General features: G+C 39.2%; 2 protein-coding genes across 3 annotated transcripts; both read left to right on the top strand.

Annotated features, from left to right (window-relative positions):
* The first annotated feature begins 3,332 nt into the window (after nucleotides 1-3,332).
* Nucleotides 3,333-27,391, top strand: LOC144512670 (gamma-aminobutyric acid receptor subunit alpha-5-like). The gene is made up of 10 exons (XM_078243511.1): nucleotides 3,333-3,357; nucleotides 3,836-3,920; nucleotides 4,704-4,828; nucleotides 6,681-6,748; nucleotides 8,787-9,007; nucleotides 13,671-13,753; nucleotides 19,687-19,830; nucleotides 25,309-25,461; nucleotides 25,706-25,917; nucleotides 27,080-27,391. Exons 1-10 carry the CDS (start codon nucleotides 3,333-3,335, stop codon nucleotides 27,389-27,391), a joined length of 1,428 nt encoding a protein of 475 aa, XP_078099637.1.
* A 5,722-nt stretch (nucleotides 27,392-33,113) lies between these two features.
* LOC144512768 (gamma-aminobutyric acid receptor subunit gamma-3-like) lies at nucleotides 33,114-119,698 on the top strand. Of its 2 annotated transcripts, none has more exons than XM_078243691.1 (10): nucleotides 33,114-33,216; nucleotides 33,696-33,850; nucleotides 63,888-63,955; nucleotides 83,626-83,717; nucleotides 84,168-84,299; nucleotides 87,418-87,500; nucleotides 94,933-95,070; nucleotides 101,510-101,662; nucleotides 116,085-116,281; nucleotides 119,417-119,698. In XM_078243691.1, exons 1-10 carry the CDS (start codon nucleotides 33,164-33,166, stop codon nucleotides 119,696-119,698), a joined length of 1,353 nt encoding a protein of 450 aa, XP_078099817.1. In that variant the 5' UTR covers nucleotides 33,114-33,163. The 2 variants fall into 2 exon arrangements, with proteins under 2 accessions (XP_078099817.1, XP_078099818.1); XM_078243692.1 differs by lacking the exon at nucleotides 33,114-33,216 and adding an exon at nucleotides 119,122-119,148 and having other exon boundaries at nucleotides 33,722-33,850.
* Nucleotides 119,699-122,355: the final 2,657 nt, after the last annotated feature.

Genomic DNA, 122,355 nt, shown 5'->3' with positions numbered 1-122,355 from the left:
GGTGAAGGCACTCTGCTTGTTCAAATGAAAGACGAAGCCCAACACTTACACACTGCAAAAAATGACCCCACATTAGCTGCAGTATATTCAGGGGTTTTTATTTGAGGGGAAATATCCCAACAGATAAAGTTCAGTTTCCTTTCTTTATAATGCACATTTACTTTTTTTCATATCATTTAACTGTTTTTTTTTTCATTATTATTATTATTATTAGTAGTAGTAGTATTATTATTATTAGTAGTAGTAGTAGTAGTAGTAGTAGTAGTAGTAGTAGTAGTAGTAGCATTTTTAATTCAACTGCCAATAAGTCCTCTGTCTATATTGTCTATTATAGTTACACTTATAGTCTACTGTCTATATGTGTTGTAAATTGGTAGGATGTGAGTGTTTAAAATGTCACTCTAGCGATGCAGTGCACTTTCATTAAGTTGTGGGACTCACAGGAGACAAATTCTAAAAGGAAGGGTCCAAATCAAAGTAGCAGAGATATAGCCTACTTACTTTTAGTCCTCGTCAAGCTCCAAATACACTGCATCCTACAATTGCCATAATGCAACTCAGTAGCATATTTTCATTCAACTCTCCCTAGATGGTACATGCCAATGTCTTTCAAACTTGAATTAAAGTTTTAAGCCCAATTCAAGATAACACTGATGACACCAGGGCTATTTTCTAAGACAAGAAAATCCGCTGTTGTCACAGGCTGAGTGGCACGCCCCATCACAGCTGTGTGTGATAAACCACTACAGTGTTTTCTGTTAATACGTGAGATCATTTCACTTCCATCTACACATCTTATTTCAAGATTGTATTCTTTTAATTACTTCAGTTTGCTTTATTATTTTGTCTAGAAAATGAACTGAAACAGCTAAGTGAATAATAATAGAGTTTAATCTAATCATTTTTCCTCCCAAAGAAACATATTTTAAGACTATTACACCAAATTGGCTTGTTAAGAGGGACATTTTTTACAGTGCTCCTCACTCCATCTGCGCCAATCCCATTCCTATGTGTTTCCTATAAAAATGGCGGGACCCGAATAATATCGGGGCGGGACGGCTGCATTTATCAACCTATTAATCGATGCATGTGATTGATTAGCCAGGTAATCACCTATAATGGCCTTTTCTAAAATGTAGGGCTCTGCCATAGATGATTTAGGTTGAGAAATATTGGTGTCGTCAGACATTCCGTGGATAATTATAACCTCGCATGTGCGCGTAACACACAGTTGGAGAACCTCATTAATAAATAAGTGTGTGTGTGTGTGTGTGTGTGTGTGTGTGTGTGTGTGTGTGTGTGTGTGTGTGTGTGTGTTTGTTTGTTGTGACATATCCTACCTCGTGTCATAGATTGCGAACAACTTCTTGTTTCCGTCAACAGCGTTCCTGGAAGAAAAAAAAGCGATGACATAATTAATGATAAAATAGCTTTTAACCAATGAAACATTCAAAAGCGGGTGATTAGTCATTTCAATCACAAGCATTAACATAAACAAACATCTACTGTCTGGGAAGATTTAGTTTTCCTATAAGATACCAGTTTTAGGTTATGTTTCCATGGCTTTTAATTAACATTTCAGAAGTGTATTAACCCTAAAAGGTGGATTTTGGTTGATTTAACCCTCCCTGATATGCTGAGTGGGTTAACTGATCTGTGCGGTCTGTATTCTTCTGCTTCGACCCAGGTTTGTAGCCTGCAGTAAAGCAGGGATCTAAAACAGTGGGATGCCTGCAGGACAAGTATTGAAAGGCAGTCGATTTCCTCTAGGAGAGCCCTCAACCCACACCTTCTTATCTGCACACACATTAACACACGCGCACATACTCTCTCTCTCTCTCTCTCTCTCTCTCTCTCTCTCTCTCTCTCTCTCACACACACACACACACACACATACACACACACGCGCGCGCGCGCGCGCCACATCTTTATTTTTCCAATCCCTCACACATTTGTCCAACCGGTCATCGCTCTGCAGGAACTGTCCGTGGTGCTGAAATCAGCCTTTTTTTTTTTTACATTTCCCGGCTGCAGGTGCCGTCCACATATTATTAAGGAAAGTGGAGGGAAGTTAAACATCAGACACTAATTACAGTCTACGAAACATGGAACTCGGCTACCCTCTTATGGCAACAGTCAGGATGATAACAACTTTGGTTTGAGACTTTTTTAAGGAGGATTTAAATGGGAACGGTTGTTTTGACGGTACCTACAGTATGCAAATTCATAACAAGATAAAAAAAAAAAAATTCTCACGGGGTCCAGCAGTGCTGCTTTTTTGTTTCAGATCTCACAGTTGTTTTGTGTTAGCCAAAATCTATCTAGGCTCACGTTTTATTTTTGTATGACATGCCAGTTATTCCCAAACAGGCTTGTACCCCATGGGTTACTTCTGCAGTTGGCAGGTTGGTATGTGGAACATTTGTAGAGTAGCTCAGCTAATTAAATGAACTAGAAATAAGAGAGGGATTCAAATATAATAGCAGATAGTTGGCTAAAAGTATTCCATCAATGGTTGAAATAGTTAGAATAGTTTGGGTGTTTGAAATAGCATAGCTGAAATGAATGGCTAAGTGGTTGAAATAGTTAGCATAAATAAAAGTAAAGGTTTAGTGGTTGAAATAGTTAGCTGAAAGTATTTAATAAATTGTTGAAATAGATAGCTGAACCTAACTTTGGTAAATGGTTTAAATCGTTGGCTAACGTTAAACATAACGGATGCTGAGTTGAAATACATGTAGCCTATCGGATAAATGGTTGAAATGACTAAGCTAAAAGTATTAAACGGTTGAAACGCGCCTCCTCTTCCCAAACCACCAATGGGCAGCACCTAATATAAAATCATTAGCCTCTGTTGCAGCACTTCATCCTCTCGCACCGGCGGTAGGCGGTATAGCGAAAGAGACGGAAAAAATGCGGAGTGAATCCAGTCTCCTTCGAGGCTGGCGGATAAGACCGAGGAGGCAGCCTGTGTGATGCGCCGCCGCTGCTGCAACACCTCTGGTGGCGATGCAGGAGACGCGGTGCAGCAGGCATTAAAGAAGGAAGGCGCTGTAGCCTATAGGAGGAGAAGACCAGATAGACTACTACAACACCGCCTGATGGGGAACCGCTGACTGAGAGAGAGAGAGAGAGAGAGAGAGAGAGAGAGAGAGAGAGAGAGAGAGAGAGACAGCCCATGGTGGAGAAGCTAAGGAGAAGGAGGGGAGACAACCGACAAGCACGCGGATTAGGTGATTGAACCCGTGATCGCCCACATTCAACACTGCCGACGGAGACCCCAAGCTTGCAGTCGCTGTTTGGGGAAAAAGCCCCCCCCCCCAAAAAAAAATATGGTGGTGATGGATCTGCATTCAGGTAGCCCCCTTTGTTTTACCTTCTGGCTTTTTATAATTACACACAGCTGACATAGGAGTGAGATTCATGTTTTTGGTGATGGAGAGAGTGGGAAAAGGTGATGGTGGAGGAGAGTAATGGGGAGGTGGGGTGGCCCATATGAATTGTAATGCCTGGATTCAAACGCAGTGGAAGCTTTACATGATAGGGATCACACTGCACAAATCAACATGTATCATATCCTAGCCTTTATAGTATCTGTGAAGTTTGTGAGGTAGATGTTTTGCATGTTGAACAGTTACAGCCTCATTGAGCAGAGATTGTCCCGGCGGCAGCTTGAGTTAGTGATTCCTGTAATGATCTGCCTCTGTGAGTTGAGGTGCCTTATTAGGATTGCTAGACCTTTTAGTTCATCATATTTAGAGGATAGTGTAGTGGCTATGGTATTTGGTGATTTTCTGATGCAATTTTGTTCTTTTCTTTGTCTCTTCTGTTACAGGTCTAAACAATAGACAAGTAAGCAGAGTTTCAGTCATGACGAGGTTCGTCCTTTCCCTGCTGCTCCTATGTGGATGCCAAAATAGGTAAACTAAGTAAAACTAAGTGGAATGCTATTTAAGTATATAGCTTTGGCATTCTTTTTATGGAAGCAAAATGTTTTAAAGTTGCCATTTGCTTCAATTTAGTCATTCAGTTTAATTTTCAGTTTGCAATCACAAATGGCTCCATCTGCAGCTCTGTAAATTACTCTCACATATGTATATCTATACACATATTTGTTTGATTCCTGCAAGCTCTGCCTTCCTCTCTTGATCGCATATCCAATCTGCACTCTGCTACATCACTGCTTAAGTGGCTGTCCTGCGCTCAAAAGCGAAAAAGATCTTTGGGGCAAAGCTGTTAGTAAATCACTGGAATAGTCAACTCTCATCTGAGTAGATCAATGGCTTTTAGATTGCATGTTCAAATCCAGCTTCTGTGTCTCTCCCTGGTAATTCCAGTGTATGAACACAGTGTTCTTTGCTAAAAAAAAAAATAATAATAATACAACACAAGTATAATTTTCCTCATTTTCTAGCTACAGAGAATGTGCTCATCCTCGAGACATAATGCTTTGCTTCTTGCCATATTTAGCCGGAGAACTCATTTGTTTATATTTGGATCACATGTCAAAGCCTTAATTATCTCTACTGGTAGTTGTAAGCAGTACTTATGTTGAATAATGAATCACTACAAGCTTGTCCTTAATGTGGCGAGCTAATTAATCACAATAACTGTGTCATGTTTGACGTCCTGCAGTTAAACCAATGCCAGGATGTTGTTTCTCCTCAGTCTTTTTACTCTTGTTCCCTTGTTTCCTCTCCTAGTCTCTGCCTGTCCTCCTCAGAGGCTCCAAAGGAGGCGGCCGCCAACGACAACAGCACAGTGTTCACCAGGATCCTGGACGGGCTCCTTGACGGTTATGACAACAGGCTCCGGCCGGGGCTCGGAGGTTTGCTGGGGATCTTATTTCAGCATCATTCAGACCCTTTTATTTGAAATCAACTCAGTGATCGTACATTCTAATAAGAGCTGCAAAGATCAATCGATTAATATGCCAACTATTTTGATAATCGATTAAACGGTTTGATAAATTTTTTTAAGTAAGAAAAGTAAAAATTCTCAATTCTTAAATGTGAATATTTTCTAGTTTCTTCTCTCCTCTGTGACGGTAAACTGAATATCTTTGAGTTGTGGACAAAACAAGACATTTGAGGCCGTCATCTTGGGCTTTGGGAAACACTGAACATTTTCTGACATTTTATAGACCAAACATCTAATCGATTAATCGAGAAAATAATCAAGAGATTAATTGACAATGAAAGTATTTGTTAGTTGCAGCCCTTATTATAATATCATAATGCCACAGCCAACCTCCCAGCATGTTAACTTAGCCAGCTTACCTGGACTCTGCTATGGGAGGCACCGTTTCCCGCTGCCGTTTCATGTACTAATTCATAGGAAATAGCTGTGAGACTTGCAGATACAAGGGTAGAAACTGTGCGAGCAGATGTGGAATTTTGCTCCCATGTCACCCAGCTGAGGTGAACGCAAACACATGTTGTCAGATGCTGTGTTTCCTTCTGAACCATGGCGAGGATCATGAACGCATCCAATCTTTTTCTTGTATGGTAGGGAGAGTAAATCAATCTGGCCATCTTCAACACAGTCTTCATGGTGCTGTGGTGGTTTATTCAAGCTCTTTTTGCTGGCAACAGGAGATAACCTTGAGAGCCGACAAATTGGCATTCAAAGATGGAGATTTCTTTTTCTAAGGGCCCACTGAAATAAAAGCTTTGCATTTTTCATTTTCGCCATCCCTACCTCCACATTCTCTAATAGCGTGGCACTTACTGTGTTTATTCCACTGATTTTCCAACCAGCTCTTTATTTTGTCCTCATTTGTTTCCCATCGGCATACAGTACTTGTCCCATAATAGGAAGAAACTAGGCTTTTTCATGCCGAATGCCTGATGTGTCATGGCGAAAGCCTGCTCTAACATCCTGGTAACGGTTGCTACCCTTGACAAGAGGGCCTATAAATACATACCAGAAAAACATTCAAGCCTTCATTCAGCATTCAACAAGCTGCTCTCCACAGCACGACCAATCCCGGCTCGCCAGCACCAAATTTATATGCATAGGGGAGATTTTGTTGGCTTTGCTGGTACAAATGACAGAAGTAATGTGCTACCTTTTTCACCTCATATTCAGAAGAAGTGCATTGTGAAAGAAAATTATGGAAATGTGTGGACTCAAATGAATACAGAGAAAACACGGCTTTATTCGGTAGCTGCCATTCAAATGATGCAGGTTTTTAAATGTCAGTACTGATTTTCTTGCTCAATATCTTATTTTTACTTACTTTAAATTAGACCATTTGCATGCCCCTTAGTTATAAGCCACCCATTTCCCCCATTTTCTTATTGAAGTCATTTTTTTAAGCAAAAAAACTAAAACATTCTCTGATTCCTTTCATATCATTGTAAATTGAATGTCTTTGGGTTTTGGACTGTTGGTCAGGCAAAAAGACATTTGAAAACATCACAGTGGACTTTTTAAACTATTATTTACAATTTATTGTTAGTTGCAGCCACTGAGCAGTTAAAATTCATTCCTTTTATGTGGCTGTGGTCAGGGAAGATGTCCCAAATATCATCGAAAGACATTGACTTGCAGATAGCTGATGAACCCCAATATATGGCCTATAAAGCTCCAATTAAAATGCAGTTAAATTGTGCTTTTCAGTGCCTTTTTACAACTTTTCCACACCTCAAACATTCTCACCTGTGCTGTCTCAACAGAAAATGTCACAGAGATCCAGACGAATATTTTTGTCACCAGCTTTGGCCCGGTGTCTGACACAGAGATGGTGAGTTGATCTGCAGCAAACACCATAGACACATAAACAAGCCCACACACACACACACACACACACACACACACACACACACACACACACACACGTCTCCAAAGCCCACCCAGGCTACTGTTGATATTTTTAGATTGAAACATATATTTACATTTCATGAGACTGGTACCACTGCTCATGCTGTTCGCTGGAAGTACACTCATGTCCTAGTTGTGTCTTTGAAGATTGGTTCTTTCTTTTGGTTCTTTGGTTTCTTGCTAATGAGACAAAATGAATGTGGATGACTTAAACATTTGAGATTTAATACAATGTGACTGGTCTATTCCAACTTGTTCCAAATGATTCATCCCTTTATTAATGTATTTTCTTATAGACTATAAGGTTTCACTTGAATAGCATTACATTTCCTCTTTCATTAAATCCTCTATTACACCCTGCCATATCCCTGGCACACTTTAACACCACAGTTGCCACTTTCCTATAATTGACTTGAAAAAAGGTATTGACAAGGGTGCATGATTGATTAATGAAATGTGGCAAGAGACTTGAACAGTTTTGCGGTCCATAAAAGCCTGTATGTCAGCCTGCTAACAGTATCATTATTCTGTGGGATGGAATATTTGTTTCTTGTTCATTTATTGTTGTTTTTGAGCTTGAAGCGGGTCGATACTTCACACACGAGCAAATTTATGATGGATTTTTACACCGCAATGTTTGATTTACCATATCTGCAAAATCTTAGTGGATTTATGAAGGCATAAAGGAGGAGCTACTGTCATAGTGAGCATAATACTGGACCATAGTGTGCTGATTGACAATTGACTGCAAAGAACAAGTTCAATGTCTGTCTTCATGTACTTACTTGTAACTCTGAAATGTGACAAGAAAATGCCCCAAAAGCTCTATTAGGGGAGAAAATGATGCAGCAACAGAAACTAAGACTCTGTATAAATTAAAAATCTTGTTTTGGGTTAACACCAGTGTTGGTCATCTTACTTTAAAAAAGTAATTAGTTACAGTTACAAATTACTTCTCCCAAAAAGTAATTGAGTTACTAACTCAGTTACCACATTGTAAAAGTAATTAGTTACTCAACAAAGTAACTGTGACGCTATTTTTTATGTTCTATAACGCTATTACGTTCTAAAACATCTTTAACGTCAAAGATGTTTATATTAACTGATTGAAGAATAAAAACACTATATACAGTATTTAAGAACATTTGGTATTTATTTGAACTCAATAGATTGCAGCCTGCCATATGATATACATAGAAATAAAAACATATAAAAAATAAATATTGAAAATAAAATTCTTATTTTTGTCGAGTTAGCATGTGTTGATGTGAGGTGCTTCATAAGGTTCGAGTAGCTTGAGGCAGATGTGGATAAAGTCTTTTTTCCTGGGCATAGCGTGCATGTTACATAAACATTCTTGCCTTTAATTTCAATAAGAGTAGTGCCGGTACTTCCAGTTCGAGAACACTACCTTTGAATATCCCTGGCTCGTCGCCATTGTTGCTGTCTTGTGTTTAGTGGTAGTCAGAGACAGTGAGACAGCGTGAGCAGGGCATCCACCCACCCAGCCAATCATCATCGCATTTGCAACAGTGTCATCATCGCCCCCCCCCTGCTCTCTCCAGGCAGCTGATGTGTAGCCAAAGCCTGACACCTCGCGCTTCATTCAACCAAATTGTAGTAACGCGCCACTTTACATTCTCAATAACGATAACGGCGTTGCAACGATGGGAAAAGTCATTAATTAGATCACTCTGTTACTGAAAAAATAACGCTGTTATACTTAAACGCCGTTACTCCCAACACTGGTAAACACACACCAGATGAAATTATGCTCTGAAACTTGAGAGCTCCATCCAGAGGAAGTTCCTTTGCTTTTGGCATCCCTTCAGTATATTTCAAAATAAAGTGATCAGAGAGCAGATAGATTGGTTAACATGAGAGCAGTATGCAGTTCGGCTCATATTTCCCGTCTTTTTCTAGCAGAACTCTCTAAAACCTCTCTTTTACTCTTCCCTTAGGAATATACCATAGACGTCTTCTTCCGTCAGACCTGGAAGGACGAGCGTCTGTGCTTCAAAGGGCCCATGGAGATGCTGCCGTTGAACAACCTGCTGGCCAGCAACATCTGGACCCCCGATACCTTCTTCCTTAATGGCAAGAAGTCTATTGCTCATAACATGACCACGCCTAACAAGCTGCTGAGGCTGAAGGATGACGGCACTTTGCTTTACACTATGAGGTAGGTTCTAACACACACGCTTCTCCCACTCTGGCGTGAACATATGTAGTCTTTTTCCCTTCTACCTTTTAAAAAAACACTGAAAATGAGCTATGAATAACTAGAAGTCCATTTGTTGTCCAAGGTTGGTGGTACTTGTTGCAACCAGAGATTTCATTCCTTTCAGATATGTTGCTAACCATAGAGAAGTACACTTATCTGCATAGTACTGCGGTTAAAGGTGGAGTGTTTCTATGCCATAAATGTCTCAGAAATGAAATTAATAGAGGACACCTCCCATTTATGTGCCCTACCGCTTTTTTAAGAGCTTATGTTGATGAAGGAAAGGCGTTTAAGAGTACATAGAAATGTGGAAAAAAATAGCTAGCAAGGTCAACATAATATACAATACAGCTTTGAACTCAAAGAAAAAATACAGTGATAGAAACCCTCAGTGCCTCACACTGTAGGATAACAGTGTCACCCGGTGGCCAATCGGAGGCATTTGATTTGTCCTGGACAAGTCTGTAGTACAGAGTAAAGTACATAGTAGATATTGCAAGTATTTCTTTAAATAATAGCTGCAAAGATTAATCTATTAATTGTTTAGTTGCCAACTATTAAATTAATTGCCACCCTACAATGGGTTTCTTCACTCCTCTGCGACAGTAAACTGAATATCTTTGAGTTGTGGACAAAACACGACATCTGAGGACGTCATCTTGAGCTTTGAAAAAACACTGATCACCATTTTCACCTTTTTCTGACATTTTATAGACCAAACAACTAATCAATTAATTGAGAAGAATAACCTACAGATTAATCAACAATGAAAATAATGGTTAGTTGCAGCCCTACTTAAAATCCTTGTATTTCTTCTTATTCTTTTACTTTTGTTTTTAAATTCATATGGAGACATATATGTTACGTAATGAAATATGAACGCAAATGATGAAGTGTCTCTTTAAATGTAGTTTTTGAGAAATACTGCAGAGGGAGATCATCCATTATGAAAAGCAGCCTTATTGTGAACTATAGTTTTTGGCAGTGGCGTAGGGGTAAATAAAAAAAAGAGAGAAAGAAACAGGCCAGTTACCAGATGGTGATCACGCTAAACTAAACCGTCAGTATTTACAACTTAATTAGGAAATTGAGACGCGATCCCTTTTAAAGTGACTCTCCGATGTACAAATAGTTGTTTTTGTTTAGTAGAACAGCAGTGTAACCTCCAGGACTCACGTTGACCTTTTGCACCATAGAATTAGAATAATTGTGTGCTTATCCTCAGGAGTTACTGTAGCTGCAGGACTTAATAGTGACTGTATCACGGATGAGAGCACTCTATCTGATCCCAGTGCCACCCACAGGGAGAATAATGCTGGATGGATGACAGCTTATCCATATGCAACCACCCTGACATATATACATATCTAAAGAAGTGCGTATTTATAGTCACCTCTTTGTCACATGCATCCAACGCACACATGAACACACACTGCGGATGTCAGGCATGTCTACTGCACTAATCACAGTTATAGTGGCGCTCAACTTTGACCTTGAGGCTTAACAAGTGAGGGATTGCGTAAATGTGCGCACGTTCATTTCCGTATGTGTCATTCTATGGAAATCTATACGTGTATTTATGTCCGAATTAAATAAATGTATACATGAGTGTGCATGCGAGAGAGAGCTTGTGCCTCCATAATCTAAAAACGGCATCGCATTTCCTCGCCACAGTAAATAAATAAAGCAGCAGTAGGTTACTTTTAATCGTCTAATTGTTACAGCACTGGGCTTGTCATTACCAGCGGAGCTTATCCACAGGCAGCGCTGATTTTATTTCCTGCATTAACACACACTAACACACACATACACGCAGGTCATCTGGGTACTTGCAGGTTACAGCTAACTTAACAACAGTTTTTTGTTTCTCTATATGCCTGCTTGCATTATATGTCAGTTTTTCACTTTGTTATCTTTAGAATAAGGCAAAATTGATTATTTAAAGATTTTTATTTACAATTTCCTAACATAACTGTAGTTATACACATTATTTACTCTAATGTTCAATAAAGATTTAGGTGACCAACTGTATTACACAAATATAACAATCCACCTACAGTAAACAGTAACACTTATGGGTGCTGTAAGCACTTACACATTTCATTCATAACATATAATAATAATACTTTCATTTATATAGCACTTTTCAAGCATTAAGCACAAGGTGCTTTCCAGATGAAAAGATTTACAAAATACAATGTAAGAACTTGTCTGGTAGTTTGAGTGCAAAAATATGAAATTGTGGCAGTCTCTGCGCAATAACAATAAAGGCTTATCTTATAGCATCCATTATATGGAGTTAAAGCACCTCCCCATAGGATTTACCCAGACACTCTGAATTAGTACACCCACACGTCCGACTCTTAAAACATGTACAATCCCCCCCCCCCCACACACACACACACACACACACACACACACACACACACACTTTCCACATCATGTATGGGTGTCAACAAAAGCTCCTCTCTCATTTATAAAAGCATTACACTGAGGAGGAGCGGTTGATTTTATGGAGCAAATTTCTATGCATTTGTCTCCGTGGATGATTTATAAAATGCCCCTTTTCCGCTTAATGCGCATAGAGCTTGATGGCGGCCCATTATAGCCAGATACCAGATAGGTTGCAACAGCTCACACACACAGCTTTATCATCTGGTTGGAACCTCTATATTGCCAGGGAGTGAGTGCTTTACACACCATTATCATTAGGTACAGTTGAGTTGCCATTCTCATTCATGCTCCGTGTGTTGCCTTTAGACTTGTGGCCTTCTATGCAGTCATTTGAATATGCTACCATACTGGCAATTAGTCATTCTCACGTTTTAACACTTCTAACAGTTTATTTAACCTTAAAAACATGTTTTATTTATTCGCGCCTTGGATATATTGTATAACCCCAATTTCCATGAGACTGATTGTATGTGATACAAGTTGGGAGATTGTTAAAAATGTGCTTGTTAGTGTGAAAAGACAGATGGCGCAGCATGGTGGCTCAGTGGTTAATACAGCAAAAAGCTCCTGGACTCAAAACTCAGCCTTTTCTGTTTTGTCCTGTCGTCCAAGTTCTCGACTTTTCTGCAAGGTCAGGCATCTTGGAAAGTTTAGATTTCCCACAGGTGTGACGGTGCATATGCTGTCTGTTTCTGGCGTGTTACCCCTGTGATGTACTGCTTTCCACTCAGTCCATACTGGCTGAACAGAATCATTATTCTGAGCGGCTATTTTACGCCCGAGATTTAACTTATAACTGCAATCATATGCATGGATTCTGACTTTTGATTTTCTGGCACTATTCACACCCCAAATTAAAAGAGCCTATCTTTACAGGCATCCCTGCTAATGGGGCAAGGCCACATGAATAATTAGGACATGGCATAATAGCCAACAGCCATGTTCTCATTTATTTATTTATCCCAAAGACATTCTTTCCTCTCCTGCATACACAACCCTTTAGCTGTTTTAGACACAATAATGCTATTGGATAATCCTACACTGATTTGGAAAGCAAGCTGAGTCCCAAACAGTCAACTCTGTAGGGACCAGAGGTGGCTTCTTAACCCACTTTGTTATGCTTAGCTTGGTTTAATAATATAATTGGGGAAACCTCCTGCGGTAGATACATACAGTACATGCAGGAGGTTTTGGAGCATAAAGAAAACATGACCCAAGAGGCTTTTGCTGCATCAGCTAATGTTGAGATATATGCTGGAGAAATCTTTACATGTAGGAAACATAACATAACATAACATATGCAGAAACGTGCACTGGTTTCCACAGCACTGAATTTCCCTTCATCCAGCCCATTAAGTTCAGTGAATCCATATTATCATATCACTGTATTACTGTTTATCATTGTGCATTGAGCAAGAATACCCAGGGGACTTGATTCAATCTAGGGCAGATTTGTATGCTTGATTCACTTAATCTTGCGGTTCTTTTTTAAGGATAGTGAGAGAGAGGTACCATCACGGCAGCTAAAAATGGCAACATGTCGTGAATGACAAAATTAGATTAGATTTGCTATGTATGTGAAGGATTGAATAAATCGAAATGAAGCAGGAGATGGATTCACCTCAAGTCCTTAGCGATTCAAATGGGTTAGTATGTATTAGGATTGTGTGTAATATTCATATTTGAACAAAATAAAAAAATGTCTGGCATGAGAGGTTGTCACCCAAGGGTCATTTTGAAAAGTTTCCCTATCTTTTATGGAGCTAAATAACACTGTGACCACCAGGTGGTAGTATTGCCACTGTAATACCAGTGTTTCTGTATACTGCACTTGCAAGTGTCATGCATGAAACTGTACTCTCTCTCTCTCTCTCTCTCTCTCTCTCTCTCTCTCTCTCTCTCTCTCTCTCTCTCTTTTCTTAGTTTTTGTCCTTTTTTAGATTGTTTTAATGGTTGTTATTGCAAAGATAGTGAAGCTGCGACATTCCTTCTAATTGTTTTTGGTACCCTGTAATTTTCAGCAATTGTAGCTGTTCCAGTAATTGCACAGCGCTTTGTCGTACAAGAGAGCCACATGCCTAGTTACACAATCAACGGTGGTGACTGCTAAAGTAAGACTATGATACATGGTGAATGGGTATAATGTATGTTTTTTTTTATGCATTAGACTGACCATATCAGCAGAATGCCCCATGCAGCTGGAGGATTTCCCCATGGATGCACACGCCTGCCCTCTCAAGTTTGGCAGCTGTGAGTAAAATCCCTTCTCTGAATGTCTACTTATATATTTATCTTGTTCTACACTATATTTTAATCCCAGCTATTGTGATGTACAATGGTGATAATCAGCAATAAATTATAGTTTAATCCAAATATAGGGAACAATAAGGAATCATTTTGGCATTTTGATAGAATGCTGCTGCAGTTAAAAAAAAAAAAAAAAGTCATTATCTACTGGAGATTGCTGTCTTTGCTTTCCTGACATTAAATTGGCAAGTTCACTTTTAAAGCACTTAGCTAAAATGCTAAGCTATTGTAACAGTAGCACAAGTGAAGGACAGTCAGCGAATTGACTGCATAATGTGCATCATAGAAGAATAAGTTTGCTAATGTCAGCCATGCTGTTAAGATACGGGTCATACCAGTAATAGTGAGTTCAGAAAGGTATGCACACTGACTGGGATCAACATACAATAGCAAGCAAAGATGTTAGCTGGACAAGACTCTTCTCAGGTTTGACCTACCAGAGAGGATTACGAACTGACGTTGGTCAAATCACTCACAGTCAATTTAAGTCAATCGAAATGCATCGCAAAGGGGTTTTACCCAAATATGTTCCTGGCTAACTGTCAAGTGTGGACCTCTGATGCTGCTGATTTGAGCACCTTTTTTATATATATAAATGGTCCTCTACTATTACAAAACATTGGAAGAGGTCACTGAGTGTAGAAAAGAGAAGATTAGTGCATGTTCTCTGACACTTAATTAGGCCATTTATTGGAAGGGTTCTCCCCAATGCCTTCTTAAAAGGACGGCTTTTGTGGTTGCCCTACCTGTGAGGATATATAGAGACCTGAGTGGCCCTGGGGGTATTTAAAGACAGATCTGGCCAAATGCCACACCTTGGGAGCCTCTTCAGCTAAAAGGATGAGGCTCTTACTGTATCACAAGATTTCTGCAAGACGCAGTCCACCCACACTCACTATGGAAGGGAAGCACATTTGACTTCAATCCAATTACAGTGAGGAAGAGCTGTAGTGCCTTCTCTCTAATCTAATCGCCCCGGTGCCATGACCTGCAGGTGGGGGGTGTAAGTGTATAATAGGAATAATGTGTTGATGGCGACACTGCAGGTTCACAGGGCGAAGTGTCCTCGTAGGGAGAATGTCTTTCCGTTCGTTTTTTGTAGCGCTGAGTCTAAAACTGTGACAACTCGAGCTGACCGGACTACCTCCTGATTGAGCCTTTGTCCTGAGGGGACATCACGCCGTATACTAAACGTGCTGCTCCTCCACTTTCATTACTACAACGTGATGATATAGTTAAAATCTGCGATAAGAAATACAATTTAAAGAAAGACTGCAATCCCTTTTCTTAAAATAAACAAAATGGCTGAATTGCCCGACACAAACATTGTTTTAGTCCAGTAATCCATGACAACACTAAGCAGTATTTTGACTGTCTCAGCTGTTTACTATTGTACATCACTGGGGGATGAAAGGAGACCACATCCGATGTAATGAAAAATGGTCCAAAGTAATCCCTCATTGTTAAAACTGAATTTGATGAAGCCATCTACAAAGACAGAGAGCCATGACTACAGAAGCAGTGAACGTTAAAAGATTCATGGGGTTTTTCAGGCTGGCCAGCAAACTGCGTAACAGTTAAAAAGCTTATAATGTTTTGAGTTTAGGCTGAATACTCAGTATCTACCAATGAAATTTGTTTTTTTTCCTGTCCATTTTAACAAGTTTAAACAGATAATTAGATGTATCTCTGTGTGTGCTGTCTATCTACTGTACATATTTATATTGACATTAATATAATTAATTAATTTTCAATGTAATATGTATTAAATGTGATTTAAAAGTATCTTACCTATCTTACTTACATATCTACCACATCAAATTGCATACATTCCACAAGAGTGGAAGCTGAAATTTGCAGTTACTACCACTCTGCTAAGCTAACGTTGGTTACCTTTAGCTGGTATGATTGGTTTTACTACCACATCTATTTGTGTGGAATAACAAAATGAAAAGGATTACCAACATTCAGATTCCGTTCTTACCAAAATTTTGACCAAATATGTAGTAATGGCATTTTGGCTTTGTAAGGCAGAGTTATGTGCTCCATCCTGGGCCCTATTTATGATGGTCATAAAAGCCTTTATTGGCATTCATAAACCTGTCTTCCATAGCTCCTTGTATTACCCAATTGGTGACAGAAGCCAGGTATCCACCCAAATACTTTTATTCCCAGAAACTACTTTTGAAGGAACTAAAAGGTTCCTTGAATCCGCTGAATAGTGATATGTTGTGCAATAAAAGCATGAGGACATGCTCTAAAGTTGGTTCAAGTAAGGGCAACTAATCCCTTATTCTGGCATACAGTACCTGTATCCTAATTTAGCTGCTGGCCTTCAGCCATACAGCACTCACATAGGGTTAGGAGTGCAAGTAATACTCTAAGGTATGCAGTTAATGGCGAGTACACTAATGTGTAGCATTTGTTTCAAGATGCAATCCTTTTTCTTAAAACAAAACGAAATGGCAGCTAACAGTGCTGCACATTCTTATTTTACCATGCATCTGTGGGAGTTCGAACCATTGGAAACATTGGTGTTTGCAGCGTGCGTTGGAATTGTTGCATCAGACACAAAAGCTGTAAACCTCTGTGAGGAGCTGTCTTGAAAACCATGACAACCACATAAAATGTGCCTCAGTAAAAGGCCACAGGTTGAAGCCAACTCATACAGGCAGAAAAGACAGCTGCTAAAGAAAACGACTTTCTCCAAAACCAAGATTATCATAATCAACAGCTCTTAGACAAAAAAAGACTTGTCATGTGGAACTTTGCAAAGCTGGTGTTTATGACGAGGCGGATGTTTAGAAAACGCTTGTTCCCCGAATAAGTGCATAAAGATGCAGATGATGTTGTGAGGCGCGCAAAACCTGTTAGTAAGCAGAGGGAAAACAATAAAAGATGCTCTAATGAGTCATCTCTCAGCTTATCTTGCCTTCAACCCATAAAGATCCCGCTGAACATATGTAGAGAATCATTTTATGATTGATTGGAGCCTTTCATATTCTTAGATATGAAAGTCTGAATTACTTGTATTAATAAACGTGAACAGCAGAAAGAAGTCCAAGCCACCATACCTGAACATCAGTGAATCAGTTGAATGGATCAGGATATAGAGGGTCAAAGAGAGGGCTGGACCTGTTCTAAAGCCAAACCATGGCCCAAATTCTTGTTTGATTCTACTGTACAAGCTCTGCATTTGTCTTTCACCTGCAGACAAAGTTGACTTTCTCCAGACTGTCTTTACCACAAAAATGACAGCGTTGGTTCCTATCAACATATGTTTTATGCTTTCCCGACAAGTGACCTTTTGCAGTTTTGAGATTAATTGACTGTTTTCTAAACCTCACCCCCGTTAGTTGCTGCTGCTACGCCTGTTTTCCATTCTCGTACGGTACGTATGCAGTTTACAGTGATAGCAGAGGCTGATTTACCTCTCAGAATTTCTCGCTGATGATTGTTGATTTTACCAGCTCAAATGCTCGCAAGCTCGTCCGCTTCATGAGTTGTTTGCAAACACAACAAACAGGATTGCTTCTGCAGTGTAGAGGAAGCAAACATGTACTGAAAGTTCAGAGTATTTGTTCTAACATTAGGCTGTTATGTTAGCTGACCTACTTGTTTGTATATTCAAACAATGTTACAAAAGATATATTTATATCGTTTTTAACTTTAACCTCAACAAAGTACATAGTTTTAGTTGCCTTGAATTTGTAAGACACTGTTAAGCAACCGTTTTGTTGTTGAGATATGAGGACTTGTTGGTTTTCTATTTTAGTACATCAGTATTCAGTTTTTGTTCTCACATTTGATCGTCCAGCTCTCATTACATACTGTTAAAAATCTGATGAGGAAGCGACCCTGTGGTAATTCCTGACAACTTGTGTTCTTCAGGAAAAAACACATTTGGGTTTGTGAAATCCTCTGCATTTATCTCCATTAATATTTCAGGCAGCTTCACTCAGACTGCGTAGAGCTAGTAAGTGATGAGTTTGGCTGAGTTGCGGCTCCCCTTGCCTCGCACACAAGACAGAAGCAGCAAAGCATTAAGCATGAACTGTTGAAATTTTGGCACAGGTGCACCGTTTTGCCTGCCAAAGCCTTTAGCTCTTCTTCTGCGTAATGAAATTCACCAATAATCCCTTATTGCAAGCTAACTACCTTACAATTAAGGCACTGACCTTTGGCCTGAGAGTGCCCAAATGTAAAGACTACATATATTGTACACCAGTATGCAGCTGCCAAGTGAGCACCCAGACTGGAAATACTCAAGTAAAGATGTTATCCACTGGACAGAAATAAACGACCCAGTTACGCGAGGCCAAGCTACGTAAGGGTTTCATTAGTGTTTTTGACAATCAGCAAAATAAGTTGTAATCATTAGAATGTTTTAATGTAGTTTTGGCTTGTCCTGTAATCGACAAACATTCAAGATCTAAAAAAAAAGAGAGATAAATCCCTCTGTCCATGCAAGTTACAATTCATTTTTGCTACCTCAGCACACAGTACTTACTATATTTATTTAACCTTGATTCAGGCCTTTAAATACCTTAAAGTACCTGGTGCACCTATTAGTATAGCTTCTGTTGTGTATTGTGTTTTTATGTAAATGTGTTTTAATGTTTATTGTCTGGATGTAATATGATGTATGTAATGTACCCTTCTTAATAGCAGATTTTGCACACACAAGTTTTGTCTTTTTGCACGCACAAAAGTATACAAAGTATTTTCTTTTCTACTCTATTCATAGATATTCCATGTACATAATTGTCTAGGTCTCACTTTCAGTTGACAAAAATACATTTGGCTGCACAGAATTCCCTGTGCACATCCTCCTTTTTCAACATGATTCATCAAGATTGCATGCATGTCTGACAGTGAACCATGCACACTAAAAGCAGTGCTTGTCACGGTAGAAAAAAATCTTAGCAACTTTCTATCCCCAGTATTAAATTGTAGCCTTTACAGCACATCAAAATAAATTTGAAAGGAAATTGAGCATCTACTGTAGGTGGGCTGACGCAGCCCTCCTCTCTCATTATTTTTCCTCTGAGCAGATAATTTCTTTTCCCAATTTCCCCTTCAGCCTGTCTATTTTTGGAATATGTTTTTTTAAGATCATCAATATTTTTTTCAAATCTTATGTATGATGACATGATCACAAAGAGATTTTCCTCCCTGCTCTCATTTTTAAAGGTTTGTTTTTTTGTGTCTAAAATACGTCGAAACCTTGATATAAGGCTGATTTGGAACAGGTGACATTTTCTAATAAGTAGTGCACTTGGATTGGATATAAAAAGTTGAACTATGACAGATAAAAACAACAAACATTCCATTTCAGATCCCTCTCTGCATGTGAGTTACAATTTTCATCTTTCCATATTTTAGCCCTTTGGGGGAGGGGGCAGGGGGGGTGAAATAGAAGGAGAGGCGTCAGAATTTGAGCTCTGTTTTTCATCACAAGTGTGATGCAACACATTATGGTTAATCTGACTCAGTCTGGTTCCTGCTGACAGAGGAGCTCACCTCTGACCCAGAAGTGTGGTTCATCTATCCACCCACACACAGAGCGAAATTTTGTTTTGGCTGTAAGCCGGTGGTCTAATCAAAAAGTGCTAGAAAGACTGCATTAGCACTCAAATATATACAAGCACACATATATATATATATATATATATATATATATATATATATATATATATATATATATATATATATATATATATAATATGAGCAATGGCAGGGTTGGAACTAACTGTGATACGTTACTTAGTAGTTTAACTTGCATGTTGGATGTTCATATAATAACAATGAACAAGTTATATTGTAAAGTCACAAGCTAATTTCATGTCATTTTTCTTTTTCTCTCTCTCTCTCAGATGCCTATCCGGTGTCAGAGGTGGTCTACACTTGGACTGAGGGAGCTTCTAAGCCTGTGATGGTGGCAGAAGACGGCTCCAGACTCAACCAGTACCTTCTTATCGGGTTAACCTCCAGCACAGAGAACATACACACAAGCAGAGGTGTGTGTGTGTGTGTGTGTGTGTGTGTGTGTGTGTGTGTGTGTGTGTGTGTGTGTGTGTGTGTGTGTGTGTGTGTGTGTGTGTGTAAGAGAGACATTACATATTTACTCATGTTTGAGTGCCCGGCTGTATTAGGAACTTACTTTTACCAGGGTGTTGGGGTTGAGTGCCATAGATAAGGTAGAGAACTACGGTTGAATTGTAATGAGAGGCTAATGGCATTGTTGGTTTGGGCCTTTTATGGGGTTTTGTGACATCAAGAAAGATATAGAATAATCCCTTACTCCTTAACCTTTTAAAGAACATAACATGAACTACATTGTGTTATATTAAGTATTGGGATCACATCACATTTGCCAAAAGGATCTTCGACGACCTCCATAATGCAACAATTCTATCTTCACTTCACTTTTTCACTCATACAATCCCCCTTATTCTCGCCCTTTCTTTTGCACCTTTTTCATGAGTGAATTCATACTATATGCAATGCACGATAAGTGTAATATCAAATAATGTGATGTAACCAATTCTAGATTCGAAAAGATAACCGCTGCGAGGAGAGAGAGATGGGCGTGCGAGGCAGAGCGTAAATGTGGGAAACATTATCAGGAGATCAGAGTCAATGAGTGGAGGCTAGTGGAGGAGAGTAGCCTATCCCTCACACAACCAGCTGTCTACAGGCTCGGACAGCCCTGTCAAACAACACTTATCCCCGCATGAGCCCATGCACACACACACACACACACACACACACACACACACACACACACACACACATACACCCACACAAACACATCGAGCTAGAGAGAGACCTGAGACCTAGGGTTAATCCCCCCCATCCAACCACCCATCAGCTTTTGCATAAGAAGATGACATCACAGATCAGTGAGGGATTGGTTGGTTGGCTGTCGCTGAGTGTATCTGTGTGTGTTGTCTGTATGTGCTCTTGTACATTTATCCTCATGAGTAACAAATGTCCTCACCATAATGGTAAAAGAAAACTACAAAGTGAGGACATTTTGACCTGGTACATTCGACTGTAGGTTGTATCTGAGCTATGGGTTAGGTTTAGGGCCAGTATTAAGGTGAAACATTAAATAAGGTTGATTTTATGAGGCATGATTGAAGGCTTGTAATTTTGAAGTTCAGCATAATGGAAATAGTTTGACTTAAAATGAAAGTAAGGTCCTCACAAAGATAGGAAAAGAAATCTGTGTGTCTGTTTGTATGATGGGATTGGACTTGCTCTGACGCGCGTGTGTGTGTGTGTGTGTGTGTGTGTGTGTGTGTGTGTGTGTGTGTGTGTGTGTGTGTGTGGGGGTGGGTGCTTTGAAAGGCATCTGCTTAATACTCTTATGTAAAACGGAACTGTAATACACTTCCCTCCAGTTTCTAGTAGAATCATTATTAAAAGTGTGGATTTCCCAAGTGTTTTTTTTTATTTGCGTGCCCCAACTGAAACCTTGCGTTTGCTTTTAAGTAAAGGGTTAAAGGGTTCTTTGGTTGAGAGACTGCATTGCTGCCTGGCTGGAGGGCTGATTTGCTGGTTCACTGGCTGGATGGTTGATCGGTTGGCATGTTAAAAAGTTTGCAAGTTGGGTACAGCAGTTGATAAAAGGTTGGCTGAAAGGCTAAATATCTGGCTGGCAAATGTCTTCTGGTAACCACAAAAAAAATGTTGCTAGGGGTAAGGGATTTTAAATATCAATGCATGCAACATTTATAAAAGTTAAAGATGACAATGCACTGATACAAAAAAAAAAGTTAAGAAAAATCAGGGTTGTGTGCAGCCTTCCTTAGAAACAGAATTGTAAAATTTCATTTTTTGTATCAAGTAGTCTTGTGGGAAATAGGGCTGTGTATTGGCAAGAATCTGGCGACACGATACATATCACGATACATGGGTCACGATTCAATATATTGCAATATATTTCGATACTGTGCAAAAGGCGATATATTGGGATTTTTTTGAAGTATAATTTTAGAAAAACTAATATTTAAAAAAAGACATGATGTGCATAAAAGTCAAAGAAGTTTACTTTAGGTAAACAATTCAGTACACAGAAAATCAAACTGCCAGTTTGGGATTGTGGTTCCCAGGTTCTTAGTGAGCTAATTATTATATGCTAAAGTAGGCCAAAGTTCAGCCATAGCTACATTGTTAGCTTCTAGCAAAAAGTCAGGCACTGTTAGGCAAGGACACTAGTGGTGCGTCTCAGCATAGCCATCTAGCGGTAGGGGGTTTAAACACAACATAAACGTGAACCACTGTCTTACATTTGCACGTAAACTAAATTTTTTTTTTAAATCGATATTGCGTTTTTGAAAATCGATACAGTATTGCTAAATAAAATATCGCGATACTGAAGTGTATCAATTTTTTCTTACACCCCTAGTGGGAAATTAATCCAGAATATACGTGAAACAGACTTATATAACCAACTTGTGTATACATTCAGTGTTCACCCAAATGCATTGTGTGTATCCTTAAGGCCTTACACACCTCTTTATTATGCATCTAAGCTAGCCATGTTTCATCGTCGTTTTTTTCCCATCAAATTCTGCCACATTTCCAGCATAATTTTGACCAGTTCTGGCCTCCTGTGACATTATTTATAGACACCAACTACTCCTATCTTCTCATATCTGTGATCAAGACCAGGCATAAAACAACATTACAGAGGATGCCATTTCATCTTTTTGTTTAGAAATACATCATTAACTTCAACATGTAATCAATAGCCGTGGTCATTTTATATGTATTTATATGTCCAACAGTTTACTTTATTGCATTATTTGTTCACCCCAAAACCATCGAAACTGCCATCTGTTGTTCTGATTATTACAAGAAAATGCTATCTGTGAATTTCATTTAGCCGAAGGACTAAAAGCAGTAAATCATCATTCATGCAGCTCAAAGCTTCTGTCTGGAAAGCGTCCAAATCAGTGGTGGAGATAACTGATGAGTTTTGGCTCAGGGGTCACATTCAGTCCAGTAGGTTAATTTACTTTCTGTATGTGTTTGACTCTCTTGCTAATAACTCTTACAGTCCAAATATGACACTTTTAGCTATGCTAAACATGCTAACATGCTTTAAAATGATTAAAATACATCTGACAGCCACCTGCTGTTTTATTGGGCCTAGACAATATTATGAAGCACTTGTAAACATCAAAATTCAAAACAGCAGTCAATGAATGATTGTCTGGCCTTTTTTGTGTTGTTACTCTGAGCAGCAGCAGTTCGTCCGCTGGCTGTGGCTGCGTGGCCTCAATAAAAAACTTTTTTTATTGGTTGAAAATGAACATAGATCTTGAAACCTCACATATGGAGGTCCACAGTTCAAAATATTGCATGATGTTGTGAGCCTTTAATTAGCACATCTAATCTTAGACTGCCCTCTCATTTGAGGACATGAAGAAGGAGATTAGCCCATACGTTTCTCTTTAAAGACATCTTAAAGGATGTGACTTCTACCATCTTAGACCACAATATCCTTCCAAAAATAACTCATGACTCTAAAAGTAGATAAGACGTACTATAGCATCAGTTCTATGTACAGTTTGTAGGAATAGTATGCTTTGGAATATTTTAGCTCATTGCCAGAGGATAATTACTAGTTTGGACCTTTCTGTTAACCCTTAAGGCAAATGAGCGAGTTAAAAAAACATTCTTTTCCTACTCACCAGTTGACCAACATGGCAGCATTGTTCCCTGAGATAAAAGGAAGTTCCCCTTGGACGTTGCGAAATACAAATCCTTGGGAGAAAAGCAATAAGATCCACCAGAGGAACATGTTCCTCCTCATTCCTCCGCCCCCAGTCCTGTCGGGATCCATGCATCAAGGGCAAAGGTGACCCTGGGGTGTCCCAGGTTGGCAGCGCCTGGATGTGCCTCGATGTTTCCGACAGCAGTAGAAGTTGACGGGGTAGCTGTGAGCCAGACGGCCTGGAGTCATGAGGGCGTGCGAGGGCCCAGGTGATGGGGTGGCAGTAAGAACTAACGGTGTTGTGGATCTCCTAAACGAGGCATGGCCGTGGTGGTGATGTTGATAACTGTTGTATACAGCTGCCGTCAGCACTGAGCGCCTGCGAAATAAACAAGTTTACTTCACTTTCAGGCTGCTGTCAATTGATGATGGAATCTCCACAGTGCATTTTCTGGACTGCTTCCTCTTCCCCTTTCGCACGTCAGCCAGTCCCATCAAGAACATTTGATCATTATTCCACAAGCAGCTGTAAAATAAGAAAAAAACAACAACATAAAAGATAGAAAATTTCCACACGGTTAGCCCCCCTCCATCCCACCAGTGATTAGCAGCAGTGAGTGTCCCTCTCCGTGGAGTGTGTGCTGAGGTGTGTGTCTGTGTGTTTGTGTGGTGGCTGTCTGTCAGCAGTTTAAAATCATGCTTCATGTGTGTTTCAGAGTGTATATGTGTGCGTGTCGGTGCCTGAATTGGCAGGGCGGACTGGGCGGGGCTTAGAGCTCTGTGAGGATCCCAGGACAGGAAGCCTCTCTTCCCCCCCCCTCCTCCTCCACACTCCCTCTCTTTCTCTCACTGATGGCAGGGTGCAGATTGTAACCAGGGATTAGGGAGGTTCAAAAATCCGATTTTGCCTGGAGAAAGCCTCATGTATTACTGTGTGTGTGTGTGTGTGTGTGTGTGTGTGTGTGTGTGTGTGTGTGTGTGTGTGTGTGTGTGTGTGTGTGTGTGTGGGAGAGAAAGGGAGTCTGTCTACATGTGCCCTCGTGTGTGGAATATGGTCATTGGGTTTTTCATAGTTTACCAGCGCCTGCAGTCACAAACTGCTGCAGAGGATTTTTTAAAGCCTCAAATGCAATCTTCTCTTGTTTAACTGAATATTGTGTCCCCTCTCTTTTTATCTCTCCACCCTCGATACACTTTCTCTGGATTTACCTCCAACTGCCATCACCCCTTTGTTGAATCCCAGACTTTAACCGCATAATAATCTATTGTCATGTCCTCACAATAATTAATGCCGCTTGCTCCCATTTTTCAGTTTAATAATGGTATTAAAGTCAGGTTCATTTTGCCATTAGGTTCAACTGCATATGAAATGTTCTCTTTATCCCAGATTCATTTTTTTAACTGTTCCACCTCCACAGCTTTCCATTCTGCAGTTTGCATGAAATTGCACTGGAAGGAGGAGAGATACATTAGTTGGGGGGAGATGAAGAGAATAGTTTATGACCCCTTTTCAAGCTGTCAAGTTTGTGGTCATATAAAGTAATTCAGCCAATAATGATTATGATGTCCTATATGGTAACCCAACATGTTGTGCTGTAAGGAGGTCAAATCACATATTAATAATTTAACTATGTGCAAACAATACTTACCCTGCCGTGGTTCAGCTTAAAGCAGATATCTCTATCATTAAGAGACATCTACTGTACTGTAACCACTCGCCTTGTTTATTGTCCCTATCTAACTTTGTATCCTTTTTTTCTCCCCTCAGGACAGTATACAGTGATGATGGCCCACTTCTACTTGAAGAGGAAGATTGGATATTTTGTCATCCAGACGTATATGCCGTGTTTCATGACTGTAATCCTGTCCCAGGTGTCATTTTGGCTAAACAGAGAATCAGTTCCTGCAAGGACTGTCTTTGGTGAGTGAAGCCGCTTATTTACTCATTAACTTCGTAACGTTTTGTTTGTCTGGGTAATATTCCTGTCATGCACATTCACACAAGGGAGAATAACAGAAGCCCACTGAGCAGCAGCACTGCAGTAGCTGGCAGTTAAGAGTTATTAAAGCGCCCACATTTGTTGAGTGAGGGGAGACTGTTACTCGTTTCCAGACGGCCTGTAAAAACTCAATTTAAACTTGTCATGGCCTTTGTTTGCATCCAGGGGTGACCACTGTGCTGACCATGACCACCCTCAGCATCAGTGCAAGGAACTCACTCCCTAAAGTGGCCTACGCTACAGCTATGGATTGGTTCATTGCCGTCTGCTACGCTTTCGTCTTTTCTGCCCTCATCGAGTTTGCCACGGTGAACTACTTCACCAAGAGGAGCTGGGCCTGGGATGGCAAGAAGGCTCTGGAAGCACAGCCCCCTAAGGTACAGCATGTGGACACTACAATACATATTTAGGTGCAAAACACCTTTAAGAACAACACATTGATCACACCATAAATTCAACTTGGGGGTGTCTGTGCCGTGCTAAATCTACTTTAAAGGTCCCATATTATGCTTATTTTTAGGCTCATTAGATGAGAAGATCAATACCACTCTCATGTCTGTATGCTAGATATGTAGCAAGAGCCAGGAGACTGTTAGCCTAGCTTAGCATAAAGGCAGAGGGAACCGGTAGATGCTAGATCGTACCCACAGAACACCAACACTGGTATACTGCGCAGGCGTTAACACACAGACGGTTATTTAAACATTTTAAAGTGTAAACCCTTCATGGCTAACGTTAGCTAGCTGCTAAGTTAAATGTTGACACTGACGTAGTATGCCAGATTCGTTCGGTGACTCGTTCAGTGGGTGTGATCTAGCATCTACCAAGGGAAACAGCCAGTCTGGCTCAGTGCCAAGGTAAAAGAAAAGGAAAAACACCTACTAGCACCTGGGGGGACAATTAGCTTAGCTTAGCATAAAGACTGGAGGCAGTGGGAAAACAGCTAGCCAGGCTCTGTCCATAGATTTTATTTTTAAATATGCCCACTCTTCTAAAGCTTATTAATTAACAGTAGGGAGGCAGATTTTGTTACCTTTGGACAGAGCTAGGCTAGCTGTTTCCCCCTCTTTCCAGTCTTTATGCTGAGCTAAGACAGCTGTCATCTGGCTCTAGCTACGTAGTAAGTGCACAGATATGAGACTGGTATGAATCTTTTAGTCTTTACAGGAGTGCAATACACGTGTTTCCCATTTTCTGTATGGGACCACTTTTTCCAGGTATAACTTTTATCTAAAGTTATCCCAAATGACAAGTAAGTTAAAGTAAGTTTTGTGTGAATTGCACTAAAAAAACTATGAAAATGATTTATATAATGTACTAGACCACATAAATTGAATCATGAGTCATCAGGATATAGATATCACTTCACAACATTGATTTTGATACAAGTTGCCTTATTATTACCATGCCCAGGGAAACTGCCATATATCTGTTAGCAGCATCACTCAAAAATATACATGCATATTGCAGCACCCCCGCGTTTTACCAGAGCAGGGCTTCAAACTAATTCACTGCTTAATGTAATCTGTCCCGCTGTAGAAACGAGACCCCATGGTGCTGTCCAAAAAGCCTAACAACGTTTGCTCGGCGGGCGTCAACTACACCCCCAACCTCACCAAGGACGTGTCCATCTCCACAATCTCCAACACAACGTCGGTGCAGCTCCGAGCCTCTGAGACAAAGATGGTGGACCCCAAGAAAACCTACAACAGCGTCAGCAAGATCGACAAGATGTCTCGGATAGTGTTTCCTGTCCTCTTTGGAACCTTCAACCTCGTCTACTGGGCCACGTACCTTAACAGAGTACCGCTGGTGGAAGGAGTGGTGGAAGGAGTGGTGACGTCAACGTAATCTTACTCTTTTTTCCCCCCCCTTTTTTCTGAGTCAGACAGTTTGTGTAAAGGATTAAGTTTGAGAGTGGGTGGACTAAAAGGAAAAGGGGTTGTTGTAAGGTCAGTGCTCTAGACGAAAAAAATAAAAATAATAATATCCGGGCTTGAAGAACAAAAACAAACTATATTCCACTATCTAATTCAAGCACTTTGAATGGATGCAAGGCTGCAACAGAATCCCTTTCCTGTTTTTCATGGCCTAAAAAACTGCTCGATCACAAAGAAACTGCTTCTAAGACCATGTCGACGTGAGACCGGGTGCTTTGCTTCTCTCTCATCTATTCTGCTGCAGTTTGCATGACGCTCTTCTCAAAAAGAAACCATGGACTCCTCTTTGTCTTGAATACCGACCATGTATATGTCAATCACTGCTTAAAGTATGGGTGCACACTCCATTGCTACTACTTGAGGTTTTAGATCAAAGTAACGTAGGCATTTTGAGCAATTACGCCTAAATTTAAACACATTCTTATCATGGAGGCTTGAAATGCACTGAGCTTATGCTATGGAAAAGAAACTGCTATATAACATGCATTTGAATTTGGAATATTTATTTAAAAAAATGTACTTAATTCAACACTGTGGAAGAAACATCTCTTAAGATTGATGCTGCAAGTGCATTAATAATTTAGTTTTATGTCTCTTTTAAAAAAAAAAATGTTCCTATTGCAGTGGGTGTTTTGTGTGTCTCTTTGTACATTTTTACTTGAAGGTTCAAAGGCTTCTGCTGTAGGCCTGGTTTCCCAAAAGCATTGTCAGCCCGAGTCTCAGTGGAAAACGATGGGGAAAAAAACGAATGCTACCTGCAGGTGAAAAAAAAATGTATTCGGAAGATTATTCAGAGTTTTTAAATGAAGAGATGCTTCTTCCTTCATAAGAAATTTTAAAAAAAGTCGTCTTCTAGAGCAGCTTGCCAACAAGAGTATTAGAAAAACTTCTTTGGCCCACTTACACTGGGTGACTAGACAGCTGTGGATGGTGTGTTCAGGACAAATTTAGGATTGGATATATGTGCTTTAACTGAATTTTGAGCCTGGGTCACTCAGCTATGAAACTAATATTCACAGTTGAAAGACCAGTGCTCAAAACGTAGAGTGTGTCACATCCAGATCAGCAGAGTTTGGAGACATTTAGGCATGCATCCATCTTATTGATGTGTGCATGTGCAAAACCCTGCAACTCTACCAGCTCCAGGGGCCGGTGTGACAAAGATTAACTTTGAATATGGCTTAGATCAAACTAACAGTCAGACTTCAGATAGGCGTGTAAACCAGGCTAAGTCTTTACAACTTAAGTAGGACTAATTTGCCGTGGATTCTGTGTTAATTAGGAGTCTTTTCAAACTGGGGAAAACACGACTGACCAATCTCCGTTCCCTAGAGCGGAAAATGTTTGCCTTCTGGAAGAATGCAACAGTAGCAGGGACATTTTACTGGCGAAATTCTGATCTCTGACCTCCCTATGGGGGAAAAAGAAAGAAAAGGTACAGCAATCAACGGAGTATCATTATCGTAATATTTTTCTGCATTCTGGTACTATAACTATCAGATGAATTGCTCATTTATACATCTGCATAACTACACAACAATTCCTCACGGGAGAGGTGAACAGCAAACTTACTGTAAAGGCCTGTGGCTCAGTGGAATATGCTGGAGAACTAACTGCTGACATGCTAGCCAGCTGGGACATACAAGCGCTTGTCAGTAACAATGGCTGTTCTTTTATTTTGTCTTTCCTGAATGAATTTGAAATTATGGTGTGATCAGGCCTTTTAAGCTACAAAGATTTGGGGAAATTAGGCCGAGTCTTATGAGGGAATCATGTAAATAAACTTTAAATTTTCAACTTTGCTTTGACACAAAAGAGACAATGTTGAGATTCTCACATTTGAGTTTCAAACGTCAGCAGTGCCAACGTCTAATGTCTTTCAATTTCTGAAGATGTTTTCATCTGATATCTTTCTTAATGTTTATGTGCACACGTGTAAGATTTTCTTTGTTATTGTTGCTTGTAGAAGAGCTTACATCTGATCAAACTTGGCTTTTGACCTTTAAGTTTTTGTTGATCTATTTCTACATTGACTTATTCAAACTGGAAGCAATGAGCACACGTTGTGGCATTTAGACTGGATCCCACCATAGCACAGCATGCGTGACTTGTTGGACTATGGTGGGACATACTCAGGAACAAAAGGACCCATGCTCCCAGCAGAAGAGTCACTGTTTCTTTAATCTCATGGATTTAAAACAGTGCAGTTGGGAGCATTGTCAGTGATACGATGGCTTGGTGAAACCCATATAAATGAAGACGACATTAGCTAATGTACCTGCTTTGCTTTGTGAAATTTGGACCTACAGCACAAATCGTCACAATATCAGCTTAAAATTCATCTTAAAGCGCTTTTATTTCGAATTTTTGTGCCATAATTTCCTGTAGCGTTTTTGTGCTGGTTTGAGTTGATGTTGAATCTGCATTTTATGTAAATCTAAGGTGTTGCAATCTGTCAAATGCTCAGTGGGTGTCTATTGGCAAAGCTACATTTCAGTGCTTGTCAAAGCGCAGCAGCAGTGTAAAAGGAAGTCAAATGAAATGCAGTTGAAAGGTGATCTATACATCTGTCTGTCTGGGGTCGCCATGGCAGCAAGACCTCATCTACAGATCAGACATCCTTTCCCCGGTAACAATCTCCAAACTCTGTATATGTTCCTCCACTCCCCAATTGTTTCTGACTCTGCTGCTTATACACATTATCAAGAAGCTAATTGGCCCTATTCTTTCTGATTACGCCTGCAGTAGTTGAGTCTATCACAAAGTTTGGAGCTGAACTGCTCCAGTGCTGCTTTATTTCAGCTGACAAAGCCTTATTTTGAGTTATATTACCAATGGAAATTAAACAGTAATACGCATTTTGGTACCTTATCATGAAAGTGTGTTTGGCCTCCATTTTTTTCTCTATGGATGGCAATGTCGTAAAACATTCCCATCAGCCTTAGCTGTAGTTTCTGTGCCGACGTAGTGCTAAGCAGCGAATGTTAGCCTGCTAGCACGCTATGGTGACCATCATACCTGCTCACCATCAGCATGTTAGCATTATCATGCTGACATTAGCATTTAGCTCAAAGCACTGCTATGCCTAAGTACAGTCTCGGAAATTGTGGCCCATGTGCCAAATCTGGCCCCTCAAGCAAAACATTTTGGCCCACTGACAAAAGCTGAAGTTTGCCCTTTTATAGTTTACAAAACTTGAACATGATTTTCATAAATAGACCACTGGTTGACTTCTGTCCATCCATGCATCTTTCTTGCCATTCAGGAAATGAGTGCCCCTATCTATCCATTCATCCATCCACCCATCCATTTAACCACCACTCTCTTCTCTATTGCCAGCCAAGAAATGATTGCACACCCCTCCTTCCTTCCTTCAGCTACTGTGACAGACTCATCTGCCATACATCTGTTAGAAAAGGGATTTAGTTCTGCTTAAGTTACTTTCACCCATTCAGGGGGGCCCCTTACAGCAAAGCGCTTCGCTCCAATTTAAGCCCCGACTGGCCGTGCCGATGACAAATACTTGTTTTTCTTTCTGTCTGGACAGCTGTGGCTGGTGCGTGTTCAGGACACATTTAGGATTGATTATGTACTTTATCCAAAGCTAGCTCATGGGCAGTGAAGCAGACTAAAGTTATGAACTTGGGTCTCTCAACTGGTGAATGTAATGCACATGCAGCGCTCATCTTAAACAGACTTTTGCAGGGCTGCGATCGCAACAGTTGTTTATCCCTGGAAGGCTACAGACGGCCATTACACATGCATGAAGTTTATCTTGCTTTTGAGCATCAATTAAAAAAATGTTTTTTTCTGGAGTGAACATTAAACTGAGACCTTTGCTTAAATTTTGCAAAAATGCAGCAGTCATCGTAGCTATAGCTGGGCTTAAAGTATTTGTGTTATACATTTTTGTTTTATGTAATGTATTTGTTTTATGTATTATACTTAAAATATCAAATAAAAAGGATTAACACATATGGCATTCATTATTAAACATAGGGCACAGCTGCTATATATTTTAGAATCCATTTTATAGCTTATATGTGGCTTTGTTAAATAAAGATTGTAGCTGGAATCTGACCGCAGTTCTTTGGTGGATCCATCTTAGCTGATTCCCTGTTGATGTTTAACTGCTTTATAAAAATAGTTTGAAGCATATAATGTCTGTGCACTCCATTTCCATTTATCACACATCTGGGAATAATCTGTTTATATATCTACTCACCTGTCATTACTTTATCCAGAAAAAGACACACAAAAACAAATCTGCTTCAGTTATAGTGCTGTTGATCCCTCATGTCATTATCTAAAGCTATGGTTATTTTCATCACTGTATTTGATGAGCAACGAGTGACCAGCTTTTTATAGATGAAATACTACAACTTGTTCAATCAATTTGTAGTATTACTAATACTTCCTGCAGAACAAATACTTTTAATTTTAAGTATTTAAGCAGTAAAGTACATTTTGCTGATTATAATTCTGTACCTTTAAGGAAAATGCTTGAATGCTTGACTTTTACTTGTAATGGAGTATCTTTACATCGTTGTACAGCTGTTTTTACTTAAGTTTTGTATCAGTATTGTATCAGTTTAAATAATCAGAAAGTCTCAGTTATTTATGGTGGTCAGTGCTGGTTAAGAGGTTTACTAGTTGCAGCACTGCAGTGGAAATCTAGTACTCCTGCCAGTTTTGCATATTCAGCCACTAGGGGGCAGCGTAACCTCTCAGTGTGTTTGTGGGCTAAACACAGGGCTGCCCTACTGAGTTGTGCGCCTATTCAGAAATGACTTACTCTGAGTGTGGACGAGAGCTTGCTGTTACTCTGTGGAACATAAACGGGTGTGTACAGCCTAAATATAACTTCCAGTGGCGATCATCATCAGGAAAGCAGCAAACATCAATATACACAGAAATCGTTCACTGAAACTGATACCCTACTGTTTTTTTTCTGACTTTATGCTCATATTTTTATGATCTGCGTAGTGCATCACACTGTACAATTGTGGATAAAGTATTCAAAATACTGGATTGAGTTTTATATGGTAAAAAGCCAATAATCTACCTTCTGTTTCAGCACCATTTACCTTTAACGAACTGCATAATTATTTGGAATAATTCCAGAAACGTATCCTCATTGATACAGATGTTTAAATATAAAAAAGGTAATGAAATAAATAAATTTGGATCATGACGCAGCCTGAAAAAAAAAAATGTTTTTAATCTGGATAATGCAATTGTGGTTCAGGTACTGTATACAGCCTGTGCCTGGTTTATGAGTCACAGAAGATGCTCATCTCCTAAGGTTCACCACCAGCACCAGCAGCAGTAGCAGTAGCAGCGTCACCAAACCACTGTTGCCCACACAGGCGTTAGAGAGGAAGGAGGGCGCTGCTGGATCCCGTCCATTCGAGTCCCCTCCGCTGGACTGATCACATTGATTGATCGTCGGGTGCGTCCCGGAGGAACCCCTGCGTGGAGCTTGGAGGGGGGGTGGGGGGGGGAGACCGCGGTGTGGTCGCAGATGACACGCAGAAGAAAGTGTGTGGGCGGATGAGGAAGTTCAGAGCACGGATTGATGGTCACACACCTACTGTACTCACTTTATCACAGCAGCAGCAGCACAACGCCGGGATCTCCATCCACCAATTTATGTGATCGGAGGTGATCCGCGCATGGGAAAATGATAATCAAGTTTGTGCTCATCCTCTTCATACTTCTCGATCAAGGTGCTCGGTAAGTCGGATCTGCACCTTTGTTTTATTTGCATGATCAACAGCTGAGAGGTGTTTCTTTGAAGCTTTACAAGTTCCTATGTGACTATTGTGGAATATAATAGCAATTACGCATCTGATGTGAAGGGGTCTTGCTTATAATGCATGTGTTTTTTTTTTCTAAGGGCTTTCCCCGCACACACACACACACACACACACACACACACACACACACACACACACACACACACACACACACTCACACAGACAACAATGAATGCTGTGCCCAAACACAGAGTCTAGGGTCTGACAACCATTCAGTATTATCTCATAGCATCTAAATATAAGCAGCATACATCATTGCTGCTGCGACAAAGTTTTTTATTTTATTTTTTATTTTATGACAGTGGTGTTTGTTAAAGGGTAGCTAGGGATAGCACATCAACATGATTAACGACTCACACTTCTTGTTTTTCACCCCCCTCCCCCCTTTTTCCCCAGTTCGGATCTACTGGAATATGGCGACGACGATGAAGATCCCAACGATACCACTGTCAATCAAATGCTGGTTCCCAGGTCGCACCAGGAGGATGCCACACTTATACTGAACAATTTGCTCAAGGAATACGATAAGACTCTGCGGCCGGACATTGGAGGTAAGGTTGGATCATATTGAGAAGTTTAAAGCTTGCGGAATAGGCTAACAACTAAGTGGAGTTCAGGTGTAGTGGCGCTGTCCAAGGTTCTGATTGTTATTAGTTGGGAGTGGAGCAGTTCATAGTGCTGAAACCAGTGACGCTGCAACAACACTGGATGGGGGTTGCTTTCCTAGTAGCGGTTTAAAGTAGGCTATCTTATGTCTACAGATATTCTGAATATATTGTCCATTTTATACACATTTCCTTAAACTGAGGGTGGACATAGTTGGTATCTTTGGACACTTTGGGATGTCTACTAGAATTTAGAATACAGTTCTGTATGTTTGGACAATGTTTGGCTAGACAGCATGAGCTTGTATGCATGATCCCAGGCCCACAGCTTGTTAATAACATTGTCTGGTAACTGAAGAATACAAAAACATGTTTGGATGGGGTTTCAGATTTGATCATGCATAAACTACTGGCTGCAACAACAATTATTTTCATTATCGATTCATCTGCCGATTATTTTCTTGATTAATAATTATTTGTTGTCTCTATAGAATGTCAGAAAATATAATAATTTATAATTTTCTAGAATCCAAAGTGCCATCTTCAGATGTCTTCACAATGTTTTAATCATCATGTTAACAGGCCCAAACCCAAATATACAGTATGTGCTTTACTATCATAACTGACAAAGAAAAGCCAGCAAATCCTCACATTGAAAATGTGATTGGTAAGTAATTAGAACTTTATTTATTTAGCACTTCACGGTTCAAAAAGCATTGGAATAAGCAACAACTTCAGGCAACAATTGTCAGGCAAATAAAAACAAATCAGGGCAAGAAAGCGTCAAGTAAATGCTTTTGTGAGTAAGTAGGTTTTGATATTTAAAACACTCAGCAGAGTTTGCTGAACTGACTAATCCATAGTCTAGGAGCCAGGACAGGAAAATCTCTGTCACCAAAAGTCTTAAACTGTGAGCAACCTTTGTGAAACTGTAAGGGATCAGCATCTCACTGATACATGTGGACCCAATTGTATAGTGCCTTAAAATTAGGTGACTTTTTGAACTTGTTTGGAAACACTGAAGGTGTTTTTGTAGGTGAAATTATCTATTATTACCATGTCTTCTTAAACTAAATAAACCCATTAGATTATCTGACATACATTGGCATAAGGGCTCTTGTAATATTCTGAGATAATGGTCATTGTGTTTCATAATCATTAACACCAGACCGCATAGAAAAATATAGTATATATAGGCCTGGTATAATATATAGAGTGATGGCCCGGGTATCTTTTCCTATCTTACCCCTGCAGGAAATTGTAGGGCTGACATACTGTACTAAACATATAAGAAGGTCTGTGTGTGAGAGGTTTGGGGTGGTAGCTTGAGTCCAAATCATTTTCTGATTGCGCCCACATTATTCCTGCTATGCTTATGGTGCAATCAAATCTCCAAGCTTTTTGGAGGGGGAATGCTCTTCTTCAGAGAGGCAGGGAGGCTGGCTGCTAATCAAATAGTTACTGGTTTGATATCCCCACTGGACTGACTGGGAAAGTTCCCTGTGTTGGGTGTAGTCACTACTACCAACATGTCATTAACTGTTACTGCTGGAGAAATCAAGTCAGTTCGTCTTTTCTATCTGAGCATTCTGTATATATATTTATATACATATAGTACCAGTCAAAAGTTTGGACACGCTTTCCCATTCACTTGAATGAGAAAGTGTGTCCAAACTTTTGACTGCAGTATATGTATATATGTCGACATATACGTATATATGACAGAATAAAAGCAGACATATGTGCTCTTGAATAAAGCTCTGAATGTTGCAGCCTTGGCATAAAGACACCTTCAGTAGCTTTAATGGTGTCATGCTGTGTCCCGAAAGGATCTGTTTATTTTTTATTCATCCAATTTACTTCTGCTTTGTTATGATTTTTTTCTGTATTTCTGTTCCTTGCATTTGTGATTTTGCATTTACAATCAGCAATGTGCTGACAAAATCAGAGGAATAGTTCACTGAACTGTGGAACCATTTGCACGTTGCTCTACTCAGCATTTTTGGAATAAACACTGTGTTTCTTAACTTTTAAGATGCTCTAGTTGTTTTGTTTTCCTGCAGCTCACTGTGAAAAATGTAGCTTGTGCGTCAGAGAGAGAGAGAGAGAGAGAGAGAGAGAGAGAGAGAGAGAGAGAGAGAGAGAGAGAGAGAGAGAGAGAGAGAGTGTAGTTTGGCTGGCTGCGCCAGAGATGCTTTACAGAAAATCTTTGGCTGTACTAGCAAGTTTGGTAGCTTAAACTGGTGGAAGTACGAGGAACTGGAGCAAGAAAGAAATGGAACTGATCAAAAAAAAGTTTTTTTTTGGCATGGCATTTGTCCAGTTGGGGGCGGTAATGCATGATGTCAGGCGAAAAGAAAGCAATAATTAACAGTTAGCTAAACTAAACAATAAAGTGTTCGCACTGTGGCTGTGTGTGATGTTGAATATCGATCTGTCGTTCTGTTAAAACGAGCGAGTGTGGAAGTTCACTGAGATGTAGAAAAACACGATACTGGGACGATAATCTGTCTAATGAATTTCACCTGGCAAAGCGCCATATTGGAAGACAACTTCTTCCTCTTCTGTAAGTTTTTTTTACAGCCACTAACTGGACTGGAGTTTGGTAGAAAACAGAATGGGCTCCCTGTAACTCGTGTTATTTAGGACATATCAGGATGTTGTTTTCGGACTTATTCAACCTGTTGTAGTGGTTACGCTGTCATCTCTTTGACAATAACCGGTCGCACGAATTTTACCCGAGCTTCACGTCTGCTAAAGACAAACGTGAGGAACACGAGGGTTCTTCTGTGACCCGGTGAGTACACTTTCCGTTCAATTGCCAATTAGCTGTCAATTAAGGACCTTAGTTTGGACAACGCGTGTGTGCCATATGTTTTCTAGGCTATATGTTGACCATTGGTGGTGGTGATAAGGCATGGGGGGCGGCTGGTTAGTGCAGTTCGGTGCCATTCCGTTGATAGTGATACGTTGTTCAATGGTGCGTTCACGCCACCTGGGAATATCAGGGACCGCCCCCGTGATTACGTTGTTTTTCCGACAACCAGCTTCCTTCTTTTTCTGTTATATTGGCGTTTGGCATAACAACTTGTTGCATGACTGCCACCAACTGTTGGCAAAACATGGAGGCCACAATAACAAAGATTTGCTGCTGTTTTCTTATGCGAGCATACAAACAGCACATCGACAGGTGTTTGATTTATCTGCAGGACAACGAACGGGAAAGTGGTGATGGTTGTTCAAGTTAATGTGATAGTGGTTGTTAGGTGCTGGCTAAAACTAGTTGATGATGCTGGTGGTAGTGATGTTGTGAGCCTTACTTATCGTAGAAATTAAGATTTTACACATTTAACACATTTTAGTAGTTATAAAATACAGTGTTTTTATTATAAATTAAATAACCCAACAATATACAGGCCTACACGTCCAGCTGAAATGATTAGGCCATTAAACACTTAGCTGATTGGCAGAACTGTTTTGATTGTTTTCACTTTCTAAAATGTGATGATTTTTCTGCATCAAGTACTTTTTGCTTAATACTTTACGTACATGATGATACTTACATACTTTTAAGTAGGCTTAACATTTTTAATGCAGGACTTTTACTTGTACCAGAGTATTTTTACATTGTGGTATTAGTACTTTTACTTAAGTAAAGGATCTGAATATTTCTGTCATAATGAAGATTTCCCATCATTCATTCAACTTCAAAGCTACAGCATGAAAGAGAAAAGCATACAGTAAATACAATTTGTTGACAGTGCAAATACATTTCTGTTACACACATTTGATTCCATTTTTTTGGGACTTTTTTTTTCAAATATTTGCTTTTGTTGTGTGACACATTGGATTATTTCATCTCTTTGGGCCTCAAACACACATCTTATTTACAAACTGACATTATCAAACACCACTTCTACTCTTCTAATTAAAAGTGTGCTTATTAGTCGAAACATCTGTCTCAGCCGCAGGACTCATGGGTTTGAAGTCATTTTAAGGTTTAGTCTGAGACTACAACCCGTAGCTTTTTAAAGTTGCCACCTTCAAGCCTGACAGACTTTCATTTGTAACGGCTTCAGTTGGAAGTTTTAGTAGTGCTACGCCCGAGGTGAAGTTTCAGAAGACTTTGTGGAAAGACTCTTGTGGGAAAACTTATCTCCAGATCATTAAGAGTGTTTATTTGTGGTCTTACGTTATTTAAAATGACCAAGCACAGAGCTTTCACAGGCAATAACCTGCTGGTGGGAATGGATTTTCTCCACCTCCGCCGGTGGCTTGCTTGGCTCGGTTCAGTCGGGTAGCAGAGGGGGAATCTCCCTCCAGCTCTGCTTCCATAATTAAGGATGACATTTTGATGAGATCCAGTTGACAAACCTCAGTGTCATCCATGATGTCTGAGCAGGGTAATGTGAGGCAGCGGAAACCCACACACGTAGAGATGCACACACTCGGAAGATGATGCTGAGTCAAAGACAGATCTGGGCCATTTAAGTCATTGTAATAAAAGATTGAGTTCAGTTGAGAACTGCTGCAATGAATCTGTCATACACACACACACACGCACACACACAAACGCACACATGCACAGTATCAAACAATGCTTTTTCGTTTGCCTCTTTTTAATGTGAGCTTTTCTACTCTGTATTTCTGTGTGTTTGACTGCGGCTGGCTGTGGAACCAGAGCACATGCTGTTGTTTTAAGCATATTTGAGATTTCTGTATTAATTGGCCATTAATTCAATATTAGAAGCGTATTTGTATCTCACAGTGAAGCTTACTTCTTTGCTAAAAACAACCTCTTCAAGCTAAAATACAATAGGGAAGGCCAGGGATGGTTGTATTCCCTTGTTTGTGTTGGACCTTTTTAAAATCTTGTGTAAAATAATTAGACATGTATGTGTTAAAATCCTTTTTTTTTTTTTTTAACTTGTTTTATTATAAAGACTGGACGCAAGAGGAAAATAGCAAATTGTGGTTTTCTGTAGTTCTGTGCTGGACTATTTCTTGGCCAGGAGCAGTAACTCCCTGCAGGTTGCCTGGCAACCTAATGATGAGGAAAGAGACTCCAGGAAGTCACTGCACTTGGCCGAGAAATAGTCCAGTAATAATCTCTAATAACTTTCCGTTTGCACTTAGTTTTTTGTATGGATTAAACATACCAGGTATAACTCACTTAGTAAGCGTTGGAGGCGTGGGTAGGCAGATATTTGTTTTACATTGAGACTGAGCCTGGCTAGCTGTAGAAATAAAATGGATTTTATCCATTACCCCCTTGCTTTCAGTCTTTATGCAATGCTAAGCTAATTCTGTGTCTGTTTCCTCTAGCTTCATATTTAGTGTATGGATTAGTGCTGTCAGTTAAATGCGTTTATTAACGGCGTTAACGCAAACCCATTTTAACGGCGTACATTTTTTTATCGCAAGATTAACGTTCTTTTTGGCCTAGCAAACTTTGTAGTTTTTTTTTCACATGCTTTTGCAACAACTAGTAACGTTAGAAAAACTACAACACCACACCGGATCTGGCTAGACCGGAAAACAAAACAACAGGCACACACTTGTTTGGGCTTGCGAGCCGGCCAAAGAGTAGTAGGCTAACGTTACGTTTTGAGTGGATGGCGAGCGCGAGACGCCGAAATGGATGCCAATAAGATTCTGAATGGAATATTTTTGTCAAGTTGTCAAATGGTCAAAGTTGTCAAATGGTTCCATTGACAAGACCAAAGTGATCTGTGTGTTTTGTCGTTTGTCGTGAACTGAGCTATCATCGCAGCACGTCCAGTCTGAAATACCACTTGATGGCCAAGCACACAGCTGATGTGAAAAAAATAATTGGACAAAAAGAAATCTAGGGACATTTAGAATAGATAAAAATGTGTGATTAATTGCGAGTTAACTATGACATTAATGCGATTAATCGCGATTAAATATTTTAGTCGTTTGACAGCACTAGTATGGATATGAGATTGATATTGACCTTCTCATCAAGAATGCAAACCAAGAGTATTTCCCAAAATGTGGAGCTATTCCTTTGAAGATTTGTATTAGCCATAAATGAATGTAGGATTATGAATGCTGTATCACAAATTTCCCTCCCGCATTAACTTGGTGCCCCACTTAGGTGACCACAGTTTTGAATACGATGGATAATTTGATACTACGATGGATAATTTGATACTACGATGGATAATTTGATACTACGATGAATAATTTGTAATGTACATTGTGTAATCATTACTATTACTTCTGTTTGTCAAAGTTATCTTTTAAAACCAGTAGCTAAAGAGCGAGATTTAGTGTTTTCAAAATGTCATACTAGCATAAGCTAACCATGTTATTTACCGTTTGAAACATGCTGATTTCTCCAATCTAATTCACATATGAAAATTCAATAAGTGACAAAGGTTATATGCTTTTCAAAACAATACATTTAATAACAAACGGCATTGCTTAAAAAAAGCACATTTAGCTGTTAGCACTTCCACTTTTTTCAGGCTTCTAATCGTCTATCCATTCACTCTTCGCTTTATCGTTAAGTTTTTTTTATCCTTATCTTACAAATTATTAATTTATGTTACTTAGGAATCTTTAAAACAGTCAAAAGTACATTTCAGTTCAACAGAGATGAAGCGGCCGGCACTAAGAGAAAATAAGAGTAGAAATCCAAGATTCAACATAACAGGGTTATTATCTTAGTTCCCGTGTGTGTGTTGTCCCTCTGTCTCTTCTAGTCTTGTGAAGTGAGCTGCGAGCCTAATCTTCATATAAAGTGGGTGACTGGTCCACTTGTGAAAAAGCATCCCACATTTCCCCCGAGCAGAACAAGTGTTGAGCCTCACCTTAACCGATAAGAAGCAGTTCGCTTAGATGAAGATGAGATGCTTTTGTGTCCCTATTGTGTCACTTTCCTTTTGGATTCAAGAGTGTGATCACTTTGTGCGATGTGTGTGCGATCGTCGTGTACTGTGCAAAGACGTTCATGTGCTTGACTGCGTTGGAGCATTCGTGCGTGCGTGTGTGTGTGTGTGTGCCCGTGCCCCAGGGATTCAAAGAAAAGCGGGTTGGAGTAGATGGCTTTGTATGCTGTGAGAGCTCTGGAGCCACACACATGTTGAGTTTGGGAGCCAGGGATGATTCAAGGGGTTTAAGTAAATTCTGAGCCTCACTCTTAAAATACACCAGTCCTCCAATTAAAAAAAAAATGGATTTAAGCAAGGTTAAAGCATCTCTTAAAAACGCATCAGGATACAGATGCACTGAGCCTTCTCTTTTCAAAATGAAACTATATATCTGTGAGTTGTTTTTAAAAAATTCTGTCTTTAGTAGGAAACAGTGGGCCTGGGCAAAGAGCCAGAGTCAGAAAGTCAAGTTGATTATGAGACGGACTAACGTGTTATTGGGTTTTGGTCGTTATTAGATTTTGTCACTCCTTTTATTTATTCTTTGGAACTGCAGTTTTCATGATATTTTGTGGGATGTACACAGAAAGTACAAGTTTGCTGGATGGATTCTGTGCATTACGCTGTGGGCTTGAGCCACGTTTTCTTTTTAGCCTATATTTGTTATAACAAATTGGCACCATTTAAATGATGGCTATTAGCAGATCCTGTTTGCAGTTTAATCATGTGTGTACAGACAACTATCTCTGGATTACTTTGACACTAGAGAAAACGTTGCAGTCATACGTAGCATCTTTTTTCTATGACTTCTAAGTGGATTTATGGACATTTATTTGCGACGCACATCTGAAATAACATACCTTGGAAGGTGTAAGTCACATTAAATCTAAAAGTCTCATCATTTGTCTCAAGTCTGTGAGTTCAGATTTGACTGAGTTATGACTCAGAGAAAGAATACCATTTTTGATGCCAATTGTGGCAATTGGGCGCTAAGAGTTTTAAAGTAAAGTTCCTTAGAGCCGCTGCTGCTCCACTTGCTGACTGTGTTCATGAGCAAACCAAATCAGCAGGCCTGTTTTTAGAACACCGACATGCACCTGTCACTTTTACCTCATACAGTATCATTGCCTCATGTCTCTCCTTACTTCTGCTACTTACCCTACAGTCACATTAGCTACAAAGGACAGCAACACGTACTCGCTTGATGGGCGTTCCTGGGCGTGCCTAGCCAACTCCTGGTTGTCACGGTGACGCTTCTGTATCGATAGTAGCATGCTATTGCCTAGTATCTGCAAGAGGTCTTACAAGTCACGTCAGAGGTGTTGTCGAGTATTCTCGATCGGGGTAATAAAATATATGAGATAAAATGCCAAACATATATAGCTATATACAGAAATACGATGTCCTGGCGCGTTTCCGCATTCTTGAATGATTTTCTTCAACCCGAGCAACCAACGTACATACGTCACACTGCCTTCACTCCGATTGGCAGTCGCTTTGTCGCATCGCTCAGTATTTGCATAAAATAGACTTCTTGTCTATTTTGGCCCCGCCTTGCTCGTGGCCACTCCCATTGAAAATGAATGGCAGCCTGTCGCCTTTTCTCTGTCTCTTGTAGCTAATGTGACTGAGGGGTTATAGCTAGTTCATTCAATGAGAGCTTGTAGCTATATTGCCACATACTCGTAGTTATTTGCAGGAAAATAAAAGCTGTTGTTACACTGCAAATGGTGCATTTAACAGCAGCAGCTGTTTGATTCGCAATAAACGAAAGACGAACTGGCAAATAAAAAGCAGCAAAAGACATTATGGCTGAAAAGACAAGCAATTAGCCATGGACAATTTCAAAAAGTCAACCCTGAAAAAAGATGCTGTTTTTCACCCTGATCAGGTGTACGGTTTAGTGTCAGCCGCTGACAGCTCTTCAATATAGCCAGATAGCTAATCCAGCTGCAGCTTGTGTGTGATCGCAGCCGGCGACTGAGACTGAAGGCTGTAACTGTCCATTAATAACAGCTGTTGATCTACACTGACTGACCAGGTTGCTGCACTCATATCCGCCGTCATTGCCTCCCTGAATATGTCAGGCGCTTACAATTAAGTCTGTGTGTGGGGGTGACAAGGGAAAGACTGTGTAACTGTGATCTGCAAGCAGCTACTGTTTGTTGTTGTACTGTACTTTTTATCCATTTATATTTATTCCTTTAACGCACAAAGTGTGTGTGTGTGTGTGTGTGTGTGTGTGTGTGTGTGTGTGTGTGTGTCTAAAGAAAAGGACTTTGATTCAGATAAAAGCCAGGTGTGTGTCAGAAATAGAAACCAAAGCTGCTCAGACATCATCGGTTTGCAGCTGTTTCCTGTCTCTCTTTCATCTGTTTCTCTACCTCTCTTTTGTCCCTTCCCTTTCTCCCTACTTTCCTTCATGACCCCCTCCCCCCTTTGAAACCTCCCCCTAATGTATTGTTTTAAACAATGTTTTTCTAAATTTTTCATTGCAGTTACAATTTTCAACATGCAAGTTCTATATTGCTGACATCAAACCCCTCTCATTGCATTCAAAGTTCCTCACTTGCAGATATTTAAAAAAATATGTTTCCTTGGAATGTCATACATACATTTCTTCAAAGGTCATTAGAATCCCTTCTTATAGATGTAACCTCCCCCTACTTAGTATCAATTACTGTATGTTGCTGTATGTCAGTATTTGCGGTCCAGATTTGAGGCTTTTTGGAACCCAAGTGAAAGTTTGACCCACTTTGCATCCTTCATCAAAACCTCATATATCTGATTCAGAAGTCATGTCAGATTCAATCCCTCTAAGCACGTAATGAGGAGAATGGGACATCATTTAGGCACTGCAACGTTTGGTCTTGAATTCTACTCATATCCTTGTAAATTATACGTCAGCAGCCCTACATTTTCCCCTTGTTTGATAAAAGATTTAGATATACCCTTTGTTTTATTAAAACATAAAACCAGTGAAAATTAGATCTGAACATTCTTTACTTAGAAAGATCAGACTGGGTTTGTATTCTTTTCTGTATCCCTATGCCAGAAACAACAAGGATGTGTTTGTCTTGCACTCAAATGCTGTGATTTTACTCTGACAAATAGCTTTTACTGAAAATGAATGGGTGTGGACGGTGCAGAGTGGTGGAGGACTTTTCAGATCCTTTACTTAAGTAAAAGCACTAAAAGCAAAATGCAAAAATACTAGTGCATCGCAGTATGCAAGCCAGCATGCTTTTCTGGCTTTTTGCAGCATATATACGCAAGAGGTCAAAGTTCAAGGCGCAATGTTATAAAGAAGTAGTAAGTAAGTAAGTAGTATGTCCCAATTGAATACATACATACTGTATGCAGCAGTACATACTAAAAGTAAAATAACAAGTGTGTGATTTGGAACTGGATTTGGTGATGTTTTCTTATGCTGTTTATTCTATAGGAAGTATAAGGCTATTGAATTGATGTGGCTTGTTTGCGCCTGCTGCAGTGTCCATAGACATTTTATTATTGAGAGTCTGAGTTTTTTTTCTTTTTTGCTCTTTCCTGGTTCATTCTGGTAAATATATACAGAGGAATATATAATTGAATTAGAATTGATAATCTGTTGTATGCGCAGGCTGCAAAGTGCCGTATAGAGATGGAATTTATTATTGGTTTGGACATCGGGGCTCTGTGGTGTGATGTTGTTCCACAAGTGTAATTGTTGACTTTTAATGCAATTTATTTTGTAGCCTGAAGATGTTATTTTCTCGCTCCCACCCCCTTTTAAACATTTAACACAGTATCGCTTACAGAGTAGATTTCAACTGACCTACTTTTATCTAAGTACATCTTTACACAAGTACTTTTACTTGAGTAAAATGTTTGAGATCTATCTATCTATCTATCTATCTATCTATCTATCTATATACATACACACACACACACACACACACACACACACACACACACACACACACCTTTTATACAATAATCTAATCAGGACTAGACACAGATGGTCAGCCTCTAAAGGATGCCATATCTCCAATACAGACAATTAATAATACAAGTACTTTCTTATAAGCAGCAAAAACTACAATGCAAACAAGCACAGAGTACAGTCACATAAGGACTGTTTGAGGAAGTAAATATGAAAACCCAAGTATAAAAACTAATAAGCTAGCTTTTATGAAAAACAGCAATGCTAAAATCCTCATTCGTCCCTCTCAGCTGTTAAGTTAATAATATCACCCTTTGCCAGTCCAAATGATCGACTCTATCAGTACCAATAAAAGAGCTCATGCGTTCTCTGATCATATCTTTCAGTGAACACTCCAGACGCCAGTCATACAAATCACACTTATACAACATACTTTATTCATGGCTGAGTGAGTATAGGTTTTTGGTATTTGTTGTCAACTCTGTGTTGGAGGTTGGACATCCTGACTCCTGATTTGATAATTACTAAGCTGTGCTTTATTCTCTTGTGGAAAACACACTGATGAAGGCCATGTGCGGAATCATGCGGTTTAATTAAGTGTTCTCTGTAATTTCCTGTAAGCCAGTCAGTGCAAATTATTATTTTTCACATTCAGCTCAGAAGTAAATGAAACCTGTGATATGAGACACATTTCAGGGACTTTCAGTCTTTAATAATGGTCTTTCTCCAAGCTTTGGGTCAGTGTGGGATCCCTTTAATCTTGGCACGATTAAGACAAGGCTGCTTTTATTTGTATCGTACATTTCAGCAACAAGGCAACTCAAAGTGCTTTACGTTAAACATTAAAGAGCTAAAAACAGTTAAAAATACGGCTTCAATAGAATAAGACAGATATAAAAATACAAGAATAAAAGTACAGTGCACTGTAAGAAATGAACAATTACTTTTATAGGCAGCATTAAAAAGAAAAGTCTTCAGCCTTAAATTAAAAGAACTCATTTGGAGCGGACCTGCAGTTTTCTGGGAGTTTGTTCCAGATGTGTGGTGCATAAAAACTGAACGCTCCATCTACATGTTTAGTTCTGCACTTCTGAAAGCACAACCATTATTGTAAGCTAAAGTAAGCTTATACTTTCACATGAAAGACATACATCATATTCAAATGTATTCATTTATATATATATATATATATATATATATATTGTGTTAAATGCTGAGCTATAGTCGACATAAGTCTAACATAATTTCTGCATTTGCATCTAAGTGGGCTAGCGCTGTGTGGAGCGTGTAGGCTATGGCATCGTCTGTGGATCTGTTGAGACTATATGCAAATTGCAAGGGGTCTAGGGTGGCAGGTAAGGAGGATGTGATGAAGCTTTTGATCATCTCCTCAAAACACTTCATCACCACAGATGTAGGGGCTATGGGGCGGTAGTCATTTAACCAGCTAGGCTGAACTTTCTTTGGAACAGGGACTATGATCGACTGTTTAAAGCAGGTGGGAATAATAGTATTCACATATCTTTTGCATTTTCATTTTTTGAAATGGTAACATGATCAACAACTTAGAAAAAACTAATTCAGATAATCCCATGCGGGCTCATTCGTGCGTGGACCTCTTTGGTAATAGTCAATTTTCCAATTGAAATGCCTTTCAGCTGCATTAATCAAATCATTAGATAAAGTTAATGAATTGGCTTAATATTTACTTAACGGGATCAGTTTCTACCATTTTTTTTCAGAAAATTTTGATCCCAGCTGGATCAAAATTTGGTTAATAAGGGTAATTAAATAAACTACATTATTTAGTAATTTAAATTAAATACATCTTTCGACAAAAGGATTTTAATTGACTGGTTGGAAAGGCTGGAGAGTGTGGGAATTGAACTAGTAATACACTCAATGCATATCAAGTATATGTTTATAACTTTAGTGACATGACTGTTTCATATAAACACAAAAGATCCTGTGAATAATGTGTTGAATTCCACGTCCTCCCTAACTCTGCTTAGCCTAGCATCTGTTAGCATAATCAGTACAGGAAATGCAAAGTGAGGATGAGCCAACATGAGCCAATATCACATCTTTCTCAAAAGTACCATGAGTTACAAGGGCGAAAACATAAGAGGCAGCAAGGGTCCCACCGACCATGCTGCATCAATTTTGACTATACTTTTTGATCTGTCTCGTTCGCCTTCCTCCATCTTTGTGCAACACAAATTGGCTAGAGCATACCTTTTAACGCTTGTGGTGTCATAGCCAGCTTAGGAGTTAAATTTCAAAGCGTTAAAAGTCATTATAGTAGCGTGTGTCCTAACACTACTGTTGTGTTGACAGACTGTGAAATCAAGAAAGTTAGGGAAATGTTTCAGTTAGCGAGGGCTGCTACCAATTATTTTCTCGATGAAACGATTAACTGTTTTGTCTATAATATGTCGGAAAATAATGTTTTCAAATTGCTTGTTTTATTCCGCCAATGATTTTGAAACCCATAAACATGAATTCTTACATAAAATGTTGTCTGGTGCTGCTTAAAGGAAGCACCACCCAAAGTTGAAGCATCTCCGCTGTAGTAAAATAGTTGCTCTCTCCACCTCTGGCTCAGATCTGGGTAGCTTTTGAAGCTGACTCGGTCCTGGCAGGTCTTTTCTCCTTTATCCTCACATAGCTGACATTTGGCACAGCGGTGACACCTCACCAGCTGAAAGGACAATTCTCAGTCAAGCATCCTCAATATTTCAAGTCCAGTGACATTTCATTAGATGAAGAGGAGTTCAGATCCCGGCAAATGCTTCTCTTCGCGTCTTAGGTAGCCAGGTTAGCTGAGCTGACAATCTCCTGCGGGAGGGAGGTGCAGGAGCTTCTTGCACAAAAGGTGCACACACATGGTAGCCTGGTCCTACCAGACTCTGGTACATTTCATTTGTACAGAGAGTCTGGCCTCTCTCCATTGACAAGTGTTAACTTCCTTGAAGGCGGGTACTCTGTTGAAGTTTAAAACTATTGGATCTGCCCAGAGCCACTCTGGATCTGCCATAACCAATCGCTAACGTTTGGTCGTGACGTATGTCATGCGCGTGTGCAACAAGAGGGGAGACCGACAACAACTATCGGCTTATATTTAGGATTAGCATCGCTAGCGTTAACCTTAGTCACTTCTTCACCACTAACGGAGTGAGCTGGGGCAGGACGGCCACAACATCATGGCCACCAACAAAACTCAGCAAAGATTGTTCTTGCTCAGGCTTTAACTTCTGGATATTCGGCAGCATTGCTGCCACAACGGACCGAATGGCTTCGCTCGCATCTTTCTAGCGCACGTCCTCAACGTCATCGTTCTCAGCCACTCCCTCTGTTTGCTGATTGGACTACAAATATTTGACCGGAGAAAACCCAAGAATATACCGCAAACCCAGACGGAGTACTGAAGGGAAATGAAAATTGAGCGGAAGTAAGTAGGAGGGCGGAGCCAGGCTACACACATGGAGGCAGCAGACATGAATAGATACACACTTGCAGATGCACACACAAACTGGCGGATGGAGTACCCTTTTATGATCTCTATGATGCAATGTGTGTGTGTGTGTGTGTGTAGATGATGTTTCTTGAGTTTAACATTTAAACTTAAATACTGTACTAATTTCCGTCCTATAATAGCTGATATCAGCCAATGACTGAGCTTCATTTTTCAAAATAAGCTGCAAATTAAATGGTTGAGTGTATCATGTTGATAGCCAAATCATGTCATGCATTGTCATCTGCCACAATGGTACACTGCTTGTGGGACAGGCATTGTGATCATAATAACTTACAGATGAGATTATCTTATCATATTAATGGAAAACCTTACTGCATAAATAATAATCTTTTTTTCAAACTTCTATACCTCCTGAATGCTTAAAATGGAGCTACCTGCCAAGTCAGTGAATATGCAGACCGAAATATTTGCAAATAAATGCAGTTTCCTGTGCCTTTTTTTTTTTAAATAAACACACACTGTCTGAGTAGCCAAACAGCAGGCCTTGACCTGAAATTTAGCTTCTCAAAATGTTAAATTCCTCTCCAAAGAGAGTTTGTGGAGCGCTATAAACCCTCGCCTTTTATTCCTTCAGCATTCCCGAGTTAATGAAAAACCACAAAGGAATGGCCAAGCAATCGTGTAGCGCTTTAAAGTGGGTGGCTGATACCAAAGTGATGTGCATTAGGTGGTAATAAGACCAAGCTGGGTCTGGATCATAGCTGACACATTCCCCATCCCAGTGAGCTCTAACCATTTAATCGATTTCCATCTGTGTCTCCCATATCCACTCCACTGCAGCCATAGCACCGGTGGTTATCCAGGAATTTGGGAGGGGTGGATAGACTTTGAAAATGTAGAAAGGGAAAGGTCTGCTTGCACCTGTGCAGTTTGAATCTCCAGTTAAAGGAACACGGCGACTTATTGGGACCTTAGCTTATTCACCGTAACCCCCAGAGTTAGACAAGTCCATACATACCCTTCTCATCTCCTTGTGTGTTGTAACTCTGTCTGACGCCCCTAGCGCTAGCTAAGCCTAGCACAGCTCCTGGAGGTAACCCGTTCCTACTAGCCTACTGCTCCGACTACAGTCAGGTCCATAAATATTGGGACATTGACACAATTCTAATCTTTTTGGCTCTATACACCACCACAATAGAGTTCAAATGAAACGAACAAGATGTGCTTTAACTGCAGACTTTCAGCTTTAATTTGAGGGTATTTACATCCAAATCAGGTGAACGGTGTAGGAATTACAACAGTTTGTATATGTGCCTCCCACTTTTTAAGGGACCAAAAGTAATGGGACAATTGACTGCTCAGCTGTTCCATGGCCAGGTGTGTGTTATTCCCTCATTATCCCATTTACAAGGAGCAGATAAAAGGTCCAGAGTTCATTTCAAGTGTGCTATTTGCATTTGGAATCTGTTGCTGTCAACTCTCAATATGAGATCCAAAGAGCTGTCACTATCAGTGAAGCAAGCCATCATTAGGCTGAAAAATCTAAACAAACCCATCAGAGAGATAGCAAAAACATTAGGTGTGGCGAAATCAACTGTTTGGAACATTCTTAAAAAGAAAGAACGCACCGGTGAGCTCAGCAACACCAAAAGACCCGGAAGACCACGGAAAACAACTGTGGTGGATGACCGAAGAATACTTTCCCTGGTGAAGAAACCCTTCACAACAGTTGGCCAGATCAAGAACACTCTCCAGGAAGTAGGTGTATGTGTGTCAAAGTCAACAATCAAGAGAAGACTTCACCAGAGTGAATACAGAGGGTTCACTACAAGATGTAAACCATTGGTGAGCCTCAAAAACAGGAAGGCCAGATTAGAGTTTGCCAAACAACATCTAAAAAAGCCTTCACATTTCTGGAACAACATCCTATGGACAGATGAGACAAAGATCAACTTGTACCAGAGTGATGGGAAGAGAAGAGAAGAGTATGGAGAAGGAAAGGAACTGCTCATGATCCAAAGCATACCACCTCATCAGTGAAGTATGGTGGTGGTAGTGTCATGGCGTGGGCATGTATGGCTGCCAATGGAACTGGTTCTCTTGTATTTATTGATGATGTGACTGCTGACAAAAGCAGCAGGATGAATTCTGAAGTGTTTCGGGCAATATTATCTGCTCATATTCAGCCAAATGCTTCAGAACTCATTGGACGGCGCTTCACAGTGCAGATGGACAATGACCCGAAGCATACTGCGAAAGCAACCAAAGAGTTTTTTAAGGGAAAGAAGTGGAATGTTATGCAATGGCCAAGTCAATCACCTGACCTGAATCCAATTGAGAATGAATTTCACTTGCTGAAGACAAAACTGAAGGGAAAATGCCCCAAGAACAAGCAGGAACTGAAGACAGTTGCAGTAGAGGCCTGGCAGAGCATCACCAGGGATGAAACCCAGCGTCTGGTGATGTCTATGCGTTCCAGACTTCAGGCTGTAATTGATTGCAAAGGATTTGCAACCAAGTATTAAAAAGTGAAAGTTTGATTTATGATTGTTAATCTGTCCCATTACTTTTGGTCCCTTAAAAAGTGGGAGGCACATATACAAACTGTTGTAATTCCTACACCGTTCACCTGATTTGGATGTAAATACCCTCAAATTAAAGCTGAAAGTCTGCAGTTAAAGCACATCTTGTTCATTTCATTTCACCTCCATTGTGGTGGTGTATAGAGGCAAAAAGATTAGAATTGTGTCGATGTCCCAATATTTATGGACCTAACTGTAAGTGACAAAATAACGCCAACATGTTCCTATTTACATGTTGTGATTTGTATAGTCACAGGGTGTACATATAACAAGGTCACTATGCTTTTACTATCTAGTAATTGTTGACTCCATTACTCCAACTCTGAGCGAACTCCAGGCGAACTCTCTGCTCCTCACCACAGGGCTTCAGGTGCTGCTAGCAAATCACTCCGCCCAAGTAGCAGAAGTAGCAGTGCTTTGCCTTTCTGAGAATATAGTTCCCAGTTTGTATACGGTTAGAAGACGGCTGTGTCTCATATGACCTAGTTATTTGTACACCCTGTGACTATACAAATCACAACATGTAAATAGGAACATGTTGGCGTTATTTCGTCACTAATTCGTAGCACTAGGCTAGTTGGAACCGGTTACCTCCAGGATCTGTGCTAGGCCAATAACAAATGTAACTAAATGTCCCTGCCAAAAGCTACCCTACAGTTAAACATTAAGCCCCGCCCATGGCCATGCCCCTAAGATATGATTGGACAGTTGATTGTTTTTAATTTTGACATAGATAATACATCTTCTCAAAAATGAAACCTCATGAAAACGGAGGGCTTTGCATTTAGAATGCATTTAGTTATTAAAGACAAGTAACTTCCCTATTTAGCAAATGTTTTTTATTTAACTGACAAAATAAATGCACACATAAAAAGGAAATGCATACAATAATATGTTGTAATTTTACTTTATTTCTTTATTAGAATTTTTTATGTTGGCATTTTAAATCATCCATAAGATTTGGCATAACCTAATGCAATCAGAAAAATGGGGCTATTACCTGCATGTTTTTGCCGTTCTGGGGACACACCGAACTTCACTGGAAACAGACAAGTCATCTTTTCTGAAAGTCTGAAACTGCTAAAATCTCATCCTCCAGATCATCTTGTTTGGTATTAGACAGTTTCAATTTGTTGTGGTTGCACCAGGGGAGCAAAATAATGCATAATTCATTGTTTACCTGATGGACACACAGTCTAATTAAATCTCCAAAATGTCCCCAGCTGTGACGGATGTCTCTGATATTTGTGTAAAAGTGACAAAGTTGCTTGTGGAAAGAGTTGCAATGCCAGTCACCAAGCACTGAACTCTCCGATAAATCTAATGCCAGTCTAACTGTGTGTGTGTGTGTGTGTGTGTGTGTAAGCCAACAAATATATTGCCTCTTCCCCTATTAGAGAGGTTAAAGCATTAACCTCTGTCATGGCAGACGCCCAAGGCCTATTTGCATTATTATAAATATACTGTATATTCCATCAATATCCTGGGAAAAGCCTGAGTTGAACCAAAAAGCTTTCCATTTAGTACATAATCTTCAGTGTGTGAACAAAGTCTTGAAGTCAATTTAAATGTCCATGTAGAAGCTTATGAGTCACACTCTTTCAACTCAGTCAATCCACAAAGTAATTAATACAATAAATAGATGATATACTGCTCAAAGCAGATATTAGAGCTGATTATTTCATCATTCTTTAACAGAAATTGAACTGCGAGATCATTTCTAAAACATCCTCCTCATTGCGGCATAAATGTGTGTGTTTGTGAGTAACAAGCATCCTCTGTCCCTATTTTGCAGAGTTATTGCTTGTGTAAAACTGTGTGATTGTCTGGTGGCGATTCATAAGCAGTGAGACCTTTCCCTTTGCCTGGTTCTCATTAAACCTCTGAGGGAAGAGAAATGCCTTTCCTTCCCAGATCTATTATATTTAATTCAGGGAGCTGAATACAATCGGGTACAGTACGGTATGTGCTCAGCCGTAAACATGACTCGCGTATAAAGGACTACAGTTTCCCAGTTGTTTGGTGATTGCAGCTGATGTCCCTCTCAGCGGTGCAGATGGCTTGCCGCAGCCTGTCCTTGGCGTGAGTAGCTGCTGAAATGTACAGATGTGGGTCAAATAGCATTTGCATATAATTTTTTAGCCTTTTCCCTTACTGTTTTGGAGAACCAGATGTATTCTGTCTGCCACACGCGGAATGCATTTTTAGTTATTTAAACATTTCTTGGAGGCAGAAATAGTTTTATTGGTGGAGTTAAACCCCAGTTTTCACAATTAGTTGTGCAGTACATGATAACACTTGAATGCTCCACTGGTGTTATTTTTACCACATCATCTGATATTTAGGCCTGGCACCTTCCTTGTGTGACGTCAGAGTAGACTAGAAACTGACGAGCTGAAGTTAGGGGCCGTCTCAAAAGTGTATGCAAAATAGCCAAGAGAGCTATAGTTTTTTCTTTCATAAATCAAATTTATGTTCATCTTGAACCTCCTCCCATGGCATGCACAACCTCCTTTACCATCTATGAATTATGAATATGGTCCAATGATCCATTATGGCCTTTTTGGGGGGTTGTCAAGTCAATTATCTTCATTTAACTGATAGTGTGGTCCAAATACATTTAGTGGCCACTTTAGTAATTAATCAATTCTACCTACAAAATTGATAGTGCTCAGTTTTTATGGACATTGAAATGTGTAATTTGTTATGTGTTTATTGCTGAGAACATATTTAAAAGTGGTGAAGTACTTGGCTACATTAATGTATATACAGAGGTGTTTCTAATGTCTTGCCCTTCCCATTTACATACATGAAGGGGGCAGAAGATAACTAACATATTTGAATACAGTGCAGTCCAGTACAGCACTATCACTAACCATGACCTCAATGCTTAAATATATAATTTAATTAACACACATAAGTGCATATCTACAGATGCATTGCTTGAATGGAAATATAAAATTTAGGAAATCGTCTATACCTCTTTTTTTTCTTTTGTTTTTGTACCTCTTTATTTAATTGTTCAGTGGTTTTTAGCTAGTGTGAGCTGGTAAAGAATTGCTCAAATGTTGAGTAAATAAATCCATTATCTAACGAGAGTTTAGAGCGCTTCTTATGTAAATAAGTCCTTTAGCTCGGTTTGTGTTTCCTGGCGCTCCTCAGCAGTTTTGACATTTTTCAGTAATCAACAATTCTTGTGTGTGTGTGCCGCTTTGCTGCTTTGCCAATGTGTGGTGCAGCGCCATGCAGGCTGAGAACTGCTGGAAAAGACAGCAGAGAGAGGTTTCTTCCCAAGTGGAGCTGGTGCAGTCGCATACATAAAGATTAGGTGCCACTGTGCAACCCCCCCCTCACAGCATCGAGACCTATGACATTTATAATACGTGCTTTGGTACTGCATGCTGATTGCCTGTTGTTTAATGCCACATTCATATTAGAAGAAATGCATTGAAACATTGTTGCTATTTGGAAAAGTCCATATGTTTAACATGATTTCCCACATCAAACAGAATGATTTATGAATGATGAATAAGGTCACTTGTTGGACTCTGTCTTTGAGACTTTAGGGAGAAAAGGAAACCACCATCAGTGCATTTGTGTTGACACATTTCAATCACTCTGTAATGTCACACAGGAGTTTTGAGCCTACAAAAAAGGGCTGCATGGCCTACTTGTGATTACCACAAGAGGTTTGACACAGAGGGCTGACACAAATATTGCTGTTGTCAGCTCATATTTACATGACTTCTGTTATGGCTGTAAATTACACCACTAACTGATGACTACAGCCCCGCAGCAGCTACACAATCAAAAACAGAAGTATAGGAGCAGTGCAGTTTTGTTCTGAAAAGTACAGCCACAAAATGGCCTCCAATATGTGTACTTTTTGATATGCCATGAAGGCACTAAGTTGTTGACAATAGTTTAAGCTACACATGTTTACCATGGGAGCTAAAGGTACAGTTACTGATGCCTCGGTGCTCCAACAGCTCTTGGTCGCATCCCTGGCAGAGCTGCATCCAGCATGGCCCAATCAAACAGACTCCAGGAAGTCGTTGCACCCAGCCAATAAATAGTCCTGTATATAACCCCTGTAAAACCACAACTTGTCATTTTCATATTTTGTTTTTTGTACGGATTTAACAGACACAACGGACAGACATTAGAGCAATAGAGGTTTTCTCATCACTTTTCCAAAATGTCGAACTATTAAGTATTTCTGACCATCTATGAACTTGAACCTTCGGGTACATAATTGTATTATTGAAGGACTAATGTTAAGCATACAGACACTGACTTGCAACTGCTTTGTACATACGGCCCTAGCAACAAGCATTTTTTATACCGAGAGGTACATTTCTGCCTTAATATTTTTTATTCCCCCAAAAGTATACAACACATTTTGTTTGCAATACTAGCTCCATATTTGTTTTACTAAATTGTAGAAGAAAATATTCCTGCATGCCTTGCAGTTCTATAAGGAATGTAATGTTTTCACATATGAAGGAAAGTATAACTTGATCTTGTTTACATCTTTTCAGTTACATAAAACTATAGCAAAAGAGACTGTATGCTGGCCACTGGAGGACTGTAGCGGCAGCAGTAACAGCTTCTCCATTTAAACCCAAACCAAAGGCAATGTGGGCTGCAGGGCTGTTACACATACTAACAGGAGCTGAGAGGTCATGCATGAGATGATGTGTGATTACCATGGATAATGTGGATGGCCTGTACCAGTGCAGCAGAATATGAAGTGATGGATTACAGTGTGTGTGCAGACACTCGAATGGATCCATAACTGCCATGAACTATATGACCTATAACTGTGACTTAAAAGGATAACTGAACCGAGGCTGTAGTTAAGTGCAGACTGTATTTGTTCCACTGGAATAATCCAAATGAACTATTTTAAGGAAAGTGATCTGATTGCTGGATTCAATTCACTTTTTAAAATGTTGTGTCAATTTTGAATATATTCAGCAACTACTGCACCATGTTTTGTTCACAAATTCAACGATGGAGCATTTTGAATTCGCTAATGCTCTGATTCACGCTTCAGGCTGGCTTCTTCTCCATAGCAACAGCAGCCGAGCCTCTTAATATTATAGTGTTTAGAGGTGTACACCATGCCTAAAGCTACGTAAAACTGGTACACCTATACGATTTTAAAATGATCCGGGAGAGTCCCATATTTCTATGTTAAGTTACATTGAGGATATTCTTTAAAGTGAAATAACCTGGCAGTTAAGGCAGCTAGTTTTTTATTTCTATTTTACTGCAAATTTGACATGCTGTGCTCACAGAAACTAAACAGTTCTATGGTATTGTATTTCATATGGTAAAACTGATTGTGGAGTCCCCTGAGGCAAATAGCTTGAGGGATATAAATACTATAGATGACTTTTGGTAAACAGGACGTGATTAATTATTCTACAGCATACATTTATTTTCAAAGTGAGACTGAAGATGTGAGGCTAACCCTCTGGAAAGATCTGACAGTCCACTGAGGCCTGCAGTACTCCCAGTGCAGTGTCCCTCGGACACTGAACATATTGGAGTTAAACGGTCAGCTGGGTCTGCTTACATGTGTGTGTGCCGGGGCTGACGATGCGTAATGCATTCGTCATGCCAGCCAGGCCAAGCAGACATAAAAGCCCATTCTTCTTAATCAAGGCTCACTGGGAAATGTGGTAATACAGATGGGGACTGTCATGCTTTTCTGAAAAGCAAAATGAGGAGGAGGAAGATAAGCAGCATGAAGAGGAGGAGAAAGGATGCATCTGGCCTCTGTGGATCATAGTTTCTCCATTAGAAGTGGAAAATTGGATAGATACGATGATAGGTATGTAGATGTTTTAGTTTTCTTTCCATATTGATTAGAAGTTCCTTTCAACTTTATTTTTCTCGTTTGAGAGATGAAAGTGAGCAAAACAAGCTCTCATGCAGAATATAAAAAAAGGACTTAAACAGTACAGAGGAAGGGGAAATCGGTCCTGAATATTCTCTTTCACAGCAGCGTCATTACCTATGCACCATCCCACATGAGTCTGCCATGCGTTATTTGGACATATGTCAGGTCGGCTCAGCTTTTGTGATGGTTGTGTTTGCTGAAAGACTCACTTGCGGGGGGGGGGGTATAAGATTGAAGGGAGGCTGCAAACACTTGACTGTAGTCATTTCCTCCTGCGTTGCACTGGAAAATCAATCTTAGGGAAAAAGTAGTGATTACTGTAACTCAGTAGAGCTGACTGAAACATGTCTAATGCAGATTCAGAGTGTCATCCTCTACCTTGATTATCCACTGGGGTGTAAATTAAGGACGATTCCCTTCAGGTTGTCCCAGTTTCCAAATGCTGCAAAGCTGTAACAGATCAGCTTTTCCACCCCATGCTTCCACTTCTGTGGTCTTTACATTTTCTGCATTTCCGCTGGAAATGGGTCCCACAGTAGGGACGCTGTCACCTAGGTTCCCTCCAGGTATTTCGGCCCAATAATCCAAAGACATGCAGATGAGTTGGACGAGGCTACATTGTGACTGAGACCAGTGTGTCCTGGGGTTTCCCACTGCTTGTTTCAATACCAGCCCCTATGGTATGGACAATGGGTATGAACAATGAATGCATCTGTATTCCTCTATAATTTGTACATTGTGATTATGTATTGTCCTGTACGTCTTCCAGATTTCCCCAAATGGAAAAAATTAAGATTTTATTCTGAGCTTGAATCTCAGGCAAGATGCCCAGTGATGGTGCCAGACAGTTCTCAAATAAAGGTTAGAGACGCTAGCCGGTGACCAGAAGGATGCCAAGAGGAAACCCTGTTTTGACATGAAAATGAAAAGCTAAAATCAGCAGAAATACTCCCCTTCTGGCTGCAAGGGTTTTGTTGGGTCAAAAAACGTGTCCTCCGCTACAGAGACATGGGTTCAATCCCAGGTAACTGTGCGCTTCAGTGAACCCAGCAAGCAGTGTTTATGGATGGCAAGCCTGTTGCTGTATTATTGACTCCCACTGATAAATCAGAGGCTGGCTGAAGTGCTCTAATTAGCCCTACTTGGCAGGTGAAAGGAAGTGACTGGCAACAACCATGTGAGTAGGCACATGGCTGTCTATGCCCTCCCTAGGAACATGACAAAGTAGGAGAAAACCAGACCAAGAGTCTACAGCAGGGGTCTTCAACGTTTTTTAGGCTAAGGACCCTTTAGCTGAAAGAGAGACGGAGCAGGGACCCCCTACTTACTGTTGCATATTAAACTGGGCCTGCAATAACGTGTAGGGCGGCCTAAGGCCTTTATACATAGCTTTTTATGGTGCATACAATACTAAGCTATTAAAATAATTGCGACATATTCATATATTCATACATCATGTTTTAATGTTAAACATGCATGTGGCACAGTGAATCCTTAAGCTTAACTGCATTAGTGGCCATCTTACCTATAGGCCAGTAAGCCTATCATCATCATTGTTGTTGTTTTTTACAAATTGGCTGATTTATCTTTGCTAATTACATGTTGGATTCACGTTAATGTATATTTTAAGACATTTAAATAAAAAAAAAAAATAATAAAAAAAACCTTCCTGAAAAATTATTAAACAATAATTTGGCATCCTGCTGCAGTAACTCTGAGGACCTGCTCTGTGAGGCTATACTTAGTTGCGGTGGTGCTTTGAGCTAAATGCTAAAGTCACAATGCTAACATGCTCACAATGACAATACCTGTATCAACATGCTGATGTTGAGCAGCTATAATGTTTGCCATGTTCACCCTCTTAGTTTGCATGTTAGCATGCTAACATTTGCTAATTAGTGCTAAATAGGCATCCCTATTTAATGTAGATTATTATTTTTTTTTTCTGACCGATAGCCAACCCTTGTTAACCGATCATTAATCGTTAACCGACAAGCAGGCAACAGCATCCCAGTTCACCCATCCGGGAGGCTCGGACATATGCTTTCAGCGTTGTGGACTTGTACGCGCTCGCTACCTACACAAGTCCACAACTGTGCATACAGTATGTCCGAGCCTGTCTCCACCACATCCACCTGCGGGGTGGACGTAACGTAGAAACCAGCGCAGATATGAGCGCAGAAATCATCTTACGACAGGCTTCACGTGTGATTCATGAAACGTTCGTATCACACCAATCAGAGCGTAAGACTGGTCGTACATTGATAAATGCAGCGGCTGGAAACGATCATAATTTAAATATCACGCCCCAATATATTCTCGGTTTTGAGGCCTCGCCCCTACAATTTACGACATGACAAGACGTAATCCGACTGAGAAGCGGCACTTTTCAGAGGTGGAGACTGAAACCCTGATATCTCAGGTTCATTTGCACTAACGTGTGTACTATTTGGCAGCCTGAAAACTGGGATTAAAGGCTGTAGAAAGAATGTGGAATGGAAAGAGATCACTGATGCGGTCAACAGTGTTGCCGTAGTAAATCGGACTCCAGCTGAAGTTTATTTAATTTATACATCCTTGACATATGTACGCTATCGTCCTAATAGTAATATACAGGCTTATATTGCAATCTCTTAGGCCTACACCTACCTATATTTAAATAAACACACAGTAGCGGAGTTTATGCAGTTTCTTTTATTTTACTCGTGTTTTTTTTCATGAGTCAGAGCCAGGCAACAGCTTTGAGGGAGAGCACGTGTCCTCCGCCCCCCCCGTGCAGGACCACCACCCCGACCCGTCTCCTGACAGCAGAGGGGCTGGAAAAACAAGCCGAAATATGTCAGTGGCAGAAATAAATCGCTGTGGCCATCAACACTTTAAAAGAGAAACGAACACCTGAAGAGTAAATAAAAATGTTATGCATCCTCATTGCCAAACATAACACCTTTTCAAAGCGAGGAATTATATCCTGTTTCATTCATATAGCCCCCAGTTGGGGCTGTGCTGGACACTGCTCTCTGGGCATCGGGTCATCTGGCTCCATCTCTACATTTATGGCACCCTGTTTTTCTGCTCGATGTTGTGCAGAACCCCACAGGCTAAAACAATGTTGCTGACTGATGGAGCGCTCCACCGTGGCCGACGCATACGTGTGCACTGTTGTCCTGGCGCATAGAGGTCCTCTAAAAGAGCCAGATCTGCCATTGCTGATAAGTGATCTAGGGCTGCAACTAACGATTATTTTCATAGTCGATTAATCTGTCGATTATTTTCTCGATTAATCGATTAGTTGTTTGATCTATAAAAATGTCAAAACATGGTGAAAAATGTGGATCAGTGTTTCCCAAAGCCTAAGAGGACGTCCTCAAATGTCTTGTTTTGTCCAAAACTCAAAGATATTCAGTTTACTGTCACAAAGGAGAGAAGAAACTAGAAGATATTCACATTTAACAAGCTGGAATCAGAGAAATCTTATTTTTTTTTAATAAAAAAATGACTCAAACGATTAGTCGATTATCAAAATAGTTGGCGATTAATATAATAGTTGACAACTAATTGATTTAATCGATTCATCGTTGCACCTCTAAAGTGATCAACTGATGACTTCTCCTTCTCCTGTTGAACTGATTATATGCTGCACCGCAAGTCCACACTGACTCAAACTTGCGTACACAAGTTCAGACCAGACGTGAGATTTTATCGTAGCCTACGCTCACGTTCAAATTGATAAATGCCTTGCTTTGTGTAGGAATCGGCGTACGCCCGTCCTACGCCCGTTTTAGGTCGTACGCACGTTTCATAAATGAGGGCCTCTGTGTCTAGGACGGCTGATTTAACCCGCCAGTCCTCATCAGTATAGTGCCATGTGTCACGTAGCTCTCCGCTGTGGCCGCCGTCCAGCAGAGAGCCAGGAACTTAGCAGGAAAAAAAAAGAGCGGCTTAAAACGCAAAGTTAGGAGTAGCAAGTTAACTAGCAGTTAAGAAATAGATTGTATAGCCTATCTTTTACCATGCAACAACCTTTTTTAATTAGCCTAGTTTTTATTTTATTTATTTTTTTAATATTGTTTTTAACTGATGGTATGAATTGTTCAAAATTCTTATTGTAGGTTAATGGTTAAACAGTTAATCATTAACATCTCTAGTGCTAAACACAAAGTACAGCTGAAGCTGATGAGGATCTCCTTTTGTTTTTGCAGGTATTTATTCAGAAACCATATACAAATGTTGATCTGATGATGTCATTAGAGGAAAGGTTAAGTGATTACAATTCATCCTGAGAGTACTCAACCAAATGTCATGGCAATCGTCCAATAGTTTTTAAGATATTTTAATCGGGGGGGCTATATTGTCTGATATTATAAGCATTGCCCTCTTAAAACTGGATGCTGTATTTATGAATGAATACACATATCAACCTAAAGATCACAGAGGACATATCTGTAGGCATAGTATGAGCTGAATTATGGACAGATGATAATAATTTCAAAAGTGCATCTGCATTGTTGTCCCTCATTGTCCAGCTGGTGGAGCAGAACATGCTGTTGGAATTGAATCAAAGCCTCCCAGCAGGCCTTTACTAACCAAAACTGTTTGCATCAGTGGCCCAGCACAGCAGGTCCCTGGGGACACAACACTCAGATGTGCACACATGGACACACCCGCTTACACTTCAATTTGGCTATTCATATCAACATCACAGAAATATGACTGTGAAGGCAATTTAACAATATAGAAAGTCTTTAGTGTCAATGAACCATAACAAACCATTTAAATGAATGTAACATGGGTCATGAATTCATTGTTTCAGTGGCTCTTTCCCCATACGTGACAACTAACATTATTAGATAACATGCAGAGTGCTATTGTTTGGTCCCCTAATTGATAGTGCTGCTGTCTGTTAACTAGTCTATATCGACGACATTTCATTTCATTTCATTGGCCGGATGTCTGTCACCTTCCGCTTTCTTTGTGTTTGCATTTTAAACTCCAGTGGATTTATGGACTATGGTTAACTGCTCCTCAGATCTCTGCAGGGTAAATCCAGACAGCTGTTTAGACTATCTGTCCAAACTGAGTTTTCTGTTGCATGAGTTTATCTGTGTTTTAAGCCTGTCTCCAGCCCTGCCTGGAAGGCACTAGGATTAGGCAATGGTTATGGTTATGGTTAGGGTTAGGTGCCTTGAAGTCGATTAGGCAATGGCAATGGTTATGGTTAGGGTTAGGTGCCTTGAAGTCAACAGTCGCAGCGCTGCCTGGAAGGAGACGTTGGGTCTTAAAACACCATTGAGCGTTGCATGACTAAAACAACCTTTAAATGTACACATGTTCCACCAAAACAAGTTTCTTCCCGAGGCTATTTTGCAGAGGCACCGTCATTGAGTCTGGCGCCTAGCGTCGCCCAAAATGATTGTGATTGGTTTTAAGAAATGCCAATAAGCCAGAGAACTTTTTTCTCCCATCCCGGATTGTTGTGTGGACTAGCCAGACCCTCCTGTGCAGCAATGTGGAGGTAGGTCTGGCAATGCGAGACAAGTAGATAACCAAATAGATTCCAATTAAAGTCAGTGTTCTTTTGTCTCTTTTTCACCTTTTCATCAACCTGTATTTGTGCGGTGAAGATTTACTTGAGTATCATTGTTCTTTCTCAGCATCAACCTGCTTCATATTCATTCCGCTGTTAACACCTGGAAGCTACTCTATAAAATAACAGACTCTTGTTGGACAGCGAGCAGCTTGACTGATCAAGGTCAGGGGTTAAGCACACTGCTCGAAGACACCTTTTCTTCAGGGAAGGAGTATGAACATGCAAAAATGAACATCATCTTGTGGTTTTTTTCGCAATCTAGTGCAATTTTAAGGCTGTTCTGTCGTCTTTTAAGGACAAGGCAGCAACAACGCTTAGTGTAAGACTACGGAAACTTTAAAAATGTAATTGTACAGTGCAGATAAAAGAGGCAAAGGAAGATATTCTCGATTTTTAAAAGTTTACATAAGTGCTGCGAGTTGGTCTGTAAAATACCTTGTGTGCATAAAACACAGCACACTTAACTTATTTATTAATTTTTTTTTTTTTTTTCAACAAGACTCCCCACTTTCAAAAAGACTTCCCACATATATTTTGACAACACAGCACTTTGCAGAATGTCTAACCCTTGGCTCACAACATGACAGGAAATGGCGACCTGCCCTCCTTACTTCACCCACTTTCCCAGCCAGGCCACAGATTCCAGACATGTCTGATTCTGCAAAAATAATACAACTGTACCACTCTCTCACAGGGCTAGATGTACAAGAGCTCTCACACATGCACTGTGCTTAACCTCATTCTGTGGGTTGTAACCAAAACAACTCAACCTGCATTTACACTATTGTCTGAAAGAGGCTCTGCAGTTGTTTTTTGTTTTTTTATAGCACTCCAAAGGGAGAAAATTGTGTTTGTGTGTCCAGTCTATGTGCCATCACAGAAGTCAAGTGTGTGTGTGTGTGTGTGTGTGTGTGTGTGTGTCTTTGAGATTTAGAAGAGGCAGTGAGAAGAAATCCTCCATCTTGCTGTGCACTATTCAAGGACATGGAGCATTAAAATGAAAGATAATTTGTGTAGATTTAATTTAGTAAAAACTCAAAACAGATATTGTTTAACATATAGTAGGGTTAAACAATAACGCATTAAAAACATGCAGCTAGCCATGCAGTGTCAGATGCAATATTTGTCAGTTTTACAGTAATTAAAACGAGCACAATTCTTAGCTGCAGCATTTAGGTCCGGTACCAATTCACATTTCTGATGCTCCAATTTTCTCTTCCTCGAACCAAATGTTGTTGCCAAGCTAAATTTGCCAAGATCCTACATACTCACTGGGAATGCTATTAATTGCCATGGTAACACAGTATCTGCTCCAGGAAGCATGGCACAGCTTTTCTGATTTCAAAAGTATGTCTTCCCTCTCTGGGTGGTTGGGGGAAATGAAACTGACTCGTTTTATTTGTCGAGGTGACATTGAATGAGGATAACCATTGTTTTCCACTTGATTATTGATTAGATTTTTTTGGCTATGGACACACATAACGGCAAAAAACAGACATATGACAAACAAAATAGAATGATTGCATGTATAAATGTCACGTCTCCCACCTACAATATGTGCAGCTACCTTTACTCACTTGTCTTCTTTCTGGCTCTTGCAGTGAAACCTACAGTCGTCAATGTGGGCATATATGTCAACAGCATCGGGCCTGTGTCATCTATCGATATGGTGAGTTAAAGCCTTCTCTCTCTCCCCCAGTCACACACACAAATTTGTCCATTGTCTGACATCAGCGTCTTCATACATGAATGCTGTCATTACTCACACTGTATTTGGAGGTCATGTGGACCACCACAGCGGTTTCTGTGCTGATAGAAGCCAGGAAAGATAGGTGTGGACGCTTTGTTCAAGTCCCGTGGATCAGCTCGGATTAAGCAAATGAGTGAAAAATCCTTAAAAGTGATAGCAATTTTGCTATTAAAGCTCTCCGCTATAGAATCAGACAGCAGTTGGTGTTCTCTGCAGAGCGGTTACCTCCTTTCAGGCTTGAGCATAACGTTTTTCTCCTTTTTAGCTTTTATTTTTTAAGTGGATCTTTTCCACCAGCATGGACATTTTCAGAATTAAGTTTGACTAGAAGGAAAAAAATTTTTGGAAGAAGACCAGGAAGTGGATCGATGCATATTTCATTATAGAAGGCCTGATCAATGCCATAAAACATGAAACGCTGAAACTGAAAGCTTGATGTGCGGTAATGAGAAAATAGCTACTATTCAGACAGCTTAAAGCATAAGCAGTCTGTTGTTTGGCCTTCAGTGAGGTGTGGTAGACTAAATGGATGCAGCCTTTTATTATGTATAATGCAAATGATCTATTCAATAACTGTCAATGCTGTAGACTCATTGGAGTATTATTCTGCTTAATATTCTCTTAAAACATCATATGTGTGTTTCTTTGCAAATATTAACTGAGCTAGACAAGATAATGAAATCGTTTTATCTCTTAATTATCAAGATCACCAGATGTTGAATTGTGACTGTTGCCTAGCAACATAACGTATTCCTAGATATAAAAGCAATTTAGCCTCTTTTCACTGTCAGCACTAGCCTGCAACTTATATTATTTAAAGCTACATCTGCTCACTCAGAATTAAATTACAAAAAAATAACATGATTGCATGAATATCATTCCTGTACATTATGTGCAATGTCTTTGCCATTTAATGTTATTATCGTTATTGTTATTTTCCCAGAAATTAATTAATTTGATCTGTGAAAATTATGCAAGTTAATATCTATTGGCAAGCCTGTTTATCATGTTTTTCAGATTCAGGTTTGGCACAGTGAAATACATTTTAAATGAGTTGTTCCAAATGAACCCTATTCATTTATGCCAGAGAATTACTATGCAGTCATTTAACAGAAAACATTTAGGAGTCCTTCCAAAGTGCAATTCGGGTAAAATCAATTTGGGATGCAACATGGTGTAGTTGTACTTATTGATCATTAAGTTTTTTTGTACTCTGGACTCTGAGGAGCCACAGGAGATGGAGGAGTCACTTTGGAAAAAGATTTGAACTTTGTAGTCGCCGCAGACGGTGTGATTGGTTTTATTTTCCTAACCTATTAATAATCAATTCACATGAGGTAATGTCAGGATGTCTGTTCATACTGGCAGACATCCTGCTCTGTTGCTCTTCCTGAGGCTTTTTCTAAAAGAGGTATTTGGGGAGTTTTCTTATCCAAAATTTGATTCGCGATATTGGGCTATATGAATAAAATGGACTACACTTGACCGAACTGAATACCAAACATGGTCACTGTTTGACACTAGACGTTGTTGTCTTTAATATTTCATTCCTGGTGGATTAACTTAAATTGCAGTGCCCAGGTTGCTAAGTTCAGAGGTGGGGCAGATAGATGGAGCAGTCAGTTACACCAACAGAGCTCTTGGTTGTGGCATCCAAGATCATGACGCCACAACCAAGAGCTCTGTTTCAGTAGTTTCAGCATAGGCAATTGAAAATGAAATACTACATATTCCATACCTGTCTAGGAGGAAGAGGGGAATTTCAGGGTCGGTTTTTAATCCTTTACCATCCCGTAGTTGTCTCCATCTGTTGAAAGCCCGATCGATGTTGACTCAGGTTTTTGCCCGTCGTCTGTCTTTCCCTTTTAGCTATTAGTTGTTCTTTTAGCTATTAGTTGTTCTTTGTTTACTTTCTTTTTTTCTGTGATGGCCCTGCCCCAGTATCAGCCATAACTACAAAATATAACTTTTAAAATAAAATTAAAATACAATTAGGCCTATACAAAGAAATTTCCTGCTACCTTTTACCTGGCTGGATACTCAAACAGGCTTTTCTGATGTTACACTGAAATCTGTGAACCATCAGAATGTGTGACTGCAGAGCCGGTCTGCCTGCCGTAAATCATTTTTCTGACTTTGCGGGAATCTGACCCGGGCAAAGGCATTAATAAAAGCTATGTAAAAATAGCGTTCTTTTCACTGTTAGTCTCGTTTGCTGTCTCAAGTCATTTATGATCATCAAATGGAAAATGAATAGCTACTTTAAGCCATACACTACACTGAATTAAGACAAGGCCCAACAAATACTGCATCAGTTACAAAAACAGAAAAGAATGAGTACTTATGGAGCCCAACTCTTGGAATTACATGCATTAGGATGAAATGCATCCTTAATTTTAAAGAAGTCCCCATTTCTAAATTCCAACTTACGTAGACAGAGTGGAGCTGTTTCAGGATGCCCTTGTTTCTATTTATAATTGCAAACAGCTATGCAAATCATGTTTATTCTTGCATTCCTTTTAAGTGAGAAAATCTTATAATATTACACTGTACTTCTGTACTGCAAATGTCCATCTTTTTTGGGAGAGTCCGATAACACAGCCGGTAAATTAACGGATGAAGATCAGACAATGACATTATGTCATTGTCGTCTTTGCTCGAGCCAGTGAGTGGGTGGTGTCTTAAATTTACCTCTCTACTATTGAGAACGTCGGCGTGTATCAACCAGGCGTAGAAATTATTAGGACCACCTGCTCTGTCCGTGAAATAGACTGATTATGTGAAACCAAGTGGGAGCCATGATTCCCTATTGATACCATCAATACTAAACCCACCGGAGAAATGAAAATGGAGGCGGGTTCGTGAAGATGTTCAAGCCTTGAGACAAGTCTGACACGGAAAAGCATGTGTGCCTCACGAGACAGGAGGTTTTATCTCCATAAATGATTAACTAAATGCTGAAAGAAATATAACTCTGGTATATTGAATAAAGCCCTAACTTGATGATTATTTTGATTAATCCATCCATTACCGTTTTGATCAGTCAATCAATTGTTTAGTTTATAATATTTTATATACAGTCATGTGAACAAATTAGGACACCCATGCTAAAGTTGACTAAAACGAGGAATACAAAAATCATCTTTTGCAAATTGATCTTAATGCCTTAATTAAAAAAAATGAGGAAAAATCCAACCTTTAAGGACACCAATTTTCTTTGTGAATGAATAATGTATCGTAAATAAATAAATAAATGTTAAAAAAAAACCTCCATTCTAGCCTCTGTAACTCTGTGTCAGTAAGGCCTAGAATCGCCCTGACACTTCTAACAGAAGTTCTAACGTTTCCTTTCCTTTCACACCCGGGAGTGTCAAATTATATGGGAGCTGTACCACTTTTAATTTGGGTATGACGTTAAGACCAAAAAGCATGGAATTTCAAGCGTTTCTTCATTGGAGAACCCTTTTGCAAATATGTAAGCACATAATGTAATCTGAAAACTGCTGCCCTGGTTAAAAAAACAATGCAACTGATATCAGCTGGTATTCTGTCTGGAATGGACATTTCTAAGTGACTCCAAACTTTTGACTGGTAGCATGCATGTATGTATGTATGTATGTGTGTGTATATATATATATATATATATATATATATATATATAAGTGTTTAGTATAATATGAAAGTTATGTCACAGCTCAGCTTTTTATCACACTCACAGTGAAAACGCACTATATCTCTTTATAAATATACACTTTTTTCATTTTTTACTAGAAACCACTCAAGGCTTGATTGGACGTTATCTTTCGATGTAGATCCAATGTCTTTATTTAGTGCTTCACTTCAGCAGCAAATTAAGGGTGTCATGGCGTACATATGAGCCCTGGCCCTCTTCTCAGAGGTGAAATGGCTGAATACAGGGCTTAAAGTATTCCGGCACCGTGCCGGATCTCCGGCTTGCGGCGGTGAGGAAAAAAAAACATTGGGAACTTGCATGCGGTTTATTATTTTCGAGTCAATTGATTTCACCTACCAATCATATGAGAGGAACACAGCTCTAATTAACGCAGGGCTGTACTCGGGCCTGGTGCCCAATTTCTAGCATATGACTATTTTAGAAAAATAAATTAATTAAAAAGTCCCTCCAGGATTTCACGGCCTTTTTTTGAGATTGTTGTGGCCCAAAATGCCTGATTTGGCGAGAGCTTTTGTAAAAAATTGTGATTAAAAGTTGCGATGTCTCCTGCATCCACCGTGTGTGTTGTTTGTGTGTGTGTGTGTGTGTGTGTGTGTGCAAGCGTCAGTCGTGGGGGGCACAGAGCAGTAGCCCCACCCGCTGCAGAGAGCTGACAGCCAGACTGGAAACGGCAGCAACTTCAGCGACTTTTAAATCGTTAAAGTCTACATTGATGTTAAAATGTATCGGACGGTCTGAAATGTTTTGCACGGTCTTTAGCTGTATGTTTTGTTGGTAAATGAGTCACACACGTCTCGTCTTCATATCAAAAACAAGGAAATGATCAACCTGTTCTCACTCCCGATTTGGTCATTGGCTCTCAGAGTGCGCGTGGGACTGCTGTGATTGGTTGAAGTCGTGGGAAACTTCAGGTTATTGGTCAAATGTGCGGAAAAGTTGCGGTGATTGGTTGAATTCGCGTGAATTGGCGCGATCGCGAAATCCTGGAGGGACTGATTAACGATGGCCACTGTGTAAAAGCTATCTGAAGCCCAAACTGCCTTGACAAAGCTGTCTGTTTGGAATCAGCATGGCAGTTATTTAAACATAACGGCCTTGTCCCAGAGTTTAGACGTCTAGCTATATGAAAAGCTAAACAATGCGACGTTTTTTATAAATGTACATAAAGCAGCTAATATCAACATGGACAAAATCATGAATGTACTAATTCGCTGTTTTGATGATGACCTGGCCAAAGAAAACACAACATCTAGAAAGTTTTGTTTTCACAATGATTCATTGTAGGATTATGATATTATTGCAATATGTAAATCTACATTGACTCTTAATTTAACATATGGTTGGAAGAAGTAAAAATTCTTCCAACCTAAGCAGTATATATTGTCAATGTCATGTAGTGTGTTCACAACGTTAGGTGTTTTAAATGCATCCTATAGTTTTGGGAATATTTTGAATTTACAATCTAGTATATAAAGTAATCAATTAATAATAATAATATAATTTTAAATAATCAGCTTGTTACAGAAAGCTTATAGAAGGATTCTTATTCACCCAAACGCATGATATCTCCTGAACCTTATTTCTGAATCTATCAACAAAAGCACTTTTTTGACTTTCAACTAACATGTCAGTCGGAACTCGTCTCTGGTGAGTGGAAAGGGATTGATACATCCAGCATTGACAGCCATCTGCATTAGTCCAGATAAATGTGTTTACATGTATAATCTCTGAAGAGATGTCAACCCCAGACACAATGTCCTGTGATGTTTGACAGATGCAATATTTCAAAGCGTGCTGTGTGTGTACAGTGTGTGTGTGTGTGTGATTCTACAGTCTGTGTTTTTGTCTTTCTGTACACTAATTATGAGACGAAGAACCAGTCTGCTCTGTGCGTTTGTGTGAACAGCATGTTTTTTTTTTTGTTTTTTTTTACTGTTTAGACTGATAAATCCACTCAAGTACTAGAACGATTCCAGACTATTTCCTGCTTCTATTCCCTCGTTTATGATCACTTCTGCTAATTCTGATCTCTTCTGCTTATTGAAATCCTTTATTTTTTTGTGTGTTCCACTTTATTTTGTGCTGCTGCTGGAGGCTCAGCTGATGAAGACAAACACTCCACACACTTTCATTTAGTCTTTTTTCTTTTTCAAATCCATACTCATCCAGGTTTGAGATCAAGGTCGTCCTCTTGCAAAGACAAGCAAACCAAATTGGCAGACATATCGCCAGTGAACGCATTTATCATTCCATAATTGCATGTAAAAGGGAGACCAAGAGAGGGACAGTGAGTCAGAGATGTAGAGGATAGATTATTATTGTCATTGGCGCGCCATCAATCTAGCACAGCCCTCCGTCTTCTTGGCACAGAGATCCTGCATCTATTCTTCAGCATGAACATTTTATGTTATTACTGACCCAAAACACAGTGGGTCACGGCAATACAGCCGTACTTTTAATGTGCTTCGATCAAGTGCTGTCAATTCACAGTGCATTTTTGCATTTCACAGTGGCATGTGATCGAGCAATTGACACTATCATTATCTCTTTTGTGTTTGGGACAATAGCAGCATGGGGACTGGTTTATTTTGAAATCATGTTTTAAGTTGTTATTTCACTTTATTTTTAATAATTATCTAAATTAAGCATTTTTACTGGGTTAGGGTGCCACTTCAACTGGCCCGTTTCGACGCAAAGGAGCAGCGGCTCTACTCCAAGTTCCCCCCAGATGTCTGAGCTCCCCCTATCTCTCAGGCTGAGCCCAGCCACCCAACAGAGGCAACTCATTTTGGCTGCTTGTTTGCGCGATCTCGTTCTCGTTCTTTCGGTCACTACCCAAAGTAGGGCTTCACAATATATATATATATAGTATCAACTGGCACAATTAACACATCGCGAAAAGGCTGCAACACATCTCGAAAGAAAATATCAGTAGAAAACTGAACTTTAAAATGTAACTGTTAGTCTTTTGTTCGTGGTGCCTTTTTATATTCATTTCAATGTTCAATTTGTTCAATGAAATAATGTTGGACATGATTTCCTTTCTATTTGTTTTGTATTCAACAAGCAATGTGTTGTATTTAAACCAGAAACTGAGTACACTTTAACATCTGTTTACTTATCTCAAGTAATACCGTTATTGCGATATCCAACAACGTTATCTATTACCTCATATGGTGCAGCCCTAACCCAAAGCTCATGACCATAGGTGAGAGTCGGAACATAGATGGACACAGCGGTCCGGTTCAACGCCCGTGTCACGGCTGGCGCCGCAACAAACCGCCTGTCCATCTCTTGCTCCATTTTACCCTCACTCGTAAACAACACCCGAGATACTAGAACTTTATTTGTGTCTTAATAGCATTTAGTGATTTAAAAAAAAAAAACTACAGAGAAGTGTCTCTTTGAACTTACACAAGCTGTTTCTTTGTTTTGGATTGGATGGAAAAGAGACAACTGTGAAATGGAAGTGAAATAATTAGTTTTACCATGCTTCAACTCTTCACCTCCTCTAAATGGAGACGTTTATTGAATTTATTTTATTTTGGTGGACAGGTGCAATTGCTGGCGTCTCAATCAGTGGTGATGGGTTGCTTTATATCCTGCAGCCTACTGAAGTGATTTGGTAGATAAAACAGGTGTGCTTGTGCATAAAAGCTTGCCTAATACTGCTTTAAAGTACATTTCATGAACATTCACCGCATGCAAATACGTACATGCACGCGTCTGAGAACAGGAAGGAAAACAAATTGTACATACTGGTCCCTCAACTCAGAGATTCTCATGTTTATTAGTGCTTTGTAATTTTGGTTCCCCATCAAATTGATTCAACCTGGACATACACTTGTCAGAACGAAAAAGTGTGCACCCTCGGTACAACAGCAGCAGGGGACGGACTCACTGAATAACTGAGTCCATAGAGATTGAGGGACATCTTGAACTTCCACTATGAAAAGAGAGATTAAGTTATTTTTGTGGAGGGGACACTTACTTACACTTACAAGGAACACAAACAAGATTCACTACACATAAACTTGCTTTACTCTATCCATCCATCTATCTACTAGATACACTCACAACTGCAGGCTAAATACATCAAAGGCTCCAACCCTCTTCATAAGAGACTCTTAGGCTTAAAAAGGAACATTGCGTTTCCCTCCCCTTGCTGCTCTTTTCATTTCGGTTCAATATTCGCCACTCATTTCTGCTTTATGCGCTGTTGATAATGTTTGTGAATCTATTATGGATTACTTGGTAGTATCGTAGTGTTAAATAGTCAGTTTGAGTCAAAGGTACTGGGCTTTATCTTATTTAACCTTCATTTATCAAAAAATTTGTGTAGCTATGACATTGTACGTACGTAAAACTACAGTTCAAGGGTAAAATATTCTATATTTTATAGTGAATTTGTTATAAAAATAGTTCTTTGACTTTGTTCACCAGATTGTCCCCATTCCTCTTCTATTGGAATGAGAAGCTCAAAAAAAGTATTGAACATACAGTTAATATCACTTTTATATATTGTTTTTCTTTATATTAATGTTGCACATACTACAATTGGCAGGTGAGGTACTTTTTAAATCCACTTCACTCCTTGAACTTTATGAGGCTGAGGTGTTGCTATATAATATTAATGTAAACACAGATACAGCATGTTCTGCCTATGGGTATCGTTCAAAAAATTATAGATACCAATACCGTGTACCAATACCACTTCCTAATTCCAAACAACAAGAAATTACAACATTACACATTACGGGGAAAATATTTCAGTTCATTTTTCAGCCCCGTCTCTGTGCGTAACGTAGAATATTTCCTGCCTGCTCTGCGACATGTAAAGTTAGACAGCTAATCGCAACCATTATTAGATCTTGGTAGAAGCATGCTGCATGCTTACTGGCTCACTGACGCTGATAAGATTTACTCCTTATACCCAGCCCTAATGTTTATGCAGTGTGTTCTGGTTACAGAGGATTACATTGTGTTTCTTTATACTTATATAATAAAAGGTACATGGAAAATAAACATTAGTAGAAGTAGGGCAAGCGCTGAACAAGCTAAACAAGGCACAGACTGTTTCTTTATCAGTCCTCCTCATGATCATTTTAACATCACTGAGAGGGTGAATCCATTCAGGACATGAAACACCTCTATGGTTTCGTGATGGGTACGATTTGTTTAATGATAAGTGAACACTTTTAGCTCACTTATTTTTAGAATACAGTGCCTGCGAGGGTCCTTCAATCATTTTGCTCTGTAGTATTTTAGGATATGACTTAGGAAAATACAGAACTTGAATCTTGCAGTATACATTTTGCTTTTACACATCAGTCACACCAGCAAAGACAATGGCTGCCATGCCGTGTCCATTCAGTTTTGACTGGATTTGTCTGAGCAGTGCTCAGCAGGCCGTTGACAGGATTGGAGAGAAAAAAAACTGCTAAGGCTATGACATCTTCACTCTGGTACAGCAAAGAATTTGTGCTTTTTCCAGATGTCAAATGTCCCTTAAAGTGCCTTTTAATGTGGCCTTGGCGCGTGGGTGTGCATGACAAAGTGTGTGTGTTGGGGCCAGTTTGTGTTTTTTGTGGCTTGTCCATGCTTGACCTTCAAGGATGTGACTCATTTAGGTGCGGGGAGAGAACCTTCATAAGAAAAGGTTATCTGTTTGCAGTGTAGAAGGTCGCTGTTCTTCGCCTCTTGCACCAAGACAGCATTCAGACGGCCTCATGAGTTTATTCCGAAAAATGAAATAGCATTCATTCTGTTTAAATGCGTTCTCTGAGGTTGATGAGAAACCTATGTGGCCTGGGAATGTTTTTTTTTTTTTTCTTGCATAACTGTCATATGTGATCTTTTTAAAACTGGTCACACCTGTTGAAACTTGAGGCCACTCAGACAGGGCTGTCAACAAACATACACTTAGGATTTGAAATGCATCTCTATGCTTGATTCATATAGTTTTCACAAGAACATAGTGTCTATCTAATAGTGAAAACTTACAAATTAAAATCTAAAATATACGCACTCCAGTCTATGATAGGCATGCTTTACATATGTTTACATAAGTTAAGGCCTTTGCAGACAAAGAAAATGTTACATTGCTGGCTTAATCTATCTTGTTAAAGGGACAACTTTTTGTCATTGATTTTGTCATCTTTTTATGTCATTCAGACGGTTTATGTTCCTCACCGCTTAACTTAGACATGACAGAGGATGTGTGTGTAGCTAGTCCGACCATTGTGTAGGAAACCCGAGTTTGCATCCGTCACAAACCTGACATTTACCTCTTTAATTAACCCTAAACACCCTTTCTCTAACCTTAGCCAAATGTTTTAGGGTGCTTTCACAACCTAACGTGGCTCGTTTGTGATGTGAAAGCAAAACAGGCACAGGATTCTAAGTAGTAGTACCATAATGATGGTGGTGTTTTGTACCATGAATTCAAAAGCTAAACTACTATTAAATCCATCTGCTGATCATTCACTGTTATGGAAGCAAATACAGAATGATAATGCAAGACTATTTGGTAACCATGGTGACCTGTATGCACATTATCAGAAAGTGAAAAGAAGTAAGAACCGCAGTGTGTTTGTTTTAGTAGTTCCCCGTTTAACCCCATCGGTACGAGACTTTTCTAAATATTCGTTATTCAGACGTTATATTTTCTTCCAATTTGAACTAGAAGACCATACAACACCGTAACTAGACTGAAGCTTAAAGGCAATAATGTATCATTTTTTCTTTGGTATTTTCTTATAACCTGGATCTTTCTGTAATCTTAACCATAGTGTAGTTGCCATGCACGGATGTTTTAAAAGCGAGAATCCAAGATTTTGCAGAACAGGTGTGTAGTAGCTGTTTGTGATGATTAGGGTTGGGTACCGAAACCCGGTTCCACTATGGATCTGGTTCCTATGCAAACGGTAGTATTCGGACCGGATTACAACGCAAATTTCAGTTCCTCATTTCGGTTCCGATTGAAATATTTTCCCTCTGCTTTTAAAATAACATATTTTCCCTGTGGGCTCACCAAAACGGAAGTAAAGGCATATTAACCATTCACTGCACGTGATCGCTACAAGGGCGTAAATCCCAGAAATATCATTAAAACAATGCTGTGTATTGTAAATAACATAATGATGTATACTTAAAATATCTGTGTAATACAAACCCCAAAAAATGCTTTTTAAGGGTTTTAGAATTATAATATGACCGCGTGGTGAACCTATGAAACTAACTCATATTTAGACATCTGACGTTAAAGATTTTTGTGGCTTGATTGTTAACTTAAAAATAAATACATGGTTTTAAAGAAGAATATTTTGGTCAATTTAGTCAGCTTTTTCATTGAATCGAGAGAAACACTGAAAAGAAAGATAATGGTACAGTCTCCATGCTACACTAATGATAGTATTAAGGCTTTCATCTGTGTACACATGTCCTCTACGAGTATAATTGTGGCTGTATTATTTGTGTTCCCTTCAAAAATGGCTCTTCAGAAATGTTATGTTTATTGTCCCCCCCCCTACTGTTAGATCAGATTTACACCCATGGATCACTAGTAAACATATTACACTTGCTCTGCTAGTCTATCGTTCAAGATCCTGTAGCCTGGTGGTGGGGGAGGCGGGACAGCCTCCCCAAATTGTCTGCCCTTTCAAATTCCTCCCTGTGTGTCCAGGCCTCTTGTACACCATCTGAGAGAGTTTTCTCCTGTGCAGGACATGCCATACGTCAGGAGAGGTGTTGTATCTTGCCAGAGAAGGCAAATATGGTCATTTATCTGCAAAAGAACTGCTAAAGTTTGAAACTGGTTGGCATACCAACTCAGTAACAACATGTATTTTGTTGTTACTTGTTAATAGTGTAACTGTTATTTGTTAAATTATTGAAGTTGTGTGTTAGGTGACTTAGGTTTACTTATTATATATTTAAGTACTTTAAAACATTAATACATTGTTAAATTTAAATAATTTTCAATTTAAAAAAAAAAACTCCATAAAAGAGCCTTTCTTTGATGTCATTTTTCAGTTTTTCAAGAACCGGTTTAGGAATCGGTTAGGAATCGGAATCGTTTTAAAAGTACCGGTTTGGCATCAGAATCGTAATAATTAAAACGGTACCCAACCCTAGTGATGATGCTCTCCAATGAATCCAAGCAGGAGTGAGCTGTGAAAGCAATAAAACCCTCCAGGGCTATACAGAAATAGATAAAGACACAAAATGCAACAAGGCAAGAGATGATATTACGTAATAAGTATGGAAACAGGTGGAGCTGGGTGTTGGAGGTAGATTATCAATCATCAGCAGGTGGAACAACGCACAACCAACAGCTGCAGCGTTATGTAAGCGTGACATTACCTCGCCGGCTCCATTAGATGTGACTTATTTGATAGGATTTTAAATGTCAGCTGATATTGATTAGCTGACATAGCGATAACTACAGGATCAGTCATCTTATTTTGTTTGTACTTTTTCTTCTTCCCCTCTCCAGCATCTTTCTCATTATTGCCCCTCATCTCTTTCCTTGCCCTTATTACTTTCCATTACCTTCTACTGTTTCCTCCCTTATCTAATTCCTGTACTTCTCCTCCTCCGCTTGTTTTCCCCCTCAGAATCAATGTATACAGACATTCAGTGTTTGAAGTCAACCTCGCCGTATAAATTAGTTATGAGCACTTTGTTTTTGATGGGCTATTCCGAAAGCCTGGAGAAAAGATCAGCTGTTCAAAGACGCTGGAAAAGAGCTTGACGTATCAAAAAATGTTTAAGGAGATAAACAAGAAAAGGTGCATGTTGTGCGTTAAAGCAAAGGACTTTAAAATCCTGCTGCTGACACTAGTATACCGTAGTGTAGGTTTCAATACCGTATTTTATTTCAATAAGTAAATCTTAGACAAAGATGATTTTCAAACTTTAAATGGCATAGATTTTCTAAATAAATGTAACAAGAAAATAACCTTTTTGGCCGTCTTCCGGCGTGTGAGGTGTCCTTTCCCCGTAGGGTATTTCGTGCTGGCCACCACGAGAAAAACGTTCCCGTGAACACGTATCAATAGATTAAAAATAACGTGACATTTACACGAACTGCCGTGAGACCGGGTTGAAATACGGAGAGAGACCGGAGAGACCCGTAACGTTATTCTGAAACACACGGCGGAGGCAGAGAAATCAGTACGACCAAAGTCATCCAAGGTGTGGGAGCATTTCACACTAAATAAATCGAAAACGTGTTAATTGCAAGATAAGCACGAGCAACATGGCACGGCACGGGCGCACCACGGTGATGATTCAGCACCTAAAACGTAAACATGTTGGAGTCCTTGATGAGGAGGAAGGGAGTTCAACAGCAGGATGAAGTCACTACAGAATCCTACTTTTGTTCCTTTTTGAAGTGAGGAACGTAACGTCCCTCCAGTAGCTCTTCTGGTGCTGGTGTGGTGTTTACTCGTTATCCAGCTTGACTAGCTATCGTTAGCTCGTTATTAACAGTAGTAAAGCAGGGGTGGTATAATTTGCAAGACTAAAGACACGTTTTTATTCACTCGCCTTTTTTGGCGTATATATATGTATATATTCTGTGCTTTGTCCCATATCAGTTATTGTTGACAAATATATTTGTGTGTGTTGTACTTTTTAATTTCATTTTAAAGTTCTTTTATAGCACTTGGTCATCTTAAGCTGTGTTTAAATGTGGTGTACACTGTGAAACATTACAGACCCATTTAGTTATGTCCACTTATTTCTTATTTTTAACTGAACGAAAAATATGAATATATATGAACTCAACTTTGAGTTTTTGAAAGTTAAACTTGCATTTATTGCAACAAAAAAGAGTTGCCTTTCGAGTCTTCTTTCACGGCAAAGATAAAGCATGGACACAATAAATTAATTATACACCGCAGATAAGTGATGTAGCCTATTCAAATTTCAACTAAAATATAACACGTGTTGTGGCAAACAAGAAAGTACTAGAGCCACCGGCGGAGGGAGTACCTGTCAACGGCTTGTGAATTGTGAATTTGGCATTTCACTCTTCTCAAATTGAAATGGAAAGTACTTTTCAAAAGTCAAACGTTTAGCCCCGCCCACATTTAGCCCAACCCCGATCTGCGTACTGCAGTCAGGTGCAATTGGTTCATTGGCTGGTCAATTCCCATGATGGTAAATAGAGTTGTGTTAAAATTTGCTGAAAAGTTTGCAGTTTGTTTGAAATACAAATGTAACTTTATTAATTCCGTTTATTAAACATGTCTGCTTAGAATGTAGTGTTTTGTTGCCTGGTAATTGTCATTGTTGTGCTGGTTTACATTTGTAACCATGAGTTAAGTGACTGTTACATTTGGCCGCACCCACGCTATCTCCGCTATAAATGTGGTTATGTTGTTTTAACTTGAAACTGTGAGTTGTAATGAAGCAGAAAAGAATGTCTGTTATTCTAGGCAAGGAAGGTTTCTTGCATTATTAAAGAAAGTAAGTTATTTGTTTTAACTTAAAGTATGAAGTTAAACCAAGTAATAAAAAGTTAAATCAACTAAAAGAACAACTCATTAACTTTAATTTCTAAGTTGAAACAAAGGCAGTCTTCAAGTTGAGTGAACTTCGATTTTCAAGGCAGCAGGTGAACTTGCATTTCCAAGTTAAACTACCATGAAATTTCTTAGTGTACAAATGAACTTAACTTGCACTTACTGCAATGATGGTAATAATTTAATGAATAAGCTTCGTGTGTGTGTGTGGGTGGGTGGGTGGGTGGGTGGTCTGTATCTGCTCTTTGGGTTACTTACCTAATTTCTAGCCTAATAGATCTATTAATTTTGGCTGTTTTTTTAGCTTTTATTGTCTACTTGCCTGAGCCACCCCTGTATGGTATTTTGTGTTGGTATGTTCCAATCCCAGGGGCGCGCTTTAGGTCTATATAGACTGGGAGTTCCAGTTGCTCGGGGAGCTAGAAGAGTGAGGACATGAGTCTGTGGAAGGCTCTTGTGACTTGTTAAAAAAAAAAGTCAACTTGTATACAGCTGTAGCTTTGTATCATTTAACAATTTTTGACTCTCGCGTCAATTTATTTTATTTTTTGTGAAAGTATTTTATTTTTTTTCCTTTTTTTTCTCTAATTTTGGTTTTGTGAATTGTTTGTTTTGACTACGAGCCTTAATTGGGAAAGTATTAATAAAATCCCATCTTTTCATTATCATGTTTGACTCATTCTGAGTGTCAACACCTGCTCACGACTACTTCTCTACATCTACCCTCAACATTCCCCTATAGGCTATGTCACTTGTTAACTCAGTTTGACCATACTGAACTTTATGTCTATGCTTCTTTCGCATCTACTACTAGTACTTCATCTCTTGCCACTCCTGCTGCGTCACTAGTATCAGCACTACTAGTACTAGTATATGGACACTACCGCTGCATCCAGGCCTGCTACCTCTGTTACCAGTACAAACAATCCTTTGTCTTAGAGTTAGACAAAGAAACGCAGATGTTGATTATGCCTCAGGCCATATGCTCAGTGAAGCACAGCCGACATTTTGCGTCATTTCCCATTTTGTGTTTCTTCCTTTCCTTACAGACTTCAAGTAAACAGGTATGCAAATCATTTCCTTTTGTTTCTTTCAAAGGTCTTTCTATTTGATTCTTAGGGATGAAAAAAACAAAAGCATGTTTATGAAATTAGATCCACACACACACACACACACACACACACACAAAGCATTCTTCAAAATGCCACTCATATCCGCAGGTAACGCACAGTTTTGTTTATTACACATGTGACAGAAGTTCATCACCACCCCTAAGCAGTGGTTGAATGGTCGTGTTTACAGTTATTTTTGCCTGTCACACACAAGGGGCATCACTGTTAGGCTGCCTGCGGGACACAGCAATGCATTCTGGGTGAATGTGTTTATTTGGGGATTGGATATGAGGGCTTTGAGAATAAAATTGCATATTCAAATATTGTTCACGGTGATGAAGTAGTACGGGAATGAGCACAGAAATGGTCAAATGACTCCGAAAAATCAAATACTCATAATTATCTTTCTTCTTCTTGAGGGATGAAAATGTAGTCCAGCGACCAATTTACCAAGGTCTGGGAGATAACTATTTCACTTATAAATATGTATACAGAGTATGCGGCATCGGTTTTGCCTGAAGAAATACATTAGTCAGTGATCTGTGCTTAAGTTCGAGATTTCCTTCACTGCAAAGCATAATATAACAAAGAGCAAGACAGTATTTTAGAGCTCATCGGATTCTTCCTGATCATTAATGAGGCAGAGAGTGCGTTAAGAGGGAGATGTAATTGTGAAATATTGATGGGAGGCTAAACTGACTTTATGGTAAGTTGATTAAGAAAACCAGCATAAGAGAAGAGATCATAACACCAGTGGTGGAAAAAGAACTCTGATCCTTTATTTAGGTAACAGTGTAAGAAGCATCTTAAATCCAAAGTAAAAGTACTCCTTTTATTTTATTATTAGATAATGATTGTATTCTTGTCTGCTGGGTTTACTTTTGAACTGGAAAATATGTATTTTTGATTTTCGGGTGAACTGTCCCTTTTTAATGGAACTGAGCCATTGTTAATGTTATCAGTTTATAAAAGTGTTCGGCTTTTGTTTTTCTTTAATTTGAATTTACATTAGGTAATGAATTTAGGAAGTAGCAGTAAACAATGGATGACTTGGCTTAATTATTGATTTAAAATGTTAATACCAGGAAAGCCTTTCATCACCAACCTTAACACTTTTTTATTGAAAGTTTGCAATCCAAAACATTCAGGCAAGAATGTTTCTGGCTTAGTAAATGTGAAGATTACAATCAAGCTAACTAAAAACAAAGTTATAAAGATATAAATTATTAAGTGTATCTTCCCTCTTGGGAAACGTGTTGGTACATGGATGTGGAAAAGTGGCTGAGTGACATCTGTAATTGGTGACGAGCGGTCCGCCTGAAATGATGCAAAAATGATGAGGCTGGATAAGGAGGCAGCTCTTTGTTCCGACACTGTTGAAGTCAAGCTAATTAATTTCACTCAGACTTGCTTTGCTGTCAACATCCTTTGGCTTTAAAAATGGATTTCATTTTATCAGATTCTGAGTGATATTTGCATTCCCAAAGAGAGTACGGCCAGATTTGTTGATTATTACACACCTTTGTAACAGCAAGTTAATTTTCAGATAATAAAATGTTTGCTGAATGAAAACGACGATCTTTCAGAGTGTGTTGCTCTCATTTGATATGGCAAGAGGATTTTTTTTATGTCAAATGATAACATTCTGCAAAAGTTCATAGTTCAAAATATAAAAGAGAAATGATCATGTGGGAGTTTCCCAGCCCTTCCTGTACCTACAGTATCGCTAGTTGTGCAACACTTAGTCAGGGACAGGAAGGAAATAGTTTATCCAATTCTGAATATTTTAAGAGCTAAAATAAAATATTTATACCCTAAATAATTTGCAACTCTCTGTCTCTGACTTTATATGTTGGACTTTCCCAGCAGAGAATATACCATACAAGTCACCCTTGATTATCTCACCTACAGGTTTGTGCTTCATTGTTTTTTACCAACAGCAATGTACTTTTGTAATGGATCCCCAGTGAAGTAATGCAAGCCTCGTAGTTAATTCAGTCAGATATTTCACTCGGCTTCATTGTTTTGCATTTTGTCCGTGAATAATGGACCTGCTTCAGTGCCTTGTCTTGTAAGTGTAGTTCCCAAAAGGACCCAGTGGAAGCAGAAAATCCCATTTTCTGAGTGTTCATCTGTGCCAGTCGTAACATGTCTTCGTCATGTTATTGGTGCGCATGTCTCCCTATCATTATCCTCCAAAGGTCACGCAGGCCGACCGTAACAATGGGGATTCTGGCGACAGATGTATAGGAAGGTCGGTTCTCCTCTGTCTGTTTTTGGAAAAGGTCGGGAAAGTCAGAAAGTGAGTGACACTTTGATGTTTGGGGTGCTCCATGTGTACCTCACTCACTCTAAACATGAACACACTGCAATGTATCTTTTGTTGGCTCACTTTAGAAACTTTTGATGGGGATAAATATAACAAAAGTTTACAAATGAAACTCTGTCCTCCAGAGAAAGTCCTCCTACAGTATAATTGCACATTCTCCCTCTTGAACCCAGATCATTTTTCTCTCCGAACAGGATCATTCCCAGTCTCACATAATAGTCTCTGGAATGCCAATATTTTCTTTTCCTACATTTGACATCATCTTGCTTACAAAGGGTTCTCACTGTCTGACCTTATCATTGAAGTATCAGTCGGCCTGGTTTACATTCTATAGAGGGCTTCCAGCTGATGCACTGACCGCCCACGTTGGAGGTCCTAAGCAGCTTAGCACTTTCATATTTCCCAACTGACTCAAGGGGTATGGAAATGTGTTTAATATCTGGGCTGTTTCAGATTGATCATACAGCACCATTTATCTTCAAATATTAATATAATCTTTTATAGTATTATTATTATTTTCAAATAACAAATGGTACCCTCTAGTATTCTTCAAAATGATTCCATAACATTTCTGATGGGCTCGAAAATGAGATTTTAATTTCAGCAATGAAATGTGGCGTCTCACATGCTATAAAAAACAATATTAGAGAGAGAGAGTGACAGTGATAAACAAGGTTGGGGAAACCATGTACAGTAGCTCACTGCAACCACTTAGGTTTTAATAAAGTTTCTGTTTGGCAAGGTTGTCTTGAGGTCCCAAACGTGAAAAGTGTGGCTTCAGAGTTTCTGGCAAATTGAAATGATCTTTTCAGAAACTAGAAAGTGTTTTAGCATTCAATTGTCAGTTGAATGTGTTTTTGTGGGTTTGGAGTGGTGTCGGATGTAGGGTTGTTTCCACTTTCACAAAGAAAAATAATGGTCTAATAGAGTTGTGGTTAATATTTACAGTCTTTAAAATAAAAGTAATGTTTGAAACGTAGGAAGGGCATGCACCAGCTTTTGAAGGCGTTCTGACCAAATGTTCATATATTTACAGTAGCCATTATGTGACTGCAACCACAATACTTTCATGTACAGCACAATATTTAATTTTACTGATACAGTACAGCAACAGTAGTGTGCTATTTGGAGTGTATCCTAAGGTGTGGGTGAGTGAAGACAGCTGTGTTGCCAGCTGTCAGCTGAACCCAGGTCTCTCCAAATGTAATATAAAGATCAATGAATGACACTCTCTGTCAGCTATATTTTGCCAGGTTATATTTAGCCATTATTTGGATGCATGTTTTCTTGAGGAATGAGAGAGTCTCTGAGATGGGTGGTTACATTAGTAACTGCACTATACCCAAAACTTTACTCTCCACAATATATTTAATAAAAAGTTGATGGCCTTTTGCTTTAGATATGTATATTTGCGACATCTTCCAAGGTTGGCGGATTAGGAAACATGTATTCAGCTTTGTGGAAATGAAGTGAATTCAAATCCACTTTTTCAAGGATTTAACATATTGTGTGATTAAAAAGAAGGAAACACAATGCCAACCAGACAAATACTTTAACTTATTTTACCTGGTATGTAAGGAAATTCTGATGCATCGTTCTTATGCTAAAACTTCTCACAATTAGAAGAAGGGTCATTGCTGAGGTGAAAAAAAGTGCTGAAGTAAACAATTTGTGAGATGGTGTAATTTTAATTTCCATATCAAAAGCATAATGTGTATTTGAGTGCTTTCCAGTTAGTGCTGCCGCTGCTTTAGTATTTCCTTTGAAGTGGACACATTTGCGTTCAAACAAACACATTATCAGCTCCTCCAGAAGGACTGGGCCGAGGCTGCTCAGCACACACACTTCATCCATCTCTGTCTCAATGCTGCTTTAAAAAGGGTTGTCAGATCAGTATATTGAGTCTACTTTTCTTTCCCCAGGAGTACCAGATCGATATTATCTTCGCCCAGACCTGGGTGGACACACGTCTGCGGTATAACAGCAGCAGCAGCATGCGGCTAACCCTCAACAGGTATGCAGGTTCAACTGCAGATATACAGCTTAATTTCAAATTCCCGTATCCTGTATATCAGCTTCGTGGCTGCCGCATTGATACCTATTGATAATTACAGCATTTTATATTTGCCAATGCTTTTTAAAGGAACTCCAAGACACTGCTGTCACGCTTCCATATCCACTGTAGCAACTATTGTGTTTCGACATTTTCATACTGTGAATATCTCATTTGAGAACAATATTCTTCTCTCTCGGGCAGAGGCCTGTAATTAATGGAACAAATTGATTGATGTACTTTGTTTTCCCTGTGTCGCACGGGTATTTTGTTATCCTCTTTTTGGGAAGTGGAGCTGCGTTATCCATTTCAGAGAAATCTGAAGGAATTTAACAGCAGTCATTTCTCACCTTCTACGCCTTGCTTTTTTTCTCCTCCGTATGTCTCTTTGTCTGCCTCTTATTCAACCAGCAATATGGTCGGCTTGATCTGGCTGCCCGACACCATCTTTAGAAATTCCAAGAATGCCGACTCTCACTGGATAACAACGCCCAATCAGCTGCTCCGGATCTGGAACAATGGAAAAGTACTCTACACACTGAGGTAAAAGACATGAAAACACAAAGTACAGTATGATGCAAGAAACAAAGGACTGTGTAGAGATCCAAGAACGAAAGGTACACAGTGAATCAAATAGCAACTAAACACAGTAGAGAAACGTAAATTAATTGTAAACTTTAACTGCAAACCGTTGATAGTGATTAAATCCACTTATTCACTGAAATCAATATAAAAAAAAGGCTTTAGAAAGACATCTGTTACATTACCTCAGAATTAAAACTGTAAAGCATGGATTCTTCTTGTCTTTTTTCAAAGTTTGTGAAAGCATAACATAATTTGGGCCAAAGGAAGGAAGCAAGCAGCAACGTACAAACTTGTCCTACTCATTAATAGGCAATTATGGGTGCATTTTGCAAATTAATTCAAGCTGCAGTCATCTTAAATTAATGTATGTTGCAGTGGTTTCCAATAGTGACTCATCTCAACAGTGAAAAAAAATGCTCAAAAAAACAGTAAATGCTCTGTGTTCCCATCAAGCTTGTTAGTAGGAGCACATGTAGGTGCATGTCAGAGCACCCACATGCTGTCCTTGAAGCCACTGGTTTCAAATCCCAAAGAGGAAAACTTGGACTAGAAAGTTCAGTTCAGCTGACTCACCCCTCCCTAACCGTGATATAGTCAAGACCCCAAAAGATATTATCATAGGGGTACGAGATTAGAAAAAGCTGATATGCATCTTTTATTATTATTTTGTTTTTAGAAATGTAACCCTAGACAGTAGAGATACAGACAGGAAATGCGCAGAAAGAGGGGTATGACATGGGTCCCAGCTGAAATCAAAGCAGGGACACCACGGTTAGGTGTTACTGTATGCATGTTAACCACTCCGCCACCTGCGCATACACAGCACACACTTCAGTAGAATTTGAACTACTCGTGTTCTGGTGGCTTGGCTTATTTTAGCTTCTACTTCAATCAGCACAATTAACTATATATTTATTCCCTGCATTTTGTTTTCACTATTGAAATTATAACATCTTAGCATTTGCTACAAAGCATGCTGTAACTCAGCACAGAAGAATAGAAACTTCTCCTACAACATGTCAACATGTCGTGTGTTACTGCTCATTTTCTTCTGCTCCCTCTGACAGCTTCTCAGTGGTAGAGAAATGACACACAGGGGAGGGTTGTGCGTGTGAGTGTGCATGGCCTTATGACAAAATAACCCTCACCGTGTCAGTGTCTACAGACAAAACACAAATCACAATTTGAGTGGCATCTGGGTTTATGAACCCTCAAGCTCTGACATGGGCCTTTTCCGTCTTGACGATCCAATTCCACCTGCGTATCCAGGATTTCAAACAACACCTTGGTCAAACAGCAAATACCACCATGAGTGTTTGTTTTCATGCCCTTGGAGGAACAGATGCTCAGCTCCTGCTGCATCATGTATCATCGTCAATCATCGATCCAAAATGTGTACCAAAATGACTGTAAGGAGAAAAACACTTATTATAGTATAGACCTATAATCTAACTCATAATTGTAGGGGAATAATTAGCTGTGTTTAAGGGGTTAATAATACTGTCATTGTGAGCTTCCAGCAAGTGTAAAGCTGCACTGAATGTTTTTTCATTAACAATAGCTCATGTGCAATATGAAAGTGATCACTTACAGTAACTAACACACAGAGAACCTTCTCCCGACTCTGATAAACTCCCGATACACTTCCTGCCCAGCACTTAACGGCAGACACAGTTAGCAGCTAGCTGGTAAACATAGTAAATACCAGCTAAAGAGACCAATATTTGTCTCAGAAGTTAGTGAAAACTAACTAAAAGGAAAGATAATATTGCAATTAACAAGCATCAGGTGACGAGAACAAATGACTCCAAATGAATGCTGTGATAATGTGTAGATGGGCAACTGTGGCTAAAATGTTCACCACAACTGCTTTATAAGGTGATTAATATGTCAGTGTTGTGTTTTCAGCCTCCCAACTAGCTAACAAATCAATTCATGCAGCTTTAATTACACTAAAGTCTACAGATGGGATTCTTTCCACAGGGTATTTTCATCAAACAGATTTCCTGCTTCTTGAGTTTGATGGTCACATATACGTAGAATTGTTAATATACGCTTACCATTCACCTTAATTGTTCTTTATATTCTGACAAAGATGTGTAACAATACATAAATGTATTTTATGTATGGCATAGGTTTGATTTCGCAAAGCATAAGCCTCTACACGTTGACTCCTAAAAATACACAAATGGAAAAACATATTCTCTCTCAAAATTCCTCCTCACAACCACAAACCTCCCACAAAATGTTTGGCTTTTATTAGCTAATTTCACTTCTGCTAATGTGTGCCTCTGTGATAAATTTGAAAATTATTGGTTCATAAAAGGATATGAAGTCTGTTTGGGGGTGTATTTGTATTGGGTGATACATCTCTCACACTCGCATCTTCGCAGTGTCACGTCAGCTCCACTCTCTTACCCAAATTTGGACTTGTATGCAAATTGGGACCGTGCAGTACATCATCTACACTTTGTCAAGTATTGAGAAGCTGTACCAGGGACAAGGACACAACAACACAACAATCGAAAGAAAACTCCCATTTTCATGATGGTCTCATTATTATCGCATACAGTGAGAATGTATTTTAGGATAATGTATTGAAGGACAGTAACGCACAGAGAATATGAATAGAGTCAGATTTATATTTGCATGTGAAACTAATTCCCTGTGTCTTTGTGATCAGCGTTGCTTTCTCAAAACATCTGGTGTCTTGACTTGTCCAGTGATCATAGCTAAGTACTCCTGTTTTTAGCCGCTTACATGCCTCCGGGCCCTGACCTATAAGTTAATGCTGTCTTCACCAAAAACATGTCTGAAGCTGATGATAAAACAGTTCTGTCATTTTGAGTGATGTTACATGTCAACCAAGCAACCGAGTGTGATCCTGCACCATCTGGCTCGAAGCCAGTGCTAGATATGCAAAAAGTGTGTTATTTGATATAAGTAATGATAATTACTGTGCATTCACATCATATGCTTCATGGTCTGATAAATTAGCGATCCGAAGCGCTTTTAGTGCCTCAAATGTCTTTGTCTAAGTATTCCTCACCCCCCTTGTGTTTCTCTCCCACTTCAGGATGACCATCAACGCAGAATGCCAGCTGCAGCTCCATAATTTCCCAATGGACGAACACTCCTGTCCTCTCGTCTTCTCCAGCTGTGAGTATTGGCAATAGCATAACACACACACACACAAATATGCACATATTCATGCATAGCGATGCTTATACATATAACGTATCCTAAAGTAGCAGAGGGTTAGGGTAAGGCTTTGTAAAAACGTAAAAAAAATCCAAATAGCAACAACAAAATGATCACTATCGACAGAAATAAAGCTCCAAAGATTTCTCTACGCTACTGTAATACGAAATGGGCCGAGCAGGTGGAAATGAAGGCACAATTTGATGCCAGAACGTTTACCGAAACTGAACTGTGCTACCTGATGAGCACAAACATAACCTCAGCTGCTAACCCATCTCGACACAAGCAGGTTGATTTTTGTGAAAGGCCCTAAATGGATGTGTCCCAGTTTTGATTGTGGATTAACTGCATCCATAGGGGGATGTTTATGAAGCCTGTCTCAAATTACTGTCAGGGTCACAAAAGTTTGCGCCGCCACAATATTATAATTTAGTAAAACTACATAGCTAAATCATACCAGCTGCAATTCACGGGATTTGTTCCATAGCTAATGTACAGAACAACAGGAAGTAAAAACGTGAAACATTAACCACATTTTTAAAAACAACACATTGAATGTTGCATAGTAAGACAGGATCAGGATATGTAGCTTTTGTTTTCAATAGTTTTTTTTGTTTTGTTTGATTGATTTGATCAAAGTGTGTATGGTGAACACCGGGGCGGAAAGTTGAAATATTCCCATTTATCATTAAGATAACAATTAAAATGGACATTCAGTTCTTGAGTTTGCTGGGTATTCTTGTTTTGCTTCCTCACTGATATTTTGTTGTATGTGTTTTAAAAAGGAAATAAATCTAGTGCTGCTTTACAAGACCTGATGCTGGAGCTTTAAATATAAGTTGAAGCAAAGCCATTTTTGGAACTGCAAGCCTGTATTCATCTCACAAGAGGAAGGGTATATGTGAGGGAAAATGAGTTAAACAGCCTGAAGTTGTCAGTTCAACAATGACGTTTGAAAAAAATCACAGGGAGATTTTTGATAAAACTTTTGAAACTACTTTGACTATTATTTCTGTAAACAAAAACAAAAACTTTTACTGGCTTCTTCAATCATGTTGCACTGGACTGGAGCTGCTATGGGGCATTAAAAGTCAGGGAAAATGGGTAAGAGGGACCTGTGGGAAGAATTGTGTGACTGTTGCATTAATGCTTTTTTGTCTTGTGCTGTGGTGCTGAACTGAGAACTACTATTGAGTAACTTGAGTCTTTTAATTTGCATTTCTCTCTCTTTCTTTCTTTCTTTCTTTCTTTCTCTCTCGCTCCCTCGCTCGCTAAAGTCTATAGTCTCTTAGCCTCTGTGTGTGCCCCATAAAACAGTGCCACAGATTTACACCTGCATTTCGCACACATTGACTTCCAGATACAATTTAGTCCGCAGTGGTCAGTCTGCAGCGATAAATCAGTTGCAGCAGCTATTTTGTATACATTTCCTTTCCTTCCTCCCATATTTTACTCCAAATACAATTTGATTATAGTTCTGCCTCTCATTGGCTCATCAGATTTAGCTGGGAAGGATTGAGAGGATGAACCGAATGCATTTAACCACAGTGATGACTGCAGCAGCAGAGATACTATTGACTCAAATAAGGAGGCTTAGCTTAAGAGTGTTTCTCTGATTTATAGCAAGACACTGTTTAGCTATAATGGTTTTTAGGCATGTAAGTGAAAAAAAGATCAGACGTCACAAAGTGCTTCATAATAAAGACAAAATACATAAAATAGAGCCATTATAAAAATAAATTTTTCAGAATTTGACAGGGAGCCAGTGTAAGACCAGGATTGGTGTCACATGAGACCTCTTTGAGACATTTTGACCCCTTGTAAACAATACAGAGATGTCTTACTGCACGTGAAGAGGGAGTTACAGTAGTCTAGACGGAATGAAGTAAACAATGTGAATAATCATCTCTATCTCAGCTTGAGACACAATAGGCTTACACTTTGCAATATTTCTCAGCTGGAAAAACTAATCATTTTCATATATATATATATATATATATATATATATATATATATATATATATATATATATATATATATATATATATATATATATATATATATATATATATTTATATATATAAAGACAACGCACATTAATCAACATTTCTGTAAATGTGCCAGTGTTAGCCAGTTGGCTAATCTTTGACTCCAGTCGTCCCATTAACCAGTGCATATATTACGTTACCCATCACCAAAATCACATTTGATTTTGTATGATGGGACAATCTGTTTGACCAGACATCTTCCAGTGCTAGATATAATTTAATTTAGGTACTAATCCTCACGTGATGTGCCTACAGATGGCAGTATTTGACTCAGGCCGTTATTAAACCTTCTCTCAGCATTGAGTTTGGATAATCAATTGACTATTTTCCAGCATATACACAATTTGTTCACTGTGTGATGAGACCCGATGTCACAGTATGGTAGGCAGTGAAAAAGCCGTTGACTGCAAATGGGCTTCCATTATGTCTCTGCTCTCAGTGAAAGGATTACAAATAAAATAAACCTTTTTTTTGTGTGACGATATAATAGTCGTTAGCAATGAATACAAATGCAAGCTCTTATATGGCACTAAGATAATGAAGGAACCACGGAAAATTACATTTGTGGGTGTTCCTAAAAGCAAGTTCAAAATGGCCAGTGTGAGTTTAAGATGTTTAATTACCTCTCAGAGCAGAACAGAGGCTTCTTGGAAAAGAAAAAAAACTTTCGTAACATCTGGTCTATGTTTATAGAAAACGTCCACATCTTTTACTTTGTTTATATGCACATGTTACATTTTTGGAGACAGCAGCAGAGACATCCCTATCTGCATATAGAAGTTAAGTCTTTTGGAAGAGCCGCTCTCCAGATGTCCATACGACTCTGATAAGATATTCATGCATTTAAAAGTTCTAAAGAAACAATGTCTGTCAGTAATGAAGTGCTTTTAGATGAAGAAGCAAATTAGCAGGTGTTTCGACAGGTTATCTCAGCCTGTTTTTCCTGTTCTATGTTGCCAGCCTAAGAATGACACGTTCCACAGCAGATGGAGATGACGGAGACGTGGTGACTTATAGTCTTTCTCAGTCTTTGTACATCCCACTCTGCCACTCTGTTTTTGTGCCCTTACACGCTGTAACATCAAGCTCTCTAACCACTCAAGGCGGGTGGCTGTTAACATATTACGATACAGCTGCACAACAATATTCTGTTTCTTCATCATGAAGCAAATCAGAAGCCGTTTTGACTATGTCGAAAAGACTATCATTTTAGCAGACCCATCACAACTCTTTGCTGCTTATTATTTAAATACAGAATGGCTCAGTTACACCGGTTGCAAAGTCCCCGTACAAAATGCAGAAGTAACTTCATCTCAGTGCTGTTAAACCAGGCGAGTCATTTTCAGTTTAATTTTTTTTATCAGCAGTCACTGCTGCCCAAATAAGCCGAGGACCTCCATCATGCCTGCCACAGGGTTTGTTACATTATTTGAAACTAGGGTGGGAATCGCCAGCGGCCTCACGATATGATATAATCACAATACTTATGTCACAATACGATATTATTGCGGTTTTAAACATATTGCAATATTCTGCGATATATTGCAATTTACCTTTTTTCTAACTTATGTCCCCAAAAGGAAACTTTGTCAACATCTGTTTCATCTAAAAAGATACATTTCTCTGTTTGTCCATCTCACTTCAATTGTATTACTGCATTATGGGATCGTCAAGCATACATAATAATAGATCGATACTTGGCGTCTGTGTATCGATTCAGTATTGCCACGGAAAATATTGCAATACTATGCTGTATCGATTTTCCCCCACCCCTATTTGAAACCCCATCACAGGGGTTTTGGAATGAAAGTTGTCACTCAGTTTTTGTGCTCTTACACGCTGTAACATCTACTGCTATCAACCGCGTGGCTGTTAATGTATTACGATACTGCTGCACAACAATATTCTGTCTCTTCATCATGAAGCAAATCAGAAGCCCCACCCTCCCCGTTATGACTATCAATTTTATTTATTGAGATATGACGTATAAAAATGATAAATGCCTCAGTGGCCTCACTAGTCTTTCTTATTAATTCTAAGTACTGTTTGATAGCCGATGTATTCCTGACACCTTGCAAACATGTTTTGAATTCATTTTTTTTTTGTTTATTCCCTGTATAATACCTTTTTATTTCTGACAACTAGTGAGCTCAGTATAAAAGCCATGAAAAGCCTAACTGTGATTACAAGGAACCATGCAGTTATCCACACCACAGGCATAGCTGCAATCACTTCCTAGAACACCCTCTGTGGTGCTATATTAGTAGGATATTTACATTTGTACTGCACTTACCATTATATTTGAGTAATGGTACGTCTGTCAAAAAATACTGGCCATGATTGAGCTCTAGAGGGTACTTGGCTGTGTGCAAGAAATGGTAAAGTATGTGACATTTATTTTTGCTTCTTGTCAATCAGCTGAACGCTACAGGGAGTCGCTCATTTGTCAGAACTGCATTGCTAAGAACTCCATGTTTTTAGCATGACTTCAACAGACATACAGTATAGATATTGCAAAGATCTATGCTGTATATTTAAACCAGAATATACTACAGCTATGGAATTAGTGCTTTGAGCTAAATGCAAATATGTGCCTACCTAGAACATAACATAAAGTGCAGCTGAGGCTGATGGGAAGGTCTTCAGTTTTGCAGGTATTTGCTCATAAACCAAAGTATTGGACAAATCAAGTTTTTCACCTGACGATGACTTTCTCGCTAGATTTCGTGACTTTTAACACCCCTTTAGCAACATTTGACAAATTGAGAATGTGCTGACAACCAGTCACTGATCCCTATTGTTTGTCCGGGGAACACTTTGTCTTTCCTTTTTGTTCTGTATTATTTAACTTGACTTGACGCTTTCTTTTTAAATACACCAGGTTTACAAAACACTTCAGACACTTCAGTTCCAGGTCTGGACAACAGGCTACAGAACATGCATTGAAATTAAAATGAAGATTAGGCATAAGCAGCTTGAGAAATAATAATAGCTAATGATTAAGCTAGTTAGAATCCGTAACCATATGTACCAATGTACCATTGTACATGGTATATGGGCTAACACCAATCACGTATGTTGAAAAAAACTATCATTTTAGTTGTCCTCTCACTATTATTTGCTTCCTATTATTTAAATACAGAATGGCTGTTACACCAGTTGCAAAGTCCCTGTATAAAATGCATAAGTAACTTCACCTCAGTGCTGTTAAACCAGGCAAGGCATTTTCAGTTTAAAAATGTTATCAGCAGTCACTGCTGCCCAAAAAAGCGTAGGACCTCCATCATGACTGCCACAGGGTTTGTTACATTATTTGAAAGCCCTTCACAGGGGTTTTGGAATGGTTAATCATGAGAAGTTGTCGCTCTGTTTTTGTGCTCTCCCAAAGCAGCTGACGCTGGAAATAAAACTGTTAATGACCTTCTGTACAGGTACGGCTGTCGAAAAGAGTCGCTGCTCTGCAATAGGTGGGAAAAATTGTGCTCAGAGTCGGCTGTTTTCTTTCCCCTCACTACATGATGATAAGTTATCTTTACTAAGCACACTGTAGTGTACTTCAGACAAAATCCTGAACTGTAGGTAGATAAACATGGTTTCCACCTTTTGAGACAATGAAATGAGCTTTTGAGTTTGGAAAATGTAATAAAACTTCAAATCAGGATCATCCTGAAGAGGATCATTCTATTCTAGACAGCCCTGAGATGCACTTTTTTTTTTAAATGTTGAACTAAGTGAATTATAGGTCCTGCTAAATGTTAATGTTTTAAATAGGTACATAACCATAGCTCTGGAAGCTTGTTGAAAAAGGGGGTAGACATTGTATTAATGTTCATAATATGAAAAGGATGTCCAATAGCTGCAAGGCAAGTTTATTTGTATAGCACAATTTATACATAGGGCAACTCAAAGTGCTTTACAGAGGCAAAGAAGCACATTGCAAACAAAAACAATAAAAGTACATTGAAGGGACAAAAGGACAATTACAACAAGCTGCAGTATCACTGTGACTTATATTTCTTCATACAAGAGACGAGCAGAATCCAAATTTCAATTTGACTTTAAATTCCTCCTATCTCTACTGGCATATTGTTTTCACTGGTAGATAAACCTGGACTTTGTTTACAGTTTTATGGCAGATGTGGACGTCCCTTGTCTTATTTGCTGGCAGGATAGACGGGGGGGGGGATGTCGGATCCAAAGCAACAGAAGAGCGTAGTTTATAACATTGTGGAAGAACATGTTGCTTCAGGGGGCTTTTAAAGGCATGAAATATGACTAACATTTTGTAGCTATGAGAATACACTGGTAACACAATGGTAATACTGTTAGCAGTAAAGATAATTGTACAAACACACCAAGAGAAATATGATGGCAACGTTTGCCATCTATATTAGTGTTTGAAAAAAACCTCTTGCATGATGGTGATTGCTCTTCTTGGTTATAGATGGCTGTCCTCTCAATGAGACTATTTACATAATTAGTCTGGGTCCTAATACAGGGGACAACAAGGCTAGCTCATTATTGCTGTCACTCATTTTTCTATGTAAAATTGCTTGTCAAATGAGCCCAGCTTCTTTTTTACACTGTTAGCTTTCATAGACATTTTTGTGTGCTGTTTTGCGCTTGATTTTAACTGCTTCACCCAGCAAGGATCTGCATGTAAAATCCTGCAGTTTTAACACTGATCACTGGCTCCAGCTTTAAAGCAGTTTCAAGCAGGTCATTGTAACGGTGAGCACCACTTCTTCTCCACGGAAAAGTACTTTCACACGTCACTGAAGTGTAACAATAGGTTTCTCACAGAAGTATGTAAGAGATGCATAGCCTATAATCTTACACTACAGAAGTGACCCTTTTATAGTTTAAAGTAGCCTTTTACATTAGAGTAGCCTTGCCTTTTCCCAACCAAGATAACAGTATAGTGCAATAAAGGCTACCCAAGTTTTACCATTAAAATATTATTTTAATAAACGGCATCCCTAAGACTTAATTGACTTGAAACGGGTGCAATTATTGCAATTATGCAATTATTAATCCGCCAAAATTAGGACTCCAACACTGAGTAATACATTTAATTAATTACATGGAAGGGTGGATATTTGTTGACTGTGGGTGCACCACAGCAGAGTCCAAGCAAACAAGTTTACCAGCAATGGCTCAGTTGGTCTGCAGTCCACTGAATTACCAATGAAAACTGTGTACATTTGTATAAATCAGGTATAAATCATGCATCCAATACAATCTGCATTGTTGCAATAATCTAACCTGTAATCTTTGATTTAAACTTTTATCTCTGTTGTTTTTCTTTCACACTTTTAACTTACACTCTGTGTGGTTTTCAGACGGCTACCCACGGGACGAGATTGTGTACAAGTGGAACCGGAACTCGGTGGAGACCTCGGACCAGAAATACTGGAGGCTTTACCAGTTTGATTTCATGGGTCTCAGAAACACCACAGATGTGCTCACGACGACAGCAGGTAAGAAGGCAACGGAAACATAAGGTCAACAACTCTTGAGTTGAGATACAAAACAATTGCATTTCACGGCACTATGACTGATACAAATAATATAAAACTTTATAAATCCTTGCAGGGAAGCTCTTTTTTTCACTTCCACCCTACTTTTCGTGGAGGTCAGAGGTCAGCTTCTGCTATAGACTAACAGCTGGAACTGGCTTGCTGTTCTTCAAAATAAGAAACTCTTGAGCCCCTTGCCTACCTCAGGCAGGTAATCATATAACTACAAGCTCATAAGAATTCCCCTCGGGTATAAGGGTAAATAGGTTTTTCCACTGACATTAATCACCAAGATTAAAGATTAAAAAGGAAGTTTAATTATTCACTCCTCCTTCTCTCTTCCCATGCTTTCAGTGCGGTTATTAGGCCTTGTGTTCTTTAGATGATTTAATTTAAGTGTGTTTAGAAGGCAGAGAGACATATTGTTGCTCCAACAAGTGCCTGTAATTTCACCTACAACTAGAACGGGGTGGACAAGTTCCTAATCCATTTTTAATGCTTTCGCGTGACAGATTTTAACAGCTTAATAAGTGAAGCATTATGAATGTGGGAGGTAGAGAAAGAGCATGATGCAGCGATTGTTAACCCCTCTTAACCTTGTTTACGAGTTGCATGTATTCGTTCTAGTTTGTGCTATACGGTCTTTTGTCTTTGGTGCTCGGGTCTGCATAATGTGACCTAATTCAGCTTTCAAAGAGACGTTCATGAATATTCGAGGAACAGGAGTGCTCAGCGTGATTAGGAGAGAGATAACAAGGAGTGGCATCAAATTATTAAGGAGCTCAGTGGAAATTAGTTGTACAGCTTCAGAATGCAGAATGTTAAAGTACTGTAGTGTTTGTCCCGGTACACAAACATGACATGACAAATACAGTATATCCTTTTTAACTGAGCACGTTAACAAATCTGTTTAACTATATCACCCGTGCTCATCAAGTATCCTGTTTGTATCTAATGAGGAATTGTATCTTTGTGTTTCTGATCACACAAAAAAAAGTGACTAATGAGCATCCAGAGACACATTGATGGCCTTCTAGATTATATGTATTCCTGGACTCCCACTGCATCGTCAAAACACTGCCAAACTCATTTTCTGCTGAGATGCTCAAAAGCAACAGCAAACCTACACATCTACCTCATGCTGTTCAAGAAAATTAGCCGTTTTCTCATTTATTACCTCGTTTCTTTTCCCTGTTTCACTTGCCGGAGCTCCATCTCCACGCGCATGATGATTAGATCCCCGGCTAAAAATACCTATCATTAATTTACATGACAAACTTCGAAAGTGCTGCGTTTCTCTTCCTCTCCCTCTTATTTCCCTCTCTCTTTGTCTCCTAACTCTCTCTCTCTCTAAAGCTTTATCCTTCATCCTACATAAACACATGAGGTTTGAGGCGGTTTTAATGAGGACAGAGTGGACAGATCCCTGGCCACAGCGCCACTGGGGACCCCCGCCACAAATCCACCGTCGTTATCAATTCAGAGGCATCCTCTTCAAAAGGCCCTAATGCGGAATCCCCAACACTTTAGTGCTTTGTTCTACTATACCATCGCAAATTCCCCAAAAGCTCCCATTATTCCTTTTTCTGCCGTTACATTGCAGCAATTCTCGCAATTGTTCTTTTCTTTCTATTCATGTCCACCTTGGAAATTCTTCAAATGCCCTTTGTAAAGAATCTGTTGTGAAATTGCTGACAGAGCTGTGCCTTGTTCTCTGAATGCGTCATTGATCGCAATACTGATATTCCAATTGATGTTCCTTCTCTGCTTGATGTATGAGATCCTTCCTTATACATCCTTTGACTCTGTGCTCACTTACCTTCCGCTGACCTCATAATAAAATCACAGGTGGAAAACAATTGTACTGGAAACATCAAAAGCGTCAGCCATTTTCAACAAATAGTGATTGGTGATAACATTACCTTAATAAGCCAGCTAGATACAGCTGATAAAATCATTGAAAACATTCTCTTATTAATAAGCTAGCTACAGCTGATAACAATCGGTCTTGTCATTTCAGTCGACAAATCAAGAGCCACCTGCTTTTGTCTGAAATCAAGTAACCATTTTTTCCAAAACAATTACCAATAATGTCTGTAAAATCTCACACCGTTATCATTGTAAACTGCAACAAATGATAATGGATAGATACATAAGGTAAAACCATTCACATAGCCTTCATCACTACACATTCAGTTAGCAAAAAAACGAAGCATGAGTTACCCAAACTCAAGCTAAAGAATCACTAATATTGTTTAAACAAGCCTTTTACATAATAAACACTTGAAAATAGTACAGCTGATTTTGCTTCTGTCACATAATATGGTTGTTATTAACTAAATTAAATGAAATTAATAACATCCCACAGTGATGAATTAGTTTCCAAAACATGTAGCCATGTAAAGGTGTGGAAAGATTTCCGAACTAGTATAGGAAAAGAAATGCACTCTTACGCAATAATTTTTTTATTTGTTTATTTAAAAGGGACAATGCACATCAATTGACATTTTTTGTTTACACTCAAAATGTAAATGTGCCAGAGTTAGCAAAAAAGCTAATTTTCATCTGTAGTCCCTTTTCACTGCAATTGTGGGTCAGTGTAGTGAAGAAGGAAGCAGCCACAATAACATTTCAGCTGAGTTGTCTTGAGGTCATTAATGAAACGTGTTTTTCCAAGAATTTTCCTCGCAGCTTCCAAACAGAAAGTAGACCGGACCGTATGGCATGTAGACAAGTGTAGAGCAGGCTAATACTTATTATTCTGCAGGAGTGTGTAAACCGGGGGGTTGTTACTGTCCTAACAGAATGGAAACAGAGGGGTTGTTTGCTGCAGTGCACAGTCGGATCACAGAAGTCGCCACACTGCTGAGTGTGTGCACACAGCTGTCGATAGTCCATCTGGGAAGGTACATTTTCGTTTAATTTGGCAAAATGACGCTTCTCTTCCGTGCATAACGCTCTGTGAACTGTGTCCAGCTTGGTCTTGCAGTGTTATACTAAGAGGACGGAAGTGGAGAAAAATTCATGACAGTTGTTTTAATTTACCCCTGTTGGTATCTATTAATTTATGTATTTATCTAACCAGCAATATCTTCCAATCCTAACCCGTTTTGGATTGCTTTAGAAGAACACACACTGTACCTCAGACATAAACATAACGTAACATAACGTAAAACTAGACTAGACTAGTTTTATTTTTGTGAAATAGTGGTGTTGTTAAGCTTGCCACTGGACTGGAAACATGAAAACAAAATATAAAAATGTGTTGATTGCAGGAGAGAAATTGTGTCAAAGTCTGTCAACTAGTACCTTTACGTGCACACTAGTTTCTATTATTAGGTCCTGGTTTTATTAATGTTCAGGATATGATATGGAACATAAGAAACCTGGTCATTTCTGTACATATAGCTATATATATATATATATAATATTATGGTGACCCTCAGCTGTGATTGCACTGCCCTGTCTCCGGGCTTATTGTCTGAAGCCTAATGATAACACTGAAACGCACTAAATGCAAGTGCAACATCAGATTAGCTGTTTCCCACTTGTACACAAGCTATGGCTATGTGGCGCTCCTCTTCAGTTAAGGCTTGTCGTCTCTCCATCCCTGACCAGAGAGTTCTGTGTAGGCCATATCCACTATTTATAACCTCTAACCAGACAACAGTGCACCGTATTGAGTTGTATTATGCAAGCTCAAAACAAGTCAAGTCTGTTACCTAGCTAGAGCTGACTAGCCATGATCAAAACCACTGAGACGGAAAATAATCCCTTCTCTGAAAAAGTATATATCCTACCAAAATATCCCTAACTTATTGTGTTTTTATCATCTTATAGAATTTATTATTCTGTAATGGGCCATTCTGCTGTATGCTTACTTTGGTTCTTTGTACTGTTACTTAAGTGACAATTTCATTGCATGACTTTTACTTGTATGCTGTGGTATTGGTACTTTTACTTAAGTTAAAGACCTGAGTACTTCTTTTACTTAATGTCTATAGTATTTCAGAGAGGATGTCGGTGTGGATTTGTTGGGTAAGTAAGGTTTTGGGATGATTTAGACAGACTCTTCAACTTCAGCAGCACTGTAGAGGCTTTTCATTCCTGGAGCAAACATCTGGCTTTATAGTTGATAACTGTTCATCAAATATTGCCTAGATTAGTCCCAGTCTCGATCCTGTAGACTGGCTTGGGATATTTAAATGTATATTTTATATTCGGTGTGTAGATCATTATTTCTCAAAGTATGTTTTTGTTTACCTAATGCTTGATGATGAGTGAGTGAACCGTCGGGTCAAAAAATAAGCCGTAGCCGAATGTCCGCTTCTATTAGTGTCCTTCTACAGAGCCTACCTGCACAAACCTGTGAGCATCAGGTGTTTAGAATAGTGCATTTATTTAACATTACATGCTGCATTGGGCATTAGGATGACAGACTTTAAAAGTAAAAAGGCTCTCTGAAGTTAATTGAAATAACTAAACATTTATATTAAAATGATCAAAAACTGGACATCATCAAACGGAATCAACTGAGGTAGTGTGCATATAACTGTTACATGCTCACATCTGCAAGTAATAAACATTTTTATGCAACATTGTCACCGTTACACAGCACTCTTTTCATTCCACCTTGCGATTAAAATTATTATTTCAATTCTATGTAAAAGGTGAGCATGAGGTGAGATTCGTCTGAGAGCTGAGGACAAAAGGTCTTTTTCTACTGATGTTTTATTTAATCTGAGATCCTTTTATATGGAAGCGCCTGAGTGGCAGCAGATTGTCAAATGACATTCTTCAGTAATATTTAAAGTAATGTTTGTCTGAACATTGCCAAGGTTACAGAACAATGGCTTTTGTTCGCCAAGTGTTGTAGCTCAGTGTCTCCCTGTTGCTGTCAATTAACGCTAGCAGTAACAAGCATCCTACTGTAGTCGGAACCCTAAAGAGGCAGCAACATGTGTATTTTGTATTTATTATAAGGATCCCCATTAGCTGACGCCTAGACGACCAGCTAGTCTTCCTGGGGTCCAAAATAACATTTAATCAGACAATATTAAAACATTTCATGACATATACAGAAAAGAAATAAAATAAAATAAATACAACAATGTCTGCTTACAGAACTAAATAACAAAAAAAGACTCAAAAAAAAGAAAATATCTTTCAAGAATATCTTGAAAACAAGACACATATATTACATTATATTACATGGCTAACATTAAGGTAGCTCACATAGACAAAGAAGAAAATCAAATATTTTTAACCACACAATAAGATAAAAAAAAAAAAAAAAAGAAAATCTAATAAATAATTTAAGTGAAGGTAAGATTTGACTTTCTTTTTCAAATGTACCTGTCCTGTGATAAAACAAATGTTACTTGGGATATTATTCCACAAAGAACTTGCTCTGTAAATGAAAGTTTTTTTTTCAGGTTATTGGATTTTGGTAAAGGTACAATCATCTGCCCCCTACTGGTTCCTCTTGTTAAATAAGTGTGGATATTTGAACTGTAAGTTATGTTATCAAAAATAAATGCTGGTGTCTGAGTTTGAATAACAGAGTGCAACAAAGTAAGCACATTGGCTAATAGTCTTTTTTCAACACTCAACCATTTAAGACGTTCATGCATTTTAACAACATTGGACCTAGAACTGCACATCAGAACAAGTCTAACTGCTTTGTTTTGTGCTACTTGAAGTTTTCTAAGTAGGGTTTTTGAAGCGGATGACTATATTACTGAGCAATAATCCAAGTGGCAGAGAACTAAAGAGCAAACGATTTGCCTTAGAAAAGGGTAGAAATGGTGAGCATTTCCTTGTGGTGGCAACTGCTCTGCCCATCTTAGCAGTCAATGTGATCGGACCACGACAATGCACTATCAAGCCGTAGTCCTAGAAGCTTAACTTTATTTACTTGTTTTATAGATTGACCTGCAACTTCAAGATTCAGTTCAGGCCCATGTGCTAATTTATGTTTAGAGCCAAATATCATGCAGACTGTTTTTGATGCATTAAGCACAAGTTTGTTTGTTTTCATCCAATTAAGTATGATGTTGAGCTCGCTAGATAGAACCAGACAGTACCAGACAATGTGGGAATTGGGTGTTTGTGATTTTGACTGGCTGGTCAGAGTAAATGGGAATGGGTCTGTGGCTTCCACTGCTGCTGTACAGTCTGATAGCAGCGGTCACAAGTAAGCGCCTAAAGCGCTCAATTTCAACAAAATGACATGTCAATCCATCCAATAGTAATTGAGATATTTCAGTGTGGACAAAAGTGATGTACCGACCGACTGACATTGCCATCCCCAGAGTCACACTGGTAGCGTGGTTAAAAATATTTTCAATATTTTTGCCTTTTTAGACTGTTTATATCCTCCCATTTTCTCTTTCAACAGGTGAATATGTGGTGATGAGCGTGTACTTTGACCTCAGCCGAAGGATGGGCTACTTCACCATCCAGACCTACATCCCCTGTATCCTAACTGTGGTCCTCTCCTGGGTCTCCTTCTGGATCAAGAGCGATGCCACGCCTGCAAGGACGGCCCTAGGTAACGACAACTGCATCACCCATGTAGCTGTGAGGGGAACTTTACTTCATTTCAAAATGACGAGTATAACTTAATCCTCCGTGGGAGCAGCAATTTGTGGCAATACATTTTCTGTTACACCCACCAAATTGGCAAATATCTCCTTTCTCTCCTGTGGTTTATCAGCACGGAAGTGATACTTTCACAAGATAATATAAAACTCCCTGCCATTGCTCATTCAGTCTGTCGCTGAGTCTAATATGAGGAAAATGAATCGGAAGTTGATGGCAGGATTTAAAGCTTTTTTGATAATTCCTATTCAATCTGAGATTTGGACAGCTTCATAGCAAAAAGCAATAATCTCTTTTTTGATTGGGAACTGCAATATTAAAACTCAGCTTTTGTTGCAGTAGTTATTACCGGCAAAAGCAATCATATTAGTGGAATACTTGCACATCACTCAACATTGTTGTGGAGTGAGAGAACAAATGGAAAAAAAACCTGTGATATCTGTGTTTGTGCATGTGTGTCATACTGTATATAAGCCATTCACAAATGAATCTGCATGTTTCCCTTTTAGCTGTCTATTAAGCCATCTTTGAAATGTATGTCCCATCAGTCTTTCTTTTTTGTGTTTCATCCTTAATTGTAGAGTTAATGTTATTTTTCTTTGCATGAGTTGACAATTATTTTTGAATTATTTTCCTCCCCCGCTGCATGCCTACCATTAGCTTATTTGCTTTCCTGTGGATGATGATGTTGTGCTGGTGGTCCCTATTTAAGGTGGAATTCAAGGTAAGTGTTTGGCGAGTTCATGTCTATGTCTATATACTGTATGTGAGTGATTATATAGACTGTATATCCAATTTGCAAAAATATCAACTTAGGCAGAGGTTCCATCAGTTGTTAGTGGAGATAGCAAATTTAAAAAACGGAATATACCAAACTTGGATGTCTGAATTCAGGAATTATGTGCAAAAACATGACATCTACAATATTCCCACTTTAGAATGGTGCAGGCATGGAGTTTGAATATTTATTTCACTCTAAACATCATAAGACAAACCTTTATTGATCCCAAGTGCCAGGAATTCGGTTGTTGCAGCAGCATAAGGACACCAATACAGATGAATAGAGAAATTAAAATACATAAATACTATATAACGAAAATATTAATCAAATAAAAAAATAGAACTATACATGAGCATTTGGAGACTGCTGAATTACAAGGTGAAGTGACAGTAGTGTGATTTATAGCGGCAGATTCAGCAAGTCTATGTTAAGAGTGTACACCAGACTAATATACGATATGATTAAGTACTTAGTGTTTGGCTGTCTTAATATAGAGATGTTATATATGATGCTAAATCAATAACCTATTAACATAATATAGTGAAATATGGTGAATTATGATATAGTATTTGATAGGAAGTATAGAGTACAACATGAAAGGTGGTAATGTAGTATAACATAATACAGTACAGCAATATAACATAGAATATCAAATATAATATATTTATATATTTTATAAAAATATAAATTTTATAAACACTTATAGTATGGGTATAATGTAGCAAAGTGTTACTACACTTTGCCACATTATACATACATACATACATTATATATAAAAAATTATCTTTAAAAAAAAAAAATGAAGCAACATCAACCTAGCGGCCTCTGGGTTGAGGACTAAACCTCTATATATGGGCGCGCGCTCTACCTACTGAGCTATCTGGGTCATAACGTTGTTGAATATCGCGATAACGACACAACTTGTGATCAAGCAGCGTAACTTTGTGTTCAACATTATTTTTTTGAAGGAAACCAAACTGTTTAATAACACAGAGAGTAGTCTGAGGTGTAAATAGTGAAGAGGAATGGTTGCTAGTAGCTTGAGGTGCGCCAATGTTGCTAATCCCAACCACAGAGGCACAACCGTCCACTCTGACATACTTTGGCCGGACAGTAAGGTAGTCCATGATCCAGGATGTAGTGTCAGAGTGCAGTTGCATCGCCGGAAGCTTTCCCTCAAGGGGACAGGGCTGGATGGTGTCGAAAGTACTGGAGAAGTCAAAGAACATGACTCTCCTTGCTTTTCCAGGTATAATAGGGCCTTGTGGGATGGGAAGAAGATGGCATCCTCTTCTCTGATGTTTGGTTGGTATGCAAACTGCAGCAGGTCCATGAACAAAGTTAGCAGCGTCCTCAGGTGGCGCGGCACCAGCCTCTCAAAGGTCTCTTATGACATGTGACGCTAGTGGCAGAGGTCTGTAGTCATCAAGAACGCTGAGTGGAACATGTTTTCTTCGGCAATGGATTGATGCGGGACGTCTTCCCTAGAACAGGCACCTTCCTCAACCTCAAGGAAAGGTTAGCGAGGTGCTGGAAGGCTGCCACAAGCTTCATGTTGTCTGGACCATTGGCTTTGTTTGTTCGGAGTCTGGAGAGCTCCCTTTCCGCCTGGCTGGGGGAGGGTGTGGGATGCAGTAGCAGTGGTTGATATATCACACAGGGGTCAGGGCAAATTGCATGTTGTGAGGTTAAACTATGAAGGTGCATTTAAACTGTAAAATTTACTTTCAGCCCGGAGTTAATGCGCAGTGCCCCAACAGTCACAACACAAAACACCAAGTACCGAAGAGGCTGATGGGAATGTCTTTAGTTTTGGACTAAATAGAATTTTGACCTGATGACACTAGATGAGAAATGACATGAATATCTGTACGAAGTTTAATGGCACTCCATCCAATAGAAGTTACAAGTTACAGTGCAGTGTAAGAATTGTAAGAAAAGTAAAACAAAATCTTGCAGCAGATTATAAAAGCACACAGCTTGTCACAAAAGCAGCCTCACCTAATTGTATTTTCTGCCACAAAAGTGTTCCGTGGCTCACCCCCCCTCTACGCCATTTCATCATTTGATATAATCCTAATTAAATTTACTGGTTGATTATTCCATAGCTGGTTTCATTTAATTGAATCTACTTAATATATGTGAGTCAGTGTAATGGCTAAGAGGGGCAGCTAATGATAAAATTAAAATTTGAGAAAGTCTAGCCTACTCAAAATGTAACGACTGAATTATGTCCATTAATTATACTACTACTACTACTATTACTACTATTGATTCCTGCTCTCATTGACTTCATATCACTATTTGTCCTCTAAATTCAGCAGTTTCAACAGGTCAGGTCAATGTAGGACTAGCAATTGGGGATTTGTGAGGGGTTGCTCATTTACTCCCCTGGTGTAGACTTGATTGTGACTAGGCCTATAACAATTATTACATAATTGTCTAATAGCAATTTGTTTACGTATTCGCTTTTTTTTTAGTTTAATCGCAGTTAATTGCTTACATTAACTAAGGTCCTAAAGGGTATGACTGTTGATGGCAATTGTTGATTCTGTTTGGATTTGCCAAACTGTAATTATATCAGTGATTATTGGTCGGACCGTTGAGCTATGCTAGCGGAAGCTGTCACTTGATGCCATACTCCAAACATCCTGGGCCGTAGCTGACTCAAGCCAGAGAAACCTTTTTTTTTTTTTTTTTTTGCCCACCATTACCACCTCCAACTTCCTTTCTTTTTTTCCAGAGGACTATATGTTATTATTATTTACTTGTTCTATTGTCAATTTTATGTTAATTTAACAAAAAAAATACAATGTTTTATGATAATAATGAGGCATGGTTTACTTCATAGGCTGTGTTATTACATTATCTGGGTCACATAACAGTGACCAAAAGATGCAGCCTGGAATTTATTCAAAACTTCAATTTGTTTAAAAAAAGTAAAAATAAATATTTTAAAATTTGATGGAAAGAGACAGTTATATTGCACAGCAAAATCTGGAATTGTTCCAGCTCTAATTGTGACATTGACGATGTAAATTGGAGTATAAATTAGAACAACAACTTAAAACAAACCACTAGGTTTGACAAACAGACCTTTTCCTTGCTCTCTGGCACTTTGGTAATACTTGTTGAAGGAGGTTAGACTCTATCTAATTAACTCACTTGACCAAAGAACTCAACCCAATCCAACCTCTCCACCCTCCAATCAGCTTCACCCCCCCCCCCATGTCACTTGCACAGAAGCAGCACACACAACTGTAAAGTACTTTAATTCCACTCAGTCCCACCTGCCCTTCATCAGCCTGCCAGTCAGCCAATATCACAGAAGGTCATCTGGAACGCCTCAGCGGTAATAAAGAAGTTATATTGGCGTTCTGTCCATTCCTTTTTGTTATCAACCCCAAAGAAAAAAAGTTCACTGATATGGAACAATAAAATCCTCTCATGTTGTATCAAATTCAATAATAAGCTAGCATTTTTACTCATGTAAGAGCTGGGCCAAATGGAGCATTTTGTCTTGTGCTGTTAATGAAAGCTTATCATAATAAGAGATTGTGTTGTGCGTTCTGCTCAGCTTCCTTTTTGCTGTAAGGTTGATAAAAGTTGACATTGTGACAGTGTGAAGACAGAGAGAGACAACACCAACACAAGGGTTTATTTTCAGAGTATGTTTAGAACTGTTTCTACAGACACTACAGATATGTGCTGAAATACTACTGATTTCTTGCTCTTTACCAAAAGCTGATTAGATTAGAGTTTTTATTCACCAAAAGTCTCATAACTAAGATACACTGGAAAGGTTGTACTTCATATTATTTGGCTAGGCTGTGGAGGAAAAATCCGGAGTCATTGCATCACAGTTATAGCAGCTTGCTACTGCGGCTGTTATTTAATGTGTATCACTCTGCTCACAATGTGTGTGTGCCCGTCTGTCTCTCCGTCACTCTGTCAACCTGTCTGTGTGCCTGCCTAGACAACAGCCAAAAGCAGTAAAGGCTTACAGTACGTGGGTGGCGGTGTGATACATGACCAAAGGCAGAGAAAGGCTTGTGATCTCCCTTAAACAACAGGTAGCGCAGAGCCGCAAGCTGCCACAGTCATGATAAACATCCACATCCAGCTCAACAACAAAAAGTAATTTAGCCTTTCTTCTCTAGTACATCGCCCCCGTTTGTCAGGTTGGCCTAAGACCTGATCCCAAGGCTGAAAGGAGAGATAAGAGGAAGAGAAGATGGGCACACAAGAGGGACAAAACAGTGGTGTAACGTAAAGTGAAGGCCTCTGGCATGTAGCAGCAGGGAGAAATGTCAGGAGGAGGGAGGAGGATTGGTCAGATCGCAGAGAGGTTGAAGTCCAAGAAAAAGGCAGGTGATGGTGCTTCCCCCGCCCCTTAAGGCAGTGTGGCAAGCTGCCAACATGTTCCAGGTGGTATTTCCAAAGGGCTGTAACTTACCTGCTACTCCTTCAGCAGCAGGATGTGTGGATATAGCGAGGTGGAAGTAGGAGAGCTCCAGAGATTCCCATTAGACCTCAATCTCTGCAGCTCAGATAGATCTTGACAGAGATACAGGGAGGGGTCATTGGTGGGAGAGAAAAAAACCACCTTAAGGCACAAGAGCTTGTTTGCTTCGTAATTTAGCATCACAGAGGTCTTTAGATTGTGCTGACCAAAATCTGAAGTGGATCTGGTTAATTCTCTAGGAGTTTGTTAAAGTACAGCAATGACAATGGGTTTAAGGTATGGCCTTTTTAAAAGTCTGATACATCAGCCTACCAAATCTTGTACATCTACTGTAGGTGAAATATGGGGGGGGGGGGGGGTTGTTTTGAATGTAGAAACTTGAGAGGGTAAAAGACAACTGTAGTTAATTAAAATGGGTGGAAACATCTATCATCATGCTACACAGGGTATTAATAAATATGACATAGTGTCAGACCCCTGTAGCCTGCTCTTCATCTCTGCTTAAGGCTAGCAGCTACAGTTGAATTGTTGGTAATGTAGGCGGCGCCAGCTATTGACATGGAAGAAAGCAAAGAATAAAAAGAGTTCCGCTGCGATCAATTTGATATTTTTCAAATCATCCTTTACTTCCGACTGACACTACAGCATAGGGCTGCTTGAGTGTTAATACATATTGTTTGGGGCATTTGCTGAAACGAGTGAATGTAGTTTTTCTAGGGAGGATAGTCTCAGTTATCCACAGTTTTTACTGGAAATATTTTAAACCAAAGAAAGTGCTCCAATACCCAAACGACTCTCTATTGGTTTAGCATTTATTCATCTCAAATAATGGGCCCTGGCTAGCAGAAAGCACTGACAACAAAAGAAGCTCATTTCTCATGATATGGGTGTGGTGGGGAAAACACATTTTAAAACCCAAGGTTTCCCTGTGAGAGCCGTCATTCACACAAATGCCTGTCAATGGTGATATGTCAGCTTGGGTATAAGAGCTGACTGTGTTCCTTATGGGAACTCTACCAAAAAGACAGTGCGTTAAAGAGAGGCTATAGTATAGAGACACCAGTCGGCTACGGCCGCTGTACAGGCTACACGTTGTAAACAGCCGTGGCCCGCTTGCCTGCTCATCCGGTATAGTTAGCATTAATTGCACTTTATTATGTTCTATGCTCTATTGCACATGTTTTATATGTCTTATGACATTTTAAGGTTTTTCAAATATTTTAATAAAGAAGTTCATGTTTCAAGTTAATGTACATGGAATCTTAGAACATCCTTTTTTTTTTTACCGCGGTATCGAAATCGGCATCGATAATCATGTTATTTTACTGGTATTGGCACCGACTACTGAATTTTTGGTATCGTGACACCCCTAGGTCTAATGGTAGAAGTCACTACAGCCAACAAAATAAAATGAACTTCATATATTGTAATTAAAGTTATCTGCCTCTAAAGTTGCCTCATATGACACGTCATATAGCATGTGTCATACTCAAGGCCAGCGGGCCAAATCCGGCCCCTGGCTGATTTAGATCTGGCCCTCATAACAATTTAGGTTCATAAAATATTTTGGCCCACCTAGTTTTTGTCGCTTTTTATGAAGTTTTTGTCGATGCTTTTGGCACTTTTTTTCCAACGTTTTTGCAACTGTTGCCGACGTTTTTTGGCGAGTTTTCCAACTTTTTTCCCTCGCTTTTTTCGACCTTTTTTCTTTGATGGCTAAGTTACTTTTTTGGGGCTTTATGTCGACCAAGCTGTAAGTGAGAAGAGCATATGAGACATGCAATAATACAGTCAAAGATGTTTGACTTTTTTGATTAAATCAAAACATGTCAATAAACTAAACGTGTCTGGCCCTTGATGTGATTCTTATTTTCCAGTGTGGCCCGTAGTGAATGACTGAGTTTGACACCGCTGGATATCAAGCAGACCGTCTAAAAATACATGGCTGGGTAAATAAATAATAGTGGAGAGTGGACACGCTGCAGGCTGTTTAGTCCCAAGTGTCTCCGTGTAGGGCCATCTAACTGATTACATGCATCGGAGATGCGGCTTTAAGTCAAGGCCTCAACAGTGTGCGTGAAACACCTTTAATCAGTTTAGATGGAAGTTGCCATGTGTAGCATTTTAACCTCAATCACTAGCACATTAATTTGAAAACATCAGCATAATTACCACCAACAAACAAGCTCCCGCCGAGGAGACTGTCAGCCCCGATGTACACTGCGTTTTACTTTGTGTTGATGTGTTGGAAAATGTGCTGGAGTGCTTCACAGCTCAAAACAGAAACACCTTAACTTTTTCAAATATTACGCATTTTTATTCCACTTCAACTGTTCTTACTGCATAATTTCAATTTAACATAGCCTACTTTGTCAGAACACATATAGTCACTGTTATTTGGGGCTTCTGTGATCTCTAATCTTTGTTCTTGCTATTTGAAACAAACCGATACAAGTACAAAATATTGATACAAACAATAGTAAAACCCACCCTGTGGTCTGGCAATTTGGAGAAATGAAACTGGCCAGTCTTAGCTTGATGTTATAGTACAAACATGAGGAAAGTTGCAAATTGCAGTTTTAATATTGACAAACCCAAATAGGGGTGCATTTAACGACTATTTTCATTGTCGATAAATCTGATTATTTTCACGATTAATCGATTAGTTATTTGATCTATAAAATGTCTTGTTTTTTACACAACTCAAAATGATTCAGTCTACTGTCACAGAGAAGTGAGGAAATTAAAAAGTGCTCATATTTAAGAAGCTGAAATCATAGAATTCTGACTTTTTTCATTAAAAATAACTCAAGCCAATTGATCGGTTATCAAAATAGTTAGGCGATTCATTTAATAGTTGACAAATAATCAATTAATCTTTGCTACTCTAAACCCAAGCTTAAACGTCACAGCTTTTTAGTAAAAATCGAAAATACAAGTTTAAGGACAGATGAGTCTATAATAATTGTCATAATAAAATGTATGCAGTATTGTGACCCAGCCAATGATCCCTGACTGGTGCTCCTCAGTACTATTTATAGACACTCCATGAACACAAGCTGTGGTCGGTTCCACCTGGTTTACCCCTGGACACATAACAAAGGTCAACATCTGATATTTGTTAGCATATTGTGGCACTAGACATCTATGACACTGTTTTATGCAAAATACCATGTCTTTGATATCTTAGTTTGTAAATTAATGTAAAAACTAATTGTTCTTTTTTGTTTTTGCTGTGATCACACTGTCATTATTCTGCACTCTGTAGCATATTTGCTTTGCACTGGAGCTTTTCTCCCTTCTATTCGACAGCCCTTGTTTTCTGATGTTTTAGATGTGAGACTTTGTGTTGTTCAGATCACCTGCACAGATAGGAATCGCCCAGTAGCTATGGCATCATGCAGCGACAATTCCCAGGGAATGAATTAAACTGTACAAAGAAAACTTGTGACCTTGATTTGAAATAGCAACCCAAACTGTGAGCAGCTGGTGGGTAGCTTGTGATAGGGGAAAAAAAAAGACAAAACTGTGTTGTCAATGCACTTGCTGTTTTCTTGAGATCACACTACAATGGGATTTGAACAGGTAGTAAGGTGTAAGGTATTAGAAGCAGAGAGTTGTTGTTCATTTACCTAGTTTGGCACTAAAATCTAATGAACAGGTGAAAAAGAGAGTCTAGATGAGCCCAAGACCAGAGGAGGTAGCTTGAAATAGATGGGAGCAACTTGTCTCTATGGAAACCACAGGCAAAAACAGTGGCACACTCTGCCATGAAAGACATGTGGGAGATGAGGATGAAAGAGACAGGGAGAGAGAGAAAAGAGAGGAGGGGTGAGACGCGCCATGGAGAGAAAGAGGAGAGGATGAGAGGGAGAGACCGCCGTCTTACAAGAATGATGTGCGTGTCACAGCAGTAGATATCGATGCCCCCAGTGGGCATTAATGTCACTGAGTTCATCTCCCTTTTAAAGAATTGATTTCATTTCGCCAAGCGAGCAAAATATTCTCCTTCAGGACACCATGAGGAGTTATTTCTTAAATAATGGCAATGATGACACAATGAGACACGAGTTATCTCCAATTAGAATAATTATTTACCAGTCTGGCAGGTAATTAATAATACCTATAATAGCCACTTTGGTTCCCAAAAGCTATGGAGGCATTCACATCAAGGACCCGTCTGGATCTGACTACCCTTGACCCCAAAGTCAAGTTTGTTTGATTAGTCTGTTTAACACTGTATCATACGGATTGACAAACTGAGGCCTGTACTACGAATCAAGATCAACATTCCCTCAATGGCAAAACACTGCTACAACACACACAAATTCACCCTAATCTACAAAATAAATTGTATAAAACTACTTGCATGTCCCTGTTCTGCAGGTATTCCACGCAAAGTTGGAAGTGCGCCCTCGTTTAGAAGAAGTCTCCCAGCTAATCCTGCCTTGTACAGGCCGAAGTTGGAGAAACGGCTAGCTAGCTCATGTAATCCTTACCTAGCTACTGCGCATGTGCGACTGACACTGATCTCTAATCTCCAACTTAACCTGCTCCCGACCAGGTTAGGTGTTCAGCATAAATTACCACAGCAATTTAACCCGGTAACGAGTGATCCACCGTTGTGATACAAAACCCTGGGTTGAACCTGAAGTTACCTCGGTAACCCCAAATCTTGCTTCGTAGTACAGGCCTCGGGTCTCAAGTACGCTTCATGTGTACTCGGGTACGGTTTGCAGCTGGTCTAACAAAACACTGAAGTACACTGCTATTTGGAATGTGACTTCATAACTATTCCATTATCAGTCAGTGTAGTTTTGAAAGACATTGCTCAATGCTGCCGGTCTCCCCCGAAATCTGCTGTAGGGCCGCCATTTAGAGAAGTTAAACCAAGGCTTAAAGGGGTTTGGAGGATGCAACATATAAGAAGGATGCCAGACACAAGATCAAGAAACAATTAACCCACAAGTTTTATTAAATTATTCAAAAATATTCTCAAAAGTAATAACAAAAAGAAACAAAAGGGACCGGAGATCCCGGCCAAAAGGAAAAAAGATGGGGAAGACGCTGGACCAACCTCACAGTGGGCCGTCGCTCCGTGCGTCTTCCCCTAAGTACCTAACACTACCTTTACCTAAAACTAATGCCATGAAGAAAACTGTAATGTATAGGGCGATGTCAAATTAGAACATATTGCCACTGCATTTAACACAGATTACAAGTGAGATCAGTTTTAAAAAAAGAGTAAAATTGGCAATTAGTCAAAAAGAAATCATCTACATATGATAGTCGGGATGTGAATGTGGATTACTGTTCTGTTGTTCTAGTACACACTAAAAAGTGATAAAAAAAAAACTCATAGTATGTCAAAAAAAAGTGATTAAAAAGTCATAGTTTAGTATGTCTAAAAAAATCATAGTATAGTATGTTGAAAAAAGGGATAAAAGTCATAGTATAGAATGTCGAAAAAAGTCTTAGTATGGTATTTCGAAAAATAGGATGAAAAAGTCATAGTATATTATGTTGAAAAAAGTGAAAAATGTCATAGTATAGCATGTCGAAAAAAAGTCATAGTACAGTATGTTGAAGAAAGGGATAAAAGTCATAGTATAGTATGTCGAAAAAAGTGATAAAAAGTCATAGTATAGCATGTCAAAAAAAGTGATTAAAAAGTCAAGTATAGTATGTTGAAAAGTCATAGTATAAAAAGAGCATTATTACTTATATATTTAAGTAATAATTTTACTTATTATGAAAACAGAGGGGGCCTGTCCATAGCGCTGAAAAGAGCTGTCCATGGTGCTGAAACGGAGCATTGTTGTTAAAACAGAGGGGTGCTGTCTGTGCTGCTGAAAAAAGCTGTTATGGTGCTGAAACGGATTATTGTTGTTACTAGAATAGAGGGGCGCCGTCTGTGGTGCTGAAAAAAAGCTGTCCATGGTTCTGAAAGGAGCTGTCCATGGTTCTGAAGAGAGCTATCCGTGGTGCTGAAAAGAGCTGTCCATGGTGGACTTCTTATGACTTTTTTCAACATACTATATTATTACTTTTTAAACTTTTTTCGACATACTATATTATTACTTTTTTCGACATACTATACTATTGACTTTTTATGACTTTTTTCGACATACTGTACTATGACATCTTTTGACATTCTATACTATGAAGTTTTTTGACATATTATACTATGACTTTTTTCGACATACTATACTATTGACTTTTTATGGCTTTTTGCGACGTCCTATACAATGACGTCTTTTGACATACTATATTATGACTTTTTTCAACACATACTATGACTTTTTGGCATTCTATACTATGAAGTTTTTTAACATACTCTAACTAAATTTAAATGAAAATGAAGATGTCAAAAACGCAGAAGTAGAAGTCATAGTATGAAGTACATACTATGACTTCTTATGACTTTTTTTCAACATACTAAACTATGACTTCTTATGACTTTTTTCGACATACTATATTACCTTTTTTTTACTTTTTTCGACATACTATGACTTCTTATGACTTTTTTCAACATACTATACTATGGCTTCTTATGACTTTTTGTGACATACTATGACTTTTTCGACATACTATACTATGACATCTTATGACTTTTTGACATACTATACTATGACTTTTTGACTTTTTTCGACATACTATACTATGACATCTTATGACTTTTTTTCGGCATACTATACTATGACTTTTTTCGACATACTATACTATGACTTTTTTATGAGTTTTTAGACTTTTTCCGACATTATATATACTAAGACTTTTTTCGACATACTATGACTTTCTGACTTTTTTTCGACATACTATGACTTTTTCGACATACTATACTATGACATCTTATGACTTTTTTTTGGCATTCTATACTATGAAGTTTTTCAACATACTATACTATGACTTCTTATGTCTTTTTCCGACATACTATACTATGACTTCTTATGACTTTTTTTTGGCATTCTATACTATGAAGTTTTTCAACATACTATACTATGACTTCTTATGTCTTTTTCCGACATACTATACTATGACTTTTTTGACATACTATATTATTACTTTTTTTTTAACTTTTTCCGACATACTGTACTATGACTTTTTTTGACATACTATATTATGCTTCTTATGACTTTTTTCGACATATACTATGACTTTTATCGACATTCTATACTGTGACTTTTTACGACATACGATACTATGACTTTTCATGACTTTTTTCAACATACTATACTATGACTTTTTTGGCGTTCTATACTATTAAGTTTTTTGACATACTACTATGACTATTTGACATACTATGACTATTTTATGACTTTTTAGAATTTTATACATACTATACTATGACTTCTTATGACTTTTTTCGACATTCTACACTGACTTTTTTCAACATATTCTATGGCTTATTTAGACATCCTATACTATGACTTTTTTTGGCATTCTATACTATGAAGTTTTTCAGCATACTATACTGACTTTTTCATGATTTTTCTTGACATACTATGACTGACTTTTTTCGACATACTATACTATGACTTTTATCGACATTCTGTACTAATGAATCTCAGCGCAAATTCTTTCAGGAAGACTTCTAATTACTGTAATCACCACTATCTCTCCCTAAATCTATTCAGCTGTTAAGAGGCGTTCACTCTTCAGTAAACCAATCATAATTGGCCACGAAATTCATGATCCAATCACAGCATGACATCCTGCTTTTAAATGTCTTTGCTATCAGCTGTCTTCTCAGGCAAACGTGCAACCCTCCTCCCTCCCCTTCCACCTCTGGGCGTCGTCAACCACTGAAACCTGAGTCCCTTTCCGGCAGATAGGTCCTTTGTTCGGCCTTTGGGTTCCCTCTCCGCCATCACCAGTGTCTAGGCTCCATCGGGGGGGAATATGTTCTGTTTCTCTACCCCTTTAAATTTTTTTAATGTTGTCCCCAAAGACTCTGTACATTTCATGTACATTTAATATTATGCTTATCTACAATAAATATTTGCATATCTGCAATGAAGTCTCTCCTAATTGAATTGACTTTTTTCAACATAATATACTATGACTTCTTATGACTTTTTCGACATACTATACTATGATTTTTTTTCAACGTACTATACTATGACTTTTTCATTACATTTTTCAACATACTGTACTGTGACTTTTTCAGCATACTATACTAAGAGTTTTTATGGCTTTTTTTGACATACTATACTATGACTTTTTTAAACATACTATTTTATTACTGTTTTCGAAATATTATATTGACTTTTCAACATACTATACTATGACTTTTTTCGACATACTATTTTATTACTTTTTTCGACATACTATACTATGACTTTTTTTCGACATATAGTAGTACATAGTATAGTCTGTCGAAAAAGTGATAAGAGTATTGACTCTTTTATTACTTTTTTACACAAAAAAGTCATAGTATAGTATGCCAAAAAAATGATTAAAAGGTAGTTAGTCATAGTATGTCGAAAAAAGTAATAGAAATGTCTTTTGCCAAAAAAGTGATGAAAAAGTCATAGTATAGTATGTCAAAAAGTGATTAAAAAAAAAAGTCATACTAAGTAATAAATGTAATTAAAAAAATCATATTTGGGAATGACGAAAAAAGTAATAGTATAGTATGTTGAAAAGTGATAAAGTTATTGTATAGTATGTCGAAAGAAGTCATAGTATAGTATGTCGAAATTAATTGATTAATTAGGAATAGCTCACTGAAATAAGTTACTGACTCAACAATCTGAGATTGAAAGATTGAATCCCACTTATGTCTTGACAGTTTTTAAGTTCTCTCCCCTGTAGTTTGAACAATAAATACATTTCAACCAGAGCCTTTACAAGTTTTGCATATAGCTCAGCAAGGTAAGGTTAAACTCTCATGAAGACTGGAGGTTGAGGGTTCAGTCCTTCTGACGTGCCGCTTGTTTCGCAAGTCTAAAAATGGAAGTGAAAAGTCAATTACTCAAAATTGTAGTATATTGTGTCAGATCAGATAGCTCAGGCTTCCACATTGGTCACCCCAGTGCTGACCAGCTATTCATCAAGCAGTCACAGTAAATTGCTGAAGTATTGCTACTGCATTCCTCATATATGCATTATGTTTTTTTCTAGGTATCACTACAGTGCTGACAATGACCACCCTGAGCACAGTGGCCAGGAACTCGCTACCTAGAGTGTCCTACGTGACGGCCATGGACCTGTTCGTCACCGTCTGTTTCCTGTTTGTCTTCGCTGCCATGATTGAGTACGCCATGCTCAACTACTACTCCTACAGTATACGCAGACCTCCTGCCAAGACGCAGAGAATGGTAAGCCTTTGGTGAAAGTGTGAGGCTGTGTATTAGCTCTGCGTCTTGCATGCCGTCATCCACCTCCACTACCGGCAATGTTCCGAAAAGTTATTGATCCAAGTAATGCTGCGCTACTAGAATGTGATTTGTTTTTCTGTAGACTTTGTGGTTATAGGAATCTGCATCGCGAGGTCCTTTTCATGATGTAAGCCTGTGTGAATGCAGAATGTTTGCAGTTATGCAGTTTGGCTGATTGTACCTGTAAGGTAAATCTTTTTTTTTTTTAGGGGGTGTTTTTCGTTATTTTCGTGTTCTGACAGCCCTAGTAATATAAGAATAAAACGTAAGGTATTACACTTCCTGAGTAACTTGCTCAACACTGCTGTGCTAGCATTGAGAGTGGAAAGTCAAATGACTACAAAGAAACACAGAACAACAGACACAAAACAACCAGAAAAAGACTGTCCACAAAATACTCAAAACAACTACAAAGACGCACAAAGAGACTGAAAGCGACCACAAAGAGACTTAAAACTAGTAGCCTGTCTGTCTGGGTGTCTTGATCCTATGCATCAAGGGTGGGGGGCCATTTTCATGTCTGTGCCCTGGTGCCCATTATTTCGTAATCTATCCATGTGTATCATGACTGTATTAATAATGATCTCATTAGTTAAGGGCAGTAGATTAATGCGTGTCAAAGCAACCTTGGAGGCTGTGAAGACCTCAGGGCACCCATGGGATCAGTGCCAATGATTGGGATGTAGCTGTCTGGACAAAGTATGCATACATATACATATATATGTATGTGTATGTATAAATGTATGTGTATGTATGTACATATATGTGTATATATACAGTATATAAGACACACACACACACACACACACACAGTATACACGTTTGCCAAGGCATCTGACATGTGTCTATATGAGCATGTGTGTTCTCTTTTCAAGCAATTGCTCCTGTGTGGGAGCCTAATACTTTGTGTAGCTGTTCTCAAGGCTGCACCTGCCACAAACGCTTTAATGGCAGCAGCACACATCTACTCAGACTGAGTCAGCCACCGTTTCTGTCATTTCTCTCTCTCTCCAGATCCCCTCCCTCTTCATTATTTTCCTCCCAGTGTAGAAGAGTTCTGTTGAATGTGTCTCCGGGCTAAAAAGACTGCCAGCTCGGGATGAACAATTAAGTTGTGTTACATACAGTCCCCTCCTCTGCATTTCTGGCTCTGTGCTCTATTTTGGCCAAGTCCGTCTGTGGGGAAACCTCATATTTCCCTCCCCCAACTATCCGCGTGGCCCCTTTGTGCCGCCCACTCAGTCAATTTTGTTACTCCACAAGACACATCTAACTCTCTTCTCTCTCCCGCCTCCTCCTCTTCCTAAAAGAGCGGAGTAGAGGACTGGAAATCTGTGTGAAGATTTTACCCCAATTAGGTCAGGATTTTATACACATCAGGGAGGAAGTCACATAATGAATTTTCCTCAGCAGGTACTTATTCAGCATTCCGGTCTAAAATTCAGGCTATAGCTGACTATAAAAATAATAAAACATATCGTATTACAATGATTCATGTTATATTGTATTATACTGTATGTGGATTTTTTTTTTTTAAATCAGTAAACATATTAATTTCAATTGCTTTGAGTTCTGGAATAAAACAACATCAATAATATCTGATGTGATAGGATGTCGAATTCCTACTGACCCGATTGTTTTGTTACTTAATGACGACTCTAAATTACACCTGCTTGGGAGACGGGAGAATTTGACTAGCCAGCCAAGAAAAAATTATAGCTCAACGCTGGCTCCCCCCCCCCCCCCCCAAACACACTCGCTTTGTATAAAACAGTGGTTGGTGTATTTTCTAGACATAGTTATGCTTGAGCTCTCTACAGCAAGGATTAACAAAGCCAAATCATCGACTATCAACCTTTGGAAAAGCGCAGCAGCACAAATATATATAAATATAATAGACCTAATGACCTCAAGAACCATGGCCACAAGAACTAGAGGAGAGTGACTAGGCAAGGTGTGATTTGTTTGTTTGTTTGTTTTGTTTTTCTCAAGACCGCAGAGGGTGGGGGGTGGGAGAGGGTTTTTGTTCTTGTTCAATTTGTGTTTCTCTGTTCTGTATGTTTGAAATATAAAAAGCAATAAAAAATTGATCTAAAAAAAAAAGTATTGTATTGTTTAATATATATATATCTATATATATTCAAAAATGTATATCCAAGAGTGAATTTGAACTTTTTAAAAGCCACTATACTGTTAGAAGAGCATATTGATTCACCAATGCTTTTTGCTGAGCTCATTTTGTTGTTTGCTATTGTTTTTTTTATTCCAATGACTGGACAAATGAAGAGACTGGTACATTTCTATCCAGTGCATCAATACTGGCATTTGATGGAGTTTTTCTGCAATCTAAAATATTGACAAGTGCTTGTCAGGGCTTTGTGTCTTTATAGGCTATAGTCATTTGGCACTTATGCTCGATCACAGAGTGTGTGCCACTAGAAGTGCCACCATTTCTTCACAGTTTTTTTTTTTTTTTTAAAGGCACCCCGACTTTTCATAAACTAGTCTTTCTTAGTTTTACTTTACTTTTTCAGAAGCAATTGTACTTATGCTTGAGAACAATCCACACCTGAACAGAAGTAAGTTCTGCACGGCAGTCATCATGATTGAACGGCATTAACCTCTGCCCTCCCTCTTAGTTAGTGTTGCTACGCCTGTCAAGCTTTCCATTCTGGCACTGCACATATGTAGATTTACACTCAAAATTCTTTGAAATGTTTCTGTCAATTTACCAGCTGAAATGACAACTGTCACTGGCAGATGTGATCAGCTGTAGCTAGCTAATTAATCCAGTGTTAGCTCCATGGGTTGGCACCGACTTGTTTAAAAAAAAACAAGAATCCTGTAAAAGTGCTTAGGTATGCACTTGTTGGCTACATACATGATATCATTCTAAAATACTAAGGCTAAAGCAAACATGTCCCAGGCAAAAAGTCAGCAACTCTACTAGTCGATACAAGGCCTGCAAAGAGGAAGCATCGTTCTTGTATTGCAGTGTAGCGCTAGTTAGTCCTACAGAAAGTCAACGATCAATTCCTCCACCATAACTCTCTCCCTCTTTGTCATCGCGTACAGGCCTACTCATCCTTCACCATGGGTCACACACCTCGGTCCATGATGCCCATGGGCAACTCCCTGTTCTGGCAGGACTACGACGACAACTGCCTGTACGAGTGCCTGGACGGGAAAGACTGCAAGAGCTTCTTCTGCTGCTACGAGGAGTGTAAAGAAGGCGGCTGGAGGAAAGGACGCATCCACGTCAACATCGGCGAGCTGGATGCCTACTCTCGGGTTTTTTTCCCCACCTCCTTCTTGCTCTTCAACATAGTCTACTGGGTCAGCTACCTCTACCTCTAGGCGGTCTTGGGCTGTGATCCGCGGGCCCCGCTGAAACAGCCACAGTCCCCGCCATTTTACCACCGTGGCCCGTGATTTAAGGTCAAAACTAAACATGGAGGAGAAAATAAAAGGTGGATGCACTCTTTGGGAATTGTGAAAGACATGCAGCCTCTGGAGTGGTAAAAAGTGCATTTGTGCTGGAGTGCACAGTTTAACAGCCATGACACTTTGAGCAGTGGCACTCCGAGGAGAATAAAACGCTCAGCAGTAGAACAACAAGCCGCCAGCATTAACTTGAATGGACAGGTCCCGTTTATGACTCTCTCAGAAATCAAACAGACAGCTGTTACTGCAGAGACGTTCGGGGACGGGGTTGCATTGCTAAATCTTGGTCATAGAGATGGGGAAGCACCCATAGTGCCTTCTTTAGAAAGGGTGCGGCACCGAGAGACACAGCTTCAGAGTTCCCTCCATTATCTTCATTACCTCATCCACCACACCGCTGCATGCTGAGCTGTCTATTCTTTAATAAAACAAACCTGGAACACTAACACTGGAAATGTTTAAAACTAACACTCACCATTTATTTTGTAGCACATTGGTTTTAGTTGTACTCTAGAATTAGTTCTACTTTCTAATAATAGCAACATTTTCTTATCATTAATATTAGAATTAGTTGTATTTTCATAGCAAGTCAACTAGCTTGCCCATCAGTTGTTAATTGTTGAATATGAGTTAGTGTCAGGGGCAGTGGTTGTCTGGTAAAATCTTGTTTTTTAAGTCAGTGAGCTTTTGTTCATGACGCTTTATAACCAAGCGATGCAGTTTACAGTAGATGCCAAGAAGATTTAGGTGTTTTATAATAGATGCTGGGTTACATTCTTAGACACAAAATGTAGAAGAACTGCATAAATACATACCAATCTAATACTAAACATGCTAATCTCATCCACGGGCATATTGTGTACCAGTATGTCACAGTATATGAACAAACAGATTAGGGTTGGGGCAGTGTTGGCTCCTTTCTGACAACAGCTTTTTAAAAGACAGTTTCACATTTTATTTTACACACTTTCATCCTTATTTATACAGAATTCTTGTATCTAATAAGGCTTGTGGATTACCTTGGTTTAAAGGAAAAGTTCAACATCTTGTAAACTATACTATGTTACCCAGTTCATGCAAACTCAAAAGTTCCTTCAACCTTATGCCTTGATACATTTAATTTGCACAGCACTAACTCCATCAGTACAGCAAGAGTCATGTCAGGCCCTATTCCTAAGTGAAACTTTCTCAAAATGTTGAACTATTCCAAAACTTTACTATCCCCAAAGAAAGAAATGTCATCAGCATTGGTTTCAATGGAGCGTTCCAGATGTGCATGATGCACACAAAATCATTGTTGGGCAAAATGAGCTGCAGAGATATTAGTTTTGGCCACTTGAACCGTAAAGCACATGAAACATATACTGTAAATGGCCTATTGAATTTGCATTTGAGTCGTTATATCCAGTTTCAGAAGTAGAGTAACGTGAGTGCATACATTTTGAGTCTTGATGAAAGCTTAATTTTTTTTAATGTCCTGCCATATGCAGCCACTTTCTAAAGCCAAGTGGTGTGTGTTATCTGTACGCATTATGAGCTATCTGCAGAAGAATGGGACGTTGCATTTGGAGCAATCGGCGTGTATGTCTACGCCAGAACGGGACGTTGCATTTGGAGCTATCCGCGTGTATGTCTACGCCAGAGCGGGACGTTGCATTTGGAGCTTGGGTTGGGTTTAGGAAAAGACGAACAGGGTTGGGTTTAGGAAAAGAAGAAAGCAACGGTTGGGTTTAGGAAACGTGACACGCGGGACAAGATCCCCGATCTCCTGGGTGAAAGTCCTGTGTTTGACCCATCAACCCCGATCAACCTCCCTACGCAGATTTTCGGCCTTTATACTACTCGCTACGGCATAAATTGACACGCAATCGCAAGGTAATGTAAGTCAATGGAGGCCATACAGCGTTGATAAACATGCTAAAAAGCGATTATGCGTTTGACAACACGCCAAAATGGCATACGAATTGGCATGTCATACATACGCCACTTCATGAGATCAGTCTGCCTGAAGGCATATCTCCCTGTGCCCTGCTGGCAATGATCACAAGTGCTGTAAAATAGGTTCTATATATTGTGAGGCTCCCTACACTCATAAGTCTGTACACAGAGTGGTGTTGTAAAATGGATGATTAAGGATGGTTGTTGATGACTCTTGATGGAGTCCCACATTCTACTCTTAAATAAAATCTATGCTACATATGGAGGCATACAGACACAAGAACACAGGGACGGACGCTACATGTGAAATATCTTGGTTTTGTTTACTGTTCTATGGTGTTTTTTGCAGTCGTTTGGCTTTGTAGAACAATCAACCCCCTTTTCCCTCCTCCTCTTCAACCCAACACACACACACTTTTCCCCCTGGTATTTGTATGTTCAGAAAAAAAGCTTTTATGTAAGATGTATCTAATTAATGTTTCTATTTTCATACAGTTATATATGGAATGTAAGTTAGGCCAGTAGCGAGGCCTGAGTCAACCTGGTTCCAGTTCAGTCAGTTCAAGCAGCCTGAAATAAATTAATATTTAGGGGCCAGAATATATTCAACAATAGGCCTCCAAACATATTTG

This window comes from Sander vitreus, chromosome 24 (genome assembly GCF_031162955.1).
Source record: "Sander vitreus isolate 19-12246 chromosome 24, sanVit1, whole genome shotgun sequence".
Lineage (NCBI taxonomy): Eukaryota > Metazoa > Chordata > Actinopteri > Perciformes > Percidae > Sander > Sander vitreus.
Note: the sequence above shows the minus strand (reverse complement) of the source record. Positions and strands in the feature narration are given on the sequence as shown.

Bases quoted from the DNA above. Each gene is read 5' to 3' on its own strand.
- LOC144512670 (XM_078243511.1), top strand. From the start codon at position 3,333: ATGGTGGTGATGGATCTGCATTCAG. The intron at 4,829-6,680 runs GTTTGCTGGGGA...CTGTCTCAACAG, and splicing joins GCTCCGGCCGGGGCTCGGAG to AAAATGTCACAGAGATCCAG. The intron at 9,008-13,670 runs GTAGGTTCTAAC...TTTATGCATTAG, and splicing joins ACTTTGCTTTACACTATGAG to ACTGACCATATCAGCAGAAT.
- LOC144512768 (XM_078243691.1), top strand. From the start codon at position 33,164: ATGATAATCAAGTTTGTGCTCATCCTCTTCATACTTCTCGATCAAGGT. The intron at 63,956-83,625 runs GTGAGTTAAAGC...TTCTTTCCCCAG, and splicing joins CTGTGTCATCTATCGATATG to GAGTACCAGATCGATATTAT. The intron at 84,300-87,417 runs GTAAAAGACATG...CTCCCACTTCAG, and splicing joins AAAGTACTCTACACACTGAG to GATGACCATCAACGCAGAAT.